The sequence below is a fragment of the Gorilla gorilla genome, chromosome 13, assembly GCF_029281585.2.
Source record: "Gorilla gorilla gorilla isolate KB3781 chromosome 13, NHGRI_mGorGor1-v2.1_pri, whole genome shotgun sequence".
NCBI lineage: Eukaryota > Metazoa > Chordata > Mammalia > Primates > Hominidae > Gorilla > Gorilla gorilla.
Window position 1 is genome coordinate 31,564,348 of NC_073237.2, and position 143,567 is coordinate 31,707,914.

The 143,567-nt window shown below is 44.2% G+C and overlaps 4 protein-coding genes, 2 long non-coding RNA genes and 2 pseudogenes across 10 annotated transcripts; 3 read left to right on the forward strand and 5 right to left on the reverse strand.

Annotated features, from left to right (window-relative positions):
• Positions 1 to 16,204: 16,204 nt before the first annotated feature.
• On the reverse strand, positions 16,205 to 17,262 carry LOC129524764 (calponin-2-like). The gene has a single exon (XM_055351753.2). The coding sequence runs from the start codon at positions 17,213 to 17,215 to the stop codon at positions 16,286 to 16,288; it is 930 nt and encodes a 309-aa protein (XP_055207728.2). The 5' UTR covers positions 17,216 to 17,262; the 3' UTR covers positions 16,205 to 16,285.
• Positions 17,263 to 24,396: 7,134 nt separating this feature from the next.
• On the forward strand, positions 24,397 to 27,112 carry LOC109028222 (uncharacterized). The gene is made up of 3 exons (XR_008668686.2): positions 24,397 to 25,490; positions 25,842 to 25,880; positions 26,618 to 27,112. It is a non-coding gene; the product is annotated as an uncharacterized lncRNA (long non-coding RNA).
• LOC101140542 (uncharacterized) lies at positions 27,058 to 102,187 on the reverse strand. Of its 4 annotated transcripts, XR_010130179.1 has the most exons (11): positions 102,101 to 102,187; positions 100,084 to 100,197; positions 94,426 to 94,521; positions 90,902 to 91,257; positions 88,996 to 89,416; positions 70,665 to 70,740; positions 70,054 to 70,119; positions 68,390 to 68,490; positions 64,609 to 64,739; positions 29,336 to 29,447; positions 27,058 to 27,666 (listed from the first exon to the last, which is right to left on the reverse strand). It is a non-coding gene; the product is annotated as an uncharacterized lncRNA (long non-coding RNA). The 4 variants fall into 4 exon arrangements; XR_010130180.1 differs by lacking the exons at positions 27,058 to 27,666; positions 29,336 to 29,447 and adding an exon at positions 48,709 to 54,874 and having other exon boundaries at positions 88,996 to 89,159; XR_010130181.1 differs by lacking the exons at positions 94,426 to 94,521; positions 100,084 to 100,197; positions 102,101 to 102,187 and adding an exon at positions 93,101 to 94,416 and having other exon boundaries at positions 88,996 to 89,159.
• On the reverse strand, positions 44,505 to 48,607 carry LOC134756857 (transcription elongation factor A protein 1-like; annotated as a pseudogene).
• Positions 72,698 to 74,050, forward strand: LOC115935866 (armadillo repeat-containing protein 8-like; annotated as a pseudogene).
• Positions 102,188 to 102,334: 147 nt separating the features above from the next.
• On the forward strand, positions 102,335 to 120,742 carry LOC115935867 (insulin-like growth factor-binding protein-like 1). Of its 2 annotated transcripts, none has more exons than XM_063696303.1 (4): positions 102,335 to 102,886; positions 113,076 to 113,185; positions 113,911 to 114,027; positions 118,058 to 120,742. In XM_063696303.1, exons 1-4 carry the CDS (start codon positions 102,427 to 102,429, stop codon positions 118,148 to 118,150), a joined length of 780 nt encoding a protein of 259 aa, XP_063552373.1. In that variant the 5' UTR covers positions 102,335 to 102,426; the 3' UTR covers positions 118,151 to 120,742. The 2 variants fall into 2 exon arrangements, with proteins under 2 accessions (XP_063552373.1, XP_063552372.1); XM_063696302.1 differs by lacking the exon at positions 118,058 to 120,742 and adding an exon at positions 115,728 to 116,481.
• A 7,859-nt stretch (positions 120,743 to 128,601) lies between these two features.
• On the reverse strand, positions 128,602 to 130,563 carry LOC129524766 (aldehyde dehydrogenase X, mitochondrial-like). Its single transcript, XM_055351754.2, has one exon. The coding sequence runs from the start codon at positions 130,561 to 130,563 to the stop codon at positions 129,952 to 129,954; it is 612 nt and encodes a 203-aa protein (XP_055207729.2). The 3' UTR covers positions 128,602 to 129,951.
• Positions 128,602 to 131,505, reverse strand: LOC129524687 (aldehyde dehydrogenase X, mitochondrial-like). Its single transcript, XM_055351008.2, has 2 exons — positions 131,173 to 131,505; positions 128,602 to 131,136 (listed from the first exon to the last, which is right to left on the reverse strand). The coding sequence occupies exons 1-2, from the start codon at positions 131,503 to 131,505 to the stop codon at positions 130,579 to 130,581; spliced, it is 891 nt and encodes a 296-aa protein (XP_055206983.2). The 3' UTR covers positions 128,602 to 130,578.
• Positions 131,506 to 143,567: the final 12,062 nt, after the last annotated feature.

Below are 143,567 nucleotides of genomic sequence, written 5' to 3' on the forward strand. Positions count from 1 at the left end.
ATGGAAAAGCAACCTAGAATAGCCCAAAGAATTTTGAAAATGAAGAAATTTAGAGGACTTAAACTACCTGACTTCAAGATTTAGAATAAACTCACAGTCTTCAAGATCATAATGTAGTGGTGAAGACAACACAATAAATCAATAAAAAAGATTCCAGGAATAAACGCATGTATATATGGTCAAATGATTTTTTCAACAAAAACCCAAAAGCAATTCAATACGAAAAGAAAACAATTTTTTTCAAAAAATGGGAAACAAACCTCAACCCTTACTTCACACCCTATATAAAAATTATTCCAAAAGGGATCACAGGCCTACTCATAAATAAAGTAAAACTAGAAAGCTTTTAGAAGAAAAACTAGGAGAATATCTTGACTTTGGGGGTGGACATAAATTTGTTAAGGAATTGACAGAAAGCACTGGCCACATTGTTTTGAAAAATTTGAGTTCATTAAAATTTAAATCTTCTGACCATCAAAAGACATTCTTAAGAAACAGGCAAATCTCAGACTGACAGAAAATATTCATATGTATCTGTCAAGGGACTTATGTTAAGAATATATTTTCTAAAAGTTGCTACAATTCAATAATAAAAAGACTAACATCCAAATTTTAAAATGTATAAAAGCTTTGAACTGACAATTTACAAAATAAGATATATGGCAGATCAGCACATTAAAAGATGCCCAGCGTCATTAATCATCAAGGAAGTGCAGATCAAAATTGCCCCCTGACACGAATACAGACCTACCAGAATTGCTAAAATGAAAAAGGCTAATCACTGCTAATGCAACAGCACCTCTCATACGTTACTGTATGGTGTAAAATGATACAACCATTTTGGAAAACTGTTTGCAAGTTTCTTAAAACATTTATACATACCTCTTCCTTTTCACCACAGCATCTACAGAAATGCAAACACATGTCCACAAAAAGCCTTGCACAAAAGTGTTTACAGCAGCCCCAAACTAGAAGCAACCCAAATGTCCATCTACTGGGAAGTGAATAACCAAACTGTAGTACATGCATGCAACTGTCTTCTGCTTCCGGGCTAAGTTCTTTGCTTTTAAGGGCTTCTGGGATTAGATTGGACCCACCCAGATAATTCCAGATAATCTTACTTTCAGTCCCACAAACACCACCATCCCCTGTACCACCCCAGCCCTCCTGCTCTTCAGAGCTCAGCGCACAGGGTTCATTTCCTCTCGGATGACCTTCTCTGCTAAGTCAGTTTATACAGGGTTCCCTTCTTGTGCAGAGCTAGGCCAGCTTCCCACATGTTCCAGGGCAGACTCACTTTGAGCAGGCTGTGTGTGTGTGTGTGTGTGTGTGTGTGTGTGTGTGTGTGTGTTCCTTGCTTTCTGCTATAAATTGAAGATCGTGGAGGGCAGGGACTATGTCTTTTTCTTCTTTTTGCCCTCCACTTAGTCCCTGACACAATCCAGCTTAGTGGAGAAGCATGCGGTCTGTAGAATCAGATGGAACCATGTGAGGTTTGGGACCACAAGTGGATACACAAAACAGGAATCCTCTCTAATAAGGATACCCTTGAGCCAAGCGCTGGGTAAGTGAGGAAGATTCCCCGCAGGGGAATCTGGGAAAGGCTCTGCAAGTGCACAGGCCCTGGGGCCTTCATGTGCTGAGTGTGAGAAACAGCAAGAGGCCAGGATGGCTAATGAGAGTGAGGGAGGGGCCCGCGTTAGGAGGCAGTGGGAACAGATGGTGTTGACCCTTTAGCTCATGTAAGGGCTTGGGTCCATGTTATGAGTGAACTGGGATGCCATTGGCAGATTTGAGTGGAGGAGTCACATGATCTGACTTTTGTTTAACAGGAACATCTCCTGAAGCGCTGAGAATAGATTGAACAGCCATAGCGTGGAGGTCAGGGCAGAGGTGACTGTATGTGCAGCAGCCTGCCCTCATCACTGGAGTCTTCAGTACTGTTTGTGCAGGAAATGTAGGATCACTGCTTGATTCTTTTCCTTCATTTACCAATTGTCATAGCAATCAGTTGGTTCCCTAGCATCCTCCAAAGGAAACAAATGGGGCTTTTTTTTTTTAGACAGACAGGGTCTGGCTCTGTCGCCCAGGCTGGAGTGCAGTGGCGCAATTACCGCTTACTGCAGCCTCGAAGTTTTGGGCTCAAATTATCCTCCCACCTCAGCCAAGTAGCTGGTATTACAGGCATGTGCCACCATGCCCAGCTGACTTTTTTATTTTTTCTAGAGTCAAAGTCTCACCATGTTGCCCAGTCTGGTCTCAAACTCCTGGCCTCAAGCAATCCTCCAGCCTTGGCCTCCCAAAGTGCTGGGATTACAGGTGCGAGCCACCACATCCTGCTTAATGAGCATTCTTAATATTATTATAAAGTCTTGAGTTTTTCAAATATTTGATATGTTTCAAAACATTCCAGTTATTATTTTTATAGCTCAAATTATCCCATATTTGGCCAATGAGAGCCTCTTCATGTTGGCATCTGGACCCTTTTCACGTGTGCCCAGTAGTCCCTGATGGCTCCTTGGCATCTATTATAACAAGATGCTCCAGGCTCATCTGGTACATTTCCTGCACCAGGTAGGGAACAAGCCATTTCTCTAAGGATCCCTAATTCCTTTTAGATGGAAGTGACATTTAGAGTCCACAATGTAGACAACAGGAGTGCTTGTTGCTTCTAGATTTTTGTTTCCTGGAATATTCAGTGGATAGAGGTAGAACATATGTATTGTTAAATTTTAATTTTGAGATACTTGTAGATTCACAAATAATTTTAAGATATTATTTACACAGATCTGCATTCCATGTACTCAGTTTCTCCCAACAATAATATCTTGCAAAGCTATATTGCAATATCACAACCAGGATATTAGCATTGATGCAGTCAAGACGAATTGCCTTCACTGTAAAAGCCCCCTCAAGTTTTCCTTTTCTAGCTACACCCACCTCCCTCCTGCCCCCAGTCCCTCCTTCATCTCTGACAACCACTGAATCTATTCTCCATTTCTATAGTTTTGTCATGTCAAGAATGTTATATCACCAGAATTATGCATTCTGTAGCCTTTCAGCATTGGCTTTTTTCACTCTGTAATTCTCTGAAGATTCATCCAGGATGTTGTGCATATCAATAGTGTATTCCTTTTTATTGCTGAATAGTATTCTGTGCTATGGATGTACCACAGACTGTTTAATCATTCACGAACTGAAGGACATGTAGGTTGTTTCCAGTTGGGGCCACTACGAATAAACTTGCTCTAAACATTTATGTGCAGGTTTTTGTGTGAACCCAAGTCTTCATTTCTCTGGGACAAATGCCCAAGGATGCAGTTGCTGAGTTGTATGGCACTGCCAGTCTCATTTTTTTTAATTGCCAAACCTTTTTCCAGGGTGGCTGTACCATTTTACATTCCCATTAACAGTAAATAAGGGGAAGAATTTCCCTTCATCCTCACTAGCATTTGGAGTTGTCACTACTTTTTATTTAACCATTGTCATATGTGTATAGTAATAGCTCATCATAATTTTAATTTTAATTTTCATAATAGCAAATGATGTTAAATGTCCTTCCTTGTGCTTATTTGACATCTGTCTGTGCTTTTTGGTGAAATGCATGTTCATATCATTTGCCCATTTTCTGTTTGTTTATTTTACTATTGAGTTTTGAGAGTTCTTTATGTAATTTAGATACTAATCCTTTGTCTATTGTATACTTTCAAAACATTTTGTCCTAGTCGGTAGTTTGTTTTTTCATACTCTTAGCAAGGTCATTCACAGAACAAAATTTTTTTCTTTAATTTTGATAGCATCTGGTTTATCAATTTTTACTTTTATTGATGATGCTTTTGTTGTAAAGTTTAAAATATTCTTTGCCTGGCCCTAGGTCCTGAAGGGTTTTAATGTATTTTTCTAAAAGATTTATAGTTTTACATGTACGTCCATGGTCTATTTTGAATTAATTCATGTATGGAGTGTTAGGTTCATGTCACCATTCAACTTTGCTTATGGATATGCAAATGCTCCAGCAATATTTGTTGAAAAAACTTCCTTTCCCCACACTGAATTACTTTTATGTTTTTGTCAATAACCTGTCAGTTATATTTATGTGGGTATGAGTTCTCTGTTCTGTTTAATTTGTCTGTGTATCTTTCACTCTACCAATACCACGTGCTGTTGATTACAATAGCTACACAATAAGTCTTGTAATGGGATAGATTGATTCTTCCAACTTGGTAATTCTTTTTCAAAAATGTTTTAGTTATTTTAGTTCCTTTGCATCTCCATGACAATTTTAAAATAATCTTGTATTCATCTACAAAAAAATATTGCTGAAATTTTTATAGGAATTGTATATATGAGTTTGGGAAGAATTAACATCTTTGCTATTTTGAGTCTCCAAATTGAAGAACATGATTTGTCTCGATATTTGTTTAGATCTTTGATTTCTTTCATTAGAATTTCTAATGTTTAGCATTCAAGTCTTATGAATGTTTTGTTAGAATTTGAAATGAGTATTTCCTTTTTTGAGCAATTATAAATGGTACTTATTGTATTTTTAATTTTTATATCCAAGTGTTCATCACTCAAAGTACACTTGATTTTTTTGTATGTTTATGTTGTATCCTGCAACCTTGCTGAATTCACTTACTAGTTCTAGGAGTTGTTGATTTTGGTGGTTTAAAATAGATTTCTTTGGATTTTCCACATAGCCATCATGCTATCGGCAAAAGTGATAGTTTTATTTCTTCCTTTCCAATCAATATGCCTTTTTTTAAATGCTTTACTAAACTGGCTAAAACTTCCAGTGCTATATTGAATTAGAGTAGTAAGAGCAGATATCTTTGCTTTATTCCCTTTCTTAGGAGAAAAACATTCTTTCTTTGACCATTAAGTATAATGTTAAGTGTTGGAGTTTTTGTAAAAGCTCTTTATCAAATTAAGGAAGTTTCTCTCTGTTCTTATTTTTCTCAGTTTTTTTTTTTTTTTTTTTGTCAGACAGTCTCACTCTGTCACCCAGGCTGGAGTGCAGTGACTCAATCTCAGCTCAATGCAACCTCCACCTTCCGGGTTCAAGCAATTCTCCTGCCTTAGCCTCCTGAGTAGCTGAGATTACAGGTGTGCGCCACCACGCTTGGCTAATTTTTGTACTTTTAGTAGAGACGGGGTTTCAACCATGTTGGCCAGGCTGGTCTCGAACTCCTGGTGTCAAGTGATCCACCCGCCTCGGCCTCCCAAAGTGCTAGGATTACAGACGTGAGCCACCACACCCCGCCTGAAGGAGCATTTTAAATTTCAGTGAAGGTCTCTGAATTGGGGAGAATGAAAACACACAGAGGTTTGGGATGAAAGTGGGCATGATGGGGAAGCAGAGGGGCTTTCCCCTAGTGTGTTTCTCTTCTCTGTGGAGAGCGATAAAAACAAGAGGGACATGAGGGGTGGGAACTGGAAGACTCTTCACTGCTAGATTTGCCACAAATGGCTGCAGAAACTTTCCTCATTATCCATAAATTTCAGTTTTTTCATTTGTAAATGTTAATGCTGGGAACAGATCATCTCTTAGGTTCCACTTAGAGCCCATAGAGCCCAGTGGTGAAGGGCCTGGTCCCAGGAGGCATGCTGAGCAGAGGCTGATCCTGTGCTGAGCAGATGCTGATACTGTGCCTTTCAGGTTACTCCAGGTGGGTCAGTGGGAAAACTTCACTTCATTGACAAGGCCTTAATTGTTGGGACCTTGTCAGACACCCCTTTGCAGACAGTGTCACTGAGACTGCAGTTGCGATGATAATCACAGCTGGTGTGGGGAGGTCTGTTCCAGGATCCTTCCCTATATCTGGGGACCTTCTCTGTTATTCCCCTCCAGGCCCCTGCTCTCAAAGGCTCCATGTGTGTGAGGAAGCGGCTGCAGAACAGCAGAGTTCCCTTTGGTAAGAGCCTCCCCTTTCCAAGTCTCTGTGCATGAGGAATGCACAAAACAGGGATGTGCTCCAGTGAGTTATAACAGTGTATTAAGTTACTGTTATTTTGTGGTTGTTGAGGATCATGATGGTATATTAGCTAACATGTCTTAGCCAGACACGCTCTTTGGCATTTTATGTATATAGTACTGTATCAATTCTCACACATCTATTACAGTAGCTGTAATTATAGTCCCCCTCTTAAAGATAAAGAAAATGAAATTCTGATTCAGAATATTGCTTGAAGTCCACAGTGGGTAAGTAACAGAGCCTGGTTATAATCCTAGTGAATTTGAGTAGTTTTAAATAAACACCTTATTATGGAAGTTTCTTTCTGGCATCCATGGTTTCTGATGTCACGGGAATTGTCCTCATATAGGGAATAGAGCATTTCTCTCTGGTTTTTTCGAGTTTTCGGAAATCTGGTCATGGTGTATCTGGACATGGATTCATTTGGACACGACCTCTTAGTGGTTATCTTATCTCCTTGAATTTATGTATTTCACCATGTTTGTGATGTTTTTTGCCATTATTTGTTCAAAAATGTTTTCAGTCAGTCCTGTCCTTTTTTCTTTTTTTTTTTGAGACGGAGTTTTCCTCTGTCGCCCAGGTTGGAGTGCAGTGGCATGATCTCAGCTCACTGCAACCTCTGCCTCCCGGGACCAAGTGATTCTCCTGCCTCAGCCTCCCAAGTAGCTGGGATTACAGTCACCTGCCACCATGCCCAGCTAATTTTTGTATTTTAGTAGAGACGGGGTTTCACCATGTTGGCCAGGCTGGTCTCAAACTCCTGACCTCAAGCGATCCACCTGCCTCGGCCTTCCAAAGTACTGGGATTACAGGCATGAGCCACTGCGCCCGGCAAGTACTCCTTTCTTTTCTCCATCTGGGAGCCAATCATTTGAAAGTTAGACCTTTTGTTATTTTCCCACAGGTCTCTGAGGCTGCATTCACTTTTCTCCATTGTGTTTTGTCTCCTCTATTCTAACAGGACAATTTCTATTAAACTTGTCTTCAAGATCCCTGTTCTTTCCTCTGTCATCTCCATTCTCTTGAGTCTGTCCAGTGCAATTTATTTCTATTATTTTTTTCACTTCTAAAATTTTCATTTAGTTCTTCCTGGTATCTTTCATTTCTTTGCCATGAATTCGTATTTTCCCCTTGTTCCAAGTATGCCTGTAATTGCTTGTTGGAGCACTGTTGTGATAGCTACTTTAAAATCCTCATCACGTAATACCAACATCTGTCTCATCTCAATGTTGGTGCCTAAAGATTGTATTTTCCTGTGCAAGTTTATTGTTTTATAGTCCTTGGTATAATGAATAGCTTTGGACTGTATCCTGAATGTGCTGAGTATTAGTATACATCATGAGACTGGATACTCTTCACACCTGCTATTTCAACAGAGAGTCCTCAGACAACAACAGAGAGTGCTTAGGTTCATAATACAGCTCAGTGCACTTTTTGGGCTGTGGTTCAGCTCTCCCTTGATCTTTAAATGCTTTGCAGTGATGCTCATGCTTTCCCCACTTGCCTGCTTCCCAGAGCCTCATCTCACACCTGTGTGAGTTCAGACCAGTGCTAAATTCTCACACATTCTCCTGTGTTGTTTCTGGTCCCTTTCAGGCACAGACTGCTCAGATTTCTGCCCAGAAATTCACGCACACATCGTGGAATTGTCCTCGGTTTTCAGGAGTCAGCTCAAATATCACCCACTCAGAGAGGTTTTCCCCAGGCCCTTGTCTAAAGTTGATTCTTCTAGTCCTTTCCATTGCTTCATATAATATTTTCGTATTTATCACAACTTTACTCTATGTTTCCTTACTTGTTACTAGTCTATCTTTTCACTCCCCCCCCAATAAAATATTAACTACGTAGAGACAGGGATTTTTTAAACTAATTATTCAGGACCTAACACAATGCTGGACAAATATGCATATATTTCAAGAAATTTGTACAATGTCTGCACTACAGTAACTGCTCTGTATACATTACCTTGTTCAGCACAGTTTTTCTAATGCTAAGTATACAATTTTAAATTTTCATTTTAACTTTCTTTTCTCAGAAGAAAATTTATTCATATTAACTAAATATTTAAAATCACTCTTGATGGATATATAATATTCTATTATAACTAATATTTTACTGATATAATGAGTAAGCCCTTGAACCATAGATTTATTGAGCAAATATTTAATAGGCTTTAAATCTAGCTGGGACTATTTTGGGTAATTAAAGAGACATATAAGACTCCTTTCTTTGCTGGGTGCAGTGGCTCATGACTGTAATCCCAGCACTTTGGGAGGCTGAGGCAGGCGGATCACTTGAGGTCAGGAGATTGAGACCAGCCTAGCCAACATGGTGAAACCCCGTCTCTACTAAAAAGACAAAAAAATTAGCTGGGTGTGGTGGCGAGCACTTATAATCCCAGATACTGTGGAGGCTGAGGCAGGAGAATCACTTGAACCCAGGAAGAGGAGGTTGCAGTGAGCCACTGCACTCCAGCCTGGGCAATGGAGGGAAACTCTATCTCAAAAAAAAAAAAAGAAAGAAAGAAAAGAAAAGACTCCTTTCTTCAAATAGCTTACATTCTAGTTGAGGGAAGAAGTTAATAAGTAAACAAATCAATAAATAGATTAACAAGATAATCCAGTGCATGACAATTGATGTGGGAAATTAGAGTAAGGATATGGAGAGTGACTAGGGAGGTGGATTATTGGGTACTTGAGACAAAGATGAGTTTCAGGAGAGAAAAATCAGACATGTCAGAAGTCCAGGAAAGGACCTTTCAGAAACTAGTCTCTGAGCAGCACACCTTCTTTTGTTCAACAAAGGGTAGGAAGCACACTGTCGCTAGAGTGCAGGAGCAGAACAGAGGAAGCAGAGGGGTGGCACGACCAGGGTTTGTTTTGGTCAAGGAATCTCTTGTATTCTAATTGAAACTGGAAGCCCTTGGTGACATTTGATGCATGTCACGGGACTTCATTTTTATTGCTCTGTAGTATTCTGTTGTATGAATACCCCAATATGCATATACCTGTTCTAGATTTGATAGGCATTTGATAATTCTGGGGTTTGGGCTATTGTGAATAACTCCACTGTGAACATTATTGTTCATGACTCTTGGACATAAGTACCCACTTCCTTTCAGTGTATGCCTAAGAGTGATTTGCTAGGTCATAAGATGTGCACGTATGTGTGTATATTTTTGTGTGGGTTTATCTTTAGTAGGAACTGCCAAAATATTTTTTAAGTGAGTCAAACAATTTATCCTTTTACCAACAATGTAAGACAGTTCCAGTTGATCCAAATTCTTGCCAAACTCAGTATTTTAGGCCTTTTAAATTTGAGACGTGATGGTAGGTGTATAGTGGCATTATTGTTTCATTTACATTTATCAGGTGACTAATGATGTTGAGGACTTTTTTATATGATTAGTATGCTTGCAGATATCCTCTTTTGTGAAATAGATTTTCAAGTATTTTGTCTATTTTTATTTGGGTATCTTGTCTTTTTAAATTGATTTCTAGGAGTTCTTTATATATTTTGGATATTAGTATCATCGAATATATGTATTACGCATATCTTCTCTCTGTTTCTGGATTCCTTTTATAAAAGATAATTATAGTAAAATCTGCATTCTGTGAAAAGTACATTCGTAATGTACATTCCAGTGTGTTTTGATAAATATTTACATACATTCAAAATGTAGAAAAGTTCCATTACTACAGAAATTTCCTTTGTGTCGCTGTCAGTCACCATGCAAAAAATCATACTGCTGTTGCGATTTCTGTGACCGTGTATTTGGCTGTTCTTGAACTTTATATATAAATGAAGTCATACACGGTATGTACTTGAGTATGTCTGGCTTATTTTATTCGGCATAGTATTTCTGGTAGTCAGCCATGCTATTGCATGTATCACAATGTGTGTTTTTTTTTTTTTTTGGTCACCTGCATGTAAAGTAAATGTATTCTTTTATTGGTGAGTAGGATTCCATTGTAGGAATATGCCACAGTCACTTTATTCATTATCCCTTGATGAATTTATGGTTTATTTCCAGTTTTGCTTATTACTAAGAGCAACTATAAATATTCTAGTACAAGAATTTTTATGATTTTTTTTCACTTTGCTGTGAGGAATTACCTAAAGGAATTTCCTAAGTGGAATTGCTCTATTATGAATTAAGTGTGTGTTAAAGAAACTGTAAAAAGTTTTCTAAGTGGCTGTGTGACCCTCCTCTAGGCAGGACTTTAGAGTTCCAGTTGTTCCACATCATCTCCGGCGTGCTAGGTTCTCAGGCCTTCATCTCAGCCTTTCTAGTGGGTGTGTGGTGCTTTCTCATTGCACTGGGGACTTTGACTGCATTTTTTGCTGTTTGACTCCTGACAGATTTTCAGCCTCACCCTTCCCTCTTCCCCCTGTGCCCCACATGTGGGCAGACAAGAAATGCTGCTACTCCTTTCCTTTGGTGCCCACAGAAAGGAGATTCAGCCCATGCAAGTCCTTGCCCTCATGTGAGGCCTCTCATCCCAGACCACCCCTAACCACAGTAAAATCCCGGGGCAGTCTCTTTTTCTTGCTCCTTCAAGTCATTTTGAATCTGCTGGAGAGGCCTGCCCTGGGCTCCCCAGAGAATTCAGTTATGTTGGCAGTGAACATTTTTGTATCTCCTGGTGTGTGTGGCATCGTCAGTCTCAACATCTGGGCCAAATTTTGAGTGGAGGTCCCTCCTGCTTTTTCGGGGTGACCATGGCACTCACTGTGGTTTAATATGTTTCCCTGATGATTGGTACCATTGGGCACTTTTCCATACACTTCCATTCCTGTGTGAGGGTCTGTTCAAGCCATTTTCCCATTTATTTGGGTTTCCTGTCTTTTTTAAATTTAAAAACATTTGTTAATTCAGTCAAAATAACAATAAATCACATTTACAAAAATTACCTTTTTTAATGAAAAAACTATATTTCCCAAAACAGAAATTGCATTGACAAGTTGTGTTATTTTACATTCTTACACATCTCCTAAATGTGTTTCAATGGAAAATAGCTGACTTCTCATATCTACTTCTGCATTCATTATTGTTATTATTATTATTTGAGACAGAGTATCACCCTTCACCCAGGCTGGAGTGCAGTGGTGCCTCCTTGGTTCACTGCAACACCTGCCTCCCGGGTTCAAGTGATTCTCGTGCCTCAGCCTCCCGAGTAGCTGGGATTACACGTGTGGGCCACTATGCCCAGCTAAGTTTTTATATTTTAGTAGAGATGGGGTTTCACCATGTTGGCCAGGCTGGTCTCGAACTCCTGGCCTCAAAGTGATCTACCCACTTCAGCCTCCCAAAGTGCTGGGATTACAGGCATGAGCCACTGCGCCTGGCCTATTATGTTTTGACATGTGGTTTTGATTGAGGTATATGAAGAAAATCTCACTTCACATAGACCTTTAGTGGGAAAATGGAGTTTAACAGACTTTCCTGAGGATTTTCCTCTCCGATGCCAGACCAAACTCAACAGGTGATAGTTTTTGAAAGTTAGTTGCAATGTGGAATCTGAAATCTTGTCAGTGAACTTTTTGTATACTTGTACATTAATATCCATTGATTATCTTGCACTTTGGCTCTATTTTCCTTGACAAATTTGAAAATATTTTATTACTGAACTATGCAGAATTTTCAAATATTGACATTTCGTACACTATCCATAAATCACATTCATTCATTTCACCACCGATCTCCTTAGAAACATTAAGTAATCAGAACTTTTGAAGCTCACCTTCTGAATACTTAATGATTCCAAAGTTTTCCAAAGTTCTAATTTTTGCTTGAAAACATGAATTCTTTACTGGCAACAGTAATGGACTTGCATCCTTCATTTTCAAGACAGCTTCTGCTAACTATTCTAGTCTGAAAAATCAGTTTGTCCACCCATCATTCTTTCAAGCCAAATGCTGTTCCATGCAGCTGGTCCTGCACAGCCTCCCGAGCACTGTGCCTTGAGACAACCATCATGCTACAACACGGAGCAGCAATGCTTTGTGGACTCCATGCATTTCATCACTCAGAATACTAAAGAGGCATTTTTTTATAGGGGCAGGATGAAGAAGATTAATAAAGTTAACTATATTTAATGCCTTGTTTTCAGGACATTCTTTTTTTTTTTTTGAGATGGAATCTCGCTCTGTCACCCAGGCTGGAGTGCAGTGGTGCAATCTTGGCTCACTGCAACCTCCGCCTCCCGGGTTCAAGCAATTCTCTGCCTCAGCCACCCTAGCAGCTGGGATTACAGGTGTCCACCACCACGCCCGGCTAATTTTTGTATTTTTAGTAGAGATGGAGTTTCACCATCTTGTCCAGGCTGGTCTTGAACTCCTGACCTTGTGATCCACCAGCCTCAGCCTCCCAAAGTGCTAAGATTACAGGCGTGAGCCACCGTGCCCGGCCGTCCAGGACATTCTTAAGGGAAATTGCCTTTTTTTCTTTTAACCCCCAGTGTGTGGCAGGGAAGAATGCTACCACTACTAATTTGGTGCTGGTTCCCCTGCCTTGATCTGTGCCCTAGTGCCAGCCACTTTCTGTCATGGCTTTTGCACCCACAGAGCAAATATAAACAAAGTTGTTCCAGAAGAACCATGAGATTCAATAAAGTTATTCAACTCTGAATATTTATCACCACTTACATTTGTTGCTGAGCATTCACATTTAAAAAAATCCTTTGAAGAATAGTGGGTGCTGATACAAGTCCAGCCAGGTCTGTAGATTTGCTCATTTGTTCGGTGAAAGTCAAATTCTATAAACAAGATACCAGCTCAAACCGTATGTTTGCAGTTGAGTCTTTAACTTGATGAGTCAGAGTAACATCGGAAGTGGCACTGCCCTGATTTTTCCTGATGTTTCACCCAGTTGGCATCCAGCAGTGTCAGCTACTCAAGAGAAACTGTGCACATTAAATATGTGCAGTTCCTTGTGTATCAATTGTAACTCAATCATGCTGTGAAAAATAAATTTTAAGAAGAGTTTTTACTGTTTCTGCTTCTGTGTGAGCTTCTCCAGCCAAAGCACTATGATAATTTACCCTGTAAGAGACTTCAGTGACTTCCATTTCAAGTTAGAAAAATGGGAACAATTTTTCGCTTTTGAAGAGCTCATAGTACATACATTTAAAATATTCCATTTTTGTCTTTAAACACTGAATGATTAGCCTCAAATGTTACCTGACTTTTTTAAGTGATAATTTATTTTTTGATTCTTGATACAAATTATTTAACAAATATCAGGCCGGGCACAGTGGCTCATGCCTGTAATCCCAGCACTTTGGAAGGCCAAGGTGGGCGGATCACCTGAGGATGGGAGTTCGAGACCAGCCTGACCAATAAGGAGAAACCCCGTCTCTACTAAAAATACAAAAAAAATTAGCCAGGCATGGTGGCACAAGTCCGTAATCCTAGCTACTCGGGAGGCTGAGGCAGGAGAATCGCTTGAACCCAGGAGGCAGAGGTTGTGGTGAGCCGAGATCATGCCATTGCACTCCAGCTTGGGCAACAAGAGCAAAACTCCGTCTAAAAAAAAAAAAAAGCTATATAAATATATGTGTATATATATATATCAGTATTGCAGCTACAGTGTATTCTTTATCTCTGTTACTTGCATTTTTATTTTCTTCTTTTAAAATTTATTTTATTTTATGCTTTTAGAGATGAGGTCTTTCTATGTTGCCAAGCTGGTCTTGAACTCCTGGGGTCAAGTAATCCTCCCACTTTGGCCTCCCAAAGTGCTGAGATTACAGATGTGAGAAACCACACCTGGCCCATTTTTATTTTCTTCATGGTGCTTTTGCCTTTAGATGAACAGAAGATTTTTAAATTTTCATCAAGTCCTATTTATAATTTTTGAGCAGTTAGTGCTCTTTTAATGTTATAAAGCTATTTCCCTTCTACCTTTTAGAAGTGCTTAAATTATGTTGGGCCTAAAGCTACCTCTTTTTGAATTTTAAATTTGAGTCAAAAGGTCTCTCCATACATAGTGAACTGGAACAGGTTGTAACCGACTCTTGTGCCAAAGGCTGCCAGCTGTTCAAACCACGTTCAAATAAGGCACATGCCAAACTGTAACCAGTCCAATTCTGTATCTCTCTTTTGTTTTCTGTAGATCACTTTCTTTATTCTGTCCACAAATCCTCTCCCACCATGCAGCAGCAAGGGAGTCGGTTCAGGGGCTGCCTGATTTGCAAATCGTTCTTTGCACAGTTAAATTCTGTTCAAATTAATTTGCCTGAAGTTTTTCTTCCAACAAAACTTAAAAGATGTATGTTTTATGCTTAGGTCTCTAATCAATCTCTAAATTTAAGTATGGTATGAAGCAGTAGTTCAGGTCCATTTCTTTCTGTAAGTTTATTCAGTTTCCCCAGAAAAATTATTGATAAGAATCTTATTTCCCCCATTCAATTGCCTTACTACTTTTGACAAAAAACAGCCAACTATGTATGTGTGAGTCTGTGGATTCTCTCTTCTGTCCCATTTTTCCATTTGTCGGCTTTGCATGAGCAGACAACTATCACACTGTTGGGATTACTGAAGTTATCCCAAGTTTTTGAATCTTTATATAAATGTTAGGACCGATGTTTTAATTTGTACAAAAATGCGTGTTGGGATTTTGATGAGAAACTACATTGAATCTATAGATCGACCTTGTGCAAATTGAAATTTTAACGATATCCAGTACCTGATCTTTGTAAATAGTGTATCCTTCCATTGATTTGTTGTTGTTGTTGTTGTTATTTTTTGAGACAGAGTTTCACTCTTGTCCCCCAGACTGGAGTGCAATGACGTGATCTTGGCTCACTGCAACCTCTGCCTCCCGGGTTCACGCGATTCTCCTGCCTCAGCCTCCTGAGTAGCTGAGATTACAGGCGCCCGCCACCATGCCCGCCTAATTTTCGTATTTTTAGTAGAGACGGGGTTTCACCATGTTGGCCAGACTGGTCTCGAACTCCTGACCTCAAGTGATCCACCTGCCTCGGCCTCCCAATTTGCTGGGATTACAGGCCTGAGCCACCGCACCCACCATTTTGTGGTCTTTATCTGAGAAATGTTTGTAGTTTTCAGTGTATGTGTTTTGCATGTTATTTGTTAAATTTATTTCTAAGTGTTTTATACTTTCTTTTTTTTTCTTTTTTTTTTTTTTCGTACAAACAGAGGTTTTATTGCGTTTGGTCCACAGTCGTATTTCACATTATCTCACGGAGCAGGGCCCCTGGGCGGGGGTTCCCTGTGCAGTACTTGGCGGGGCATGTGGCCGGGGAAGATGGAGCAGTATAAGCTGGTCGGGCCCAGAAGGGAGGAGGGCTGGGGGCTCCTTAAAACCTACTGAGGGGCTGGGCACGGTGGCTCACACCTGTAATCTCAGCGCTTGGGGAGGCGGAGGCCGGCGGATCACACCTGAGGCCAGGAGTTCGAGACCAGCCTGGCCAACATGGGGAAACCCCGTCTCTACTAAAAATACAAAAATTAGCCGGGCGTGGTGGAGCACCTGCAGTCCTAGCTACTCAGGAGGCTGAGGCTGGCGAATCGCTTGAGCCCTGAAGGTGGAGGTGCAGTGAGCCAAGATGGCGCCACTGCACTCCGCCTGGGCAACAACCACAACTGAAAAAAAAATCTACTGAGGACAGAGTGGGTTGGGGCGGGGAGCATGGAGAGGGGGTCAGGCTTAGCCCCAACAACTCAGAATTTCACTTCCTTGTACGGCCCTCACTTTCTCCACCTGGCCCCGGGGCAGGTCTGAGGGTCTGAAGTCTGTTGGTCTGAAGGTCCTAGGCAAATCCAGTCACTTGGGAGCCGGAGATATTTAACATCACGGCCCGGTCCCCTTTCCCAGGGGACTCATTTCCTAGCACCTTCTCCACTGTCCCTGCCCCACCCCTCGGGAAAAAAATGTATTTTTCTTTTGTGAATACTTCCTGAAACTTGCGGGCATGGAAACCACGAACTGCTCAGCTGACAAAAGGGGGAAGAGGCGAGGCAACCAGAAACCGTCGGGGACCGGTTCCTTCCAAGCCCAGGTCTCTTCTTCCCAGCACAGCCTGAATGTGCCAGCAGGGACCCTCGCCCTACACGTATTGGGATATGGCCTTGACCCCTTCCCCCACAGCCCAGTGGCTCAGTCTTGCGAAGGATCAAGGCAAAGGGGAAAAAAGCTCTGCTGCCTGATCCCACGCTGACACTCACAGACCCTTGGTTGACTGGCAGCACTGAACGGGTTAAGAAAAAAAAAAAAAGATGAAAACACAGAAAAACCCAAAAACCCAGATGGGGAGACGATGTGGGGAGAGAGCGTGCTGGGAGCCTCAGTAGCCGGCCTCCTCCTGGTAGTAAGGGGGATATTCAGGGACCTCCCCCAGGTCCGGGCAGTCGCCGGTGCCCGAGGGAGCCCCATCGGCCACTGTGCCTTGCGGGCAGTACTTGGGGTCATATATCTGCCGGCCCAGGCCGAAGACCTGGCCGCTCTGGTTGGCGCCCTGCGTGTAGCCCATCTGCAGGGACATGGAGGAGTTGTCACACTTGTCGGTTCCCAGCTTGGTATCATAGATGTGCCGCCGGGTCCCGGGAGCCGTCATGCCCACCTGGCTGGCGCACTTGTTCGTGCCCATCTGGAGGCTGATGGTCGAGTGGTCCATAGGGGGCAGGATATGGTTCTTGGGGTCATAGAGATGCCTCCTCGTGCCGTACGCGGTCATGCCCGACTGGCTGGCGCATTTGTTGGTGCCCATCTGCAGCCCGATGACGCACTGGCCAGCCTTCATGGTGGCGTCGTCGAAATTCCGCTCCTGCTTCTCCGAGTACTTGACGCCAATGTCCACCCCGCTCTGCAGCCCCTTAGTCTTGGCCTTCCCCGCCAGGGCAAGAAGAGACACCTGCACCTGCGTCATGTTCCCACTCTCAAATAGGTCGTTGGCCTCGAACAGGTCCACAGGGTTCATGCCGTAGCTGACCATGGCCTTGATGAAGTTGGACAGGTTTTCTAGCTGGTGCCAGTTCTGCATGGAGCGGTTGATCTTGGGGACGGAGCCTGGCTGTAGCTTGTTCATGAGTGTGCATAAGATAGTTCCATCCTTCAGGCCCTTCTGGAAGTCGGGGCCGATGGAGAGGCCGGTGAGTCCCTCGATCCAGGTGCGGAGCTCTGCCTCCTTCTGGGGGTCATATTTGGACAGGAGCCGGTTCTTGACCTCGGCCGACAGCCCGTACGAGGGGCCCTTGTTGAACTGCGTGGAGCTCATGGCTGGCGGGCGGGCGGCGGGACGGCGCCGGACGGGACGGGACGGGACGGAACGGGACGGAACGGGCGTGTTTTATACTTTCAATGCTATTTATTTCATTTTGCAAATGGGTGTTGCTCTTTTTTTTTTTTTTTTTTTTGAGACGGAGTCCTGCTCTGTCGCCCAGGCTGGAGTGCAGTGGCGCAATCTCGGCTCACTGCAAGCTCCGCCTCCCGAGTTCCCGCCATTCTCCTGCCTCAGCCTCCCAAGCAGCTGGGACTACAGGCGCCCGCCAGCACACCCGGCTAATTTTTTGTGTTTTTAGTAGAGACGGGGTTTCAGCGTGTTAGCCAGGACGGTCTCGCTCTCCTGACCTTGTGATCCGCCCGCCCCGGCCTCCCAAAGTGCTGGGATTACAGGCTTGAGTCACCGCACCCGGCTGGGTGTTGCTCTTTAATAAAACATAATTGATTTTATATGCGTAACTTTTATACTCCAAACTTGTTTAATTCATTCACTAGTTCATGTAGATTTTTGTAGATTTCTTTGTTTTTCACATACACAGTCAAGCTATCTGCAAATGCAGATGGTCTTCTTACTTTCTAAACTATCTTAGTATTTTATTTCATCTTTTTTCCTCATTGCACTGGCTAGGAGCTCCAATACAATGTGGAATAGAAGTATTGGGAATAGAAATCCTCCTCCTGTTGCCAATTTTAGGAAGGACATATACAATAATTCATTATTAATTATAATATTGGCTGCACTGGGTTTCTTTGCAGACTTTTAAAAATCATATTGGGGAAATGTATTTGCTTGAAAGTTTATTATCATTAATGGGTATTGAATCTCATCAAATGTTTCTTTGTACAACAGTTCAGATGATCATGTACTTTTTCTCTTTTATTCTATAAATGTGATTAATTCTTTGGATTTATTTTTAAATACTAAAGCAACATTGCATTCCTGGGATAAATCCCCCTTGGTCATGATATACCTTTATATATCTTTTACCTTTTGCATATGTTTATGTCTTTGATGGTGATGATGGTTTCTGGATGTATACTTACCCAAACTCATCAGGATGTATATGTTAAATATATACTGCTTTTTATATGTCAATTATGCCTCAATAAAGTGGCTTAAATATTTTTTCTTTTTTTTTGAAATGGAGTACCACTCTGTTGCCAGGCTGGAGTGCAATGGCACGATCTCAGTGTACTGCAACCTCTGCCTCCCAGGTTCGAGCGATTCTCCTGCCTCAGCCTCCCGAGTAGCTGGGACAACAGGCACGCACCACCACACTCAGCTAATTTTTGTGTTTTTAGTAGAGATGGGGTTTCACCATGTTGGCCAGGATGGTCTTGATTTCTTGACCTCGTGATCTACCCGCCTTGGCCTCCCAAAGGGCTGGGATTACAGGCATGAGCCACCATGCCCAGCCAAATTTTTTTAATTAAAAAAAGCCCACATGAAATATCTTATGTGAGCACAACAGTATTATAATAAATTAGAAATCGTTATATTATACCTTTTATATATCTCTATATTTATTTTCTCTATACTTATACCTTTTATATATCTCTATATTTAGAGATTACACCTTTTACATATTTATTTATTTATTTTATTATTATTATTATTTTTGAGACAGTCTCTCGCACTGTCGGCCAGGCTGGAGTGCAGTGGTGCAATCTCAGCTCACTGCAACCTCCACCTCCCGGGTTCAAGCCATTCTCCTGCCTCAGCCTCCCAAGTAGCTGGGACTACAGGCGCGCACCACCACACCCAGCTAATTTTTGTACTTTTAGTAGAGACGGAGTTTCACAATGTTGGCCAAGATGGTCTCGATCTCTTGACCTGATCTGCCTGTCTCAGCCTCCCAAAGTGCTGGGATTACAGGCATGAGCCACTGGTGCCCGGCCCTTCTATATTTATTTTAAACATTTTATATATCTCTATATTTATTTTTATATATTTTATTATATATGATCTCTATATTTTCATATATTTTATTATATATGATATTGCTATATTTATTTCCATATATTTTATTAAAAATTTTTGCATCTCTTGATCTTGAAGAATATTATTGGTCTCTATATTTACTTTGTGTAATGTATTGGTACCAAAGTTACACTGGTCACTTAAGTTAGAAAGTATTCATTCTTTATTTCTAAAAATACTTTTACAAAATTGGTATTTCTTTCTTAAATGCTTCAAGAATTCACTAGTGAATTCACTATTGTCTTGAAGTTTTCTTTTTGGAAAGGTTTTTCATTATGAACTCTCTTTAACATATATAGAGCTACTTAGCTTTGTCTTCTATGTCAGGTTAATGAATTGTGGCTTTCAAGAAATGTATTTTATCAGTTATTTAATATATTGGCATACAGTTACTCATAATATCTTATTATAATTTTTAATATCTCTGGGAATTGCACTTATGCCCCATTTTATTCCTGGTATTAATAATTTGTGCTTTATTTTTAGGGATTTATTCACTTTAATTTCTTTTTAAATGTTCAAATTTTGGTTTTAATTTTCTCTGAGTTTTTTCCTCTTTTATTGACTTCTTTTCCTTTCTTTACTAGTGCATTACTTCTATTTATTTTTAGTTTATTTCTTCTTTTTCTAGCATCTTAAGTGAATCATTAAGTTTAATAATTTATTGTTTAAGCATTTTTCATTCAGTACTTCCTTAGATAGATCTCCTATTTTTTGGCATTTGTTTTCATAATTGTTTAGTTCAATAAGTTTCCTGATGTACATTGTAATTTCTTCTAGTAACCATGGATTATTTAGAAGTGTGTAATTTAATTGTAATGTTTGGTGATTTTTCTCAGTATCTGATTTCTAACTTATTTATTTATGTGTCTATTTATTTTTGAAACAGAGTCTTGCTCTGTCACCCAGGCTGGAGTGCAGTGGCACGACCTCGGCTCACTGCAACTTCCACCTCCTGGGTTCAAGCAATTCTCCTGCCTTAACCTCCTGAGTAGCTGGGATTACAGGCGCCTGCCACCAGCAGGGATTTCGCCATGATGGCCAGGCTGGTCTCAACACCTGACCTCAGTGATACACCTGCCTTGGCCTCCCAAAGTACTGTGATTACAGGTGTGAGCCACCGCACTTGGCCCTGATTTCTAATTTATTATAATACTATTGTGCTCACATAAGATATTTCATATGGGTTTTTGTAATTAAAAAAATTAAGCCACTTTATTGAGGCATCATTGACATATAAAAAGCAATACATATTTAATGTATACATCCTGACGAGTTTGGATAAATATACATCCAGAAACCATCATCACCCTCAAAGACATAAATATATCCATCACCTCCCAAATTTCCTCCCACCTCCTTTATTCTTATTTGTTTTTGTATGGCTTTAATATTTTAAAGTATATTGAAATTTATTTTTATTTCCCAGAACTCTGCCATTTTTACTCTGCCATTTTGTGGTGTAATACTCTACAAATGTCAGTTCAGTCAATTTGACTTGTTCAGATCTTTTACATTCTTACAGTTTTTTTAGTATTTCATTAATTACTGAGATAATGGCATTGAAACATTCAACTACGATGTGTGTTGATACAGTTTTTTATTTAGTTCTGACAGATATTGCTCACCGCATTTTGAAGCTGCTACAGATAAATGCACATTTAGAACTGCTGTGACTTTTTGATGAATTGACAGTTTTATCATTAGGAAGTCTCTTTCTCTGGCATTTCCAGTTTCTTCAAGTGTATTTTATTTGAAATGAATATAGTCACACAAGCTCTATTATGTTTAGTGTTGTGCATATCTGTGTCTATCTATTCGAATTGTATATGTTTTAGTACATATGTAGGTCTTGCTTTATATTTATAATGTCTGTATTTTATTTATTTAGTTTATTTACATATAGTATAATTACTAATATAGTTTAGTTTAAATCTATCATCTTACTATTCATTTTCTCTTTGCTCCATCTGATCATGTCCCAGCAATTCATGTCTACTCATGTCTTTTGCTTTGTTTTTATTTTTTGGTAAGATTTTCTTCACTGTTTTTAAAAGCATATAGACACACACACACACACACACACACACACACACACACCCCTGATGTTAACCAATTATCTATGAACAGGTTACTAATATTTTTCAGATTTATTATATGCATTTTGACTTACATTATTTTCATCATGCAAAAGTTCTTTAGGTCAATTTTTAACAACCCTTTTCTTATTTTATATGAACTTTTTATCCTGGAAACATTACCCTTGACACTAGTTAACAAGTAATTCTCACATATTTTCTTCTAAGCGTCTCTTGCATAATTCCAGATAACTACATAAAGAGCTTTCTGATTTTTAAACACATGAAATTGTTGGCCAGGTGCAGTGGCTCACACCTGTAATCCTGGCACTTAGGGAGGCTGAGATGGGTGAATCACCTGAGGTGAAGAGTTCGAGACCAGCCTGGCTCTCATGGTGAAACCCCGTCTCTACTAAAAATACAAAAATTAGCTGGATGTGGTGGCACATGCCTGTAATCCCAGCTACTTCGGAGGCGGAGGCAGAAGAATTGCTTGAACTGAGGAGGCAGAGGTTGCACTGAGCTGAGATCATGCCACTGCACTCCAGCCTGGGCAACAGAGCAAGACTGTCTCCAAAAAATAAAAATAAAAATAAATAAATAAATACATGAAATTGTATTGTTTCATTTATTGATACACTCTGTGTACTCAACCCATAATTAATGGGTTGCTCTAGTCTTTTGCTACTACAGAAAATGAATGAATGAACATTCATTGCAGTGAAAAGTTTATTACAGTGAATAACTTTTTAAATAAAAATTTTACACATATACAAGTATACTTAGAGGATAAATTTGTGAATATGAAACAGCTGACTGAAATGGTAAGAGAAAATGTACCTTTTGTAGGAAATGTTATGAAAGTGCCTTATACCCAACAACTCTACCAACAGAAATGAATAACTACCTTTTTTAAAGAAATCAGTCTTATTATGTTGCCCATAAATTTTTTAATTAAAATTTTAATCTTAGTCATTCTAATTGTCAAAGAAATGGAATTGAAGTTTTGATTTGCATTTATCCCATTATAAATATGTATGAAAATATGTTCATCTAAGCCATTGTATTTTCTTTTTCTGTGAACTGTAACCTCATACCCTTTGCACATTGTTTTCTATTGGGTTTTTGTTTTATATCTTGATCATTTTTAGAACCCGAAAATATTGAAATTCGCCCTTTGTATCTGGTAAGAATTGCAGATTTTCCATTTTTTTCTTACATTTATCATTTGAATTTGTTCATTGTTTCTTCTACTTAGGAATGAAGTTCACTAATGATTATTCTAGTGCCAGAACATTTCAGCTAATTAACAGAGGAGAAATAGTATGATTAGAAAATCACTACTTTGTAACTCTAATGAGGACTATGTCTAGGCCATGAACGTGAATGGATACCAAGTATTTAACAGGTTGATGAGGAACCTGTATAACGGATGACTCAGGCTGATAATACTTGGACCCAATAATCAATTTTGATGTCACTAAACAGACATTGTGCTTTCTGTTTTGATGCAAAGGGAAGTACACAGTACTATAGTAAAATATTCTCAATAAAACAAAAATGAAATATATCAAATCTGTAGATACAGTTAAAAGTTCATGCAAAATATAGAGGATGGAGATACAAGTAAAGTGAAACCATGAGGAAACCGTCTGTCATATCCAGATTATGAAAAATTTGGTAGGCCAGCCACAATGGTTCATCCCTGTAATCCCAGCAGTTTGGGAAGCTAAGGCAGAAGGATTGCTGGAGCCAGGAGTTCAAGACCAGCTTGGGCAACATAGTGAAACCCTCTCTCTACAAAAACTTTAAAATCTAGCCAGATGTGGTTGCTGACACCTGTAGTCCCAGCTACTTAGGAGGCTGAGGAGGGAGGATCACTTGAGGTTACAGTGAGCTATGATCACACCACTGTACTCCAGTCTGGGTGACACAGCAAAACTCTGTTCTAAAAAATGAAAAACTAAAAAAGAGAAAAAAGGAAAAATCTATAGTCATAGTGACATGAGCTCTTCAATTTTTAAACATAATAACAAAAAAAGGGGGGGGGTCAGCCCTCTCAGAGGAATAAGTAGCAGATTTATTGTTTCACCATCAACAATTGTCAAAGGGGAAGAAAATAAACAACTGTGTTCAGGTTTTGAAAAACAGACAGTACAGACTACAGTTCCTTTTATTTATTTATTTTCTTTCTTTCCTTTATTTACTGGAGACAGAATCTTTCCCTTTGGCCCAGGCTGGAGTGCGGTGGCTCCATCACAGCTCACCATAGCCTTGACCTCCCAGGTCCGAACAATCTTCCCACCTCAGCCTCCTGAGTAGCTGGGACTACAGGCACACGCCACCACATGTGGCTAATTTTTTGTAGAGACAGAATCTCACTATGTCGGCCAGGCTGAATGACTATAATTCTCAAGTGAAGGGAACAGAGCCATGAGCCAGGAAATGGAGCCCAAACGTAGAGCAGAGATCTTGCAGGATGATGAAACCTATCAGATGTTGGGGCTTTTGAAGTGGCTGGATTTTATGTGGAAAGTCACCAGAGAGGAAAGAGTGGGGCAGGGAAGGAGCCCCAGGATTGCATGCAGGTCATGTGATGTCCTGGTTGTACACTAAGCTGCACTCGCACAAGGACACAAGGCAAGACCCTGAGAGCCCAGAGAGGATAAATCAGGGGCTGGAGCAAAAGGGAGAGGGGCACTTGGGGGCTGAATGGAGAACTCTAGATTGCACTGCTCCCAGATAGAGTTCAAGCAGTCAGAACAGAGACCATGCATGACGCTTTCTTTATATTTCCCATTGTTATGGTGTTTGTTCTTGTGTATAGTGTGAGAAACTGATCTGACTTTTTCAAATGGCTATGCCATTGGAAAAATAAATGGCTACATCATTTACTTAAAAAGTCCCCTTTTTAGCCCAGTGATTTGAGATATGAACTTTTTATGATTTACTAATTTTCCATAATATTTGGATTTTATTTGTGTGCCTGATTTTAGTTCTATCTCATTCATCTATTTGTTTAGTCGTGGGCCATTATTATTGTTTTAATTACACAGTCTTTGCAGTTGTTTTAATATGTGGTGATGTTAATCCCCCTCATTTCTCTTGATAGTATTTTTCTACCCTTGTGATTATTTTTCCATATGAACTTCAATATCAACTTGTCTAGATCCAAAAACCCAACCAAAAAAACCTACTGTTGTTATCTCAGTTGGGATTGCATTGACTTCATACGCTAAATTACCGGAGAAGTGACATACTGATGATATTGAGGCATTCTATCCAAATGTCTCTGCATCTGTTCAAGACATTTTTATGTTTTTTAGAAATGTGTTACAGTGTTTTTTTGGTGTGTGTGTTGTTGTTTTTTGTATCTGAGACAGGGTCTTGCCCTGTCGCCCAAGCTGGAGTGTAATGGCATGAAACAGCATCCTGCAGCCTCAACTTCCTGGGCTCAAGCAACCCTCCTGCCTCAGCCTTCCTAGTAGCTGGGACCACAGGCATGCACCATCATGCCCAGCTAATTTTTTTTATTTTTTGTAGAGACAAGGGTCTCACTTTGTTGCCCAGGTTAGTCTCAAACTCCCAGGCTCAAGCGATCCTCCTGTTTTGGCCTCCCAAAGCATTGGGATTACAGGCGTGAACCACAATTCCTGGCCTACAGTTTTCTTCTTACGGGCTTTGTACATTTCTTGGTAAGTTTATTCCTAAGTATGTTTTATTGCCATTGTAAATGTAGTTATCTCTGCCCTTATAGCTTCTGATTGTAATTTGTATGTGTGAAGGCTATTTATTTTTGTACAATTGTCTTCAAATTTTTAATATGTATTTTAAATTGCTTTGCCAAAGATATCAACACTTAATCCCCATTAGCATTATAGGAAAATTTATTATCTTACTGGACCTTTTCATTTTTGAAGCAGATTAATTTGGAAACTTTTACAAATTGATGAGCAAAATTATTTGTTTCCATTTGAATTGATTTAATAACTGAAAAAGTTATTTTTCATGTTTTTATCACTTATAAACCTTGTATAAATTATCTTTAATTTCTCTTTTCCGCTTTTCTGTTTCAGCCTCCTGGTATTTTTAAGGAAATGTAAGAGTGTGAATCAGGTACTGATGGTTTTGACTTCATTATGATCAGCATCTTTGAGTTCCATCAGAGTAGACACTGAACGTTTTCATCCAACTGGATGATGAGTGCATTAGTGAGTATTTATTTAGTTCATAATACATGTTCCTGCCAACTCCACTGTAATTTGTTTCAGACTGACTAACATAATGAGAAATCTTACCAAATATAAATGGCACTGCAGATCAAAACCCACTTGATTTTTCTCATTTTATTCTGGGTTCTGGAGAGAGACTAATTATTACTGCCAAAATAAATGTGTGTCATAAGTGAAGGCTTATTTGCTATGGAAATACTCATTATTTCCTATTGGCCTACATCACATCCCAAAATTACCTGTGAACATTGAGAGAGATAATTGGTTACCATGGAATTTTCCAACATGATATTTAATACAGTTCTATTCCTTTCGTATTCCCTTTTAAAGGAACTACATAAGAGATGAAATCCTTTCTCCCTGGGACATGTATCCTTTTGTGTTCTGCTTTTAATTTACATTTTAATTTGATGTTTTTCAGTCTTTTCAGGCTGAAACATAATATTTGTATCATTCTGAGAGTCTATAACACCATGCTTTCCAGCAATACAATTATGGAAATTTTTTTCCTCTCTCATATTGACATTGGGATTTGGAGGAACTTACTGCTACTCCTGATGCCTATTTACACCTTTTTGATATGTCCCCAGCAGAAGAAGCCCATGGGCTTGCTTTTCCTTCACTTGTCTGTTGCTAATACAATGACACTTCTCCACAAAGTTATTCCATTGTCAGTGAAATCTTTCAATATTAAAAATCTTCTGAATTATACTGGATGTAGGGAATTTGAATTTGTATATAGAGTATCTTGGGGACTTCCCCTATGTACAACATACCTCCTAAGCATGGTGCAGGCCCTGTGTGGGAGCCCCAGCAAATCCAGGTGGGCGTGGCTGAAAGACAAAATGCTCAAAACACCACTGTGCTTCTTCTTAAACTCTGGGTCATCAACAGTCTCATCTATGTCAGGCTTGTGCCGTTTGTTGACACTATCAAATATGGCAGTATCCCCAAGAATCTCTCCATAAAAATGTGTTTAGCTACACCACACATGGGTAACGCAATTGCTGTCTCTCATACGAGTTATCACACTCCAGGACTTAATTTTTCTGGTTCTCATGAGTTGGGCCAGTGGCTACTTTGTGATTTTCCTTCACAGACACCAGAAAAATAATCAACATCTTCACAACAACGGCTGTTCCTCTAGAGCCTCCCATGAGACCGGAACCATCACAACTGCACTGCTGCTTATGATTTGCTTCGTTGTATTTAATGTGAACAACTCGTGCCACAGCATTTACCTAAGTATGGTGAAGAAAAGGGATCAGTTGTGGACCGTCTCAGACTTGATTTCCTCATGTTACCCCATTTTTTGGTCCATTTTTGCTCATTGGTAGAGAAAGTCATATCCTGAATTCAAAATCTATGAAGTGGAGAAAGTCGTCTTATCCCATAGATATGTCAAAGTAAACTTTCACCAATATAAACTTCTTCCAAAACAACATTCTATAAAGAGTTGGTATTCTGAAGAAATGATGGGATTTAGGTCTGAAAAATGAGATATTTCTCAGTTCACTGCATGAAATATAATCTAATGACCTTTACCTTCAGTAAAGACAATATTGCATAGCTTAGTATTTAATGTTTGTATACATAGATATAATCATTTAATAGACAGGTAGATAATTTTTCATGTCAGATGTCATAATGGACTTCTTGCAACTAGTCATTCAATATCTGTATTTTTCTTACTTTAATTACTCTGTGTTCAGCATGAAAAATCATTTCAAAAGGAGATCAGGCACTCCAGGAAGAAGAGCATCACTCCCCACCTCTAAACTGTGGGCTTCCCATAATGACATCCTACCAAGAACTCAGTATAGCAAAGGAGGAAAAAGAGTAACTTCACATTGGAGAAACCTAACAAACACTGTCTCAGCCAGGTGATCAAGGCCAGTGTGAGCAGTGATCAGTCAAGTTGAAAGTGTGTATCATACGACAGGATGAGAATGGCATTTTACCTTGACATGTTCCCTCCCAAAACTAATAACCCCACTACATCAGACAAACCTCAGTTGAGAAACAGTTTCCAAAAACACCTGACTAGTACCCCCTAAAACCATCAAGGTCATCAAAAACAATGTAGGCCTGAGAAACGATCACAGCCGGGAAGAACCTAAGGACTCAGTGTCCTGTGGTATCCTGATATGGAATCCTGGAACAGAAAAGGACATTAAGTAAAAACCAAGGAAATAGAAATAAAGTATAAACTTAATAATGTATCAATATTGATTCAATAATTGTGACAAATGTAACATAGTAATGTAAGACATTAAAATGGGGAAAATTGGGTATGGTGTGGAGGAGAACTCTGTGTATTCTATTTGCAACTCTTCTGTAAATTTAAACCTATTTGAAAATTAAAAATTTATTTTTTAAAAAGAAAATTAAGAAACCTATATACTTAAATTTGGGAAAACAAAAATTTACTTTCCTTGCCTAAAGTATGTGTTCTACATTTTAGGATTTACCTGACATCCTAATGAATAGACTTTTTTAATGTATACAATCTTATGTCACTAATTTAAATGTAAATATTTAAGAGTTAAAAGGTTCAGTCTATTAATTTTATTAACTTGGCCCTTGAAGAAGACTCATATAAGAAAGAGGATGTTTTGACTTAAATTATTTCTGTATAAAGCACTCTTTGATGAGGACAGTACACACTTCATATAATAACCAGCACAAAATAAAATTCCAGATAAATATTCATACTATCAAGCATGTAAGAAAAAAACAATGCAGGCTTTTGCTTAATATGCTAAAACTTTCTAAGATTTCCCAGAGCCAAGCACATTTGTCTGAAGTTCAGTTTTTAAAAGTTATTTTAACTCTGTCCCCAGCTGACATGGTTGATGAGTTGGAAATGTCATAAATGAAGTCATATTTCAGCAAGTACAGTAGGAACGGAAGAGATAAAGGTCACAGCAATTTTAGTGATGAAAATTTAACTTCATTTAGTACTGTGTCTCAAGTGTTAAGCTAAGATAGAAATATTGTTGGTTCATCAACATAACAGTATTTTGGTTCCCTGACCCTCCGCTATGTAAACAGCCCTTCCATCTTGCACAAATGCATGCATGCATGTAAATCTAGAGAAGAGAAGATGATGGTGGTTGCTATGGGTGAGTTGGAGATTTGAGTCTCAGAATTTGGGTACAGGGACTCCTGGTTTTTAAAAGGATGGACTGGGGGAGAAAATTTGAATTTTTAGTCTCTTTTTGTAATACTTCGGGATCTTAAATTCTAATGTCATAAACCCAACTTGAATTAACTTGGGTAAAAGATGACTTTGTTGACTCACAAAAGTCAGAGGAAGAACAAAGCAGTTATAATGTAGGAGGGCGACAAAATAATTTTGGTTAAAACTAGAGCTAGATATCGGCTGTTGTTATTTCCCAGCTTTACTTCATTTTTTTAATGATACAATATTCTAAATTCCCAGGAAGAAGTTCCAGTTGGCCCCTGATGAAGAAGTGCTCATGTGCGGTCCATCTAACTGTAGACAGGGAATAAATTCATGTAGGAATCTATTACACCAGCAGGAACCATTTTGGTCAGGTGGAAAATTACCAGATGGGGCTTACCATCTCACAGAGAAAGAGTCTTGGGGTGATGTTCAGGTGATATACAGGCAATGTCTAATTTAGAACTTAGTAGAAAAATTGGCCAGGCACAGTGGCTCATGCCTGTAATCCCAACACTTTGGGAGACTGAAGCTGGTGTATTACTTGAGGTCAGGAGTTCAACACCAGCCTGGCCAACATGATGAAACCCTGTGTCTACTAAAAATACAGAAATTAGCCAGGCATGATTACAGGTACCTGTAATCCCAGCTACTTGGGAGGCTGAGCTGGAGGAATCACTTGAACCCGGGAGGCAGAGGTTGCAGTGAGCCGAGATCACGCCGCTGCACTCCAGCTTGAGAGACTCCATCTGAAAAAGAAAAATCAGAGGCTAACCCATATGACAACTTTGTCTTATTGGAGCTATTGAAGAATGTCTGAGTTTTGACATACTTCAGCAATGATGGAGATCTTGTTGCACTAACAGTGCAAGTTGAAGGCCCTATGACATACTTTGAGGGGAAAAGTTCCTTTCTCCAGTTCAGACCATTTTACTTGAGTCAGTCAAGTGCATACACAAGGGGTTTTACAGAAATAAAAATAATTTCATTTATGTACTCGCAATATACTTACTAAGTTGTTGCCATACTTGAGGCCTGCTCTAGGAACTGGTGATACAATGATGAACAAGATAGGTTGTATCCTTTTCCACATGAAGAACACATTTTAGTTGGTGAAACAAACAATATAAAAAAGGAAAACCTATGTGCGTTGTAGAGATTGTGACAACTTTTACATGAAAGCAAAAATACAGAAACTGTAAAAGAAAAGGGAAGGGATTTCGCTATAAAATGTTAGATACCTTTGAGGGACTAAAACAACCCAAATTGACTAAGAAAATTTATTCACAGTTCATATGTATGATAAAAAAAGCTGTTCCAAGCTGATGAAAAGTCAAAAATCCATTTGAAAAACTGCAAATTGTGTGACTAGCACCCAAATATACAGTTATATAAAGCAAATACTGACAGATCCAAAGGGAGAAATTGAGTGCAATACCATAATAGTAGGAGACTTCAATTATCCACTTGTAATAATAGAATATCCAGGCAGAAAAGCAATACAGAAACAGCTGACTTGATCAATGTTATATTCTGAATGGATCCAACAGACACATACAGAACTTCCCACATAATAGCAGAATACACATTCTTCCCAAATGCCCACAAAACTTTCCTAGGATCACATTAGGTCACAAATCAAATCTTAACTAATTTTAAAAAGTTGAAAATCAGCCGGGCACGGTGGCTCATGCCTGTAATCCCAGCACTTTGAGAGGCTGAGGCAGGTGGATCACAAGGTCAGGAGTTCGAGTCCAGCCTGGCCAATATGGTGAAACCCCGTCTCTACTAAAAAAATGCAAAAATTAGCTGGGCATGGTGGTGTGTGCCTGTAGTCCCAGCTCCTCGGGAGGCTGAGGCAGGAGAATAGCTTGAACCTGGGAGGCAGAGGTTGCAGTGAGCCAACATTGTGCCAATGCACTCCAGCCTGGACAACAGAGTAAGACTCCGTCTCAAAAAAAAAAAAAAAAGGTTGAAAATCATACCGAGTATCTTTTCCTACCACAATGGAAGAAAATTAGAAACCAATAATGGTAAGAAAACAGGAAAATTCACAAATAGATGGAAACTAAATAATACACTCTTGAGCTACCAGTGGGTCAAAGAGAAAATGAAAAGGAAACTTAAAAAATATCTCAAGATAAATGAAAATGTTTAAATGAATGATGTTGAATCTCAGCTGCTTGCCTGACACTGGAAGTAAACTTAATAGGTAGTCTATGAAGCAGACTTCACTGCCTGCCCACTTATCTAAGTGACTGAGTGACTAACTTTATCACCAATCATTTCTGACCTGATGGTCAGGATGACAGGCCACTGGGTTGTGTAACCCACCCAGTCAGAGAAGTCAGGGGGTGTTGTCAGAGCAAGTTGCTGCCTGTGCTGCTGCTTCATGCCTGGGCTCCTCTGCATTCCAGATCCATGCCCATCTGCTCGCTTGAGCACACTTACAGATGCTAGGATCAGGTAACCAGCAAATAAACATTCTGAGATGCCTCCAGCCCCTTCCTAACCTAAGAACCATCGGTGACCTGCAGAGAGTCCATGAGCCACTGAGTTTGTGGGTGTGCGCATGTTGCTGTGGTGAGAGCTTATGGTTTCCATCAGATTCTTGATGTCACTGCTAACTTAAATGTCCCAAAATTGTCAAAAAAAACCCCACTACTTAAAAGAGACTTCCCCGCAAAAAATGCTCATGAATATCATAATCTATTCAAAATCCGTTTCACAGCCACTGCACTGTACTCTGCTGCTCTTTGGGGTCAAATGAGGGGGAGAAAGAGCAGGACTCTGAGTTGACCCCCGAGCTCCACTTGGAGCTCTGTTGTTCGGGGCAGCCTCTGATTCTCGTTATTCCCACTCAGTGTCCAGAAGGGGAGGTGTGGGCTGAAGTCTTCCAGAGAAAACCCAGGAGAGCCTGACAGCCTGTCTTGCTGACAGCCTCCTTATTCCAGCTGACTGTGACTTCTCCCTTCATGACAGATACTCTTCATTCTCAACTCAGGGAAAAGGACCCTGATAGGACACCATCCTGTCGGAGCTAACAGATGTGCACCTTTGAGAATGATCGTTGAGAAGATAATTTAGATAGATTTCTGTCTCTGAAAACATCCGTTCATTTGTGTTGTAGAATTACACTCGTGTGTTTGTGCTCTGCATAGCAGTGTGTGCATCCTATAGTCTTTTCACAGAAGTGTCTGTAAAAACAGAGTGTAATTTCTGAGCACATAGACACTGAGTAAACTCAGTGTATGATTTAATAACGTTTAATCTTTACTAAATGAAACTTGTTACTCATTTTTAAATGTAATACTTTTTGTAAGAAGCAAGTATGAATGAGAATCAACTTGACCTGTTTCACTGGATAGCACCAACTCAGGATGCTCACACAGGAGCCGCAGAAGGAATCCTTTACCTCTTTCTTCTCCTAACCCCCCAAAACAAAAACTGATTCTTTTCCATTTTTGCCTCTTAGGTACCTAACATTTTTCCTTCCTTCTCTTTATCCCTGAGGCCATCATCTTATTCCAGCAACCTCAGGACTTAATTTCAGAAGCCACTTAACTGCTTCTAATCTTAATTCTTTCAGTCCACTGTTTGCACAACAGCCACAGTGATTCTAAAAGGCTCAATACCTGTGACTACCACTCTGCTGATGACAGTATCATACCAAGCTACCTGCACTCAAAAACAGCTATCAAAATTGACAACATATGACACAACTGTTTTCAAGCGTTGCACACAGCAGGCGTTTGGGGACAGTGATCCTTGAAGGAAGAGAAATGCATGATTTCGGTCCCTCTATCCTCTGTCTCTTTGCCTTATGGACACTTTCCTGCTGTGGCACAATGAGATTAAGTTCAAATGGAGCAATGGTCTTGCTGAGCTGCTGAAGGAATTTGAATCTGGGTCAGGATTAAGAAATGGAATCTCTAGTATGTGGGAAGGAGAGGTGTGGCAAAAGCTTGTTTGGAATTTGTGCTGTTTTTACTCACAACACTTTGGACACCAAATGTGTGGCGGGTTTTCTCACACCAACCAATTATCCAACTCTCCAGACACCAAACACCTGTCCAGTGACTCAGTTCACTTCTGACACTAAGCTCCCAGAGTCAGCGTCAGACTCCACAGGAAATGAACTCAGTCCCACAAGTGACCCCTCACTTCAGATGCCAGTTGCAAGTACTGAGTCCCCAGGTAACCCACATTTCTGTCCAGCGTGGCTACAAAGTCAGGCGATTCCCAAAGCACTGCACCCTTTCAGGTGTGGTAACTTGCTGGAATGGCTCACAGAACTCAGGAAAACACTTTACTTAAGGCTTACTGGTTTATTCCAAAAGATACAACTCAGGAACAGCCAGATGGAAGAGATGCATAGGGCAAGGGATAGGGGGGTTCTGTGGAGCTTCCATGCCTCCCCAGGCATGCCACCCTCTCAGCAGCTCAGGGTGTCTGTTTGTCATCCCAGAAGCTCTCTGAATATCATTGTTTGAGCATTTATAGAGAGTTCAATCTTTAGCACCCCTTATCCCTTCCCTGGAGGTTGGACATTAGGGCAGAAAGTTCCAACTCTCTAACAACTTGGTCTTTCCACTAACTAGTCCCATGCTGAGGCTGTCTTGGGGTTCACCCTAAGTCACCTCATTACCATAAGCTCAGGTGTGATGAAAAGGGGTTTGTTATGAATGACATAAGACACTCCTGTCACTTGGGATATTCCAAGAGTTTAGGAGCACTGTGTCAAGAGCTGGGGACAAAGAGCAGATATATATTTTTGTATTATATCACAGATTTCAACATGTAATAGTGAGCAAGAGCAAGTCTAATTACACAGGCTGAGGCTTCCTGAGCCTAGCAGAGGTCATCTGCTTGGTCTGAGAGGTATGTGAGCACTTCTGGCTACTCAGAGAGGAGAGACCTTAAGGAACACCTTGGCATTTCAATGAAACTATAGAAGAGTGAAGACTACATCTTAGCAAAAGGACCATGCCCTAAGATTAAGCTTAATGCCATCATAAACCCAGCCTATCAGAGTATGAACAAATACCGACAAAAAGGATTTCCAGTAACTCAACTGACTGCCTGAACAAAACTCAAGGTCCTAGAGATGAATAAAAACATAATCCAGAAACCACATAACATCACATCCCCACTGTCCAGCATCCGGTCATGAACCAGTAGACCTGGGAACCTGGACAATGGAATTCAAAATCCCAGGAGGAAGTACCCATAAAAATACCTGAGAGGATACAGATCTTGGAATTAGCAGACAGATTTTGAAGGAGGTATTTTGAGTTTACGGACTTAAATATTATCATAAGGAGTGAGCAGATGGGAAATTTCAGCAAACTAAAAACTATTTTTTTAAAAAAGGAAATACTTGGCCGGGAGCGGTGGCTCATGCCTGTAATCCCAGTACTTTGGGAGGCCGAGGCGGGCGGATCACGAGGTCCAGAGATCAAGACCATCCTAGCTAATACGGTGAAACTCCATCTCTACTAAAAATACAAAAAATTAGCTGGGCGTGGTGGTGGGCGCCTGTAGTCCCAGCTACTCGGGAGGCTGAGGCAGGAGAATGGCGTGAACCCAGGAGGTGGAGCTTGCAGTGAGCCGAGATCGTGCCACTGCACTCCAGCCTGAACGACAGAGCGAGACTCCGTCTCAAAAAAAAAAAAGGGAAATCCTTGAACTTTAAAGCTGAGTATTTGGAATGAAACATTACTGAATGGCTTATTTGTGAACTTGAAGATAAATCCATGGAAAGTATCCAAACTGAAAATTGGAGAAAAGAATAGATTGGACAAATGTGAACAGAGCCTCAGTGATCTGTAGGGAAGCACTAATTTCACAAATTATGAAACCTATGTGTAATGAGACACAGGGGAAGGACTAATGGCAAAATCTTTGAAAAAATAATGGCTAAAGATTCTCAAAATATAGTGGGAAATACCACCTTATAGGCCCAAGAAGCTCAGTAAAACCCAAAGAAGGTAAATATGAGGAAAACCATATCTAGGCAGAACATAGAGAAACTTTTGACAACCAGAAAGAAAAGGAAAACCTTAAATACTGCAAGAGGGACTAAAAGGCAAGTTACACCATGGAGAACACCATACAAATGACAGCAGGCTTCTCATCAGAAACAGTGGATGCCCGGCTATGAGGGAATGATGTCTTCAAATGATGAAATTTTTTAAAAGTATAAACCCAGAATTCTCTATCAAGGAAATTATATCTCAAAAGTGAGGATGAAATAAAAACATTTAAATAAATAAAAACTAAGATATTTCATTGCCAGCAGATTTGCACTAAAAACAAAAAACTGAGATAGTTTTTCAATCTGAAGAGAAGTCATATCACACAGCAACTTGGATACATAGGAATGAAGGAAGAGCATTAGAAATGGTGAATATATGGATAGATTTTTTGTAAGACTACATTTTTCTTAGCTTTTTTGAAAGACAGTTTAAGGCACAAATGACAGGATTATATCCATCATATGGGGTTTATTAATATGTAGCTATAAAATATATCACAACAATGACAAAAAGGACAGTAAATGAGTGGAATTCTATTGTTGAAAGGCTCTTAATGTGAAGTGGTCCAATTTTAACTCTAAATAGATTGCGATAAACTGAGGATACATATTGTAATCCCTAGCATAGCCACTAAAAAATGCAATGAAATATAATAAAAATCCAATAAAATAATAAAAATGGAATACTAAAAAATATTTGATTAATCCAAAAGATGGCAAGAAAAGTGAAACAGAGGCCCAAATGAAAAACAAACAAAACACAGGGGGCAACTAGAAAATGAATTTTTAGGTGGTAATCTTACACTTAATCATATCAAAAATTGTATTCATACTGAAGTGGGGACAGTGGGCATTAACAACTGGTTATTTCAAGAGATAAAAGGTGATATATCACAATCTTAATACAGGTTAATTTCTCCAGGGAATGCAATCATCATAAAGATCTTTATATCTAATAAGAGAACTTCAAAATACACGATACAAAAACTGAAAGAACAAAAACAAAACATAGACAAATCCACAATGTTGCTTGGAGATTTAACAAGTGTCATAGCGACATCTGTCAACTACAGTAAACTATAGTGCCCTGTGTTGGTTAATTTTATATGTCAACTTAACTGGGCCACAATGTACCCAGTTGTTTGGTCAAACGCTATTCTGGGCGTTTCTGCAAGGGTGTTTTTGGGTGAGATAAACATTTAAATTGGTTGACTGAGTGAAGCAGATTGCCCTTCCTGATGTGGGTGGGCCCCATCCAATCAGTGAGAGGCCTGAGGAGAACCAGAAGGCTGACCCACCCCCAAGTAAGGGAGGATTTCTGCTATCTAATGACCTTCAAAGAAAGACAGTGGCTTTCTTTATTTCCTGCCTTTGGACTCAAACTGAAACATTGGCTCTTAGGATATTGACGCTGCTGGCCTGTAGACTGGAACTATACCATTGGCTCTTCTGGTTCTTGGGCCTTAAGACTCAGACTGGAACTACACCATCAGGTCTTCTAGGTCTCCAGCCTGCCAACTCACCCTGCAGATCTTGGTACTCTCCAGTCTCCATAATTGCATGAGCCAACTCCAAATAAGTAAATAAATAATAGGTAAGTAACAAAAAATTAGACAAATATCAGTTAAGTAAATATACATGTACACACACATATACAGAAATCACAGACGCACAAACACACATACATACACACATATCCTATTGTGCTTTTCTAGAGAACCCTGACTAACACATGCCCAGTTGCTTCAGCAAACACCAGTCTAGATGTTTGGAAAGGTCAAATGAGCCTCCAAGGGGCCACTGTAATTCCAAACTCTGGTCCTTGTCTTTACAAACTGTGAATAGGTTTTTCCTGACCCACTGATGCAAAAGGACTCTTCTACTAACAATTAAAGAATTCTTTGTTTACGAAATAATCTGGCAAACAATTTATGTAATCTAAATAAGTTTCTATCAGTGTGAGCCCTTGCTCTCTTGGGTGGTACAGTTTCTGATTGGTACCCAGGTTGCAGCCCACATTCCTGAGTAAACACTTATTGGCCTGACCGGCTAATTCCTCCTTTTTATTAGCAGGGAAGCCATGTGACTTCATCCTCCGTGGCTCTGGTGGTCTCTTCCACATCTGTGAGATACTCACTAAAAGCTGGTTGCACTTTGAGATCTGGGCACCTGCTGGAACCTGGAGCCACAATCTTCATTCATGCTAAAGAACTCCTGTCTTGGTGGAGGTATTTGCCTTTGTTTGAGTTTCTTGGTAGGGCTCTCCATCTTTTTGCTTGCTCTCGCTTTGTTTTAAGTTCTGACAAGGTGAGAATGGGAGCCTCTGCTTCCAAGCAAATTGAAAGTCCCCCCTGTCCAGGGACTCCAACTGGTTACATGTTTAAACATGATGGCTCTCTTCTTGTTCGTTTTATCTAAATGACACAATTTCACTAACCAGAGTTTGGAGTTACAGTGGCCCGTTGGAGGCCTTGTATAATGTGTTGTATACTGTTAAGAGCACAGCTGCTGGTGAAGAAAGCGTTTCTCACAGTTCCTTTGTGGGCCTCAGAGTTCCCCAGCAGTTCAGTATGGAGTCAGCCCTGATGACAGGACTCCCTGATGTCAAGCCTGCAAGGGTGCTAAGCTCACGCTAGTCAGGCCTCTCTAAGCCCTTAAGGTACCAACCTGGGGCTCTGACCTTGGCCTGCTTATTCAAGACTCTGTTGAGTCAAATTAGGCAAAATTCCCGCCACTACCAAGGTCTCTGATCACCCTTGATACCTAATCGAATTCCTCAGCCCCTACCCTCAATATCGTTATCATCCCGGCCTGCCGTTAGGAGGCCGCAGCGGCCCGACAGATCCAGCTGTGGCTTGCAGGCGCCTCCCTGCTGCGGGCTGGGCCTGGCTCCTGCCCCTGCAGGGGCCATGCTCCCCGGGGCCGGTGGATGAACCAGGAAAGTGGGGAAACCCCCAGCGCTCCCTGCCCGGAGCCAGACAGCAGCGTTAGCAGCCTCTGTTCCCTGGGGCTGTGTGACCTTGAGCAGCCCTGCACCCCCTCTGGGCCTGGGCCATCAGTTCTGACCCCACAAACCACGGCCTGGGGTTCTGGGGAGCTTCTTGCTGAGGGGGGTCTGGCTTTCGCGGCTCGGCTGCTGGATCGCCGAGATAGGCCGCGCGGCGCAGCCTGGACGCCCTGGCTCCACCCACAGCTCTGAGACCTCCAGCGAGCTCTTACCCTTTCCGCGCCTCAGTTTCCTCACCTGTAAAATGGAGATAATATCACCACGCACGCAGGCCTAGCCACTTCATTGCTGTCACTGATACCATTACTGCTGCTATGTCGTTTTTTGATGGCACGGCCCTTAGGGAAGGGGGATCAAGGGAAAAACCGGTACCTTCCCGCAGGAGGTGGGCTGGGCACAGCCCTGAACCATGGAGGTCACCCACCCTGAGGTCGGGACCTGGGTTCCCTTCCTATCCACTGGGGGTCCCAGTCGTTGTCTTCATCTCTCCAGGTCCCAGCCCTTCACAGTGGGCACCTCTCTGCCTGTGAGGGAGGCCTCAGCCAGCCCCTAATCCCTTCTCCAAAAAAAAAAAAAAAAAAAAAAAAAGGCTGCGTAGCCAGTATTTACAGACGCTAAGTTGCTTATTAAAAATTGTCCCATTGAGTCCTACCAAGCAGGTAATTTACTGTACCCATTTCTCAGATGAGGAAACTGAGGCACTGAGGTTTGTCAGAGCCAGCAGGTAAACCAGCCATTCGGCCTGAGTGACAGGCCGGTGCAGTGCTCTGCGGCTTAGTCTGCTCTGAGCGCCTGCGGGATCCTCACAGCGATCCTGGTTTGTACCCCCGCCCACAGTGGCTCGGCTGGCCAATCTATGGGAACCCCTGAGGCTGTCCGCGCATCCCGAAGTGTGACCTTCCAGGCCCACAGGGTGGCTGGCGCTGCGCTTCTTCGTGGCCCGCGACAGTGCGGCCACCTTCATCGGCCAGTGGCGCACTGATCTGGGCGAGCCCGAAATGCTCCGCGAGCTGGCGAGGGAGACACTGGGCCTCTGCACCCGGTCAGCTCCCCAAGATAAAGGCCTCGGAGGGTAAGTTCTGCGTGGGAGACTCCGGCCTGTTGGTCTCTGTGCGGGTGCCCGGGAACCGCGTGACGGCGCGCGTGGGTGTGGCGACCCGCTGGAGAGCTACCTGGACAGTCAGGACCCGCGCCGCCGCTCCTCCACCACCCACCACCCGCCTCCGTCGAGGGTCCGCACCCTGTCCCCGCTGAGGGTGTCGCCCACCCCTAGCCCCTGCCCTGGTAGCCTGGTCCCCGCGAGAGAGCGCCGGCGCTCCGGACCCTAGGTGACCCCTATTCGCTTACAAAGCATAAAGCAGGGGCCGAGGCTCCCAGGCCCTGGGATCAGCTGCCCGCCGCATCCCCGCTCCTACTCTGAGGACAGTGACTCCTCAGCTTTCTCAGCGCGGAGCCGCCCCCTTGGTGCCCGCAGCGAGGATGAGGCACTAGGCCGGGAGGAAGAGACCCAGACGGGGGCTGACCACCACCACCTGGCCTCTCCGAGACGGCCCCCTGCCCCGCGCAGCCAGTCCCGGGACGGGCTGGATCCGAGTCGGCCCCGGGGAGCTCCAGGAGAGAGGGGAGCCCAGCTGCGGCCCTCAGCCCTGCCCGGTGGGCGCAGAAGCAGACTGGGCGCAAGGATGGAGATGGGCAGCACTCGTGGGAGCCACAGGGCAGGGGCAGCGGGGCTCGGGCAGGAGCACCCCTGGGCTCTCCGTGCCCACCGCCCTGAAGCACCCTGGCTTTCCCAGTCCAACCCCAGTTTAGAGTTTAGCACCACACCCGCCAGCCTCTTCCGCACACACCAGAGCAGCTGGTCTGACGCCTGGACAAGGAGTTTCTGGCCAATGCCGGGACCCATAAGGCTGTTGCTGGCGGGACCCCCACTGGACCAGCCCCTAACCGGGCTCCAGCCCCAGACCCTCTAGCTCCTGACTCGGCCTACAGATCCTCCAGTTCCTCCTTTTCATCCCTTATTCTCTTATGTGGCAAACGTGGCCAACCTGGGGACTCTGGCCTTAAGACCAATGGGCTGCCCGGCCCGCTGTCAAGCCCTTCCCAGCTACTCCTCCGATGAAGGAAAGCCCTGCCCTGGCATGGGAGGGGCTACTAGATGCACCTGGGAGCCCCCTGACTGGTCCAGAACACTCGAGGACCTGAGCACTGGGTAGGATGGACACACAGCCAGACTGCAAACCCTCAGGCATCCCCATGCTTAAGGTCTCCCCCAGGTTCCTCCAGACCCACAGAGTTGGGGGGTGCGGGGGGAAGGGGAAGGGAGCTTGCATGCCTCCAGCCAGGTTCCTGGACCAGCCCAGCTGCCCCCAAACCCTATCCCTTCTCCTTTTCATTTGTGGCCTTAACCCCCTCTGCATCAGGGGGCCCTCTCTGCCTCTTGCGTTCCTGACCTCATGGAACCAGACTCCTCAGGAATATCACAATGGGACCTCTATTGTACATTACAGTTGAGGGATGAGCTTTGCTATTTAATTACTAATATTATTGAATGCCTTAGAGGAGGGCAGAGCAGCCTGGTATCCTGAGGATACGTGGGCCAGCAGAGCCTCTGAACAGTAAAGTTTTGCTCCAGCCAAAATGAGAGAATCTATCAAGTTAGTTTAACCAGAACCCCCCTTATCCCTGATGCTTCCTCTTAGTAATTTTGTGTCCAGTGACCCCTGTCCGTTGGCCATAAATTCCTACTTGTACTTGTTCTATTTGGAATAGAGCCCAGTTCTGTACTGATGTCTCTTTTCCCCTACTGAGATAGTTTCTGAATAAAATTTGCCTTTGCTGCTTTAACTTCTGTCTGACACTGGTTTTCTTTGACAATAGTCTGCCGTGCCCCATGATATTGCCTCGGCCCTCAGTCTGAATTCAAAACATTCTCCGCAGCTAGGAAAGGCAGCACAGGGGGGTTTTCTTCCACAGGAGGAGAGAGCTTTCAGGAACGGCCTTGAACAACAGAGATCACGAATGCCTTCCCCCTTCCTGGACCTTCCAGATACTAGGATTTTGTTTTTTCTCTCATTATTGCAAAATCAGTGTGTCCTTTTCAGCAATCATAACTTTACATTTTTGAAATCATACCTTACTTTCATTCAGACATGTCGTCAGGAAGGATTGTCTGGAAGAGGAATAAAAATATTGTCACAGGAAAACATTATTATGCAATTTAAGTAAAAAGACATGCCATGTTCAGAAATTAGGACGAAATCTTGAATTTTAAAAAAAATTCAAGGCCGGGTGCAGTGGCTCATGCTTGTAATCTCAGCACTTTGGGAGGCCGAGGCGGATCACGAGGTCACAAGATCTAGACCATTCTGGCTAACATGGTGAAACCCTGTCTCTACTAAAAATACAAAAAATTAGCCGGGCGTGGTGGTGGGCACCTACATGTAGTACCAGCTACTTGGGAGGCTGAGGCAGGAGAATGGCGTGAACCCAGGAGGTGGAGTTTGCAGTGAGCAGAGATGGCGCCACTGCACTCCAGCCTGGGCAACAGAGCCAGACTCCATCTCCAAAAAAAAAAAAAAAATTCAAAATGGGTTTACACAGATCAGCTTGCTTTACTGAAGTGCGTACACCAGGAGAAACATAAGGAAGCATAAGGAAGGCTGTTGTTGCAAGCTGCAAGCAATCCAGAAAGCCAAATAAAATAATCAACAGACAGCAGCAAGACCCCCAAAGGGGGTCAAGAGTCCAATCTGCCAGGAGTGGGCAGGGAGTTCAGAGTCCCTGTGATGTGTCCACCCCAAACTTGTTTGGGGCAGAAATCACAAGTTTAGGAATGAAACAAGTTTTTGGGTCAGACATATGAGGGTGATCAGAAGTGTGATTGCAGACGGTCCCAAAAGAGAACAAGCCCTTTCTTGTGGGCATTTGTGTGTGATGCACACAGTCTAGCCAGCATCCATGATGTTTTCATAGTTTGGGATCCCATGCAGGCATGTCCTAATCTGCAATGATTCCAGAGTCTGAGTTCTGTTTATTGTGCTTATAGAGTTTTTCGTTCAGCACAGTTTGTGCTGAGGCTGAAAGAGCCAGCAGCAGATAGTATAAGGTTTCATCTCAGAGTCAGGTCCAGGCAATTAGGATCTGTGAGTTAGCATTCCCCACAAAAAGCCAACAGCTTTTGTTCCGCTGTAGCAAAGCCAAAGCCCTGAAGAGTGGGAAAGCAGTGTTGCTGGTCCCAGTGACGGGCAAGGCTTTCCTAAGCCCTGTTTGGCTTGTTATTTGCTGAGTCCAAATGGATCCACTCAAAAATATGCTCAGAGGCCAGAAAATCATCAGCCTCTAAGGCGCAGGCATCTGATCTTACAAGAGCTCATTAGGAACTAAAAACTAATATTTAAAATTCTAAAAGTGTATCTCCAATTAGAGAGTGCCTGTCTTTTCATATTGTCTCCCTTTTATCAGAGGCTCCCATAGGTGAAAATCATAGTAAAAATTGTCAGTTATAGAAATTATTTTCCTTTTAATACTCAAAAACTTGCATTTCAATTCCCTCACCAGCTGCAGCAAGCAAGGCAGTTGTATACCATCCTGGGTTTTGTTTGCTTTTGGCAGCTTTCCTGATCAGGATGATTCCTCCAATGTTTATGAAATTACAAGCATAGAATATGTTTTTTATCATCTATCTAGATGCAGTAGCCATAAGACACAAAGCCAGCTTTTAAAAACTCCCTTTCATTTCAAGTTTTTAAAATTTTCCATTCCATTGCAAGTTTACGCAAACCTCCAACAGTGCAATTGGCATTTGAGAGTTAACATGGAATGGGGGATGGGAGGCTCTCACAACATCTGAAATGGGTTTTTCTTTTCTTTCTTCTTCTTTTTTTCTTGTTTTTAGAAGTTTTTCTTTTTTCCAGTTTATCTAATGCTTTGCCCCAGCCCTAGTACCTAATTTAACTTTTTGTAGAAGAGAACAACACAAACTTTTAGCATTTTAGGTCCACCTGAAATTCACCTTTGGGAATGCTTGGGCCCCTTCTTTTCCTACCTGGAGGGAAAAATAAAAACCTAAGGCAACACCTGGGCTTTTTGTTTTTTGCCCAACTGGCAGGTGTTTACCAGTTTACTCTTCCACTGCCAGGATTTGAAAGAACACAGGCTTTCCACGCAAGTTTCCCTTTAGAGGTTGGAGAATGTGCTGTGCACTGTTGAGAATTTGATGCTACACTGTTTTGTATTTATCTTTTCTTAATAAATATATGTAACATAAAATTTGCCATTATAAGTATTTCGAGTTACAATTCAGTGGCATTAACGACATTTACAATGTTGTACAGCCATCACTGCTATCTATTTCCAAAATTTTTTCAAGAATGACTACACCCCAGATCTGAAGCTATTCTGGAGCAAAAACACACATCCGGATGGCACTTCCATCACTCACATACACACAACCCTGTAAACCCCAGCTTCCATTGCTCACACACACACACCCTGCAGGTCCCGCTTCCATCGCTCACATACACACACGCTGCAGATCCCAGCTTGTAGTGGAGGTGATTTTGTTTCCTGTGATTCCTTAAAACTCAGGAAGTCTGCTCCAAGTTCTCTTTGCCAGTGGAATAACATTACAGTGCCCTCCTTGACAAGGAAATTTTAGTGATTGGCACCTGCTTTGGCTCTTACTCATTGTGAAAAGTGGTGATTTCACAACTGTGATAGTTATCTATTGCTGCATAAAAATTACAACAAACTTGGCGGCTCAAAACAACACACATTTCTTATCACACAGTGTTTATGAATGAGGAGTCCAGGCGCAGCTTAGCAGGTCCTCTGCTCAGGGGGCCCCCTGAGGCTGTAATCTGGGTGTCTGATAGGCTGGACGAGGGAAGAATCTGTTCTTGGCAGAATTTCAGTTCCACGGGCTGAAGGACTGAGGGCCTCAATTTCCACTTCTCTTGACAAGAGGCTGCCCTCGGTGCTCTGCCCTTTGGACATGTGGACCCTCTAAGTTCAGTGCAGTGAGTAGGAGCAGATATGTGAGCACTGGAGTGCTTTAGAGAGGTATTTCTGGATAAAAAGCACTGATGTCTAAAGACATGGAATTATCGTTCTCAACAGAGCAACACCAGTACTGAGAAGGCAAATTCATCATCTACTGGTACCTACTTCTATGCCTGCAATAGCTATTTTTGTCTCAATTTTTAAATTATTCTTTAGCTTCCCAGCTGCTAGAAGTGGAACAGTTATCTTTGCGAATGAAAATGACTAACCCCTCCTGACAATTCCAACTCCCTGCCAACCAAGGCTCAATATTTCTCATTTGTTTTAATTTCAAAGGAATATATATGATTGTAAGACCAGGCATCCGTGGCTCACACCTGTAATCCCAGCACTTTGGAAGGTTGAGGCGGGCAGATCGCCTGAGGTCAGGAGTTCAAGACCAGCCTAGCCAACAGGGTGAAACCCCATCTCTACTAAAAATACAAAAAATTAGCCAGGTGTGGTGGTGCGTGCCTGTAATCCCAGCTTACTCAAGAGGCTGAGGCAGAAGAATCACTTGAACCCGGGGGACACAGGTTACAGTGAGTCAATGTTGCTCCACTACACTCCAGTCTAAGGAACAGAGTGAGACTCTGTCTCAAAATATATATATATATATGATTGTAAAATGACTTCAATACAACTGTCAATACAACAGTGTAAGGCATATTGTTAAAGAAAAAAAGTGCTAAACCAAATATAATATGTACCTTATGGTGGGAAAGAAAAAGAGAGAATAACAAGCTGTATTTCTACTTGGTTTGGTATGCATAAATATATCTGGAAGGGTGAATAAAGAAACCAACAAAGCATATTATAGGGGTGAGGGTGGAGAAGTGACCCAGATGTTTTCAAACCTTTTATTTATTATATTTTTTTGAAGAGGTATGGAACCAGCAATTTACCTGTTGAAAAAAAGTACTTGGTTTAAATTACGACAAAAAGGCCTGACACAGCAACTCACTCCCGTAATCCCAGCGCTGTGGGAGCCTCAGGCAACAAAAATTAGCCAGATGTGGTGATGTACGCCTATAGTGCCAGCTACTCAGGAGGCTGAGGCAGGAGGATCGCTTGAGCCCGGGAGGCAGAGGATGCAATGAGTCGAGATCACGCCACTACACTCCAGCCTGAGCAACACAGTGAGACCCTGTCTCAAATTTTAAAAATAAATAAATAAATAATAATTTTAAAAATTAAAAAATTGTTCCCTACACAGCATCCTAATGTCCCTATCAATGCTAGAGATCATTCCCAATATTCTTATAGCAATTTCCAGCCAGGGCTTCTCAGCCTCAGTCCTATTGATTTTGAAGCCACTTAATTCTTTGTTACGAGTTGTTTATCAGCATCCCTGGCCTATTCACCCAGGTATGAAAATCAAAAATGTCTATTGACATTGCCAAATGTCCCCTGGTCCGAAATCTCCCTGAGTTGAAGACCACTTTACTAGACTCTCTCTATGCATATTGCTACATCTGCATATCAAAATACACATATATGGTAATTTGCAGCATTTTTCATAGCTTTTCTTCATTCTTAAATTGATTCTTCCAAAAATATACTTTATTTTTGAAAACGATAAAACAAAAGCTTCAACTATGAACTGACAAAATAGAGGTGAGTTGGTACCGGTGGGCCAATTCTTAACGTGGACATTTTAAAATGCTGTTTTCCATATTACATCAAAATGATTTGCAATAAGAAATTGAAAGGGGGTGCAAAGGAGAGTGCAAAGCATGTACTGAGGTCTTTCTACAGGTACGTGATAGAACGCTGATTCAACATGATAAAATGTACTTTGCAACGGCGGCCTTCAAGGTGTGCTAGAGCAAGTGTACCCCAAGGAACCTGTGAAAATCATTTTTTAATTATTCTAAACAGAAAAAGTGGTACCCACTTAAATAAGCACAAAGTAAAACTTCATGGTAAGATCTGCTGTAAAGCTACTTGCTATAGCCCACAGATTCAGTTTGTTCAACAACCTCCCTCATTGACAGAAAAAGTCAGCAAATAAGACTTAGGACAAAAATATTTTCTATCAACCTCCACATGAAAAGACCACAGCTTTAATGATTTTTACAATCCTTAAGCTTAATCACTGGTCAGTACAGATTTCCATATCAAGATCAAGTCATGAACTGTTCACAATAGCTATTCTATACTAAGATGCTAAACGTTTTCTTTCCAGTATGTATCCCTATGAGGGAAATAAAATAGCAGGAAGTTTTCCTCTTTGCCTGTGAGGGGATTTATGAAAAGCCTTCTAATCTACAAGTGTTCTTCTGCGAAACTAAAATACATTATGAAGTCAAACAGGTAAATTAACAACAAAACCAAACTGATCTCAACAAAGTCTTGTTTCCAAAGTAAAATCTATTAAGAACAAGTAATATACAAGCACAAGAAATTACAAGAAATGAGGATCATAGTTAGTTACAGATGCAAAGTAGTATCTAGTATCCCAAGCTTTTGGACATAATAATGAAAATCAAATTAATAAGTTAGTTCAAATATTATGTACAATTTTGATAAGCTGGTGACATGTTATTTGAATACACACCATATGTGGTAAACCTAAAAGTATATTACCTTTTCTCCTCCTTTAATATTTGTAGATACACGCCAAGATGGGAAAAAAAGTATTTCCATTTAGGTACTAATAACAGAGAATAACAGAATTTCTACTGTGTCTATTTCACACTGTTAAAAAAAAGTTGGCCGGGCACAGTGGCTCATGCCTGTAATCCCAGGACTTTGGGAGGCTGAGGTGGGTGGATCACAAGGTCAGGAGTTAGAGACCAGCCTGGCCAACATAGTGAAACACTGTCTCTTCTTAAATTCAAAAATTAGCAGGACATGGTGGTGCACACCTGTAGACCTAGCCACTCAGGAGGCTGAGGCAGAAGAATCCCTTGAACCCAGGAGGCAGAGGTTACGGTGAGCCGAGATTGTGCCACTGCACTCCAGCCTGGGCAACAGAGTGAGACTCCATCTCAATAAATACATAAATAAATAAATAAAAGGCCAGGCGTGGTGGCGCACACCTGTAATCCCAGCACTTTGGGAGGCCAAGGCAGGCAGATCACAAGATCAAGAGATCGAGACCATCCTGGCCAACATGGTAAAACTGTCTCTACAAAAAATACAAAAATTAGCTGGGTGTGGTGGTGTGCACCTGTAGTCCCAGCTACTCGGGAGGCTGAGGCAGGAGAATAGCTTGAACCAGGAAGGTGGAGGTTGCAGTGAGCTGTGCCACTGCACTCCAGCCTGGTGACAGAGTGAGACTCTGTCTCAAAAAAAAAAAAAAAAAAATTAAGGTGTATTTTCCTTTAAGAAAGAAAAAAATAAACTGCAAGAAGTTTAATTTATAAAAGTTTAATATCGACTTATTTATAAAAATGAAAAAAAAGTTTTAAAACAGATCCCATACAATTATCCTGTGGTCTCCCTACTGATCAGGAACTACGGAAGACACTTAAGGAAGGGATGCTGGGTCAAAAACAAAGCCTAACCCGCGGGATGTATGTTGCTCTAAAAATCTGATTTGCAGGAAAACTAGTTGCTTGTCCTAGGTTTAAGCTAATTACAAAATCCGTTTTCTTAGTGGTCCAGATATTTTGCCAATTTTTCCATCTCAAGTTGATTTCCACATTCATTACAGTCAACAAACGTTGTCATTGGTTCACCAACACTGCAGGCTTGTACCTGTGTGGAAGTGCAATTCTTCTTTTTACATTTGCCACATGTGAGCGAATCAGGCTGGGTTCCACCTGTCTTGGCCATCTGATGCTCTCTGATGGCTTCTTTCGTCAAGTTTTTGTGCATCTCTTTGAGCTCATCGCTAGCCATTTCTTCTGCGGTCATTCTAGCAAGTAAGTCAGGAGGAATATTCCCACACGATGCATTTTTCCTTAAACTTGGATTCTTTGCATCTGTAAGATTTGATATCTTACTTTGGACTCTATTTTTGTGCTTCATGCCTGTATTCCCTCTTTCTGGATCTACAGCTTCCTCAATTCGAGATCCTAATTCTTCCTCATCAGCTCCCGTTTCAATGCAGTCATCTCCTGTTCGAAGAGCTGCAGCAAGCATCTCCCTGTACTTCATCCGCACAGAATTAGAAGCGCTTCGTGCCGAGGAACAGATGAAACAAATATCTCAAGCATTTGTCTTATCCTTTCTGCTGCTTAAATTGCCGCTGGAGCTACTTTCTTTTGCTATTCTGTGATGTCATTGCAGGTTCTATTCGCTTTTCGTTGGGGTCTTTCTCAGTTGATGGCTCATCTGGTAACTTTTTCCAGGATTTGACGAAAGACTTTGCTAGAGATGTAACTTCTTCATCTGTACTCTGCTTGAGACTAACATTAAGTAACATTCCAGTTCCTGTGGACCGCAGTAATTCCAGAATATTCCGAAGCTCGGTTAACAAACCCAGTGCTCCGGCCGTGTTCTTCTCCTGCACCATCTCGTCCATCTTCTTAGCACTGCGGGCCACCTCATCCTCCGTGGCTCCGGCAGGTCTCCTCCGTGCCTAGCCCGCTGGCAAGGGGAAGCGGGCGAAGCTGGAGCAGAGGAGAGGGCGGGAAGCAGCCCCGGCGCGGCAAGACCCACCACCGCAGGCTGGGCCTAGGCCTCCTCCTAGACCAATCCCGCCCACGGCTCTTCCTCCCCAGGCAGCGCCAACCCAGCTCCGCACCCTCCCAGCTTCATTCAAGTATGACTGACGAATAAAAATTATATATATTTAGGATATGCAACATGATTTTTTGTTTTGTTGTGTTTTATACAAATAAGAAAACTAAAGTTCAGAGAAATATTGCATTTTGAATGCCTAACTTTTCTCTCAATGCTCTTTCAACATTGCTTTTATTTTTGATTGACAAATCATAAACATTTATGGAGTATAATGTGATGTGTATATATATATATATACACACACATATATATATACACACACACACACCAAATATGGGATGATTAAATCAAGCTGATTAACCTATCCATCACCTCACTTGTTTTGTTTACCACAGAACCATCAAGTCCAAATCCCTTTTTTTTTTTTTTTTTTGAGACAGGGTCTCGCTCTGCTGCCCAGGCTGGAGTGCAGAGACACAATCTCGGCTTACTGCAGCCCTGACCTTCCAGGCTCAAGTGATCCTCCCACCTCAGCCTCCCGAGTAACTAGGATGACAGGCTCGTACCACAACACCCAGCTAATTTTGTTTTATTATTTTCTTGTGTGTGTGGCAATAGGGATCCCCTATGTTGCCCAGGCTGGTCTCAAACTCTTGGGCTTTAGTGATCCACCCACCTTGGCCTCCCAAAGTGTTAGGATTACAGGTGTGAGCCACCATGCCTGGCCTCTTCTTTTTTAATGCAGGCTTTTCTTGCTATAAATTTCCCTCTTAGAACTGCTTTTGCTGCATCCCCTAAGTTTTGTTATGTTTTGTTTCCATTTTTATTTGTCTCAAAATGTTTCATTTTCCCCTTTGATTTCTTCTTTTACCCATTGATTGCTTAGAAGCATGTTGTTTAATTTCCATGTATCTGGGAACTTTCCCGTTTTTCTCCCATTATTGATTTCCAGTTTCATACCATTGTGGTCCAAAAAGAAACTTGATATGATCTATATCTTCTCAAATTTATTAAGATTTGCTTTGTGGCCCAACATTTGCTCTGTCCTGGAGAATGTTCCATGTGTGCTTGAGAAGATGTGCATTCTGTTGTTATTGGATGGAATGTTCTATTTATGTCTGTTAAGTCCATTTGGTCTAAAGTTTAGTTCAAGTCTAATGTTTTCTTACTGTTTTCCTGTCTGAATGATCTATCCATTGTTGAAAGTGGAGTATTAAAGTCCCTTGCTATTATTGTATTGCCGTCTATTCCTCCCTTTAGATCTATGAATATTTGCCTTATATATTTAAGTGTACCCGATGTTGGGTGCATATTATTTACAACTGTTCTATCCTCTTTATGAATTGACTCCTCTATCATTATATAATAACCATCTTTGTCCTGTTAGTTTTTGACTTAAATCCTAGTTTGTCTAGTATAACTACCCCTGTGCTCTTTGCTTTCCATTTGCATGGAATATCTTTTCTCATCCCTTCACTTTCAGTCTGTCTGTAGCTTTAAAGGTGAAGTGAGTCTCTTGTAGCAACATATAGTTGGGTCTTGTTTTTTCTTTTCTTTTCTTTTTTTTTTTCTTTTTTTTTGAGACTCAGTCTCACTCTGTCTCCCACACTAGAGTGCAGTGGCGCAGTCTCGACTCACTGCAACTCTGCCTCCCAGGTTCAAGCAATTCTCCTGCCTCAGCCTCCCTAGTAGCTGCAACCACAGGCATTCGCCACCACACTCAGCTAATTTTTGTATTTTTAGTAGAGACGGGGTTTTGCTATGTTGGCCAGGCTGCTCTCGAACTCCCAGCTCCAAGCAGTCCACCCACATCTGCCTCCCAAAGTGCTGGGATTACAGGTATGAGCCACCAGGCCTGGCCTTGTTTTTGTATTTTTTTAAATCCATAAAGCCACCCTGTGTCTTTTGATCAGCAAATTTAGTTCATTTACATTTAAAGTAATTATTGATAGAGAAGGATTGAGTATTGTCATTTTGTTCATTGTTTTCTGGTTGCTTTGCAGCTCTTTTACTATTTTTTTCCTCTCTTGCTGTCTTTATTTGTGATTTGAGGATTTTCAGTTGTGGTATGCTTTGATTCCTTTCTCTTCATCTTAGTGTATCTGCTAAGTTTTTGCTTCATGATTGCTATGAGGCATATTAAAACATCTTATAGTTATACTAGTCCATTTTAAGCTAATAACAACTTAACTTTGATTCTGTATAAAAGCTCTGCACACACACATACACATTGTTTTTGATATCACACTTTACATCTTTTATGTTGTGTATCACTTAATGAGTTATTGTAAAGTTATTCTTAATACTTTTGACTACACATGTACCTTTACCAGTGAATTTTATACTTTCATATGTTTTCATATGATTAATTAGCAGCCTTTCATTTTCAGTTTGAAGAACTCCTTTTAGTATTTCTTGTAAGGCAAGTCTAGTGTTAATGGACTTCCTCCCTCAGTTTGTGTGAAGAAGTCTTTATCCCTCCCTTATTTATGAAGGAGAGTTTTGCCAAGTAATGTATTATTATTTTGGTTTTTTAATAGGATCATACTATAAACATTGTTCTGAAGTTTGTTTTTTTGTACTTACAGTTATCCTGCACACCTCTTCATTACACACAGATACAACTATACAGACAGATACAACTCATTCTGCTTAACCGTCACATGTAACCATAATTTAAAATCTCATTATTGATAAACTTATAGATTCTTTTCAGTTTTTTTATATTATAAATTATGCTACAGAAAAATCTTTGAATATGTGAATATAATATCCATGCTTGTGTGACTACTTTTGTAGACTATAAGTGGATTCATTGAGGCAAACAGTATGTACTTTTTTATAAAGCATAAATATTCCCAATTTTTTGGTCAACAAAATTACATCAACTTACCAGTAAATGAGGGGACCCACTTCTCCACACTCACACCAACCCTAAATATTATTTAATCTATTTAATTTTATAAAACTTAGAGGTTAAAAATAAGAAGTCTCAGCTTTGCAAGATGAAAAGAGTGTGAGGATGGGCGGTGGTAATGGTAACAGAGCAACATAAATGTCTAATACCACTAAACTGCACTCTTCAGTGTATTTTGCTGCAATTTTTAAAAAATAAAAAACATGGCCCTCATACAAAAATGTACCACCTCACTTTCTCAGTAAAATTATTTTAGCAAGGTTCTGGTGGTAACAGAAATCAAAACCTTAAAAACATGCACATTCTTCAAATCAGTAATTTCATTTCTAGAAATGTATTCTAGAAAATCTGGCAAGGGAATAATATTATAAGGGGAATAATATCATAAATACATTTGGCATGAAGTTTTTCAAACAATGACAAGTGGAAAACCACCTCAATGTTTCAGAATACGGGACTGATTAAATATCACTGCGTATCACCACACAATTAGCTATTTACAATTATGATCTAGACGAAGAATTGAAACATGAAATTTTGTTCCAGTATTTTGTTTTGTTGAAAAAAGCAGATCACAAAACAGTGTATGTGTGTGTGTGTGTATGTAATGCTTTTCAAGTGATTAATCTAGACAATTATCTGACAAGCATCCAGAGATCATGTTAAAACTTTACGCAGATGAAGCTTGCGGAACCTGTCTGAACACTTTATTCACACAAAAAACTACATCCACCATCTCTGAGTGCTCATTCTGGGCCAGGTCTTTTATGTATACAGCTCATTTAGTCCTCACAGCATCCCTTCATGGTAGACACTTTCATTATTTCTGTTGTGTAAATAATGACTCAGGAAAATTGAGTGCCAGGCCCAGGCTCACAGCCAGGCCTGGACTGGGCTTGGCTTACCTGGTGGGAGATGCAAGGGCTCAGGGTGATCTCCAGAGTGGGAGATGCTACACAGATGTGGAAACCTACCATCATTTCTCCAGAGGAGGGAATGCACGGTACAGCCCATGCTGTCTGACAGTGGGAGGGAGAGGAAAAAAAAGGAATGAGTCCCAAACCCCTTTTGTTTCTTTCTATGGCTCCCAGGAGCTTGTTTTTCACCAAGATTGTAGGATGTTGGTTTTCAAGGCTACCATGTAGCTGGGAGGATGTGATGACCATAGAGCAAATAAGAACATTATAAATCTCACTATTCTAACCAAAATTCAGCCTATGTTCTTGAATAAATGCTCCAAGATTACAGCAAACATTTGGATATTTTCCAGAGTTCTGAAAAAGTTGCTTCTATTTTTCTGAGTTGCTTTTATGAAGACAGGAATTTTAGAAGGTTCCTAGCTTGCCATTTTTACTGACATCACTTCCAAATACACTTCTTTTTTTTTTTGAGATAGAGTCTCGCTTTGTTGTCCAGGCTGGAGTACAATGGTGCAGTCTTGGCTCACTGCAACCTCTGCCTCCCAAGTTCAAGCAATTCTCCTGCTTCAGTCTCCCTAGTAGCTGGGATTATAGGTCCACACCACCATGCCCAGCTAACTTTTGCATTTTTAGTAGAGATGGGGTTTTGCCATGTTGGCCAGGCAGGTCTCGAACTCCTGAACTCAGGTGATCCTACCGCATCAGCCTCCCAAAGTGCTGGGATCACAGTGTGAGCCACTGCGCCCGACCCCAAATATACTTTTAAATACATTTCTGAACTCACAAAAATGTAGAGGAAGTACAAAATGATTACACACACACATGCACGCATGCATGCAAACAATCTAGAGGTGAAACTAAAGTCATCAGTCAACACAGAAGCCAGAGATGCCCTGGAAGTGTGCCAAAACCAAAAACCTAGAGCTTTGTTAGTTAATATTGCGGCTGCCTGAGGTAGTACATAGGAATTGGGGCAATCAATAGGAAAATAAAAATACTTTCTTTTTTAAAAAGCTGGGAATGAGATGTCAATAGGGGACACTGAAATGCTCTGACACATTCCTGGGAATCTAGAATTTTTCTGGTTAACTGACTAACAGGATTTGAACCTGACAAAGTAGGAAACTGAATCTGAGACCTCCACATAAATCCAGGCACCAAAATGGGCTACATATTTAGTGGAAAAGACAAAGCTGGAAGGATATGACAAGTGAACCAATAAGCAAATCAGTCTCTGCAGGCGGTGGATTGTAAAACATTAATAATTTTAATAGTCTTCCCTAATGTTTTCTAACCAGCTTTACTTTTATGCTGGAATTTGAATTTACACCATACTCATAGTCCAAGAAAACTCAAACCAATAAATCTAACTAGAATGGTTCCTGATTGGTCCTGCTTCCACAGCCAAGCAGAAACCAAGCAAATCATCTCAATTTCGGTCTCTCAGGAAACCCAAAGTTAAAGTTTAGACAAATATGAGCTATTTATAAAATTTAACAGAGTTGAAGTGTCAAACTACCATAAGCAGGAGTCAACAGAAACCATAAAGAGAAGAACAAGACACAGAAAAATACAAATATTAAAATTATAACAAACTTTATACGCAGGAAGTAGGTTTAAAAGCATGTTTAAAGTGAAAAGATAGAGATCAACATGATGACTATGGGGAGCATTAAAAGGGGCCATTGGTCCACTCTGGAACTTCAAAGTAGGTTTTCTGAAAAAGATGATGCTTGAGCTTAGGCTTGAAGGACAGTAAATAATTAGCCAGGAGGAAAAGTGGTGAGGGAGTTTCAGAGAAAAAGATCATAATGAACAAATACATGGAAGCACTGAATAGCAGAGGGACTTCAGGGGAAATTATAAACATTTACCTATTACTACAGTAACAAAGGTAGAGCAGAGAGGAACAGGAGATGCCTGTCCATTACATTAAGAAGTATAGACATTATTTAATAGGAAATAGGAGTCAAAAAAGGATTTTAAGAAGGGAAGTCTCAGGATAATTTTGCTTTAGGTAGTCTGTGTTTCAGTGGTGAGGGCAGAGGGGCAACAATGAAGTGTCAGGGATCAGTTAGGAGGCTACTGCACAGCTTAGGTGAGAGATGTTGATGGTCTGAAAACCAGGGTGGTAGTAAGAATTGAGAGGAGAGACAGGTTTGAGAAACGGCAGAACACATTAGCACAACTTGTGATTGACTAGCTGTGTGGAAGACAGCCAAAGCAATCCTACGCAAAAAGAATGAAGCTGATGGCATCACACTACCTGACTTAAACCATCTACAAGGCTACAGTGACCAAAGCAGCATGGCCCTGGTACAAAAACAGACACACAGGCCAATGGAACAGAAGCTTTACTTCTGAGGAGTAAATGAGAAAACACCTGTCTGTGAATGCACACCTTGATGAACATGGGGTGCTCTACAAATGGAAGCATCACGAACGACAACAACTACCTTTTTATGCAAATGAAAAAGTGGAGCCCCAGAAGTGACAGAGGCTTGTTCAAGATCACACAGCAACTTGAGCATGGTGATAGGACTGAAAACCCCAAAAAAGGCCAACAGAGACTTACCTGCCCGTGGGGACACTGTGAAACTTGAATAATGGTGACAGCAAACCTGCAGGAATAGAGACAGAGTTTGGGGCCTTGGGGTTCCCTCCCAGCACAGCCCCAGGAGCAGCCCCTGTGAAAATGGCTCAGATCCCACCCACCCACACCTACCTGTCCTCCTTGGGAGGGCTGATTCCCGGGCCTCCACGGACATCTCTCCCCAGTCAGTCACCCTGCTTGTGCCAAAGTAGGCACACACTAAATTCATTCATTCACCTGCCCTCATGGAGGACATAGTCTTGGAATCCGTGATGGCAGAGCAGGAGGCCCTTAGAGAGCTCATCCTCCCTCCCCTCACCATTCAGGTGGGAGCTGGAAGTCCAGGGTTGGCAAGGGATTTATCCAAGTCACACATGGGCATGGGCAGACTCAGGTCTCCTGACTCCGTGCCTAAGGATCTTCCTGCCTCTATGTGACCTGTTTGTAGACTCTGCTCAGAAGTCATGAGCCTTGATGCTTTACCCCACCCCACCCCCCACATGCATTCCTGGTTCTGTTCCAGCTTGGGCCATACTCCCATGGTGCCCAAGGTGCTGAGTGATCCCCACCACCCTGTTCTCTCCTGGGCAAACGTCTGTCAGAGGCTGATGAGATGATGTTATGCCACATCTAACCCTGGATACCCTCTATTTAAATTTCTATAAAGCAGATCACTTACAAACTTTATGATTGTAGCCACTGGTGTATCAGTTGCTTGTGAGGCCCCTGCCCATCATCTCTGACTAAGTGGGAGAATCCCAGCCTCACAGAAAATGCTGGATGGGGGAAAGAGCCCAGCAAAGGAGTTGGGAACAAGGAAATGAGTCTCCGCAGCTGGAGAGTAGACTTGTTGGAGGGGTTTTCAGTCAACAACTGTTCTCTGGTGCCAGCTCTGTGCTAAGTCTGGTGCCTGGCACTGAGGGCACAGATCTCAACATGAAGATCAAGAAGCTTTCATCTGGTGGGAGTGATTGTCCTTGAAGCAGGAGTGTATACTTATCTCTAGACATGACCCACACAGGGAATGGGGACATACAGACAAAGAGGCCAGAACACCTGGTCCACGCAAGTCTGTTTTGTTCTCCAGTGTATTTCCTGGCTCGTAGTAGGGATGCAATGGTTGTTGAATGAATAAGTGGATGGATGAAGGAATGGAGGAGTCTTGTATGGGTGGAGTTGTCTGCCAGACATTGTTGGGGGATGGAGGGAAAAGGAGAGGCCAGACGGTGATGGCCCGGAATGCCCAGCTAAGGCACGGGAACTTTCTCCAAGGCTCCCGAGAGAAGCCATGGCAGCACCGATGAAAAGCCTTGAAAAGGGCTCCTGAGTCTTCCAGTGGGGCCCCCAGCAGTTTACAGAAATGAGTTTTCCTCAGGAATGGAAAATGAAATACCATATTCTTACTTCTAAGTAGGAGCTAAGCTGTGGGTGTGCAAAGGCATACAGAGTGATATCATGGATGCTGGAGACTCAGAAGGGGGAAGGGTGGGAGCAGGGAGAAGGATAAAAAGCCACAGATCAGGTACAGTGTCCACCACTAGGCTGACGGGTGCACTAAAATCTCAGACTTCACTGTGATACAATTCATCCTTGTAATCAAAAACCACTTGTACCCCAAAAGCTATTGAAATAGAAATAAATAAAATAAAATTATAATTTATTTGAAAAAAACAGAAATGAGTTATCCAAAATCCCTGACTTCTAGAAACATTCTAATGACAAGCAGCCTTGTGTGAAGCAGATAGAATGCCAGCCTGGCCTTCTGAAGCCTCTAATGCAGTCCCCACAATGGGACCTTGGACAAGTCACTCCTGCCCTCCCTGGGCCTCAGTTCTGGGCAAAGGTATCCTCCAAGGGGAGCTCCCAGATCACGTCCAGCCCTGCGCCCAGAGTTCAGTCACACTCAAGGAGTTGGGTGAGTGGGGGCAGGCAGAGACCGTCTCACCAGATCAGAGTAGCAGAAGCCCAGGATGGAGCTGACCAGCTGGAACTCCGACGAGAGGCAGGCAAAGAAGGGGAAGTGGGACAGGCCGACTTCAATGCCTCCAATCAGAAGCTCAAAGGCTGGGGAGACAGGGCCAGAGACACTGTGAGCTTCTCTTACCACTGGGTTCGGGGGAGTCCCAGGGAAGCTGTGGTACCTCATGCGGACTTCCAGTCAGGGACCTCAGGACCCAGTGAAAAGAATGGAACAGCCCCAGCTTAGGACCAGCAGGAATGCAGGAATGGCTTTCATTCGTTCATACAACAGGCCCTTCCTGGTCCCTATTCGGCGCCAAGCACTGGGCTTACTATTGACATGAAGGAGACTTGGTCTCTGTACTTGGTAAGCTCACAGTGTGATGGATGGAGACAGACTACATAAACAAACAGACAAATGAATGAGCAAAAATAGTGACTGCAAGTGCACCAGACTTAGAGAGAGGGGCTATGGTATGTGCAAAGCTGCTTGTCAACTACAGCGCACTTTACATATAAGGGAACAGTCATGTTAATCCTGCCACTAACTAGCTCTGAGACGGACTAACAGCATCCAGTATAATATAATCATGCATAATGATTAGATACTTTTCAAAGTGTCTACTCTGAGCTGAGTCCTGGGCCAGGCACTCAGGACAGGAGGAATGGACAAGGTTCTTGCTTTGAGATACTGACAGTCCAACAGGGGAGACAGGTGGGAAAGTCAGTGGCATGAAATGACCTGTAAGACAGGGACATTCAGCCTGCTGCGAGGACACAAAAGATGAAGCCACTGACCTCACTTGGGGTATCAGGGAAGGCTTCCTGGAGGCAATGCAACATAAGCAGGAGACTACAATGGAGAGAAGTAGGGAAGGAAGGACATCAAAGGATGGGAGATAATTGGCTGGTCGGTACATGTGTGAATGTGAATGCTGGAGGGCTGGTGAGAAAGATCAATACAAAAACAATAATTGTGGTGAGGATAGCAGTTGCAGCAGCAAAACATTCTAATCTCCCTGAATTCCCCCCACAGAAACAGAGCAGCTAGAAAGACAAAACTAAAGACTCACAGACAACATCTGCAACAAATCTAGGTGACAAGACCCATTTGATGTCAATGTCTGAGTAAGAGGAAGCAGAAGAAAGGCTCTTGGGTCTGAAGACCCAAGAGCTGAAGAACTCAAAAATTTGCAGCAGATATTAACGAGAAAATGCAGCTGAAGGCCACAATTCATAGGTGAGTGTAAGCAGACCTTAGTAGGATCTGAAGATGCTGGAGTTGTCTAAGCCCCAGGAAATTCCTATACTAATAACCTAAGGCTCCTCCCAGGACAAAGCCCTTTACTGAGCATAAATTGCTAGCAGTAGAATCCAAAATGAGGAGTAGCTAGGAAATAATTTGTCTGGGCAAGGGTGGAAAAGAGAGGCAGACTCAGAAAATATGAGGAGATAGATGGATGGATAGATAGATGGATAGATAGATAGGTAAATAGTAGATAGATGATGGATGGATGATAGATATTAGGTAGATGATAAATAATAATGATAATGAGATAGATAGATAGAAGAAACAGAGATATTGTGAAAACAAAAAAGTCACATTGTGAAAACAAAAAAGGGAACTCCAAAGCCACAAAGTAAGAAATAATGTCTGACCCAGCCTTCCTTCTTGAATTTATAAGAAAACTTATTTCACTTAAAAATCAGGCACAGATGGGTGCCTGTAGTCCCAGCTATTGCGGGACTGAAGCAGGAAAATCGCTTGAACCTGGGAGGTGGAGGTTGCAGTGAGCTGCGATCATGCCACTGTGCCCCAGCCTGGGCAACAGACTGAGACTCCATCTCAAAAAAAAAAAAAATTCAAAGTTATTATTTAAAAAAAGGATAAAGAGCAGAAAAATATCACTACAGATCACAAAACCACTCCAGAAAGAGGCCTGTAAGACAGATGGAAACTGTAATCTAATATTTCACCATAAGCTAAAAAAATTAAGAAAATGATAGCATCTATGAACAAATAATCTATAAATCAGAATTTGAAAAACTATAAAAGGAAGTGATTAAAGAAAAGAAAGATTTGACGACAGGTTAGACAACTCAAGAAAAAAATTACAAATACAAGAAAAAAATCATTTCAGAAATGAAGACCAAAGTAAAACAAACAGAAAATTGATATCCTGAATATATGAAGAGCACCTGAAAATAAAGTACACACTATATTTACACTTCCACCTGAAACAAAAACCAGACAAAATATATAAAACAACTGCTTTCAAGACACTGGACTTCAGGCAGCAGAGGAAAATGATCACTGAAGGACAGGAAACAAACAAGGTGAGCCCCACCATTTCCCTACCTTAATGCAGCATGTAGTACAGGCAGGGGAAACCCAGGCAGAGCCCTGCAGTTTCCCTGAGTTGAGGAGAAAGAACTGAGACTCCAGGAAGACAAAGACAGCTAGAATTCGTAGGAGATAGTACTGGAGAGGAGGGAGCTGCACAAAGAGAGAGTTCTGGGAGACAGAGATCGGTAGAGGGTTTCCCTGAGTCTTCAGCTGAGTGCTGACCAGCACGGTTGTGTAGGAAAAAACCACTTGAAAAGATTAGAGGTAAACATGTCTGCAAGTCACACAGTGCCAGAATAGTGCCTGTTCTCACCAGTCAGACTGAAAAACTTCATGACATCAAAAGCACAAGCAAAATTTGGACTTCCTCAAAATTTAAAACTTTTATGTATTAAAGGACATTATCAAGAAAGTGAAAAGAAGACCTACAGAATAAGAAAGCATTTGCAAATCATATATCACATAAGGGTTTAATATACAGAATATATAAAGAACTACAACTCAACATCAAAAAGATAAACAACTCAGTAAAAAGATGGCCAGGACTTCAATAGACAAGTCCCCATACAAGATATACAAATGACCAATAAGCACATAAAAAGATGCTCAGCATCACTAGTCATTAGGGAAACAAAATCAAGACAACAATGAGATGCTACTGCACACCTATTAGGATGGTTATAATCAACACACACACACACACACACACACACACACACACACACACACACACACAGAGAAAGAGAGAGAACAGTAAGGGTTGGCTAGGATGTGGTGAAATTGGAACACTTGCACATTGCTAGTAAAAATATAAAATGGTGCAGCCACTGTGAAAAGCAGTGTGCCAATTCCTCAAAAAGGTAAGCATAGATTTGACTTAGCAAGTGACCCAGCAATTCCACTGCCGGGTATATAACCAAAAGAATTTAAAATGGGGACAAAGATACCTGTATACCAATGTTCACTACAACATTATTAACAATAGCCAAAAGATTAAAACAACTCAAGTGCTCATCAACAGATAAATGGATTACCAGCCATAATATAATGCAGTATCAGCCGTAAAAAGGAATGAGGTTCTGATCCATGCTACAACATGAATGATTCTTGAAAATATTACGCTAAGTGAAAGAAAGCCAGACACAAAAGTACAAATATTGTTTGAATCTGTTTAAAAGAAATGTCTCGAAGAGGCAAATTCACAGAGATAGAAAGTATATTAGAGCTTATCAGGGTGATATGGTTTGGCTGTGTCCCCACCCAAATCTCATCGTGAACTGTAGTTCCCGTAGTCCCCATGTGTGGTGGAGGGACCCAGTGGAAGGTAATTGAATCATGGGAGGGTGATTTTCCCCCATACTATACTCATGATAGTGCGTAAGTTCTCACGAGATCTGATGGTTTTATAAAGGGCTTCCCCCGTTGCTCAGCTCTCATTCTCTCTCCTGCCACCATGTGAAGAAGGACATGTTTGCTGTTTGCTTCCCCTTCTGCTATGATTGTAAGTTTCCTGAGGCTTCCCCAGCCCTGTGGAACTGTGAGTCAATTAAATCTCTTTCCTTTACAAATTACCCAGTCCCAGGTATTTCTTTATAGCAGCATGAGACTGGACTACAACACCAGGGTCTGAGGAGAGGAGGAAAGAGGAGTTATTGCTTAATAATGTTTGGAGTGATGAAAAGTTTTGAAAATAGATATTTGTCATGGTTGCACAAAATTGTGAATGTAATTAATGCCACTGGGTTGTATATTTAAAAATGATTGAAATGAAAAATTTATGTTACATATATTTTACTACAATTTTTTTTAAAGGAACAGAGCATCAATTAACTATGCAACAACTCCAATGCCCTAAAATTGTAGTCCTCAAGGAGGGAAAAGAGAGAAAAAATATTTTAAGAAATAATGGCCAAAATTTCTTCTTTCTTTCCTTCTCTCTCTCTCTTTTTCTTTCTCCTTCCTTCCTTCCTTTTTCTTTTTTCTTTGAGACAGAGTCTCACTCTGTCACCCACGCTGGAGTGCAGTGGTGCACTCTGGGCTCACTGCAACCTCTGCCTCCTGGGTTCAAGTGATTCTCCTGCCTCAGCCTCCCAAGAAGCTGGAACTACAGGTGCATGCCACCACAGCTGGCTAATTTTTTTTGTATTTTTAGTAGAGACGGCATTTCACCATGTGGGCCAGGCTGGTCTTGAACTCCTTACATCAAGTGATCCACCCACCTCAGCCTCCCAAAGTGCTGGGATTACAGATGTGAGCCACTGAGACTGGCCTTCCTTCCTTCCTTCTTTTTCTTTCTTTTCTTTTTTTTTTTTTTTGAGACAGGGTCTTGCTCTGTAGCCCAGGCTAGAATGCAGTGGCACAATCATGGCTCACTGCAGCTTTGACAACCCAGGCTCAGGTGCTCCTCCTGCCTCAGCTTTCCAAGTAGCAGGGAATACAGGCATGTGCCACCATGCCCAACTAATTTTATTTTTATTTTTGTAGAGATGGGGTCTCACTAAGTTGCCCAGGCTGGTCCCAAAATCCTGAGCTCAAGAATCCTCCTGCCTCAGCCTCCCAAAGTGCTAGGATTATAGCCTCACGTGAGCCACCTCACCATGCCCCAAATTTTTCTAAATTTGAGGAAAAATCAAAATGCAGAAATCAACAAACTCCAAGCATGAGAAATATCAGGAAAATTCGACACATAGTAATATAATTGTTCAAAATCCGTGTTTTTTAAAAAACAAGCTTTCTCACTAATATGAGGAACAAGAGAAGGATGCTTGGTCTGATCACTTGTACTGAGCATTTTACTGGAAATTTTACCCTCTGCAATTGGGAAAAACATTAACAATAAAATAAAAGACCTCCATACTGGAAAAGAAGAAATAAAACTACTGCCTTTATTCACAGATAATATGATGTAGTATGTACAAAATACTATACAATCTACAGAAAAAGCTACTAGAACTACTAAGTGAGTTTAGCAAGGTTGTAGGATATAACATCAACATACAAAAATCAATTGTATTTCTATATATTAGCAATGAACATTAAAAAATATAAAACAGATATAAATCTGACAGAAGATGTGAAAGATCTATTCACTGAAAACTACAAAACATTGCTGAGAGAAAGTAATGAACTCTAAATAAAAGGAGATATATATTGTGTTTATGGGTCAGAAGACTCACTATTGTTAAAATAACAGTTTTCCCAAAATGGATCTAAAAATGTACAAATGATGTAATCCCAATTTCAGCATTATTTGTATAAATTGACAAATTTATTCTAAAATTCATGTAGAAATGCAAAGAATCTAGAATTGCAAAAATAACTTTGAAATACAAATGTATCTGAAGGACTAATACCACCTGATTTCAAGACTTATTATAAATCTATAATAATGAAGACAGTATCGTATTGGTGCAAAGATAGACAAACAGATCAATATGAGAAAATAGAGAGTCTAAGAATAGACCCATACATATGTGAGCAATTGCTTTTCAACAAAGGTGCAAAGGCATATCAGTGGACAAAGGACAGGCTTTTGTAGCAAATAGTGCTAGAATACGTTTTATATGGCAATCCAAAGGCAAAAAAAAACTTTAATCCACACCTCCTACTATATACTATATGCAAAAAAAAATTAGCTCAAAATGTATTGTAGACCTCAAAGGAAAATTTGAGGTTATAAAACTCTGGAAAAAAATACAGGATAATATCTACATCACCTTATCTTAGGAAAATATTTCTTATATGACACCATAAGCCTGATCTATAAAAGAAAAAAAATGAGTCAATTGGATTTCATCAAAAGTAATGTCAACTCTTCAAAAGAGTTTGTTAGGAGGATGAAAATTCAAGCCACAGATTGGGAGAAAATATTTGCAATTCATATATGTGTATGATAATGGTCTCATACCCAAAATATATTTTTAAAACTCTCAAAACTCACTAAAAAGAAAGCTAAAAAACCAATTTTTGAAAACAGGCAAATGATTTGAACAGAAGCTTCATCAAAGGAGGTACAGGAATAGCAAATAAGCACATAAAAACATGCTCAACAGCATTAGTCGCTATAAAAATGCAAATTAAAACCACAATAAGAAACCACTATACACTTCTTAGAAAATTTAAAATTTAAAAAATTAAATTAAAAAATGAATTTAATTTTAAAAATTAAATTTTTTACATTTAGAAACTAAAATTTAAAAATTGACTGTACCAGTGTTGGAGAAACTGGAACTCTCATACTGATGGGGATAATCTAAAGTGGTACAATCACTTTGGAAAGCAGTTTGACAGTTTCTTTAAAAGTATGATCTACTATATGATCTATGTAATCCAGCCTTTAAAAATATGATCTACTATATGGTCTGTGTAATCCAACCATTCTACTCATAGGTATTTACTCAGGAAAACTGAAGCATGGGTACATGAAAAGACTTGTACACAAACGTTCACAGCAGTTTTACTTGCAGTGGCCAAAAGTGGAAATAAATCAGATGTTACTCAAGAAGTGAATGGATAAACAAATTGTAGTCAATTTATATAGTGGAATACTACTCAGCAAGAAAAAAGGATAAACTACTAACACATGTTACATATGTATGAATCTCAAAATAGCTATGCTGACTGAAAGAAGCCAGACCAAAAAAAAAGTACATTCTGTATGATTCTATTTATACAAAATTCTGGAAAATGCAAACTAAGTAGATTAGTGGGCATGTGACAGAAGAGGGGAGGAAAAGGGAGATTACAAAGGGGAACAAGGAAATCTCTGGGATTCCTTATCCTGATTGTGGCGATGGTTTCATTGATGTAAACATTTGCCAAAACTTCTCAAACTGTGTACTTCTAAGAGGTGTGTAATGATGCATTATTTTGGTTTTAATTTGCATTTGCTTAAAGACTAATGACCTGTTAGTGGGCATTTGATCAAAGACTAATGACCTGTTAGTGGGCATTTGATCATATAGGCTTGGAGCCCATGAGAGGGAACTGTACTGGACAGAGAGGTTTGAGAATGATTGTATCATGGAAAAGTGAACTTGTAGCTTAGAGTTACACTCCTTCAGATGGAGCATGAGGCATGGGGAAAGAGGACGCCTCAGACTAATGGCCAAAAACATAAGCATTGTTCTTTGAGGAGGAATGGGGCTCATCAACATCAAGAAGGCAGCCATGGCTATGACACAGGAGAGCTTTTGGCAGGTAGGTGAGGAAGAACCTACTTCCTAAGACTTGATATATCATATCAAAAGGACCTCTGGATGTAATTGGGGAAAGCCCCACAAAGAAGCTTTGAAGATTTGTGGGCTAGGTGTTGACCTTGGGCAAGCAACAGGCTGGCAAGAACAAGACCATTCACAGAGTTTATCCCCTGATCCCAGACAGCGTGTGCCATGTGGTCTCTGAGAGCAAGAATTTTCATGATGCAGTTTCCAGCAGGTATGAGGCATCCCCAGTACCTTGGGCCCACTGCGGGATCTGCAGGGGCTGGTAGCCTTCTGAGAACAAAAACATGACCTTATTAGCTGTGGCCCCAAAGGTGATTCCATAGGACCATCGGTTACTGAAAGTGCCCACGAAGTCCAGAGGCCTGCAAACAACAGAAACAGTTTGTGAGGCCAGAAGGTGGCTCTGAGACATTCCCACCGATCATCGCCAAAGTAGAGATCCCACCCTGAGGAGGGATTATTGAATAGTCAGCTGCTTATTGCAACTGACATTTTGTGGGGCTCTCTGTGCCAGGCCTAGGGGTAAGCATGAATTCAGGGTACTGAAGTAAGGAGGACAAAACTCTTGCTCTGGAGGAGCTCCAAGATGAGCAGGAGATATAAGCAAGGACACCAGAAGCCTTGACAGCAAAATGGGATGAGTTTCATCTATAAGAGACACAGACAGAATGACTCAAGGACCAAAACAAGGTGTAGGTCCAAGACAGATTTGGGGAAGCCTGCCCTCATCCAGCCACATTCTATGAGAATTCTTCCTTCCAATATACCTGATGAGGGTCTAGGTATCGTTTGCTATGTCTGTGCTTGAAGAAGTAAATAATAGGCACCCTGAAATATGCCACTCTGGCATATCAACTATTTTGAATTAAAGACATTCAAAAAACAGCAGGTACAAGAAGATCACTCTGACCTTCACGCTATTTCTTAAAAACAGGAGATGAAATTTCTATGTAAAAAATGCTCTCCCTACACAGAAAGAAAGTAACATTCTTATCAGGGACAGGAAGTTGAGGCCAAGAGAATTTGGTACAGACTTTATTTAAATAACTCGTGTCTTCTAGTCTCCCCCCACAACTTAGTTACTTTTTCACAACTTAACTATTCTTTGTCCAATTCAATGTGTACGTATTCAACTCTAACTGTATATTTGGGTCTTCACTTCATTATAAGGGCTTCTGTGTCACCTAAAACTTATATTAAATAAATGTGTATACTTTTCTCCTATTGTCTTATGTCAGTTTAATTATCAGGCCCAGCTAAAAACTTAAGAGGGTAGAGATATAATTTTGTCTCCCCTACATATTCATGCCTTCCTAGCACAGTTGACTGGACTATGGGCCTGTCTTTGAATGGGCTGATCAGATGTCTGATCTTATATTTTGAATCTGTGACCCTAAGGACATGAACAAGTTAGCTGTTAAAGTACTTGTCTGGAAAGTCATAAAAAGTTGGGATCAGAGTCACTGCTAGAGGAGAGCCAAGGTTACAGGGAAGCAGAGATTCTAAGTCAGAGAGAAAAATGGTAGAACGGTGCTGAGGAGGCACCAGTAACACAGAGGGGCAGAAAGAGAGAGAAAAAATCAATCTCCCACAGATTCCCATCTCAAGAGATCCAGTTCCCATGAGGCCTGTTCTGTTGGTTTATGTGAGACCTCTAACTTTGTAAAAAAAAAAAAAAAAAAAAAAAAAAGATCCTTTCTCACCAGGTGCGGTGGCTCACTTCTGTAATCCCAGCACTTTGGGAGGCCAAGATAGGCGAGTTGCTTGAACCCAGGAGCTTGAGACCAGACTGGGCAACATGAAACAACAAGAAACCCTGTTTCTACAAAACATACAAAAATTAGCCGGGTGTTGTGGTGCCCACCTGTAGTCCCAGGTACTCGGAAGGCTAAGCTGGGAGGATGGCCTGAGCCCAAGAGGTTGAGGCTGCAGTGAGCCAAAATTATATCCTTATACTCCAGCCTGGGTGACAGAGCTAGACCCCATCTCAAAAAAAAAAAAAAAAAAAAAAAAAAAAAAAAAAGAAAAATCCTTTCTCTTCCTTTAATGTAAACAAGCTTGAGTGAATATCTGTTTCTTCTAACCAAGACAGCTTTGTATAGGTCAGAGGAAGCAGTTGCATTTGGGAGAAGAAAAAAGTCTCTTTGAATGAATGAAAAGGGAAGGGCCATTTAAAGTGGGCCTTAATGAAAACTCAGGAGGGAAGAGAGAGCCAGGCACTGCAGGCAGGGAGTCCCATTGGCTCACTTGCCTTCACATTTAAGGCTCAGCAGAAGGAGCACATCTTCCAGGAAGCCTCCCTGTTCACCCACTGCCAGTGAGGCTACCCCATCCGTGTCCCCTCAGCATTAAGTTCATGTCCCTGTTGAGCATACCTCTGTCACCCAGGCTAGAGTAGAATAGTGTAATTTTGGCTCACTGCAGCCTCAACCTCCTGAGCTCAAGCGATCCTCCCATCTTAGCCTCCCAAGTACCTGGGACTACAGGTGGGTACCACCACACCAGACCCTTTTGAGACAGGGTCTATCTCTGTCATATTATTTCCTCTCTGACTTAGAATCTCTGCTTCCCTGTAACCGTGGCTCTCCACTTGTTTAGTAAACTATAAACCCCTTAGGGGTGGGGAACCTAGCAATGGACCTTGGAAAGAGTAGGCGCTTAGTGCAGGTTTGTGGACGTGCATTTTGTTGAACTGAATCAAATTCTAATCAAGATCCCATCTGTAGTACTTAAGAGCTATGTGAGACTCAGTTTCCTCACCTTTAAAACAGAGACAGAATCCTCTACTCTGCCCCTATCACATTCATTGTGGACAGCAAATGATGAACTGCTTTATCACCTGCAGAGTGCCACACACGTGAGGGGTTATTGCTCGGAGAAGATAGTGGGCCAAAATTATCAGACAAGCAGGGGTTTAGGTGGGAAAGTAGCCAGGGAGCACGTCAATTGTGTCATTATTCATGTAATTCAAAGTAGTTGAATGTAACTGCTATGGACCTCCTACTTTATAAAGTCCTGTGCCAGCCCCTACATGCTAAATGTCTAGGGCAGAACTGAAGGTCTTTATCCACCAGCTTCAGTCTCTTTCTGTGCCTCAACCAATGGGTCTCAGACCTGGCAACTTGGAAAGTGCGGACTGCCCCAATGGGTGGTATCCAGAATGAATCTCTTACCTGCAGCTCAGGTCACCCCTTGCCTCAGTTCTGACATCTGTGCTTTCTCTCTCTTCTCCAGAGCCCTTGGCTGAGACCTCAGCATGTCCACAGCTTGAGCCTGCTAAGGTTATAACACTAGGGGGATTCAAAAGAATATAAGGCTGATCTGGGCTAAAGGTCTTGTCACTTGTTAGCTGTGTGGCCGTGGGTAGGTCACTTAACCTCTCTAAGCTTGAGTTCCCTCATTCATTGCATGAGGATAACAACTTCTACCATGCTAGATTGGCAAGAGGATTTGTCAGAATAATGTAGGCAAAGCAAATGGTTCAGTGCTTGGGTCACAGATGGTGTGCAATAAATGTTAACTGCGTGATGATGAAGATGATTATAAAAAGTGATGAAACAGAGATACGAACAATCAGAACTCAAGGAAGAATGTGATATGAGCTGCAGAGACTCAAAATGGCAGAGCTAGAAAAGCTCTGAAAGCTCTCCTGGTGCATGACCCATGGTGCCATCCTAACAAGAAGCTTTGCTGTCTCCATTGACAGGGAGCTCTCTCCCTCCTGCCTCCTGAGGTAGCCATAGTCTCAAGTGTGAGAAGGTCTTTTCCACAGTAGGCTGTGTCTCTGTGAGATGATTTAAGCATATTTGAGCAGCCCTGGGTGCTGATAGCTGCAATGGCTTGGAAACCAATTCTGAACTCTGAGAGCTTTGGTTGGGTTGGGGCACGGAGGGGCAGGGCTGTGCACAGTGGGGTAGAGGTGGAGGAGAGGTCCTGGTAGCTAACTGACCTCATAATTGGCATTGGCTCCAACCACAGGGTACCCCAAGCTTTAGGGGTTGACTCAACTCACATGATAATGCCAAAGCAGTTCCCCAGCAGGTAAGAGGTATCATCTCTCTGTCTACAATGCTCTCATCTTTGAAGGAAGGACAAGATCAAAATGATGAAGAGCTGTAAGAAGAGAAGATGAGAGTTAGTGGGCATGTTCATTCTCAGCATGGCCTCTGAGCCCTCCCTGAAAACAAACGTGTGGGTTAGCAGAGTGCACAGAACATTAGTGACACCTCAAACTCCAGAGCCAGGGGGCTGACTGCATGCACTCTTGAGCTACCAGAATGTTCTGTACTGAGCCTTCCCTTTTGTTTCCCTGAACAGATGTATGTTCAAATCTGGTCTCTCTCACATCCTGGTTGAGAGGGAGATTTAACTTTTCTGTACCTCAGTTTCCTCTTCTGTCAAAAGGCGGTAATAACTGCCAGGTTGCAAAGGCTTCTTTGCTGCTTTTCTGTGGATTCAGTCATGTTCTCACAAACTTGATGCTCTTTCTCTCTCCTGCCTTTATCAGAAACTTCTTGAGAATTGTCTACACTTGTGTCTCCATTCCCTCACCTCTCACTGACTCCTCAACCCCCGAACCTGGCTTCTACCCTCATCACTCTGCTGAAACAGCTATGGCCAAAGTCACTGATGACCGTTTTGTGGCTTGGTCCCGCGTATACTTGAAGTCCAAATCTAGCTTCATCTCCCAGCAGCATTCTACAGTGTTGACCATTCCCTCTTCTTTGAGTACTCTCTTCCCTAGGCCTTCATTACAACCATGTTTTCTTGATTTTTCCCCATTATTTCTCAGCATTCTCTGCTGGATCACTCTTTACCCCAGCCCTTGCTGCAGAGTTCCTTATAGCTCAGTCTAAGGGCTACTCATCTCACCTGGTCTTCTCTTGGTGATCTCATTTATGTCACCCAGGACGGTCTCAAAGTCCTGGCCTCAGGTGATCCTTCCACCCTGGCCTCCCAAAGCACTGGGATTACAGGTGTGAGCCATTGTGCCTAGCCTCATGTCCATGTTTTAATAACCATAAATACGCAGAAGACTTAAATTTGAATCTCCAGCCCCGACTTTGTCCATGAGCTCCAAAACTATTTAGCCAACTACACAGTTGATATTTCTTTTTAATGTATTGAAAGCTTCTCAAAGCTTGTATCAAAAGCTTCAGTATGCATCTTTTTATTTGAGACAGGGTCTCACTTTGTCACCCACGCTGGAGTGCAGTAGCACAATCACGGCTGACTGCAGACTCAAATTCCCAGGCTCAGCTGATCCTCCCACCTCAGCCTCCTGGGTAGCTGGGACCACAGGCACATGCCACCACCCCCAGCTAATTTTTGTAGAGATGAGGTTTTGCCATGTTGCCCATCCTGTTCTCAAACTCCTGGACTCAAGTGATCTACCTGCCTCGGCCTCCCAAAGTGCTGGGATTACAGGCAGGAGCCACTTTGCCTGGCCAAGTATGTCTTATATCTGCCCCAAACCTGGATCTCTTCTAATGTTCCTTAATGAGTAAATGGCAGCTACCATCATCCTTTCATTGTGCAAGTTAGAAACCTAAGTCATCCTCAACCTGCCCCTCTCCCTAACCTTCCTATCCAGCCCATTACAAGTCCTATTGTTTTCACCTCCTGAACTTCTGGAGTTGACATCATCATCTAGGATGTGATAAAATCACGTCTCACCTGGATCCCTGCTAGTCTCCCAGTTGGTCTTCCTGCCTCATCTCTTGCCCACCTCCAACTCGATCTCTGCATTGCAACCAGAGAGATTATTTAAAAACATAAATCTGATCACACCATCTTCATGCTGGAAACACTTCCATTATTTCCTACTGTACTTAGAATGAAGGCAAAACTAAACACAGAGCCCGAAAGGGCTCTGCCTGGCCTGCCCCGCCCACCTCCCCAGACCTCTCTGCCTCAATTCTTCACTCCAGCCATGGCTGAACTTCTCAGCTCTTCCCACTCTGCCTTCTCCCTCCCTCCCCAGAGCCTCTGCATGTGCTCTCCCCTTCTGTCTGCAATATCCTTAACTACATCTTCCAACTGACCTCAGAGCCATCATTACTTCATTGGAAAAGCCTGTTTCACTCTCCTAACAGTCCATATGCCTGATTCTCGGGCCCCCAAAGCCTTCTTCTGCCATATTTTTGGTATATAATGTAAGACATTTTAGAAGGAAACTCAGCTGATCTCTTTCCCCTGATCTACTCAGGTCTCTTTGGGAATCTGTGTTTGGCAGCAGCCCAGCTGCCCTTTCCTGCCCTCCTCACCCTTCCCCTGCCTTTACTTACTAATGGGATGAGGGAATAATGAAGGAAGAGCTCCATGTCCACCGAGCTGGTACAAGTGCCATTTAACTGCCTGGTCCTGCAAAATGGCCAAAAACATCACATTCATATCATCAGTCATTGCTGTTGTCATTCACCCTTTAGTCTTGAACATCACTGTCAAGAAGTTTGGCCTAAGACCATCCGCTAAGACCATCTGATCTTTTTAAACTTCACTTTCTGAGAGCCAATGCTGCTCACCTGTAGTGTGTCTTCCCTAAGTGGAATAATCTTTCATATTTTTTTCTCCAGCTTGATTATTTATCCAACTTCTCTGCTAACTGAAACTAAGTCCTTCATTTAGGGGCAGAATCCAGTTCTGTGGGGCTCAAAGCTTATATAATTTGGGCATGTTTTTAAAGTAATACTACAAAATGTCTTACTTTTTCATATTTTAAGGGAGACATATGACCATGTAAACACCTAATCAGGGTTCTTCCCACTCTCCCAGAGCCTTGGAAGGGTCCTGTGTGAGTGAGGGGCCCTGAGACTAAAGCATCCTTCACAAGAAATTAGCACTGGTCAAGGTCAAGAAACATCAGCTCACACCTGAGCCACTGCTAGGCTGTTGGGGCAGGAGAGAGATTACTGGACTACAGGCTGCAGACTCTGTTCTCTCCAGCCCCCACTATCTGTGGAACAGGACTGTCATTGTCTCATGTCTAAAACACATGGCAGTAGTGTTATGGCTTCTCTTCAAAGAGATGCCTCCTTTCTGGGACTCCCACCACACTTTGTTCTTTCTGCTCTGATCCCCACAAGGCCACCACAACACACTCTATCATATATGTCCACATTTTTGTTCATGCTTTTCCCAACTCCTACACCATCCACCAGCCAGCCGGCCATCTGCTGACCTTTTTTCCCTAGACAGCACCTACTGTTCCCTCAGACGTCTCAGAGAAGAGGACTCCTCTGGGGATTCCATAAGCTTGGCATATTCCCCAGTAAGTCTTTAAAATGCCAGTGCTCCACAGTTATGTCTAACCATGGATCTGAAATATCTGATAAGTGGTGGGGAGGGGGTGGATGAGACCCAAACTGTCAGATATGTGATAGAACTGTAAAAGTCAGACTTCTGCTTTTAGGGAGGTAAACAGAGTATATATACCAGTCTCCTCATCCCATACAAAACCCTCAAAATGATAAGAAAGAAAGAAGGAAGGAAGGAAAGAAAGAAAGAAAGAGAAAGAAAGAAAGAGAAAGAAAGAGAAGGAAGGAAGGAAAGAAAGAGAAAGAAAGAAAGAAAGGAAGGAAGAAAAAAAGGAAGGAAGAAAGGGAAGGAAGGGAGGAGAAAGAAAGAGAAAGAGAGAGAGAGAATGCATAACCATACTAGAAAGCAAGAAGGGGCTCTATCAGGGACATGGAAATTACCAGAAGACCCTGAAAGATAGAGAGCAACTGGGACTAGATCAGAGTAAAGGCATCAGCCAACATGGCCACAGACTGTAAGAGCACTCAGGATGTGCTCAATACCCATAGTACAAGAAGTGGAAGCAGAATGCGGCTGGCAACAGACCACAGGAGAAGGAGGAAGAGGAGGAAAAGGAGGATAAGAGGAAGGAGGAAAAAGAATTCTGAAACTTTAAGACAGGTCTTTTGAAATAACCTAGTCAGAAAAGAAAATGAGAATAAAAAATAAAAGAAAATGAGAATAAAAAAGAATGAGAGCAGCCAAACAGGAAGGCTCAAGATGGTGTGCCTGTTGGAGACCCCAATCTGCATGAGTTTCCTTTCAGACCATGAATGAAAGTTACTGGAATTCTCCAGTCCTGTCACTCCAAAGGAGCTACTGTTTACAGATGCCACAGTGACACCGCACCTCATGGCACTGCTTAGCAGGTTCCACTATATCCAGGAGTACGTCGGTCGGATCGTCTCACACTGCTGTAAAGGGGCCAGATCATCAAACAATTTTATTTAGCCGTGGTGCAGTTAAGAATATTGCTCACCTACTAACCTCATTCTTCTACAAAGTTCAAATGCAAGCACTGAAATATTTCTCAGTTTTACCCTGGTAAATGTTTTAGTTGATGGAGAATTGTTATCACAGATTTTTGTGATGATGTTACAGAGGGATAAGCATATTGAGATGCAGCTTACATCAGCAAAATGTTTAACTTACATGTATACAGCTGGAGCAATTCAGACAGATAACAACTGTATTAAAGACATTGCCTTATTTGGTTCAAACATGCAGTAAGAAGAGATTACTAGAAGAGAGTTAAAGGAGCTGAGACACTTGCCTATCTGATTGAACCAGATATTGAGCTACAGAGAATCGCTAGTGTAACTGATCACCTCATCGTCATGTTTGCTGACTATTTCAAGTATCCCAACTCATTGAGTGCCATCACTGATAGTAAAAGGCTTGATCATGATTTAAAACATGCTCATGAACTCTGCCAGGCTGCATTCAATCTCTACGACTCTCTTAGAGCAAATGATGAAGACATTCAGAAGAAAAGCCCTGAGACTGAAAATATGATGGACTGAATTGTGACTGGCTTGTCTGAGTCTAGTGTCAAGGTGCGGTTACCTGCTGTCAGATGTTTGCACCGTTTATCCAGATCTGTGCAGCAGCTTCAAAACAGTTTCTAGGATCACACTCTGTGAAAACCTTTAATGAAGGTTTTACAAAATGCACCAGATGAAATCCTAGTAGCAGCATCTTCCATGGTATATAATCTTCTTGAATTTTCTCCAAGGAAAGAGTCAATTTTAAAATCAGGAGTTGTAAAGCTACTTTGTGGATTAACCCAGAGTGAAAATCCTGCTTTATAAGTGAGCAGAATTTGGGCTTTAATGAATATGGCATTTCAGGCTGAACAAAAAATAAAAGCAGACATGTTACAAAGCTTGAGTACTGAACAGCTATTCTGGTTATTGTCAAATTCATATTTGAATGTGCTGATGAAGACACTGGGACTTCTTAGAAATCTCCTCTTGACCTGGCTTCATATAATAAAATAATGAGTACTCATGGAAAGCAAATTATGCAAGCTGTCATCCTTATTCCGGAAGAGGAACATAACTTTAAGGTCAAAGAGTAGATACTGTGCATCTTAGCCAATATAAAAGATGAGACAACAGCAAAAGAATGTATTATGATCAATGATGATATCCTTCAGAAAATCAAATATTACATGGACAATTCACATGTCAAACTGCAGCTTCCAGCTATGTTTTGTATATCAAACCTCATATGGAATGAAGAGGAAGGTTCACAAGAATGCCAGGATAAATTATGAGACATGGGCATCATAGATATTCTACATAAACCGAGTCAGCCACCAGATTCAGACCTTTGTGACAAGGCAAAGATGGCACTGCAGCAGTACCTGGCATGATGAGAGCGCCCCTAGGCACCTGTGAGCATCCTACATCCTTGTTTAAGAAAGTACAGGTGGCGCACGCCTGTAATCTCAGCACTTTGGGAGGCTGAGGCAGGCGGATCACGAGGTCAGGAGATCAAGACCATCCTGGCTAACATGGCGAAACCCCATCTCTACTAAAAATACAAAAAATTAGCTGGGCATGATGGCAGGTGCCTGTAGTCCCAGCTACTTGGGAGGCTGAGGCAGGAGAATGGCATGAACCCAGGAGGCAGAGGTTGCAGCGAGCTGAGATCACACCACTGCACTCCAGCCTGGGCGACAGAGTGAGACCCCATCTCAAAAAAAAAAAAAAAAAAAGAAAAGAAAAAGAAAGTACAGAAACCAGTTTCATTTGATTCCTTCTATTTGCACAAGTTGCCGTGGACTGCAGGGAGCTGTTGTGCAAAAGTAATTTAGTAGGCTTAGATCTCAAATTCACCTTGAGAACATTTTTTGAGGTAGTAATTTCCTCAGAAGATTACTGTGTTTTGTTTTAGTTTTTTCTTAGCTACATGGACTCTTTATTAGAACAATCAATCGTTTTCCTTTGGACCTACAATCTTTTGCCTATGCTGCAGCCACTTTGTGAGTGAGAATGAATATGTCTGTGTGAACACACAGGTGTGCGTGTGTGTGTGTGTGTGTGTGTGCACATGTACATGGGCCAGAATGAATGTATATGTGTGTATGAGGGATACCTCACATTTTTCTTTCCTCATTTTGTGTGAAAATCTCTTTTCTACAGATTTTCCAGGTTTTAAGCATTGCTTGCTGTATAAAAACTTTACTGAATTATATAAAGTTTGAATGAAATGTTATTTTAAATACAAAACAATTGTTAAGTGTTCAATAAAGGTTATGCTGAATTTTGGTCAGATGAATACTTGTGAGTAAAAAATATATACATGTCTGAACCTGAAAAAAAAAAGAATGCAGAAAGTCAATGAGACTTAAGGGAAATCATTAAGCAAAGAAATAGCTGTACTATAGAAATGCCAGAGGGATAAGAGATAAACAAAGGCACAGAAAATCTATTTGACAAAATAATAGCTGAAAAGTTTACAAGTTTTGGGAGAGACATGGACATCTAGATCCAGGAAGCACAAAGATCCCCAATTAGATTCAACGCAAAAAGATCCTCTCTGAGGCACATTATAATCAAATGGCCAAAAATCAAAGACAAAGAAAGAATTCTAAAAGCTATAAGACAAAAGCATCAGTCACATATAAGGGAATCTCCATTAGAATCTCTGTAGATTTCTCAGCAGAAACCCTGCAGGCAAGGAGAGAATGGGATGACATCGTCAAAGTGCTGAAAAACAAAACAAAACAAAACCCCTGTTAACCAAGAACACTATATCTAGCAAAACTCTCATCCTTCAGAAATGAGAGAGAAATAAAGACCTTCCCAGATAAGCAAAAACTGGGGGGATTTATTACCACTATACCAGCCTTACAAGAAATGCTTAAAGGAGTGCTGCAACTGGAAACTAAAAATCAATAACCAGTAGAGGTACATTCATAATCAAACTGATACTACCCCAGTGTTATAATGGTGCTATGTAAATCTTTCATTGCTTTAGTATGAAAAGTAAAAGTCAAAATGGTCAATAAGAGCTACAATTAGTGGCTAAGGAACATGCAATAAAGATATAAATTAAGGCAATGAAAATATAAATTGTGGAAGGAGAACAATAGTATGGAGCATTTTTATGCAACCAAAGTTAAATTATTATCAGCTTAAAGTTGTCTATTATAACTACAAGACTCTGTGTTAGCCCTGTAATAACTACAAAAAAAAGAAATTAAAACAGACACACAAACAAGAAAAAGAAAGTAAACAATGCTTAATACCACAGAAAACCACTGAACCAAAGGTAAACAGAAAGAGAGGAAGAAAAAAGAATCTACCAAACAGCCAGAAAACAATCAAATGGCAGGAGTACATCCTACTTATCAATAATAACTGTGAATATAAATGGATTAAATTCTCCAATTTAAAGTGAGCTCCTGAATAGATTTAAAAACAAGACCCAACTATATACTCCCTACAAGAGACTAGTCTCACTGGTAGACAAGCATAGACTGAAAGTAAAGGAATGGAAAAAGATATTTCATGCAAACAGATACCAAAAGTGAGCAGGAGTACTCATACTCCTGAAAGGATAAAAGAGCTAGACATTTTATCAGATAAAATAGATTTTAAGTAAAAAACTATAAAAAGCAACAAAGGAGGTCATTATCTAATGACAAAGGAATCAATCCAACAAGTGGATTAACAACTGTAAATACATATACACTCAACACTGAAGCACCCTAATATATGATGAATATATAATATTATGAATACTATATCATGAAACACCCTAACATAAATGAATATTATTAGCTCTAAAAGGAGAGACAGATTGTAATACAATAACAGTAGGGTACTTCAGCATCCCCCTTTCAACAATGGACAGATCATCTAGACAGAAAATCATGAAAGAAACATTAGACTTAGGCCAGGCATGGTGGCTTATGCCTATGATCCCAATGCTTTGGCAGTCCAATGCAGGAGGATCACTTGAGGCCAGGAGTTCAAGATTAGCCTGGGCAACATAGCAAGACTCCTTCTCTATAAAAATTTTTAAAAGTTAGTTGATCTCGGTGGCACATGCCCTGTCTCTATAAAACGAACAAACAAAAAACAACAACAAACAAACAAAAAACAAGAAACAGCAGACTTAAACTGCTCATAGTCCAAATGGACTTAACAGACGTACAGAACATTCCACCCAGCACTGCAGAATACACATTCTTCTCAACTGCACATGGAACATTCTCCAGGATAGATCATGTATTAGGCTACAGAATAGGTCTTAACACATGCAAGATGCTGAAATCATTTCAAGAATTTTTTTATTGACCACAATGGTATAAAAACTAGAAATCAATAACAGAAGGAACACTACAACAGAAGTACAAATGTATGGAAATTAAACAACGTGCTCCCAAATAACCACTAGGTCAATGAAGAAATTAAAGAGGGAATTTTAAAATTTATTGAGGAAAAATAAGAGTGGAAACACACTGTATCAAAACCAATGGGACACAGCAAAAGCAGTTCTAAGGGGAAGTGTATAGCCATAAATACCTACATCAAAAAAGAAGAAAGATTTCCAATAACCTAATGACACACCTCAAGGAACTAGAAAAACAGAAACAAACCAAACCCCAAATTGTTAGAAATAAGTAAGTAATAAAGTTGAGGTCAGAAATAAATGAAACAAGGCCAAGAAAAGCAATTTTTACTTCATTTATTTTTTATTTTTTTATTTTTTTTGAGATGGAGTCTTGCTCTGTCACCCAGGCTGGAGTGCAGTGGTGTGATCTCAGCTCACTGCAACCTCTGCCTCCCAGGTTCAAGTGATCCTCATGCCTCAGCCTCCCCAGTATCTGAAATTATAGGCTTCCACCACCATGCCCAGCTAATTTTTGTATTTTTAGTACAGACAGGGTTTCACCATGTTGCCCAGGCTGGTCTCCAACTCCTGACCTCAGGTGATCCACCTGCCTCAGCTTCCCAACGTGATGGGATTACAGGCATGAGCCACCACACCAGGCCAAAAAAAAAGCCATTTTTAAAAACTTAGCAAAAAAGAGTTCTTTTTTCTGAAAAGATAAAATCAACAAACCTTTAGCTAGACTAACAATAAAGAGAGAAGATGCAAATAAAGTCAGAGATGAAAAAGGATACATTACAACTGACACCACAGAAATACAAAGGATCATAAGAGACTCATGAATCACAACTATATGCAAACAAATTTGAAAACATAAAAGAAAAGGATAAATGCCTAGACACATATAACACCCGAAGGTTAAATTATGAAGAAATAGAAAACCTGAATAGAGGAAAAACAAGTGAGAAAATTGAATCAGTAATAAAAAGTCTTTCATCACAAAAAGTCCTTGAGCCAATGGCTCTGCTGCTAAATTCTATCAGACATTTAAACAAAGGCTAGTATCAATTCTTCTCAAACTATTCCAGAAAATTGAGGAGAGGGGAATAGTTCCAAATGCATTTTACAAGGCCAGCATTATGCTGATTCCAAAATCAGATGAGGGCACACAATAAAACAAAACTACAGGCCAATATCTCTGATAAACATAGATGCAAAAATTCTCAACAAGGTATTGACAAACCAAATTCAATAGCACATTAAAAATATCATTCACTATCATCAAGTGAGGTTCATCCCAGGGATGCAAAGATAGTTCAATAAATGCATTTCAATACATGTGATACACTACATTAACAGAAAGAAAGACGAAAACCACATGATCACTTCATTAAATGCTGAAAAAGCATTTGACAAAATTCAGTATCCCTTCAAAATAAAAACTCTCAACAAATTAGGCATAGAATACATGTACCTCGATCCAATAAAGGCCATGTATGACAAACCCACAGCTAACATAATACTGAATGGGGGAAAGCTGAAAGATTTTTCTCTAAGATCAGGAATAAGACAAGGATGCCCACTTTCACCACTTCTATTCAACATAGTACTGGAAGTCCTGACCAGAATAATTAAGCAAGAAAAAAAAATAAAAGGCATTCATATTGGAAATGATGAAGTCAAATTTTTTCTATTTGCAGATGACATAATCTTATATCTAGAAAGTCTTAAAGACTTGACAAAAAACTATTAGAACTAGCAAATGAATTCAATAAAGTGTCAGAAGGCCAAATCAAAATATAAAAATATCATTGCTATACAGGGAAGGAAGGAAGGAAGGAAGGAGGGAGGGAAGGAAGGAGGGAGGGAGGGAGGGAAGGGAAGGAGGGAGGGAGGGAGAGAAGGGAGGGAGGGAGGGAGGGAGGGAGAGAGGGAGAGAGGGAGGGACTGACGGATGGAGGGAGGGAGGGAAGGAACGGAAGGAAGGAAGGAAAAAAGAAAGAAAGAGAAAAAACAAACAAACAAAAAACCCCCTAGGAATAAACTTAACCAAAGAGGTGAAAGATCTCTACACTGGAAACTATAGAACATTGATAAAAGTAATTAAAGAGGACACAAATAAATAGAAAGATGGTCGATGTTCATACATTGAAAGAATTAATGTTGTTAAAATAGCCATAAAACACCCAAAGCAATCTATAGATTTAATGCAATCCCTATCAAAATACCAATAATATTCTTCACAGAAATGTAAAAAACAATTCTAAAATGTATATAGAATCACAAAAATCTCCAAATAGCCAAAGCAATCCTGAATAAACCTGGAGGCATCACACTATTTGACTTTAAAATATACTATTAATACAAAGCTATACTAACCCAAACAGCATGGTGTTGGCATAAAAAGAGGCATGTAGAACAATGGCACAGAACAGAGAGCCCAGAAGTGAATTCATGAATCTACAACTAACTGATTTTTCACAAAGGTGCCATGAACACACATTGGGGAAAGGACACTCTTTTCAATAAATGGGGCTGGAAAAATTGGATATCCACATGCAGAAAAATGAGACACCCCCACTACCTCTCACCACATACAAAAATCAAATCAAAATGGATTAAAGACTTAAATGTAAAACCTAAAACTATGAAACTATGAGAACATCAGGGAAATGCTTGATGATATTTGGGCTGGGCAAGGATTTTTAAAGTAAGCCCTCAAAAGCACAGGCAACAAAAGCAAAAACGACAAATGGGATTACACCAAATAAAAAGCTTTTGTGCAGTGAAGGAAAGAGCTGACAGAGTGACAAGACAACCTACAGAATGGGATAAAAGATTTGCAAACTATCTGACAAGGAGTTAATACCCAGAATATATAAGCAACTTAAACAACTCAACAGCAGAACTAGTTATTTAACCCAACTAAAAAATGGGCTAAAGACCTTAATAGCCATTTCTCAAAAGAAGACATACAAATGGCCAACATGAAAAGTTTCAACATCACTAATCATTAGGGAAATGCAAATCAAAACCACAATGAGATACCACCTCACTACCGTTAGAATGGCTATTCAAAAAGACAAAACAAAACAACTGTTGGTGAGGATGTGAAGAAAAGGCAACATTTACACACTTTTGGCGGGAATGTAAATTAGTACAGCCATTATGGAAAACAGTATAGAAGTTCCTCAAAAAAATTGAAACTAGAACTACCATATAATCCAGCAACCCCCAGTATGGGTATTTATCCAAAGAAAATGAAATCAGTATATCAAAGAGGTATTTGCACTCTCATGTTTACTGCAGCACTATTCACAATAGCCAAGGTACAGAATCAACCCACGTGTTCAACAACAAATGAATGGATAAAGAAACTGTGGTCCATACACAGTGGAATACTATTGAGCCACAAAAAAGAATGCAATCCTATCATTTGCAACAACATGCACGAGCCCGGAGGACATTACGTTAAGTGAAATAAGCCAGACACAGAAAGACAAATACCAAATGATCTTACTCATATGCAGAATATTTTAAAAAGGTGATACAGAAGTAGAACAGTAGTTACCAGAAACCAGGGATGGAATGGGAGAAGGAAGAATGGGGAGAAGTTGGTGAATGGGTATGAAGTGATAATTAAATAAGATTAATAAATTCTGGTGTTCTATTGCACAGTAGGGTAACTCTAGCTAACAGTAAGGTATTGTATACTACAAAATAGCTGAAGCAGAGGTTTTTAATGTTCTCAACATAAATAAATGATAAATGTATAAGACAATAGGTATACTAACTATTGAGATTTGATCATTGTACAGTACATGCATAAACCAAAACATCAAATTGTGTTCCATAAATATGTAGAATTACAATGTGTCAATTAAATTTTTATTTTAAAGGATAAATACAATGAGGGTCAATCTGAAGAGCGACATACACCTACATGCTGCATCTAGAACACAGTTATCTATATTCCTCCCTCCATTCTCCAACATGTGCCACTGATCGTCTTTGCCGGCAGGGGCGGGGTGGCGTCTCCCACATCCTTCTGCTTTTTTTGGTCCTAACATGATCACTCTGTAGTAGTAAGTTAAACCTATGATAGTAGCTTTCACTGATTGGTGTCACTTTATTGTGTCCCTATGTCCCAGGCACTCTGCTATTTTATATTACCTAACTCAACCTTTACTAGAATCTTACGAGGTAGGTTGTATCAGCCCTTTTTTAAAATGAGGAACTGAAGCCAGGCGAGGTGTGATGATTTACCCAGGAGGAAGCAATTGTGGGAGTCAGGCTCCCCTTCACGTCCCCTTCCCCTGTCCCAGTCCTTGGGTCACTCAGGTGGTTTCTTGGAGCTCCAGAGTTTCCTGGCTTTCCAGGATGTGGCCAACTCACCTCTCTCCTCAGAGACCAGTCCAGTGCCTGGCAAAGAGGCTCAGGGAATGGTGATTAATTCCATGGGACTCTCTGCCAGGGAACTGAGGCCCAGAGAGCAGAGATCAGAAGCATCAGCTGCCCAGGACTTTTGAGGTCCCTCATTGTGCTCATTGAGCAGGGCGCTGACCACCTTGTGGGCACAGAAGAAACGGTTCCCACTTCTCAGTGCAGAGTGGGTTACGGAAGGAGGAAGGGGTGTGTGCAGAGTGCGTGTGAGTGTGCATCCATGTGATGCCTTCTGCAATGCAGCCATGTGTACTTTGGGATGTCTGATTCTGCACCAGCCCTGCCCTGCCTTTGTGAATCCCATGAATCCCCTAGTTCATTCCCCAGAATCCTGCCTTGGAGGTCTGAGGTAGATGTAGAGGTGCTGAGGCTGGCTTGTGCCAAATTGGAAGAACCAATTGACATGCTCTAAGGAATTCTGCAAGCCAGTTGTGAAGCACCACCATTGTTTTTAAAAAGTAAATTATATAAACCTATAATTAAATAAGTTATACTAAAAATAAAGATAAAAAAAGACTCAAAACTCATCTATTCAAGCTGGGCACAGTGGTGGGCACCGATAGTCCCAGATACTTGGGAGGCTGAGGCAGGACGATTTCTTGAGCCCAGGAGTTTGACACCAGCCTGGGCAACACAGTGAGACCCTGTCTCTAAACAACAAAACTCATCACTTCCCTATTGTTTTGCTACCTTTTACTATCATCTATGCTCTTGGGATTATTTACATCTATTGCATCTGTATCATGTAAACACTGTTATGATGTGCTGTTGTGCATCGCTTTCCAACTCCAAATTCAGTGACATCACCTCGCTTGACATCAGCCATGGTGGGAGCATTTATATCATGGCAATAGGCAAACACTACAAAATCAGGGCTTGATTTATTGTTTTGTAGATTGCCTGTAAAGTGACAGAGAAAATGTTAATAATGCAGATTTAAAAACATGTTTGTAGCTAATACAGAGTGCATAGCAGAAATAATTGAGAAAATATTCTTCCAGAATTCAAAAACGTTTACCCCACTCAGCAAAGTAGCTCCTGACAATCAACAAACAAGTCCTGACTTACATCTAGTCTTTGTTGTTTCCCATTTGTCTTACTCATTAACATAAATAAAAATATCAACCAATAATCATGTCGAAACTATGTTTACTCATCAATTGCAATCATAGCTTGGCTACAGATGAATTCAGCAGAAATTAAGGAAAGCACTCTATGAGAATTAATTGGCTGAATGGAATTTGCAATAAAGATATTGTATATTTTTTGTCAATTATGTAAAATGTATTATATCAGTATAATTTATAATAAGCTTATATATACATATGCATACTTTTTCAAGAGCCAGTTATGATACATTTCCCAGCATACCACTGGGCACAAGTGACCCGGCTCTGGCATTTCCTAAAATAATGAAGATGTCAGAGTTTCTAGGACCAAGGTCAACATTAACTATGCTTTAGAGGAAAGACAACAAGGGTAAATAAAAGAACTCAAGAGAAAGCCAGTGCCCCACCCTATGCTGTTCTCTCTATGCTCTGCATTGCACAAATCCTTTTTCCCTACTTTGTAAAACGAGGACATTGGACCAGACAAAATTTTTTAACTACAAGTCACAATTGTATGTGTTACATATATAACACACGACTCATAGTTACAATTATGACCCAGTTGAGATGCGTGTGTGCACACATGCATGTTTAACAAATTTCTGTGCATGCATGTTTAATGACTTTTCACAAAACAATACCCTTATCATGCTCAATGCCCTTTGGTAGTCCTAATTTGGTTCAAGTCATTTGTACTCTGTCCCACTCATTTTGTACAATGCTGGTCATAAACACTAAATTGATTTCACAACCCACTAATGGGCTGCAACCAAGTGTTTGGAAAAAGAAAACACAAACAAACTTGACTATCAGATGATTTTAGGGGGCCATCTGTCTATGAAGGCCTCTGACGCATTCTGCAAATATGTGTCTTCACACTGCAGGATCCTGAACACCCACGACCTGCTCAGATGTGTAAACAGCAAATGAGGTCAGGTGGAAACTTTAGCTCAGACCTTATCGCCTCTCTGGGCCCTCCTCCTCGCTCCTCCCTGACCCAAAGTCATTCCCTCCTCCCTCTCACTTCTCCTCTCCCAGCCCCACTGAACTTGGCTGAGGGTCCTCTCTAGCACTCATCACATCTTCTTCATGCTATACGGACACTTTTCACGTCTCATCTCTCACTTTTCAGTTGTGAGGTTTTCAAAAGCTAGAAGCACGTTTTATTCAACTGTGAATTCCAACTGTCCCTTACCCAACCCCTACCCTGAGCTTCTGGACTTCAGGCAAGGTACATAATAAATCCAAGTAAGTGCTTGCTGAATGAATGAGTGAAGGAAGGAAGGAAGGAGAGAATGCAGGAAGGGCAGGTGCCAGGGAGACATACACTCTGCACTGTGTGTACTTGGCCTGCATACGGCTGAGCTGTCTCCTGGCCCCTCATCCACTCGAAGTAGTGGAATCACAGACTAGCATCCACCCATGGGAAGTGTGAATGCCTCCGCACTCTCTGTCACTCTCCCTCCCCACAGGGCAGCCCTGAAGCTCCATTTGGGCACTTTCATGGGTAGGAACCCTGTACCTCCCAGGCCGACCCTGCCATCTTGCTGAGTGAGCCAGGCTCAGTGGAAAAGCCTGGGCTTTGGAGCCAGGAAGACCATGAGAGTGAGTCCCAGCTCCACCACACGCCAGCTGTGTGACTGTGGGCAAGCCGTGCCCCTCTCTGGGTCTTACTCTTCTCATCCTGAAAATGGATCCAGTGTCCCCCTTCCAGGGCTCTGTGTGGATGAGATACAATGAGAGTCGAGTGCCCGGCCTCGTGCTCAAAGAGCAGTGCTTCTTTTCTCAATCTTTTCCCAGCTTTTGGACAGCTCTGACAAAAGAAAGGTTTTTTCCTTTCACAGAACTGAAAGGGGACTGTCAGTGGTTGCGTTTCTACCCCCTCGGAGCCTGGACCCTGTCTGCTGCTCTGTCCCCAGAGCATCTGGTAAACAGTGGCGACCTCTCCCATTCCCCACAGGCTCTGCCTTCCATCCCCCAGCCCCAGTCCAGTGCCATGCATGGATGGCTGTGCTCAGCCGGGCTGGCATCCCTGGCCTTCTGCTAGGGCTGAAAGTGCCAAGGACTCCACTACCTTTGGGCCCCTGACCGTGCAGTGAATTGCAGTCCCCACCTGGTTAACCAGTAGCCAGAGCGGCTGCCCACGCCTGGCCCCATGACCAATCTTACCCTTCCCTACTGCAGGAAGACTGACCCAAAGCCCAGCACCTTTGCCCAGCATGGGCCAGGTGCCCTCCTGAGCCACCGGCCTCCTTTGAAGCCCTCATGTGAAGAGGCCCAGTGAGGAAAATCCACTTTGAGTCCATCCCAGCTCTGCTGCTAAGCACTGTGGCTCCTTAGGCTCAGGGGCCCCATAGGTCTCTGTTTGCTCACTTCTGAATTGAGGGGATGGGATGGACTGCTTGGGACATGGCCCAGTTTCACAGCCACCAGTCCACTGTTTGGAGCTAACTTTTCATAGGCCTGTGTACCCCACTGGATGGGGAGCTCCTCGAGGGCAGAGGCCCTTCTCATTTAGCTCCCTGTACCCAGCTCCTGCCCATACCTCTGGCAACAGTTGGCACTCACTCATGTTTCCTAAACGGGTGGATGGAAAGCTAACATCCCTCGAGGGTCTACTATGTGCCAAGCTTTGTTTTAAACATTTAGTATGTTTACCACCTCATTTCATCCTCACAACAGCCCTATGGGAAAGGTACATTATCACCCCATTTCACAGATGAGGAAACTGAGGCATTGAAATATCTAGAATGTTGTCCAAACTTACACAGCTAGCAAGTTGGGGAGCCAGGCATTGAATGCTAACAATCTGGATGATCGTAAAAGAACTCTCTGACTGCCAAGTTTTGATTTCAGTATAATTTTCAGCTCCTATGGCCAGGGCAGTCTGGGCTCTCTCAGAATCAAGATGAGAGAATGGCAGGGGCTTGTGTAGGTTTGAGAACAAACTTCTGTATCGGATCACTTGTACACCACTTTAAGAATTCCCTGGAGAAAGCAGAATTCTTTTCAAAAATGAAATCCAGGCAGGGGATGGTGGCTCGAGCCTATAATCCCAGCACTTTGGGAGGCTGACAGGGGAGGATCGCTTGAGCCTAGGAGTTTGAGACCAACCAAGGAAACACAAGGAGACCCTCATCTCTACAAAAAATAAAAGGCTTAGCTGGGCTTAGAGGTGGATGTCTATGGTCCCAGCTATTCAGGAGGCTGAGGTAGGGGGATCACCTGGGCCAGGGAGACCAAGGCTGCAGTGAGCTGTGATTGCACCACTGCACTCCAGCCTGGGTGACGAGTGAGGCTCTGTCTCAAACAAAAACACAAAAATGAAAACCATGATGAAATAATAGCCTGCCTAGGAGAGGAGGAGGGGATGGGGGAGTATCAATGAAACAAGATTGGCCATGTGTTGACAATTGTTGAAGCTGGCGGTTCATGATACTATTCCCTTTTCTTTTGCATGGGTTTGCATATTTCCATAATAAAAAGCTTAAATTTTTAAAATAAAATAAGAGGAAGTCCATGACTACCATAAACCCACATAAGTTTGCTGTCTTTCTGGTTGTTTCCCAGTTTCTCCTTTTCCCCTGCAGGCCTGCCTCTGACAGCCCCTCAGAGTGTCACATGTGGCCCTGCTGCCTTTCTCTCTTTGTGTGTTGGCTTGTCTCTATGTCTGCCACTTTCTGTGACCTTCTGAGAATCAAGGAAAAGTTCTGCAATCAAGCCCACACATAAACACCCCGTTTTTATTTCATTTTCTCCCAGAGCCTCTCTCTTTCTTCTCTGTATGTCCAAATCTCTGTTCTCGTGTTTGCCTTGACTTCTCCATTCATTTTGACCTTGCTGTATGGCTGGCTAGGAATGGTCAGCTCCGGCTGGTACCCCGCTTTAGAAAATGTGCATGGAGGGTGTTTTCATGCATGTCTGAAAAGTTCAGAGAGTGCTACCACGAAAAAAATTGGTTGTTGAAGAAGACAAAAACTTTTCTACCTCCTTTCTTTCTTAACTGTCTAATAAAGCCATACTCTTTTTCATTTCTTTTCACTTAATAAAAATAACTAATAATAGCCATTGTTTATTGAATGTGTGCTGTGTGCTGGGCATTTGGAAAAGGTTCCTATAGTCATTGTCTCACTTAACCCTTCACAACCTGTGTAACATGTATTCCCACTTCACGGATGAGAAAACTGAGGCTTCAGAGAGGTTAAGTGAAAGCCCAAAGTCACTTAGCTAGAGGCTGGCAGAGCTGGAGTTTGAACCCTTCTTATATTTTCCAAAGAGGAAACATATTCAGGCACTACAATGACATTAAGACATTGATAAAGGTTTCATGTCTGGGGTCCTTAGTGGGGACAGTGACACCCCTCCCCCACCCCTCACTGGTAGACAAATCTGAACTACATGCTCAGGCTGGGCCCTGCCCTGTGAGAATGACCCTGACCAGCTGAACCATACCCAGGAAGAGGACCGTGATGGAGAGGGGGCCTTGAGAGGGATGGGTAGAAGCTCTCAGGGGCATGGTGCTGACTTCAAAGGAACGTCAAGGGTCCAAGGAGCACAGCTGGCACCAAAAGGTAAGCCACATGCTCTGGGTCCATCCTGGACTTTCCCTCTAATTCCAGACCACAGGGCCAATTATCAGCCTCCTGGTTATCCGTCTCTGGATGTCCCATGGGCACCCCAGTCCAACATGCCCCATCTGAACACCCCAACTTCCTGCTCCTCCCCTGGCATCCTCACCCCAGGAGTGGCACCACCCCCGACCCATTCATCCAAGTCAGGGACCCAAAGTCATCCTCCACTCCTTCCTCTCCAATCCCTGCCAAATCCAGACACATCTCGCCACCCTGACAGCCACCACCTTCGTCTAGGCCACTGTCCCCTTTGTCTGGACTATCTCAGTAGCCTCCTGCTTGGGCTCCTACCTCCTAACCCTTTTCCATCCTGTGACCATAGGGATCTTCGCAAAAATCCTCCTCTTAGCCTTTCCCTTCTCCCAGCCCAAGGGGCCAGCTGCAGAGAGGGGGTAAAGGAAAAATGCTCTCAGACCTTCCAGTTCCAGTCTTTGCCCACCTCTGGCTACCTCCTGCGCTCCCTGTCCACTGGTCCTGCAAGCCGTCCCTCTGGTCTGTTCCCGGCCTCAGGTCTTTTCCATCCACTGCACTCAGGCTCCCTCCCTCTTCCTGTGGGTGGGATTCTGGGAATCTCCTTTCCCAAGTGACTTTTATTATTCCTGTTGGTGTTTTCTTTTTTTTTTAATTTTATTATTATTATTATACTTTAAGTTATAGGGTACATGTGCACAACGTGCAGGTTTGTTACATATGTATACATGTGCCATGTTGGTGTGCTGCACCCATTAACTCGTCATTTAGCATTAGGTATCTCCTAATGCTCTCCCTCCCCTCTCCCCGCACCCCACAACAGTCCCCAGTGTGTGATGTTCCCTTTCCTGTGTCCATGTGTTCTCATTGTTCAATTCCCACCTATGAGTGAGAACATGTGGTGTTTGGTTTTTTGTCCTTGTGATAGTTTGCTGAGAATGATGGTTTCCAGTTTCATCCATGTCCCTACAAAGGACATGAACTCATCATTTTTTATGGCTGCACAGTATTCCATGGTGTATATGTGTCACATTTTCTTAATCCAGTCTATCATTGTTGGACATTTAGGTTGGTTCCAAGTCTTTGCTATTGTGAATAGTGCTGCAATAAACATACGTGTGTGTGTGTGTCTTTATAGCAGCATGATTTATAGTCCTTTGGGTATATACCCAGTAATGGGATGGCTGGGTCAAATGGTATTTCTAGTTCTAGATCCCTGAGGAATCGCCACACTGTCTTCCACAATGGTTGAACTAGTTTACAGTCCCACCCCTGTTGGTGTTTTCTTGGCTCATTTCCCTCTTTGATCCCCCACAGTTCTAAACAGATATTGTGACGCCAGAAGTGATGGTTGGATTTTTTGTTATATTTTGGAGTAGGCTTTCAGTTCTTGGATCTAAAATATTTGAAGGTTAGAATAAGAATTCTTAATTCCTGCCATCCGGGCAAGACTTTACAGATCTCAAATCCTTTCACATTCTTGTTCTCATATGATCTTCACAAAGCTGTGGTTTAGGTAAGGCAGGGGGTATCACACCTGATTCAGAGATGAGGAAACTCCAGGATTTGAACCCAGGCCCCCTAACAACACATCTGGGCTCTGCCCACTCCACTCTGTCTCTGAACTGAAGATGAAAGGAAATCTATTCGCTGACCAAGTAACCTATCTATGTTATTTCCTCCATGCCAGCCTGTCTACAAATTAGCTAAAACATGCCTTTCTCCTGGTTTTCATTAATCACCAGCATCAAAGAAGACAGTTGCTAGGAACATGCCGCTATCCAGCATGAATTGTCTCAGATCTGCCTCTTAAAGCTTACCTGGTGTTTTTGGGAAGCATCTTGGAGCAGGGGTACCACGTGCAGCCCTGGTGGGCAATGCGTTGGCAAAGGAGGCTTCTCTCAATTGTTCTTCAGGCTCCTCCAGGCTCTTGGATGTCACTGCTTCTGATGAGCTGATATTCTGCCCAGTTCTCGTCACAGCACTGAAAAACTCAGAGAAAAGGCAAACTTCCAGCAAATATTTACCTAAGAAATGAAAGCAAGCAGGCAGCCCATTTCCTCATTCCAGAACACTGCTCACTATTCAGCTCTTCCTCCCCTTCTCATGCTGCAAAATGTAGGACTTACACTCCTATTTCCTCTCTCCTGGGCTCTTGCTGGCCCTTTCAAGCTCCTGCTGTGGGCACCATCCCCCTGAGCTGTCAGAGCTTCGCCCGGCAGCCATGGCCCCTTTGGTTAGCTGTAAAAATTATTACAGGAAATAAACTAGGACTCTGCCTTAAGGCAACACACTAGGACCATGGGCTTCCAGATTTTCTTGGAAACAAAGCAGCCCATTTGCGAGGAGAACAGGCCGGAGACAAGTTCAGAACTGAATTCCAACCACATGGCAGGACACGCTAGCTGTCCAGCAGGTGTTCCTGCTCCCTTTCTGTAAAGTAAGGATCTTTTCATCCCAGGCCATACTTCCCAGCCACCCCAGAATCTAGGGACAGACATGGACTAGGTCTCACCCATGGAGTATGAGCCAAAGTGATGTGTGTCACTTCTAGGCCAAGATGGCCAAGGAACAAGCGTGTCTTTCCCACCTTCTCCTTCCCCATCTGTTGGTTGGACTCTAAGGCTCTGAAGGATATAGAATCACAGGATGGAAGGCATCTGGGTCCATGAATCACCATGCAGACAAAACTGTCCTCTACACAGGCTGTCCTCTCACAGACTAGTGCATGAGCAAGAAGCAAAGTTCTATTGTAATAAGCGGGTGAAGAGTGGGGCTTATTTGTTCTAGCAGCTGGTGTTACCATAGCTGACACAGCACAGAATGTAGAGGACTTGCAAGCACCATGTGGTCCATCCTTTATTTTAAGGATAAAGCTTCATTTTGATGTAATTACCTTTTTAAATGTCCTATCTCCAAATACAGTTACATTCTAAGGTACTGAGAGTTAGGGCTTCAACACAGGAATTCAGGAGGGAGATACAGTTCAGTCCATAACACCCCTGATTGAATCAGCCATGGCGGAGTAGGAGACAGTCATGGAGGCAGTAAATAGACACCATAACTGACAAACCCAGGCCATTTGTGTTTGCCAACCCTGACCTCTTCACTCCTGCCTGGAGTGGCTCCTCCCACCTCTACTGATCGGCCTCACTCTTGTTCATTAAATCCTGCCTCAAGCAGAATCTGCATGAAGTATCTTCTGATCGCCGTGATGCAATATTCTGTCTGGACTTGGCCTACATCCTTTTATGTCATAAGTTTATTTGTTCATTTAACACATACTTATGGAGAAATAGTCAGGTGCAGTGGTTCCAAGTGTGGACTTGAGGGCCAACTCCATCATTTACCAGCTGTGTAACTTCAAGCAAGTTTCATTGTTAACCTCCCTGAGCCTCAGTTTTATCTAAGATAAGCTATGACCACCTTATGGACAGTGGGGCTGAAATGAGCTAGTAGATATAAAATACTTGGGAGGGTACCTGACAGACAGTAAGCACTCAGTGAACATTGGCTATCATTGGGAGCCAACTATGTGCCAGGTACTGAGCACACAGTCACAAAGTCACAGCCCCCGTCTAGGCCAGAGTGGCTTGGAAGCCACAGCTAGATCTGATTCAGCATGCTATCTGGGATACAGGGGAGGCCCCATACATACTTATTCTCAAAACGAAAATGATGAAAGAAAAAAGAGGATGAGAAATACAAAGATTGAGTACAACATACCTCTTTTGCTGAATGTCTAAAAGCAAAGAATCACTGTAAAATGCATTTCCTCTGAAACCAGGCTGTCTCCTTCACTGATAGAAGCAGTTCTTGGTACATCTTCGTCACATGGTTCATAGAAAAGAATTGCAAAGCTCTTCTCCTTCTAGGCACACGGAGATGCTATCTCTTCCAGGAGTGCCCATCCACAACGTGCTTCCTGGCTCCACTTCCCAGACTTCAAATGGATATTTTAAATTCTTGGATGATTGTGGCAAGTTTCCTCATAATCTTACAATTCCTCTCTTCATACCATTAAGGAAGAGTCATTACTGAGTTGTCACCAACCACTCTGGGGACATTGGGAAGGCAGCCATCTTAAAGTGGGGGAAAATAAAAAGCTAAGACATTGGCTTTAAAATGCTTAAATTCTGGACATTGGTTTTAAAATGCTTAAATTCTGGAAAATTTGGTTCATAGTAGTAAAGATTTACTTCTGAGGGGCTGTCATGCTCCAGGCTTGGACCCTTTAGAAACCAGCATGATAGATTTCATTTCCCTTCTCTTGGGCTTTCTCATTTTTGTGTTGAACTCAAACATAGAACTTGACATGTATCTCCAGGACATTTCAAAATTTGATTTCTCTTCACCATGCTAAGCTATGCAAGCCTTTTTGAATATTGCTTTTCCTATCCAACGTATATTAATTTCTTTGGGGGCATTTGAATACTCTGAGTTCATCTAGGTTACCGATAAAAACAGTGACCACAACAGAGCCCTGTAGCACTCCACTACAGACTTTTTTCCAGGAGTTAATGCAATGGTGCTGCAGTTGGCAGAGAGTGAGGAAAGAGATTACTGACTGCACCAGACCCAGGTTAGGAAGAGTTACTGTACTGGGGCCCTGTATGTAGCAGGGTTCACAGCCTGGGTGATGTCACAGAAGGAAATTCAACAGTGTATCACAAAGGTTGTGCTTGTTTCCTGAGTGTTGTAAGCTTATCACAGGCCAGCTTCTAGTTATTCTCTAGAGATATGGTTTAATTACTAACTTTAGAAACAAAAAAACTCAGATATCTAGAAGACCTAGTGCAATTTCTTCATGAAGTTATGAAAGGAAAATCTATCTCGGACCCTCACTAAGCTAAAGGGAAAAGTCAAGCTGGGAACTAAGTCAGGCAAATCTACTTCCCATTTTATTTCTAAATAAGATAGCTACAAAGCTTCAATTAAAAAAAAAAGCTACATACCTTTCTCATAATTTACCCACAAGGAAATTCTCTGTGGGCCTCAGGGTCTTTACCCTAAAACAGTTCTGTTGAATTTCACCTTGGCTATGTAAATTGATGGCTTATCTTCACACGTGCAGTACAAAGGACAGACAGAACCTAAAGTTATCCCTTTGTTCACCCCAGACAAATGCATATCTGATTGCTTCCTCTACCCTATTGTTTATGTAAAAGTGCAGATTCACTGAGCCAGACTAAGGGATAAGTGACTATTCCTCTACCCTCCTCTCACATGTAAACTGTGTATTCGGGGAAAGGCTAATCAGACACTCAAAAGAATGCAACCATTTGTCTCTTATCTACCTATGACTGAGAAGCCCCCACTTTGGCTTGTCCCACCACACCAGACAGAACCAATGTACTTCTTACACATATTGATTGATGTCTCATCTCTCCCTAAAATGTATAAAACCAAGCTGTGCCCTGACCACCTTGGGCACATGTCGTCAGCACCTCCTCAGGCTGTATCACGAGTGTGTCCTTAACCCTGGCAAAATAAACTTTCTAAACTGACTAAAACCTGTCTCCGATATTTTTGGGTTCATAAAGTAATATCAATGGCTTTCTGGGACAGATAGAGTTTTGACTTGGGACTATTTTTCTCTCTTTGACAAGGAATGAAACCAACCTATATTCTGATCCTGCTCCTTCCCTGTTCTCTAACAGGTTTGCTTCCCCTCTGCTAGTAGAAGAAAGACAACCTTTTTAGCTGGGCATTCAGCCACCTTTGTAGTCTATCCCCAACTAATCTTTCCAGACTATTCTAGAGAAAACTCAACTCTGGATAAGCCCACAGGAGAGCTGGGACTAACCTCTCAGGCCTATCCACCTCCCCTGTCTTCACTCATTCATTCACATCACAAATATTTACAAAGTACTTATGTACCAAGGACTATGCTAGTCCCTGAGGATAAATGCTCTTGGGACACACCTTGTTTCTTCTTCCCAGGGAGGACAAGATCCTGGCTTCAGCACAGTATTCACCCTAGGGAGAGTTTTAGTGTTTTGCAATTTCACACAGACAGAATTCAGATCACAAAGGAAGAGATTACTGCATCAGAAAGCTGGCTGTGACCAATTACCATGATGGGGCCTGGGAACAGGCAGGAGCAGAAGATCAGATTCTGCAAAGGCCATTTCTAGAGCACCAGGAGTGGAACCCATTTAAACTGAAGGCCAACCATGTATAAGAAAGAGCTCTGGGCTGACATACCCAGAAACTTGGGTGCTTGCCTCAGCTCTGCCCTGAAGAGCTGTGTGACTTTGAATGAGTCCTTTCCTGTTCTGTGCTGCAGGATGGAAAGTGAATATGGCCCCCAAAGACCCCTTTTTACCTGACTCAGTGCAGGTGTCATCTCTGAAGCTTTCCATGACCTCCCTCACCAACCTATTGCTTCAGGCAAACCTCTGAACATTCACTGACTTCTGTATGCATTTCTGTTCTCTCCACCTGATAGACGGCTCCTTATTCCAGCACTGTGGCTTGTAATTATTAGGAAATACATATTGAATTCAGAAATAAGAAACATCATCATTTCTAGATCTGTAATTCCAGCATTACCCACAAGGTGGCAATTTCCTACACGTGGTCCCAGCACAAACCTTACATTTGGATAGAAGCCCCAGGAAGAGCCAGGTGCCGTGGCTCATGCCTGTAATCCCAACACTTTGGGAGGCCAAGGCAGGAGGACTGCTTGAGTCCAGAAGTTCAAGGCTCCAGTGAGCCATGATTGCACCACTGCACTCCAGCCTGTGAGACAGAGGAAAGGAGAACCAGAAGGACTTTCCAAAAGGCTCATCCTCTGGCCCCTGGTGGGTATGTGCTGTCCCCTTCCCCTCCACTTGTGAAGTGTCCGTCTGTCAGGAAGCAATACAGGCCTGCTCTACTGTGGCCAAGCCTAGGTTGCACTATTTCCAAGCTTCTCAGCTGGCCAGGAAAGACTGGTGGTCTGGCTCTTACTGACCTCTCAGGCTTCCCCTCCTATGTCTCCACACCCCACACAGCACTGCAGCTGTGCTGAGCTTGCTCCTGCTCTTGACTGTGCTTTCCTCTCTCTGGTCCTCATGCCTTCCCATACACTGTTCCCTCCATGTGGATTCCCCTTCTCTATCATCCCTCCAGGCCAACACCTACTGGCTCTCTGAGATTTAATTTAGGAAGTGCTCTGTCCAGGAGCTTTCCTTGACTCTCTTTTCTCCAAATACTCTTCAGTAGTAACATTCATTGCACTGAAATTGCTTCCCTATCCATCCTACCTGGGTCACCTTCTTGAGCACACAGAGCATGGCTTCCTCAGCTACTCCCCAGTGTCCAGCACAGGCCAGGTGTACAGCGAGCCTTCTGAGAGCTTGCTAGATGAAGAACAAATGAGTCAATGCATCAGTGAATCTACAGATTAGGAATGTGATGTGGCAAGATGAACTGAGACCTGTACCCCTCCCCAGTATGGGAGAAATTTGAGAATAAGTGGGGGAAGAAGCTACAGCAGGTCCTTGAATAAAGTTGTCACATTCAACGTGATTTTTTTACAACATTGATGAGAAAAAAGGAAACCACCTCCAGCCAGGACCAGTCTGTGTGGAGTTTGCACATTACCCTCATGTCTGTGTGGGTTTTCTCCAGGAGATGTCTGAAGATGTGCACCACTGAGGGGAACTGGCATGTCTGCATGGTCCCAGTGTGAGTGACTGTGGGTGTGTGCGAGCGTGCCCTGCGATGGTCAGGGTCAGTTCCTGCCTTGTGCTCTGAGCTGCTCAGATAGGGTTCAGCTCTTGCAACCCTGAGTAATAATTATCTTGTTCTTATTAATTTTTCTTAAATGTACCTATAGTTCACATTCATTTTAATGTTTATGATTAGAAGTATTTTGGGTTTTTATTTAGAAGTTTGGTAATGTTTTTATAACCAGAAATATGCCATAGGAACTTAACCTCTTGTCTGTATCAATGAGCCTATGTAAAATTGGTTTTGTTATACGTTGTCTCACTTAAAGTCAGTTTCCAAGAACCTATCCACAGTGTTAAATAAGGACTTGCTGTGTAACTTTTTGTTGATCTGGATCAGAAAGCAATCAAGTGCTCTTAGCACAATAATGGTACATTATTATTTTGAAAGGAAAAAGGCCAAAGGCATGAAAAAGGGGGCAAGTGCTTTCCTCCTATGAGACTAGGCTGTGCTGCCTTCTAAGAAAGTGAATTCTCCCATTGGCAAGATGAACTCTCTTTCAATTATTTGTGAGGAAACTGGCAGCAGATATTTTACCCTCCTGGTCAGAAAGGAAGTTCCAGGGCCTTCCACTTTGTGTCACAGAGCTGATGCTGGGATTTTGCTGGTTGCCAAGTGCATCTATTCTATTTAGGAAGTGGGGAAGTAACCGCAGGATGTGTGCTCTGTGATCTGAACTTGGGCCCTGAGTGCTGTATTCCCCGACTTTGACTGTGGGCTATGGTGGTTCACTCTCGTAAACGGTCAGAGGTCCCTCTGGGGAGGGCTTACAGGATGGTTTATAGGACACATTTGCAAAGAGTCCTTCTTTAAGGGGACCCAGCTGTCCTTTCAAAGAAGAGGCTCTGGGTTAATACTAGGTCTGAAAATGGACAAGAAATCCTGGCTGTCCACTGTGGTGACTGAAATCAGCTTCTAGACACCAGATATGGAGTTTTCCCTGTTACATAGAGCACACAGCATTTTAGTAAGATGCCCATCTCTTTCAATCCTAGGGACACTGTGACAACTGGCCAATGACAAGATTCCTGTGAGTCAAGACACAGTGATGTCCACCATTTTACTCCATTTTACTGCCCATTACAGTGTATGTGCCCTGCTCTGCCCTTGGCAGTTGGATGCTACCACTTGGCCTCTGCTATTCTGGGATCCCATGATTCCCAGTGGATTAAGGAGCCCATCACAGTGGTGTCATCTCTTATCTTCATATGTGGCCAATAGAGGAGAGCCATCACCAAGTCTTCAAGGATAGTAGTGGTCCCCTCGCTAACGAATTTCCCAATGTCATAGTGAAGGGAATGTCCTCTGGGCACCCTTGGAGAATGTAGTAGTTGGTTGGGTGGGTGAGTGTGCGAGTTGTCTATAACAAATCTATTCCAACATCTCCCTAAGCCTTTTTATCCCATCCCCTACAACACACCAAGGATGTTCTGGCACCTCAATGTCTTTAAATATAGGTCACCATTGAGTCCCAGTTCCACTCAAACAGCTAAGTAAACTATAGAGCCCCTTCCCCCTGCACAAATCAACACATTGAATCCAGAATCTCTGATCAGTGTGCCTGTATCAATAAATTTGACTTGGTGCTAAGTTCTATTCTGCCTTCCTTGGTCTAACACCCTAAGAATCTATTCACGCACATATTCTCCAGGTTTCTACAATGTAATGTATCAAAATCTTGCCATTTTTTTGGTGTAGAAGCTAAATCTTCCCAGGGTAAACCTTGTATGTGCCCTACTCAAGTACATAGAGTTCCGATGTCAGTTGAGAGTCTAGTGGCCACAAGCCCTAGGTTTTGAGGAGAAAAGGTATCCCTTGCAAGGCAACTGCCTTGGGTGATCTTAACACAGGGTCCTTAAGCAAGGGAAAGAGAGTCTTCTCAGACATGACAGGCAAGCTGCTTCCATTGGCAAAGGAAGCTCAGAATGACTCAAGGGTTCAGGATTCTCAGCTTCATCTGAGTCCACCCAGATTTCTCCATTCCAAGTCTCAGGTTCTCATTCCCTAACTTTCACATAAGAGACTGGAAAGCCTGTGAATTCAACTTATAATTATGCAACACACACAATTACATTTTTTGTGTCATTTTCAGCAATACTGACCCTGTAGCTACATGAAATGTATTCTTATTTATCATTTAAATAAATAATTTGTATGATTATTGAAGCATATTTATAGTTAAGCTTTCTAGTTCTCTGATTGTGACCCATCTTTGACAGTTGTTTCCTGGGACCACTCCTGGTTCTATTAGCTAGATCACTCAGGCCTAGTCAGATGACAAATAGAATTCATTTCTCTTTTTTTCTTTTTCAGGCATGCAACAGCTCTGTTCCCCAGGCTGGAGTGCAGTGGCCTGATCACAGCTCACTGCAGTCTTGAACTTCAAGGCTCAAGTGATCCCCCCACCTCAGCCTCCGGGGTAGCTGGAGGCATGTACCACCATGCCCAGCAAACTTTACATGTTTTTGCTAGTAGAAAAGAGGTCTCACTATGTTTCCCAGGCTGTTGAAGTCCTGGCACAATCCTCCCCACAAACCTTGGGAGGTACAGGGATTACAGGGGCATGAGCCACTGTGCCAAGCCTACAAATGGAATGTAATATAAAGAATTATTGGGCCAGGCATGGTGGCTCACGCCTCTAATCCCAGCACTTTGGGAGGCCGAGGCGCATGGATCACCTGAGGTCAGGAGTTCGAGACCAGCCTGACCAACATGGCGAAACCCTGTCTCTACTAAAAATACAAAAATTAGCCGGGCGTGATGGCACGCACCTGTAGTCCCAGCTACTCGAGAGGCTGAGGCAGGAGAATCGCTTGAACTCAGGAGGTGGAGGTTGCAGTGAGCCAAGATAATGCCACTGCACTCCATCCTGGGTGACAGAGCGAGACTCCGTCTCAAAAAATAATTAAAAAAAAAAGAATTATTGGCTGGGCACAGTGGCTCATGCCTGTAATCTGAGCACTTTGGGAGGCTGAGGTGGGTGGATCACTTGAGTTCAGGAGTTCAAGACTGGGCTTGACAACATGGCAAAACCCTGTCTCTACAAAAAAATACAAAAATTAGCCAGGCACAGTGGCAAATGCCTGTAGTCCCAGCTACTCAGGAGGCTGAGGCAGGAGGATGGTTTGAGCACAGGAGGCAGAAGTTGCAGTAAACCAAGATCGTGCTACTGCATTCCAGCCTGGGCGGCAGAGCCAGACCCTGTCTCAAAAAAAAAAGAAGAAGAAGAAGAATTATTAACTAGGCAACTTGGAGGTAGCAACTGTGAAGCAGCTACCACCATTAGGGCTAAGAGAACAATGGAAATGGTTGGAATGACTAAAACTTAGACGCATATAAGAGGGATCCTTGGAGCTCAAACTCAGACCTCTGCAGGGTGTGCCACTAGGCTGACGCTAGTGTCACTGAGCTTGGAGAAAGAACCCCAGGGGGGCTGGGGCAGTTCATTCTGGGTGGGCCTGAACTCTAAAATCTTATCAGCACTGTGTGAGCCCCAAATCTCTGCTCAGCTCTCACCTCCCAGCAGCCTCCCTCAAGTCTTGCCCTGTACTTGTGCAGTACAGGGTCAGCCAAAGGTCTAAGACTTGTGGGATTCCCTCTCTGTGGTTCCTCATTTTCTGTCCTAGATCCCCAAATCTCTGCCTTAGTCCTGAATTCTGATGTCTACCTCTTCTGTCCAGTGAGACCACTTGGCCTCCACCTCCCTGCAGAGTGGCCTGGAAAGTGTCCCCAGGGAGAAAGCTTGGGTAGATGTGGGGCTCACATTGTGTACCCCCTGACGCTCTCAAGGATCACAGCTCTGTATTAGAACACTGTCCAGTGCCTGTCCATAGCTGTTTTCTTTAATTTGTCCAAGTTATATAGTGGTTTACAGCAGAACAGCAAATCCTCTATCATTCTTTTCTGTCTGCTCAGTATCTGAATTCCCATCTTTGCAGAGTTCTACATCTTGCTACATCCCCTTGCGTGCAATATTGAAGTGAAATCTGTCTCCCTAAAAATCCCATCTGTCATTTATGGAACTTCCCTCTAGAAATTCACCTTGCCTTCTGCTCTGTAATTGCCCACCAGAGGTCTGGAGAAAGGGCTTTCACCTTCCTTTAGCTTGGAGAAGACTATCTATGATTGCCCTGACTGTTAAAGCTTGAGGTTCAAATCCATGGCCTATTTATGGAGTGGCCTTTGCTCAACTGAGCTTCTGTTCTCTTCCTCTGTGCTGGAAGCTCCCCAAGGACAGAGAACATCTGCCATTTATCTCTACGTTCAAGGGAGGAATTAATGGATGGGACATTCATACCCACTTCAGCAGCTGCCGGGTGGGCACACATCTGCTCTGAATGGGGGATTGGCTAGTCTCCCCTGTGTTGTGTTTGTGTTCAGGCTGGAAGCTGAAGAGGAAGAAAATCACACCCATTCTTGTTGCCTAATTACGTACCCGGGTGCAGGGGATCTCTCCACCTGCCAGACAGCAGAGGCACCTCAACCCCCCTTCCCGACTGGGAGAATTTGTCCCTACTTTTTCCTATCATCTTAGGGGGCCCACAGGTGTGGCCCACAGTGTTAACTGGTACTCTGGGAACCAGAGAGATGAAAAAACACAAATGCCTCTGCTGGGCTATGGGCTTGCGGGCAATTTTAAAAGGAAATAGACATGGCTGATCACCTTCAAAGCTTGGGAATGTTTTCTCCACCCAGATACAGGGGCTTTGATGCCACAGGCTCAGTGTTGGAAAATGAGTCTTCTGATTTAATTCTCAAGGAGTCATTATGCATACATAATACTCTCCCTACCATTTAAAAGGAATGTAGATCATATGTAAATGTGCCTCTGTGAGATTGTGTATCCTAACCTGCATTAAGCACACATTAATTTCATTATGACACCGTTCACTTACTCCTCCTTTAATGTCTGCATAAAAAGCAGGAAAATCATTTCTGTACACATTTATTTCTCAATCATGACCATGTTTTGTCCAGTCCAGGTCTCAGGGTCGGGCACTGTACTACAGGAATGGTGGCTCAGTTTGAGGTAACCAAACGTCAACTCCCCTGACCCCTACTTCTGACCCCCTCCATGCTCCTTGCCAAGACTCATTCTTAAACTCCTTCTTTGACAAGGACCTCACTATCTCTGGAGCAGCCTGATCTCTCTTTGGACAACTATGAACCATTAGAAAGTTTGAACTTACCAGCAAAGTTGTCCCTGAAAAGCAGCATGGAGTTCGCTTATCTCTTTTGTTGGCAAATCCTGCTTTGTTCATTTAACATTATAAGTGTTTCCTTCTCATAGTGAGACCCCATCTCTGAAAAAAAAAAATTGTTTAAATTAGCCAGGCGTGGTGGTGCTCACCTGTAGTCCTAGCTACTCAGGAGGCTGAGCGGGGGAGGATGGCTTGAGGCTCAGGAGTTTGAGGCTGCAGTGAGCTATGACCATGACATTGCACTCCAACCTGGGCAGCAGAATGAGGTACCATCTCTTTTAAAAAAAAAAAAAAAAAAAAGGGTTTCCTTCACATCATTAAAAACAATCTTAAATTTTTGCATGTTTACACATTCACATATTTACAAACATGCCATTACATTAGATGTGCACTTTTTAACTGCTATTTTACTAAACAATGTATTATAAACATGTTTTCATTTCTATTAACCCATATTTTCTTTCTAATTGTTAATGCCTGCATAATCCTCTATTGTTAGATGTACCATAATTTATTTAATGATTGCCTCTCAGTGGGCATTTAGGTCGTTAACTTTTTTTATTTTTATTTTATTTATTTATTTATTTATTTTTTGCTATAGTAACCAACTCCAGGATGAAATCTTCACACATAGTGATAATTTTTTTAGGAGAGATTCCTAGAAGAGCACAGAGGGGTCAAGGGGTGAGAGCACTTTAAAAGGCCACTCCTGGTAAAGACAGCAGCCTCCAGGTTGAAAGTCACTGTTGATACGTTCTGAGAGCTGCGCTGAGTGCATTACCAACATTGTTATATTTATTCCTTACCACCACCCCTTCATGGTGCCTAGCCGCCCCTGCTCTGTGTGGCTGATTGTAAGGTAAGGCCTGGAGTGGACCAGGCAGATGGCCCTCCTCTGACCACCACATAAAGTGGCCTCAGAAGAGGCTCCTTTCTGGGGATAAGAAGACTGCAAACTGGGAAGGAACTAGGCTTGAAAAGCGAAATGAACCCCACCCAAGAACGGTGTAGCTGGTCTTCCCAGGCTGCAAGAGGCTTTCTCCATCTCCAGGAGTTCAGCAAAGAAAAAACAATAGAGCACAAGACAAATGAGGGGTGGCCAGTAAAGGCAGGAAAAGTCTCCTATAAAACCTGCTCAGCGAGTCCCTCCCTCCATCCAGTGCATTTACCCAGCAACACATCAAATCCCAGCAGCAAAGACTCTCTTAGGTTTCTCGTCTGGGTGCCCTGCCAGAACTCAGGCAGGATGGTGTGCACAGAGCCTGGCCCAGAGAAGGCGCAACGGCGGCATGAATAACTGACCACAAGAAACTGCATCTTTCCAACATGCATTCCCCAGTAAGCCACAGGTACACTGACCCTTGTGCACCAAGACTTCATCAAAGCATTATTCGTATTAACCAAAGGATGGAAAACAAGTGGTTAGATAACTGCAACTAAACCCTGTGGAAAGGCCACTCTGTATGAACTCCAAAATATATCACCATATCTCATCACAACAAAGTCACTGTGGACGGAGATGCACCATGACTTTATGCAGCATTAAGAAACACACTCACAGAGCCAATGAACTATGCTCCCATTGATTGTATAAGAAACCCAGTTTCACAGATGACAAGAGGTGGGGAAACTGTGAAACACTGTAAGTGCAAAAACCAAGTGCAGAATAATGTGTATGGCACGCTACTCTGTGTGTGTGAGAGAGAAACAGTGTGTGTGTGTTTTAAAGGAAGGGGCTTTTTTAGGCACATGTACTTTTATAGGCATAGAGAAAATTTCTGAAAAGATATACAAAAACCCGATAGCAAGAGTGGCCTCTGGAAGCCGAGTTGGAGGATGGGGATACAAGGTGGTAGGGTAACCCTCTTTTCATCCTTAGATGTATATGTAAAATCTACATTTTAAACCACATATTCTCTTTACAAAATAAAACTTTGAAAACTACTGAATGCAAAATAAAATTAAATAAAATAGCGCATTCTTCTGTGAGGATTTACGGGCATACCTTCTGGAGCCAGCCTTGGATCCGGAGACCGTACGGTTATCCAATCCTGACTCTGCCATAGCGACCTCGGGCAAGTTGTCGCCCCGACTGGGTCTCGGTTCCCTCAAGAGTCCAATCGGAGGTCGGAGAGCTGCTCTTGGGGCGTCCCTCCAGCTCGGAGCCCCGGGCCGCGGGCACCGCGCGGGTCCCGGGCTGGAGCAGCGGTCTGCGGGCGCCCCGCGGTGCAGGCCCGGCCAATCAGCGGCCGCGGGGCTGGAGCGGTGACTGCTCGGCGGGCGCGGAGCGGAGCGCGAAGCAGAGGCGCCGCCGCTGTCCCGGAGCAAGCCATGCCGCGCTTGTCTCTGCTCTTGCCGCTGCTGCTTCTGCTGCTGCTGCCGCTGCTGCCGCCGCTGCCCCCGAGCCTCGGGATCCGGGACGTGGGCGGCCGGCGCCCCGAGTGTGGTCCGTGCCGGCCAGAGGGCTGCCCGGCGCCTGCGCCCTGCCCGGCGCCCGGGATCTCGGCGCTCGACGAGTGCGGCTGCTGCGCTCGCTGCCTGGGAGCCGAGGGCGCGAGCTGCGGGGGCCGCGCCGGCGGGCGCTGTGGCCCCGGCCTGGTATGCGCGAGCCGGGCCGCTGGGGCAGCGCCCGAGGGCACCGGGCTCTGCGTGTGCGCGCAGCGCGGCACCGTCTGCGGCTCCGACGGTCGCTCGTACCCCAGCGTCTGCGCGCTGCGCCTGCGCGCTCGGCACACGCCCCGCGCGCACCCCGGTCACCTGCACAAGGCGCGCGACGGCCCTTGCGAGTTCGGTGAGTCAGGGTCGGGGATTGGGTGGGTAGAGAAGGAGGGTTTCCAACCCTCTGGGGTGTGGAGCGAAGGATCCCCCTGCCCAGTGGTGGACGGCGCTGCCTGGCACTCAGTTTCCCCTTAGGGAGCAGTATTTCTTATCTCTCCTCGTGCTCAGAGAGACTGGGGCGAGAATCCTTGGAGACGCCACTCTGTGCTAGTCGAATTTTTGGTGAGCCTGCTACCCCTTTTGGTACTTAAGTACCTGCTGATGCAGTCACTTATTTGTAGGCATGGTATGTTTGCCCAGCAGGAGACTGGGAGTTAAGGAGGGGGATCCGAGTTCCCAGGTATCCAGCGCTAGGTGGATTGTTTGAATGGGGAGGAAGGGAAGTTGAGGATGCGGGAGGAGGATGAGTTCCAGACTGGGGAATCAGTAGTCACCAGGCCATAGCACCAGAGCACCAGGGTCCCCGGTGTGGGAAGGGGCTGAGCTGGGATGCTGAGGGAGCTCCATCCAGGAAAAGTAAGACCTTTGGAGACGTAAGGTCTGAAAAGATTGTGGTGCTATTAGGGGCAGACCCAGGTTTCGTGCTTCTAAAACATATATAATTTGGAGAGTCCTGCCTTAAGTAAAGGAATAGAACTGCTGGGGACTTAGAAACTTATTATGAAATGCTAGGGACTTAGAAACTTAAGCTTCATTAACATCACAGTAAAATAATCTCTGAATGCTATAGTTGCCCGCCCTCTTTATGTACCTTTTGAAAACCAAACAAAAAGAAACCAAAACGTTAGCACTGCTTTACCGGCTTCCTAAGCATGAGTGTATCCCACCCACTAGGTTTTGAAGTGCCGCTGTGTAGTCTGCCTGGAGTGGGCAGTGCTGAGTTTAGGGTGAGTGAGAAGGTGGCCAGTGAGTCCCAAGGAGCCGGGGTTTCGGCCTGGGGTTCAGGCTTCTGGGAAATAATTCTGGCCTGAGCCCAGAGACCAAGTCCAGACTTTAGTGCCTAAGTCAGTGTAATCACTTAGCTTCAAGAAAGAAGCTTGGCGTGGGGTGAGACCTTTCCAAGCCTTAAGAAGTATCTAGTAGTCTTTCCTCTCAAGTAGTTCAGGTAGATGTACCCAAGTCCAGGAGATGCAGTGGGTTGTTGGAGATGGGGCAGGAAGCCTCCTGTCCTGGGAAATGTAAAACCAGTGTGTGGCCAGTTGAGCACAGGAAAGTCACCATTGGCTGTTCCTAGCTGAAGCTCCCCATGGAGGACAGAGCTGGCTGGGGGTGCATCTGTGCTGCCGCTGGCTCCCTGAGTGGCCCTGGACGGGCCCCTTCCCCTCTCTGGCCATATCAGCCCCAGTGGAGTCATTGTTGAGGTCCCTTTCACTCGGAACAGTTAGTTTCCGCCCTGTGGCACTTAAACAGTCCTGTCTGTTTCCTTTTGCTAGTTCCTATCACTCGTTTTTATAACTGCTTTCCTCAGCAGTTAATTCACAGGCAATTCTCTTTGTCTCCAGACAGGTAACACTTTTAACTCCACATGCAGGAGACATAAGAAATGCCGACCAGGTCCTCAGACTATAAATGGTGCTGATGATCTCAGATAATTTCTCCCCAGAGTGGCATTCTCTTCCTAAGAGAAAGGCACCTTAAAGACATTCAGACCAAATCTGCTGTTATACAGAGAAAGAGACTGAGACCCAGCAAGGTCAGAGCCCTTGTCCGGGGTGACCAGTAAAGGATGACCAGCTCCCTGGTCCCAACACCCTGTCCAGTGCTCTTTCGGCACAGGACTTGATAGTATTAAGTCAGGCAGATGGTGGTTACAATGGTTACCAGAGTGAGGCCAGATGGCAGATGGAAACTCCATACCCCTAATTCACTGAAAATTACCAAATGACAAGTAAATGTGACAGCCCCTTCACTCTGATCTATGGGATCTGAGGCCCACCCCAGGCACAGACCCAGAGAATAAAGATGTTCGTGGGGCCACACGGAAGCAACTCAGAACTGGTTTTCATGATCTCATTACTGACAGGCGTCAGGCCTCCCCGGGGTTCAGCCCTTCTTCCGCACCAGCCTTTGTGTCATCCACCACAGAACCGGGCACTGTTTGCCTGTCACTCTCTGTCCTGAAGTGCTAGTGTGGCCTCTGCCCTTGTGTCCAGATAAAGCATGAAGGTTTGGACGGGGGATGTTTCCTAGCCCAGGCAGCAGCTCATTCTGTGCTGCCCTAAAGCCATCTTTTATTCACAAGACACAGCGGGAGCATTTTTTTAACAATGCCTCTGGGGATCCCGGTTGAAGGAAAAAAGACTGTGAGTCAGAGCAGGGCTGTTCTGCTTCAACATTCATGATAAAATCACCCCTCCTGACTCCTTGGGTACCCAAGCACCTAGATTTCATGGAATGAGGCCTCGGGAAGTATTTATTATGTTGTTCACAGTGTGTGAAGGGCCCTTATACATGCCTCTGAGGAGCCTGGGGAAGCAGTTTTCAGGCTTAAATTCTGCCCTTTCCTCCTATGCCCTGAAATGCCCCAAACTGCCACATAATGAGAGTGATCCTTTGATCCGCACACATGTATGGAAGACTCACATATGAATAATTCTTACTGTTGGAAATTGCTTTTGCATCCTTTTTTTTTTTTTTTTTTTTTTGAGACAGGGTCTCACTGTATCTCCCAGGTGGAATACAATGGCTTGATCACAGCCCACTGTGATCCTGGGCTCAAGGAATCCTCCTGCCTCAGCCTCCCAAGTAGCTGGGACTATAGGCACATGCCATCATGCCCAGCTAATTTTTAGAATTTTTTGTAGAGACAGGATCTTACTGTGTTTCCCAGGCTGTTCTTGAACTCCTGGCCTCAAACACTCCTCCCACCTCAGCCTCCCAAAGTGCTGAAATTACAGACATGAGATACCATCCCTGGGCTGCACCCATCTTTTTACATGATTTTTACAAGTGTCCTGGGGAGGTCTCCTTCCCATTTAATAGAAGGGAAAGCTGAGGCACATGGAAAGAAATTCCCTGGAGCCACCTGGCTGGTCCCAGCTGTGAAAGGGCTCCAGTGTAGGTTTGCCTGGCTGTTTTGTTTTGTTTTGTTTTGAGACAGAGTCTCGCTCTGTCACCCAGGCTGGAGTGCAGTGGCGCGATCTCGGCTCACTGCAAGCTCCACCTCCTGGGTTCACGCCATTCTCCTGCCTCAGCCTCCTGAGTAGCTGGGACTACAGGCGCCCGCCACCACACCCGGCTAATTTTGTTTTTTGTATTTTTAGTAGAGATGGGGTTTCACTGTGTTAGTCAGGATAGTCTCGATCTCCCACCTCGTGATCTGCCCGCCTTGGCCTCCCAAAGTGCCGGGATTACAGGCGTGAGCCACCATGCCTGGCCTGCCTCGCTATTTTCAGATGGGCGCTGCACAGCTAGCTGCTAGCAACCTGATCAGTAAGGTGCTGTGCACCCGCCAGCCTTGAATCTTGGGGGTTTCTCAATCTGGGTCCACCTTCCTGTTTTTCCCAAGATTTGTCACTTGTCCCTCTATTTAGCACTGGGCTATAGCTCCTGAGAGAAGCCTTGAAGGATGGGGAGAGAATCCCAATGCTAGCAAGGGGGAGGCACAGGATGAACTAGGCTCAGAGGTGGGAGCCCTTTGGTGGGTGTGCAAGTGGGCCCATAGGGCCGAGGCCTGGTAGGATGGTTGGGAAAGGAGATGACACCCCAGAGTAGTTTGGGGTAGGCCATTGCAAGCCTTGGGTGCAAGGCCGAAGGGGGAAGCTTCATTCTGCACTTTGGGAGGCTGAGGTGGAAGGATTGCTCGAGGCCAGGAGTTCAAGGATAGCCTGGGTAACACAGCAAGATCCCATCTCTACAAAAAATTCTAAAAACTAGCTGGACATGATGGCATGTGCCTGTAGTCCCAGCTACTTGGGAGGCTGAGGCAGGAGGATTTCTTGAGCCCAGGAGTTCGAGGCTACAGTGAGCTATGATCATGCCACTGTACTCCGCCTAGGAGACAGAGTGAGGCCCTGTCTAAAAAAAAGAAGAAGAAGAAGAAGGAGGAGGAGGAAGAGGAGGAGGAGGAGGGGGAGGAGGAGGAGGAAGAGGAGGAGGAGGAAGAGGAGGAGGAGGAAGAGGAGGAGGACGAGGGGGAGGAGGAGGAGGAAGAGGAGGAGGAGGAGGAAGAGGAGGAGGAGGAGGAGGAAGAGGAGGAGGAGGAGGAGGAAGAGGAGGAGGAGGAAGAGGAGGAGGGGGAGGAGGAGGAGGAGGAGGAAGAGGAGGAGGAGGAGGAAGAGGAGGAGGAGGAGGAGGAAGAGGAGGAGGAGGAAGAGGAGGAGGGGGAGGAGGAGGAGGAGGAGGAAGAGGAGGAGGAGGAGGAGGAAGAGGAGGAGGAGGAGGAGGAGGGGGAGGAGGAGGGGGAGGAGGAGGGGGAGGAGGAGGGGGAGGAGGAGGAGGAAGAGGAGGAGGAAGAGGAGGAGGAGGAAGAGGAGGAGGAAGAGGAGGAGGAGGAAGAGGAGGAGGAGGAGGGGGAGGAGGAGGAGGAAGAGGAGGAGGAGGAGGGGGAGGAGGAGGAAGAAGAAGGATGCAAAAGCAGTTTCCAACAGTAAGAATTATTCATACGTGGGTCTTCGATGCATTCTGAATTATTGGTTCAGCTTCTCACTGGTAAGGTGGTATGGCCTTAGTATTATGATGATTATTATTGCTCTCATTACTCTAAAGCCTGGATAGTTCAGTGTGTGCACCCTATTTGTTAGCATTGGGAGAGGGTTGGGGTCCTACGGACAGCAAGTTAATGTCATGTTTCAAATGATAAATTAGATAGGAACAGGGTCCCGGCCAGCACCCGCCAGGGCATTGAGCCCTGGCAGCTTCGGTGAGCTCCTGAGACCCTGAATCTTAGAAAATTCACCTTGGTTGAAATTCCAGCTCCACTTAGAAACCTAGGTCTGTGCTAGTGTGTGTTACCAGGTAACCAGGAGAGGCAGCGCATGCCACTTCGTGAGAGGGACAAAGAAGGGGGTTTGTGCTCAAAACCCTTTCATGCTGAGGGAGGAGATCTGAGGCAGAGGCTGCAGGGAGCAGGATTAAGCTGTTTCTTGTTCCACATCATAACGTGACTGTTAGCATCAATTATCAGGGCTGTTCAGTGTGTTGATTATTAAAATCTTCGGTTGTGTGCTTTTTAATACAAGCAGATGGGGTCCTGGGGGATGACTTGATATCCTTTCTTTCCCTAGCACCATTAACTTTAAAGAAATCTCAGAGGGATTTGGGAAGATTTTTTCATTCCAGCCATCAATGATCGATATAATTGACGAGGTAGGGGGACAAATCACCACACACTATAATAATATTGATCCCTTTCATTTGTACAGATCCACACAGGTAATAACACAGTCACATCCATTTTCTCCCTTCACCCCAAGGATGCGAGGCTGCGGTCATTATCTTCATTTGCAGATAAAAAGGAAATGATTAGCAACTTGCCCAAGCTCAAGTGGTTGGCAGCCAGACCCCTGGGCATTTGAGTCTCCCTCTGGTACTGTTTTTGCTCACCCCACAGTACTGCCTCCTGTGACCATGTGCATCTGGGTGACTGTCTTACCTGCTGGTTAGCCCTTGGATGGTTGGATTTGTGCAATTCTAGGGCTATTGCTGGCACAAGCAGAAGGAAACAAGTATCAGCAAGGAAGAGCTATAGGGGGATGAAGCTTCCACATTCACAGACTGGGCTAGCTAGAAGCCATCCTCCCTCCTGCAAGCCACATCATTCTTGTGAAAGGCAGGCAGAAAGGAAAGCCCTGGTTCCTCTGGCAGTGTGGCGGCTCTGGCAACAGTAAGAGTATGTGCTTGGCTCCCCAGAGTGCGGGCTGTAGTCATGGTCCCTGGTGCCTCTCACCCAAGGCCAGAGGAGGCTCTCATGCATGCAAGGAGCTTTAGAGGAGACGCCTGGGGACAGCACACCCTGCTGAGTCCCCAAGTCCCTCTGCAGAGGTCTTTTACAGTTTGTAAGGGGTCTTGCAATTGTTCCTCACAACAGCCTTTGGGGAGTGGGCTGGGAAGGGAATAGATTCCTGTGCCCATTTTAAAGAAGAAGACACTGAGGCCAAGACTGGGACGTGGCAGAGAAAGGATTTGAACCTGGACTCTTCCACCCCTGCCTGCCACGCTGTCCTTCCTGCCTGTGGTGGCAGCCATGACGTTGAGCACTCCAGTGCCATGCTGGAATGAGCCCTTGGGGATAGTAGGGACTAGAAATGTCCTGCTGGTGTCAAGGACACATTGCTCATGTTATGGGTTATCTTCACAAGAGCTGTTCCCTGGGGGTGATGTTTGGGGTGTTTCATTGTTGTATAGAAAAGAGCTAACACGGCAGGCCTGTGACCGTATCCTCAGAAAGGCCTGCTGGCAAGGTTGGCCCTGGGCTGGTATCTGGGGACTTAGATTTCAGGGGGGTTCCACTCTTCTCAGAATTGATGAGAGTGGCTCACTGTGCCTGAACTGTACAAACAATGTGGTTTATGCTGAACCCCTGCTTTCCTTCTCGGAGTGTGGAATTTGGGTATTCAGTTAGGCAGAGAGTGCCTCTGTGGCCAGCTCCCAGTAAAAACCCTGGGCGCCAATCCCTCTTGAGCTTCTCTGGTAGACAGCATTTCACATGCTTGTGACTCCATGGGGAGGGCTCTTGGAATCTTGGGCCTGCTTCCCCAACCCTGACTTTTTCCCTTGGCTGATTTTGCCAGATGGGAAAATCCTTTCACTGTAATAAATCACAGCCTGAGTACCACTATATGCTGAGTCCTGTGAGTCCTCCTAGTCCTCCTAGGAAATCACTGAACCGGAGAGTTGTCTTGGGGATCTCCCAACACAATCCCTAAGCAACTCATCTCTTATTCTGGATCGGAGACCACACAGATAACAAATGTTCCACTTTAGAAACCAGTGTGGGAGTGAATGGAATCATGGTGCCTGGGTTTGAGTCCCTGTTCCTCTGGGCACTTTACCTTTCTGAGTCTTGGTTTTCTCATCTGTAAAATGGGGATGGAAGCAGCTACCTCACAGGGCTGCCGTGAGGATTAAAGGGTGGTGTACATGGAAGGGTCCTCTAGGGAAAAGGCAGGATGGTGTTAGCACAGTGGTTCAGAAGAGCTTGGGATCTGGAGACAGATCACTGGGCTCAGCCTCCTCACTACACCCTTTAATGCTCGGTAACCCAGGGCAGCGCCACCATCTGGCAGCTGGTGAGATTGCTGGAGAGATAAACAAGTTAATACCTGTAGGCAGAGGAGTGCTTAGCACACAGCGAGCGCTGTGCTAGCTGATAGCATAATAACAGTGTTATTATTATTGATTATAAAGAGCTACTATGGATAAAAATATTTTAAATTTAAAATCAGATATGTTAAAATATGTTAAAATTAAAAACAGGGCTGGGAATACAGTGACTCATGCCTGTATTCCCAGAGCTTTGGAAGGCCAAGATGGGAGGATTGTTAGAGGCCAGGAGTTTAAGACCAGCCTGAGCAACATAGCAAGACCCATCTCTACAAAAAAAAAATTTTTTTAATTATCTGGGCATGGTAGTGCATGCCTGTAGTCCCAGCTACTCAAGAGGCTGAGGCAGGAGGATTGCTTGAGCCCTAGAGTTCGAGACTACAGTGAGCTATGATTGTGCCACTTCATTCCAGTCTGAGTGATAACATGAGACTCTGCCTCAAAAAAAAAAAAAAAATTAGAACCGGATTATTATGGCATGAGCAACATGAAATTTTTTGAGATCACAGAACAACTGTTCTGTATCTTGGCTATAGTGGTAATTACATGACTGTATCCATTTGTCAAAACCTAGAACTGCACACCAGAAGGAACGAATTGTGCTTTGTGTAAATTTAAAAATAAATAAATAAATAAATAAATACAAATTTAAATGTCCCTTTAATGTGCTTTGATGTACCTTTAAAAGCTGGGCTTCTTTTGTAAAGGAATTTGTATTTTTTGCCACAAAATCAGTTACAAAGTCAGTATTTCCAAGACAGTCTTTCTTAATTGTAGTCGTTGAAAGAGAGAGAGAGACTGAAACATGAGGAGAGAGAGATGAATTGTGATTTACTGGTTTACTCATTTAGGCCTGAAAGGGATTGATGAAATCACATTTAAAATGTATGACTTTACATGAACAAAAGTAAACCAGGCTGATTGAGAGTCCCCTTGGTATCCAGGTCTTTCTGACTGTCACCACAGCGAGCCACTGGAGCACTGGTTTGGGCTCCCCTGGAGGCGGCATCCCAGCGCTTGTGTGGTTGGGGAGGCGCTGGCGGGACAATGTGAATAAATTAGACTGTCTTTGTCATCACAGATGGGGCTCCTGCCAGAGAGCTCAGTGTTGTGGCTCTCTGTGGCTGTCAGGCAATGTTAGACATCTAGGATCTTGGTTCCAGGGGCTTTGGCTACATTCAGGCACATGGGTTGGGCACCACCCTTCAGAGGGCCCTCAGATGGGTACAGCTGAATGAGTGGGCGGATCAGATACAGGGGGAGGAAAGCAGCCTGGGATGGGGAGGGCAGTCTGTATTCAACTCACTTGGTGGGCTGCTGGGACACCCAGGGGCTATGGGGCTCCAGAGGGCAGCCCCAGGATCAACAGGTGGGAGTTACAGGCTTTAGCTCTAGGTGAGGATGCACTTTCTTACCAGTGGAGCCCTCCAAAGACAGAATGGCCTGGCTCCGTAGGTGGTGAGTTCTCCATCCCTGAAGGCATGCAAATGGAGGCTGTGCGAGCATGTCATACATGGTCAGGCACAGAATCACAGAGAATCAGGATGCTAAAGAGCCTCTCTAGTTTGAGACTGTGGCTCTAAGGCGATTTTCCAGAGATTTTTTTGGCACTGGCTTGACAGGGTCTGCTTCCCAGTCTGTCTGGAGGGGCCAAACTAGTCTCCTTTCTGCACCCTGATCCTCCTGTGCATTGGGGTGTGATGCGACGCTGTCCGTCACCTCCTTCCTCCTGCCTTCTGTCTCCTCCCTTTGCTCTCCTTTTGTATTGCAGCCTTATCCAGGTGCAGTCTTGTGGAGAACAACAGGGCTGTCTTTGAGTCACCAGGCAAAGCCCTAGGAGTTCTAGACTCTGCAGTTTGATGGCCTGGAAATGAACATGTTTGTTCCTTGATTTCTCATGTGTTTGTTCATCCAGTCTTCCTTTTGCTCCTGGCCCTCACTTGCATATCACATTAACTTACACTTTTCACTCATTCCATGGTTAGATCAGCTTGACCGCCCTAGGAAGCAGGGGTGTGATCCCCACCTTATAGATGACAGCTGGGTGGGAGCATTCCCTGGCCAGGCCTCTACACTGCACGTTGCCCAACACACTGTGGTGCTGGATGCCAGGGTGGCTGAGTTGCTGTCCAATGCAGGTGAGAGCAGGTAGAAATGCCTGGCCTTGATTATTCCAGCCCAGTGTGAGCAGAGCAGATGCCAGGCATGGGGAGGAAGGCAGAGTGTGGAGTAGGAGTTTGAAACATCTAACACTGGGTCCTGTCCAGGGAGCCCATACCCTCCCTCTCCTCTCCGTCATGTTCTGGCAGTCTAGAACCACATTTCCCTGATTCCCTGATTTGCCCAGGCTTGGGTCGGCTTCTGGGGATGGGGAGGCAGAGGGAGTGGGGGAGCCCTGGAGAGTCTTTACTCTGTGCATGCAAATGGGCATCTTGAATGGACCGCAGGGGGTTGAGCTCCAGGGTGTGTGCAGCTGTTCTTCCTGGCATTCTTCTACCTAACACCCTCCACGCGGAAGGAGAAAAGCCCATCTGTTAGAATACTCTGCCGTTGGTGGCGTGATACCAGCCCCTCTAGGAGTCGGCTGCCGTGTTTCCTGGTTGAGCTATAGCAGATGGCAGCCGGAGCCTGGAACGGACCCTGGGAGGGAGCACTGAGGCCCAAGCTCTGCCACAGATGGTGCTGGGGGAATTTGGGAAGTCGCCCTTCCCCTCTGGACCCCTGCTTCCCCACTGGTAAAACAATCATTGGATCAGGAGATTGGTCGGCAGCTTTCCAGGTCTGAGGAAATCTCTCTTTTAGGATTCCTGCCCAAGTGTGATGTGCCACTCCCCTCATGTCAGGACATCACAGCGGGCTCTTGGCGGCAGGGGAATTTAGAGGTGGGTTGCTTGGAACCGGCAGGGTAAAGGCTGCGTCTCCTTGTCTCCTCCTCCTAGCTCCTGTGGTCGTCGTTCCTCCCCGAAGTGTTCACAACGTCACCGGGGCGCAGGTGGGCCTGTCCTGTGAAGTGAGGGCTGTGCCTACCCCAGTCATCACGTGGAGAAAGGTATTTCTGTCCAAGAACTCATGCATCTCGTGTGTGTGTGTGTGTGAAAGAGACAGGGAGAAACAGACGTGAGTGGTAAAAATGTTTTTCTTTTAAGTGTGTTTATATATATATGCCTTTATAGGTGGGCCAGAGGATGAAGAAAAGATATCATCTGTACCACTCCTCTGCCTCGAAAGTTCTACCCCAAACCTCTCCCCTTGGAAGGGGACATTGCAACCCTTCCTGTGCCACTTACACCCTTGGCCACTTAGGGACCCAGAAAGCTGTGCTTTTACCCAGTCTGCTTCAGCTGTGGTGGCCATGTGTGTGTGTATCCTGCTTCACTTTGGGGCTGTGTTTCAGACAGACCTGGCTGGTGGCAGAAGACTCAGTCCTATTCCAAAACCAAATCTTCTAAAGACCAGTTTTTGAGAGACCGGCAAAGATCACAGTGAATGTTGTCCCCTTAATGTCAACAGCCCTGAGACAGGCGTTGAAATTCTGAATCTTTCTGTGGGATAGTGGTGATATTCAGGTCTTTGCTGTCCGGCAGAGCGTGCTGTCTATATGTACAAGTAGGTTTAAAAAATAACTGATGTCATTTGCATAGGCATGAGCAGTGCTAGGGTTTCCGTTTTTGAGTCAGTGGGAGGAGGAAGGAGGAGGGCAAGGAAGCCTATGGGATGGTCTTTATCCAGAATTGCTTTTTCTAAGCCCCCTCCTGGCATTCCTGTCCCCTGTAGGTCACGAAGTCCCCTGAGGGCACCCAAGCACTGGAGGAGCTGCCTGGGGACCATGTCAATATAGCCGTCCAAGTGCGAGGGGGCCCTTCTGACCATGAGGCCACGGCCTGGATTTTGGTGAGTGTTTAGGATTATTGGATATTATTGACTGACCATTATAAACCATCCTTTATATTTCTACAACACATTACATGTTTCAAAGCTGTTCTTACCCATTTCTCACTGGCCCCTCCAGTAACTGTGAGGCAGGCAGGGCAGGTTTCAGATCTGCTGGGAACATACGTGTTCTGCTGCCAGGGGCAAAGTGATGGCCCCACAGTGATGTCCACGTCCTCACCCCCAGAACCGTGCGATGTTACGTGGCAAGGTGGTGGGAGGGAGGTTGTGGTTGCTAAACAGCTGAGATAAGGAGATTTAAGATAAGGAGATTAGCCTGGATTATCCAGGTGGGCCAATTTAAAGGTGGGTCTTTAAGTGTGGAAGAGGGAAACAGAAGAGTCAGAGGCAGACTGAAGTGATTGGATGTGAGGAGGACTTGACTCACCATTTCTGGCTTTGATGATGTTGGAAAGGGCCACAGCCAAGGAGTGCCAGCATCCACTAGGAACTGGAGAAGGCAAGAAAATGAGTCTCCTGAGAGCCTTCAGAAAGAATGCAGCCCTGCTGGCACCTTGATTTTAGCCCACTGATTTTAGCCCCCTTTGGGCTTCTGACCTCCAAAACTGTAGATAATAAATGTGTTTGTTGTAAGGCACTCAGCTTGTGGCAATTTGTTACAGCAGCCCAAGGAACTAGTACACCTGCCTAAGGTCACCCACTGGTAAAGGTAGAAGGTCGCACATTCGAGTCCTCCTTCAGAGCTCTTTCCTGCCACTCGCAGCACTTTTACTAAGATGAAGAATGCCACATGTTTGAAAGAGTGATGGAATGAGGAGATAGGGGTCCATGTTGGGTCGTCACTGTACCTTTCTGAGCCTCCATTTCCACTGTTGTTGAAAGAGGGCTTCAAACTGAAAGACCTCTGAGTGCCTTTGTGGCCCTGGCAGTCTGTGATTTACCTGTGAGTCTCCTGTAAAAAGAAGACCATAATGCTCACCCTTCCCCCACGACTGGCATGAGTTTAAAATGAGCTGATGTGCGTACACCAGCGCGTGGTCCGTAGGATGATTTGTAATTGATGGAAGCGGTTGGTTGTAACAAGAGAAAGCAAAAAAGACGCGAGCTGGTTATGGACTTGGCTGTGAACATCCTTGGGGTGCTCCCTAAGGACAACCTCCTCATTCCACCCACAGCTGTGGGAGGCTTGGTGACTCTTCTCCACCCAGCTGAGAGATTGGGAATGCAATTGGCTGTGTGGTTTTTTCAAATCAAGCACATTCCTCTATTTTCTTAGGAGAAAAGACAGGGAAAAGAGGTTATCTCTGGTGGTATTTTGTAGAGGCTGCCCCTATAGGGAATACTTTGTGGATCATTCTTTGGTCAGTAGATTTTTGTTCTTCTTTTAACTTGAGGTATTTTCCAAATAACCTATACCTTGCACCTTTAATACAAAAGACCAGGTAGCTCACAGTAAAAGGCAGGTATGTGGAGGAATCATTCAGATGAGAGCCACAATAGGGAGTGTGCCTTTCAAGAGGGTCCCTGGGAAGGAAATTTACCTGCGTGCTCCTTGGCAGCCAAGGCAAGGAGAGAAATAGAGCAAGTTTTACCTTATTCTGAAAAGGAGGAAGTATGCAGACTTATCATTAAGAACTAACTAAGGAAGTCATTTTGCTGTACCTTATATAACTGTATAAACTTGCCTGTTGTATTTCTAGATCAACCCCCTGCGAAAGGAGGATGAGGGTGTGTACCAGTGCCATGCAGCCAACATGGTGGGAGAGGCTGAGTCCCACAGCACAGTGACGGTTCTAGATCTGAGTAAATACAGGAGCTTCCACTTCCCAGCTCCCGATGACCGCATGTGATGGAGAAATGCACGTGTTCTAAGTCATTTTCAGTATTTTACACCCATGTTATGAGATGTTCGAGGTGGCTTATAAGACCTGTAAAAAAAAGAAGAAAAATACGTAAATGGAGGAAACCAGGGAAAGAGCAAAAGAAGAGTAGGGACATACTTAGATGAGCAGTAGAATCCCTGGTATATTCTGCACACATCTCCCTCTGAGCTTCTTAGCATGCAAAGACAAGAGCTGTGAACATGATGTGTGTCCATGAGATGAAAAGACCAGTTGTGTTTTGGGGCTGGAGGGAATATTTCCTCTGTATTCTTCTAGAAAGAACACTGAGAGAGGTAGCAGACAGTGTCATTGTGACAGCGTCCATGTGAAAATATTCCTACAAAGAAGATGCCTGAGCTTCCTTTGTGTGTTCCTGGAGCTCTTCCTTGTTCAGGACACCTGAGCTTCCTTCCTGGGGCTCAGGCCTTGCCTTCCTGTCCTCAGCACTGTGTGCTGCTTTGCAACACATCTCCTTGTGGGTAGGGGCAGAGAGAATCTCTGCATCCCTTCTGGCCAGGGCCTCCTAGTCTGTAGTCACACAGGTGACAGCTGGGGTTGCATCTGTTCCTTGCATACAGGTGAACTGGGAATTCGGGAAAGGGATCACTTTATAAACCAGCTTTTGCTCATAAAAATCCCAAAATCTTGCTGGTTCACAGCCACAGACGTTGATCACTTGCTTATGTTCCATGTTATAGCTGTGAGCTGGCTGTGGCCCTGCCCCATGTGTCCCCTCATTCAGGACCCAGCTGGAGGAACAGCTCCAGTGTGGAACATGTCCGTTCTGTGGCCAAGCTGCACACACCATTGCATTTAAAGTTTCTGCTCGGATGTGATGTGTGCCCCGCCCACTTACAGACAAATCATTTTTTTTTTTTTTTTTTTTGAGACAGAGTCTCACTCTGTCACCCAGGCTGGAGTGCAGTGGTGCGATCTTGGCTCACTGCAAGCTCTGCCTCCTGGGTTCATGCCACTCTCCTGCCTCAGCCTCCCGAGTAGCTGGGACTACAGGCACCCACCACCACACCTGGCTAAGTTTTTTGTATTTTTAGTACAGACGGGGTTTCACCGTGTTAGCCAGGATGGTCTTGATCTCCCAACCTCATGATCCGCCTTCCTTGGCCTCCCAAAGTGCTGGGATTACAGGCGTGAGCCACTATGCCTGGCCTGCATGATCCTCTTACAGGAATGGGGGAGCAGTGGTGAACAGGCACCATTACCAAGGCTGATCAACAGGTGCTTAATAGAACAGGAAAAATTAGAAACAAGTCTGATAGAGTTTCTCAAAAGCAGGGGGTTTTTGCCATGGTTTTAGTTATATTTTTCTTTTAGCCACTACTGTTGCACACCTTCTGTGTGCAAGGCCTTCTGGTCTGTAGGGGATCACAGAAAAACAAAAAGTGGACATAATTATAATACAAGGAGTGCGATGTAAGGGAATGGGAGGAGATATTAAGGCATGAAAAGCAGCTTAGAACTGGGGAAAATGAAGGAAGAATCATCGAGGAGGTGGCATGAGGGTTGAAGGATGGGTGTACATGAATAGTTAGAGGCCCTAGAAATGGGGAGAAAAATATGAAAATGTAAAACTGTGAAATAGGAATTCAACAAAGAGTTAGGAGATTGGGTCTTAAAATTGTCTTCCTGATGATATGTGACTTGTTTTATATGGATATGTTTCCAGTTTTAAATATATATATCTATAATTTTCAAATACATGTATATTTTGAGGCAGAAATGATTCTGGGTTGTGAATACATCAAAAGGATACCATGAAAAATTGTGGAATTTCAAGACCATCACTGCTGCCTAGGTCTTGAGTTCCTTCTGTGACACACAGTATTGCCAGCTCTGGCTTGCATACCTCCAGGGATACAGAGCTCACTACCACTGAGAGCCATCTGTGGATTTTCCAATGGTTGAAAAGATCTTATTAAGCTGGAGTCTGCTGCTCTGAAACGTCCACCTTTTGGTCTTAAAAGTACTTCTTGGGACTCCACAGGGCCCTTCACTCTCCACTGGCACCATTTCCTGCTGCGGAGAGATTCGAAGTGAAGGATCATTTCCCCCACCTTCCATGTAACACATAGTTGATTGTAACGGAGCAGGCTTACGTTCTCTAATTCTTTTTCTCCTTTTCTTCCTAGGGTCTTAGAAACATTGATCATGGGATGATGGAAAAGTCAAATAACGGATCTTTGTGCTTCATGAAGAGTTGGAAAACCTGTGTGTGTAGATGACCCCTTTTGTGTGTTTTTAAAAATTAGATGCAAACTAGATTTGTATGCAGATGTAGTTTTTAGCAGGGCAAACAGTGAGAAACGGATTTGCATGTGGCTTTTTTATACTTTTGAAATGAATTGTTCCATGAGAAGTCTTTTTGTAATTACTCTCTTCCAGGGAGATCACAGAATGGCATGTTTGCAATTTCTAAAGGGCTCGTGTCAGCTGTGAGTCTTTACCTCATTTGTCTATGACCTATTAGTGGTGCTCTGTGACTTAGTGTGTGTTGTAGAAGGAGGGATGAGGGTCCCAGCTGTCCTCTGCCTGACTGTAACTTGCTGTGTGACCTGAACAGGTCCCTTCCCCTCTCTGGGCCCTGGTCCCTTCATCTGTGAGTATGGCATTTTAACTGCATGTTATCAATGTCCCTTTTAGCCCTGCCATCCTAGAGTAAGATGGCCTTTTGGGAAAATTACAGGAGGTGTGGTCTTAGTGTTCTTTCTAAAATGGTATTCCCTCAGAAACAAATTCCATTGCTTTACCCCAGCGTGTGGACAGCTGGCTGTAGCTCTTCTGTTCCTAACTTTTTCCCTTTTAAGGAGATTTAGTTTTAGGTGGGATGCTTTACCAGACTCAGGAGCACCTTGGCTGGGTCTTTGGAGACCAGAGCATCCATTTGTTAGGCTAGCATTCTCTTTTTTAAAATTTTATTTTGAGACAGGGTCTCGCTCTATCACCCAGGCTGGAGTGCAGTGGCATGATCACGGCTCACTGCAACCTCCACTTTCTGGGCTCAAGTGATCCTTCCACCTCAGCCTCCTGAGTAGCTGGGACCACAGGCATGCCCCACCACACCCAGCTATTTTTTTTTTTTTTTTGATAGAGACAGGGTCTCCCTATGTTGCCGCCCAGGCTGGTCTCAAACTCCTGTGCTCAAGTGATCCTCCTGCCTTGGCCTCCCAAAGTGCTGGGATTATAGGCATCAGCCACTGTGCTTGGCCTAGCCTAGCATTCTCTAAACAGGTGGTTAGAAGCAGTGGAGACCAGGCTTCTGACGATCAAATTGTAAAAAAAGGGGTCAGGTGTTATCTCCAGAGTGCGGAATTAGATTGTAGTAGAATATATTTTACCTATAAACATTTTGACCTCACCCAAGAGTAAGGCTCTCTTTTTTTCTTTTTTAATGAAAAAAGAAAGGAGAATATTTGCTATCTTATCTTAAAAAAAATAGATCCTTAGGTGATTACAATGTTAAAATAAGAATTGAGATCCCTTACTATGCACAGTCCTTTAAGTTCATAAAGCTTGATCCCAACTCTAGGAGATGGGGCAGGACAGGTGTTAATGTCCCTGCCTTTAGCAGATGAGGAAACCAGGCTCTGAGAGGAGAAGCTACTTGCCCAAGGCCTGAAGGCCTCTGAAAGAGGAGCAGAGCTCAGGGCACCTGGCCCTCCTTGGTCCCCTCTCTACTCCACGGTGCTGCTACTCAGGGTCATCTCAAAACTATGTAAAGGCAGATGTTGCCAATCCACAGGCTTCAGGGACTCTTATCAAGACTCATCCCAACTTTTAAGGCATACTTTCATACCGTTCACATTGTGCATTACATTTTGGAGTCCTTGTTGGAAGTGAACTTTCCGCCTCTAAGCCTGCCATTCCATATCTAAAATATTGGGATGGCATCACCTTCTGTACTATGCAGCAGAAGGAGACTGGCCTGGGATTCTGGAAACATGAGATCCATTTGCATATTAATCCCCGGCTCGCTGTGTGACCCTGAGCAGGTCTCCTTCACTTTCTGTGCCTCAGTGTCCTTATTTGAGTAAAAAGGGAATAAAACTAGATGAGTGGTTTTCAAACTTTAAAACACTGGAAGCTGTCTTTGAAAACAAAAGATGAGAATTGAAATGGATGGCGCTGGAAGCTGTTCTTGTCTACTGGGGTTTGGAGCTGCCAGGGGACCTGCTCACATCCACTCCTCACTCAGCACCTCCCGCCCCTCCCTTCTCCACGCACTGTGACTGACTTCCATGTGTGAGGGCCTGCAGTTAATTCTCCTGTGTCTTGAATGGTTGGGAGATGATTTGGTCAGACCCTTAGTGAAATGATGTGGGAAGGAACAGGGATGCTGTGGCTCTGAAGAAGGTAGTAGAACATCGCACACCTGCTAATAAGCACATTTTGCAAACTCAGTTGACTCACCTCAGATTTGCCTAGTGAAAACTGAAGGGCTGGATGTAGACCCAGAGAGCAGGGTGGACAGAGCCCATGCTGGAAGTACTGAGCATCAAGACTGTATGGGGCTGGCTTTAGCATCATCATTCTGTGCAAAGACAAATAAATAATTAATGTCACACTGTCTGAAATTTTCACCAAAACCAAAAAGGCGCATTAACATGATTGTTCCAACCTCATGGTTTTTCAAGTGTGAGCACCCAGAGACCTCTTCAGAGGCTAAGAGAGCATGCGTTGCCACAGCTGTTAGCATTTGGAGACATAATTACAATGCCCCCACTCCCCGCACCAAACCTGGGTTTTTCTACTGTTTTTGTAGATGTCATGATGTCACGACCTCTGTACCCTGAAAATAAATGTTTTTAAGGACAGTCTTTGTGGTGTCTTTGTTGTAGGAATGCTGTATAGGTGGGTGCAGGTCCCACTGGTATTCCTTTATCATCCTTCATGCATCCTGTCCTTTCTTCTGCATGCCCACTTCAGCTACTTAGTCTAGACCCTCCTTAGCTCTCACGCCTGGGCTACGATCACAGCCCCACCGTTCACCTTGCCTGAAATTTTTAACCAGCCCTAATCATCTTACACTACTGCCCTTGACTATGTGTGTCCTGCCGTGTAAGCATTCTAGTACTTAATTCACTTGCTGAGATAGTGCTCTGTCCCCTCCCACACACACAGTAGCATTCTCCAGGTGCCAGACAGGTACAAGATGCCGAAAATCATATGTTTGGAATCATCTGGATTCCTCCCATATGAAAGTAGGTAGAATCAGGTCCTGAACTCAGACTCCAGTGGAGACATGGGTGGGATGAGGTCACTATCCCTGGCAGCATATGGTGTCTGCTTTGTGGTTAGAGCAGAGGGAGATCAAGGAAGACTTCCCAGAAGAGGAGGCAGGCATTTGAACTGGCAGGAGTGGGTGTGGGGGATTCCAGGCTAAGGAAACAGCATGCAAAAAGGAGTCAGGGTAGAGAAATGCAGTGTAGTTTGTGAACAGGGAGGAATGGCCAGTTGCTGCTGCTCAGAGCTGTGGTGGTGGGCGGGTAGTAGTTTGGGGCAACACCCCTCAATGCAGACAGAGGAGGTTGAACTTGTTGCCGTAAGCAGTGGACAGCCTGAATCTCTGTCTCTGTTGTCAGCTGGGCTTGAGGAAGACAATTCCACAGCCCATGTTCAATCCCAAATGTATTTGCTTTCCCCCTTAAACACAAATAAGGCTAGTTTTTAGTTAAGGTGGATTTTTTTTTTCTTTCAGGTTTTATGGTGAAATTAATTCCAACATCTTTAAAAACACTGTCCTGCCCTCTCCTCCAGGGGAGAAATGAATAAGAACGGCAGATCCAGCGACAGTAAAAGTCTCTGCTAATGAATTTCCTCCTTCCCAGCCTTTACCAGGGCTTCTTGAACATTAAATCAGACAATGATTATGCCATGATATTTTAGTTAATTAAGGGAAAGCCAAGTGCTCTGGTGTCTCAGATTAATGAATTCAGAATGTGGAAGCCCAGTGCCCAGGGCTGAGTTGGACACCAATACTTGCCCACGCTCTGGCTCTCTGGGGCTGACCTCTCTCCTGGAACGTGAACTCCTTTACGGCCAGGGCTCCTTTTGAGTTCAGCCTCGATTGCATCCAGCAGTGAGAAGTGTGTGGGTCCAAGAAGGCAGACTTCCCTGTGTTGACTTTCACTGTGGCTGTCTCTTCCTCATGCCTACATCTCCCCTCCTATATTAGGGAACAGTTGATTCTCGAGGGAAGAGTAAAAATCCTGAGTACTAGGGAGTGGGGGAACAGTCTCCCCTCTTTTCTCCATGCATAAACCCACCCATCACACACATTTGCAGAGCTCCTCCAGTGCACCAGGCATCGCCAGGTAGCAAAGGGTCTACAATTGCCCACAGACCTTGGAGTCTCAGCTCCGGCACAGAAGGCTGTTTGTGGTGCCAGGTGGCATGCCCCTGTCTCTCTGCTGTTGAACGTGTATGCAGCTCTTGCTTGGGTGGATAGGGCACTAGCTTTAGAGTTGGAAGACCCAGAACTAAGGTCAAGCCTTGTCAGAGACTGCAAGGCTGGGCCACTTCCATCAACTCTTAGAGTTTCCATTTCCTCTTCAATCCAGGAAGGGTGGCATCCCTGCCCTGGCCTGTTGCTCTGAGAGCCCCATGTGTGAATGGCCATGCACTGTCTGTTCTGCACAGATCTTGGAGGGCTGTGTGCCGGTGGGAGAGGGCTGGGAGAGAAATCAAACATGCTCAGAGTATGTGAGACATAGTCTAGCAGGACAAAAGCATTAGACCCGTTTCAACTAATGAGAGCTGCCTCAGTACAAGACTAAATGAAGGGTGCCCAGGGACCTCTTCAGAGGCTAAGAGAGCATGTGCTGCCACAGCTGTTAGCGCAAAAGGTTAGCTCAAAGGGTGAGATTGCTTAAATGAGAAGTTCGGAGGAACTGTCCTGGAGGGGGTGGCCCTTAAGTAGGGCTCCAAGAAAAAGGAACAGTGTGAGCACTGCTGGATGGGAGGCAGCAAATGACCCATGAGAGCATTAAACTCAAAAAACATCCTTGTGAGAAGCAGTCTCCTGTTGGCATATCTCCATGGACGTGCCATGGGCGGCAGAGCTGGGGCGAGCTGCCAGCAAAACCAAGGGTCTTCCACTGTGCTGAACTGTCCTGTCACAGACTATACTTCCCGTCTCCTCTTGCACCTAGGCTGGGTCATGCAGCTAGTGAAATGTGAGTAGAGGTGATGTGTTCCATGCAGAGCCCAGGGCTTTCAAAAAGTCACTGTGCCTTTGCTGCACTTTCTTCCCCATTTACCAGCTGAAACGGAGATCTCTGAGGCCCCAGACAGGGGTTTTCACTTGGATCCCTGGACCCTTTGGGATTCTACAGGTAGATTCACAGATTCTGTGAACTCCTTGAAAGTGTGCAAACTGTGTGCATGTGCGTGTGTACATCCTTTTCATGGTGAAAAGGTCTGTTGCTTTGATTAGCTTTTCAAAGGAATGCAAAACATAAAAATGGTTAAGAACAGGCCAGGTGCGGTGGCTCACGCCTGTAATCCCAGCACTTTGGGAGGCCGAGGCGGGCAGATCACCTGAGGTCAGGAGTTCGAGACCAGTCTGGCCAACATGGTGAAACCGTGTCTCTACTAAAAATACAAAAATTAGTTGGGCATGGTGGTGCGCACCTGTAATCCCAGCTCCTCGGGAGGCTGAGGCAGGGAGAATTGCTTGAACCCAGGAAGCAGAGGTTGCAGTGAACCGAGATCGTGCCACTGTACTCCAGCCTGGGCAACAGAGCAAAGGCTCCGTCTCAAAAAAAAAAAAAAAAAAAAAAAAAAAAAAAAGGTTAAGAACCATTGTACATGGTGGAACCACAAGACAAAAGGAACCTGTGTCCCTGAATCTCCATGTGGAAGGAAAATACCAATTTGCCAGGTACCTGCATTAGACTGTTACATAAGCAAAACTAAATAGTTGTCGTATTGAACCCTCAAATTTGGGGGGTTATTTGTTGTGGTGGCTAACATTATGCCAGTACACATGGGAAGAACACTTGGCTGGGAGCAACTTGTCCAAGTTGCTCTGTCCACATTTCTGGCTAAGTGAGGTGGGATGGCTCTCAAAGGGCCTCATACCAGGACTCCTTGCTTTCCCTTGAGGGTCTTCCTAACTCCAGGACTAATGTACAGATCATTGGCGCTTGGGAGGATTAAGTGACACTCTCAACCCAGGTTTTCTGGCTTCTGTGCCCAACTCCACCACCTGCTCTTACCAAGGTCTACAGGGAGTCCTGGTGGCTGCAGCCAGGGACATTGCTCAGTGCTCCACCTACTTGACCTCTTGGGAGCCTCAGGCTTTGCTGGGGGCTCCCTCCCCCGGAAAGTACCCCGCCTTCCTTGGCTTCTTGCCTCATCTCTCCTGGGTCTTCCTCCTGCTCCTCCTCATTCTCTGTTCACTCCTTGTTGGCATTCTTAAGGTCAAATGATTTTGCTCCCCTTACAAACTGTTCTCAACATAGCAGCCCCAGTGATCCTTTTAAAACAAGTCATATCATGTTGCCACTGTGCTCAAAAGCCTCTGGTGGCTCCTTCCTCAGAGTAAAGGCCCCCGTCAGTCCATCCACATGGTGACCTCCAAACACCAGCCCTCTGCCCCCCTCAGGCTGTGACTTCTCTGTCCTATTTCCCCACCTGGCTTGCTCCATGCCAGCCACCTGGCCTTCTCCTGTGTTCCTGGAGCCTCCAGGCATGCTCCAGTCTCTTTCAGTTCCTTTGTCATCTCTTTGGCGAGACGACCTCTGAGCACCTCACTGAAAATTACAATGTCTACTCCATCCCACCCACTTCCCTATTCCCTTCCCAGCACTGTTGTTTTCTATAATACCCTTCACCCCCTGACAGACTAACGATTTCACCTATTTTGCATATGGTCTGCCTCTTCTATCAGAAAGGATGTTCAGGATTTTATTTTTTTTTAGTTTCCTGCTGTATCCTCTGCCCCTAGAATAGTTCCTAGCACATAGACAACATTCCATAAAACGTGTTAAACAAAGGAATACATAAGTAAGAGTCCCACCGTGTCCCTAAACGTGCAACCTCCAGGGTGGTTGCAGTGGCTGGCACTACCCCCCACATGGTTACTGCAGCCAGAAACATGAGGTTACCCAACTTTCTCTCCTCTCTTGTGCCAAGTTGTCCATCTGTCATCATGCCCTGAAGCGTGCCTTCTGGCTGTCCAGACTCTGCCCCCACCCCACACCCTGGTGGGCCAGCATCACTTTGGGCGCAAGCAACAATGTCCTGAGAGGTGCTGACTCCAGGTCAACTCCTTCAATCTATCCTCCACATTGAAGCAGAGCCAGCTTCAGAAACCGAATGTGATCCTATCACTTTCCTTTAAAAGCCCTCAGGGGCAGCCAGACATGGTGGCTCACACCTGTAATCTCAGCACTTTGGGTGGCTGAGGCAGGAGGATTGCTTGAGGCCAGGAGTTCAAGACCAGCCTGGGCTACACAGTGAGATGTCCCCCATCTCTACAAAATGTTAAAAAATTAACCCAGCATGGTGGCACACACCTGTAGTCCCAGTTACTTGGGAGGCTCAGGTGGGAGGATCGCTTGAGCCCAGGAGTTTGAAGCTGTAGTGAGCTATGATCAAGCAACTGTGCTCCAGCCTGTGTGGCAGAGGGAGACCCTGTTTAAAAAACAAAAGCAAAACCAAAAGCACCCTCCCATTGCTAGACCAAGTGTGAGCTTTCTGAAAGGATGCACGAGCCCTTTCACAGTCCAGCCCCTGCCTGCCCCCTGCCCCCATGCTTTTCCTCCCTGCCTCTTTCCTCCTCATGGAAAAACTTGCCCTTCCTCCAACCCTCCATATTTCTCAGACTCCAGGAGCATCCTTCCCTTATCCCTCTGGTCCCCTGCTAGTCATTTAGCAGGACCCCATGCCTACTCCCACTGGGCCTGTGCCTGAACTGAGCTGGGAGCCCTGGGAGGCAGTGGTGTCTGGCAGTCAGAGGACCTGAGCTTGAGCCTGGCTCCACTCACTGCTGAACACCTCCCGGGCTCGATGTCTATCAAGTGCAGAAGAATAATACTGAGGGCCCTGATGGCAGTTAGAGAGTGAAACCCTGTCTCTACTAAAACTACAAAAATTAGCCGGACGTGGTGGTGTGTGCTTGTAATCCCAGCTACTCAGGAGGCACTCAGGAGGCACCCAGGAGGCAGAGGTTGCAGTGAGCCAAGATTGCACCACTGCACTCCAGCCTGGTAGACAGAGCAAGACTCCATCTCGAAATTAAAAAAAAGAAAGAAGCATGAAGGGAGGTGGCCCACCGTGTGTGCTTGATACAGAGGCTTGCTTTCCGCTCATGATCTCACGGCCTCTGTGCTTCTCACTGCACTGTCCACCCGGCTCTGTAATTGTCTCCCCTGCCCAGCTGTGAGCTCCTGCAGGGAAGGGACTGTCTTACTCAATTCTCTTTCCCCCAACAATAGGCCTAGAGCAGGACCATCGCCCCCACTAACCCCTTTGTTTTTTCTTAAACCAGAGTTACTTGTGTGAATTAATGAATCAGGTGGCCACCAGAGGTCAGCCTCACACCCAGAATGGAGCCAACCCAAATCAAAGTTCCCAAATGGCCCCGGGTCTGAGGAGAACCGGTGGGGACTGAGCAGCAGCTCTAATACATCCAGCACAGTGGCTGGCTTGGGTGTGTAGGGCTTGCTGGGCTTTGCCGTGGGTTCTCCAGGCTTGGAGGGTTGGTTCCATGTGCTTGCCAGTATGCCCTGCTCTCTGGTCCCTCGTGCATGCTCATGGGGAACTGATTCCAGAAGAGTTCCCTATGAAACCTCTCCACTTCCTTTCTCTCACCTGAAAAAAGTGGGGCGGTAACTCCACTACTCCACTACCTGCTTTATAGGATGGTTGTGAGGCTTCCATAGCATGGCAAGGTGCCTGGCATAGTGTTTATGGAGTACGATCTTGGTGAGAGTTTGCTAAGTGGATGGAAGCCCCCGAATTGCAATATCTCCCAAGTGTTAGTCTGGTGGGCAGTGTCTGGCCTGAAAGAGGACACCCAGTTAAACCTCCCTGCTCACAAGTCTGTGCATTCAGCACAGTGGTAAAATGAGTGGAGGGGACTGGGCTTGGTGGCTCACGCCTGTAATCCCAGCACTTTGGGAGGCCAAGGTGGGCAGATCGTTTGAACTCAGGACTTCAAGACCAGCCTGGGCTATGAGGCAAAACCCTGTCTCTCCAAAAAATACACAAATCAGCTAGGCGTCACGACATATGCCTGTAGTCCCAGCTACTCAGGAGGCTGAGGTGTGAGGATTGCTTGAGCCCAAGAGGTGGAGGCTGCAGTGCGCCATGATTGTGCCACTGCACCCACCCTGGACAACAGAATGAGACCCTATCTCAATGAATAAATAAATAAATAAAATTTTAAAAGAATTTAAAAATGGGTTGAGGAGCCGTGATGGCTGAGCTTATTAACAATCCAACCTACGGGCTCCTCACTCTCAGAATTTCAGGGCTCAAAACAAGGGACCATGAAGATTGTCTTTTCCAATCCCATTCCATACTGGAACACTGTCTACAGAGCTCCTCTTTGGTTAGGGAGTATTGAAACTTAAATAAGGAATGGATTTGTTAAAATATTGTGATGTTGCACATTAATCATTAGAGACACCCACCCGCCCACTTCCACGTCCCAGTGCGTTTATGGGAAACTTTCGCTGCTGTGCAACAGAGGTGCCAACAGCCTCCCAGAGAAATCCGTAGAAGGTGCACTATGGGGGAGTGTCAGGATCACCTTAGCTGTAGACAAATGGTGTAGAAAGGAGGTCCTAGGAAGGGAGGTGAGGGAACCAAACAGACTCTGAACCCTCAAGCAGCAGTTTCCAGCCAATCCCAAGTTATGATAATAAACAAAATCATCATGTTGCCTAGGTAAGACAATAGGATGTTTAAGAGTTGACTGGGGCCAGGCATGGTGGCTGATGCCTGTAATTCCAGCACTTTGGGAGGCCGTGGCAGGAGGGTTGCTTGAGACCAGCCTGGGAAACATGGTGAAACCTCATCTCTACAAAAAATACCAAAAAAAAAAAAAAAAAAAAAAATTAGCCAGGCATGGTGGTGAGTGCCTGTAGTCCCAGCTACTTGGGAGGCTCAGGTGAGAGGATTGCTTGAGCCTGGGAAGCAGAGATGAGTGGGGTATGCATTTACAGGAATGGGGGGACTTGAACCTAAGGTGGCTTGTAAGCAGCATGGTCTAGAAAGATGGACTGAGAGAGGGAGGCTCAGCATTCTGCTTCTGTATTGTGGCCTGGCTGGCTTGGATTTGCCTTCACTCCCATCAGTTGGGGAATGAATGTAGCAAGACTAATAATAAACATTATGAACTCTGAGGTTTGAAACTCTGGAAATCCCCAGCATGTCAAGGTGGCCCCCATGCTAGGCTTGGCTTGAAGGGTAGGTATGGTTTGGAAGGGGTGGGGGGCTGTGGAAATGAGTCCAACAAGATGGGCCCATTCTGAGCAGGAACCAGAGTTTTTCTCTATGGGTCTTACAGTTGCACTTTGTCACCCATCCAAGAGAAAACAAAAACAGAAACATTGGGGAGGGGACTTTTGCACCTCACTGGGGGTTGACTAGAACACCTGGGTCCCTTCCATCCCCCACACTCTATAAAATGTTCAGCAGCAGGACAATATGGAGACAAAATGGATTTGCTCACAGAATGTATACGTTTATTTTTTAACGGAGTTAATTCATGGCCGGGTGTTGCGGCTTACACCTGTAATCCCAGCACTTTGGGAGGCCGAGGCAGGTGGATCACCTGAGGTCAGGAGTTCAAGATCAGCCTGGCCAAAATGGTGAAACCTCATCTCTACTAAAAATACAAAAATTAGCCAGGTATGATGGCATGTACCTATAATCCCAGCTATTCAGGAGGCTGAGACAGGAGAATCGCTTGAATCTGGGAGGCGGAGGTTGCAGTGAGACGAGATCACACCACTGCACTCCAGCCTGGGCGACAGAGTGAGACTCCGTGTCAAAAAAAAAGAAAAAAAGAAAGAAATTAATTCATATACCATAATTAAACAATTCCATAGTTTTTAGTATTTTTACCAAATCGTGCAACCATTACTATTGTTCAACTCCAGAACATTTTCAAAACCTCCCAAAAACAAATCCCATGCCCACTAACAGTTACTCCTCTATCCCCTGGCAACCACTAATCTATGTTCCATCTCCATGGATTTGCCTAGTATGTATATTTCATATAAATGGAATCATACAGTCTGTAGCCTTGTACATCTCTCTGGCTTGTTTCACTGAGAAGGATGTTTTCAGGGTTCACTGATGTCACAGCGTGTGTCAGTACTTCAATCCTTTTTGTGGCTGAGTAATCCAAGGAATATTCCATGGAAACATTTTATTAATCCACTCATCAGTTGATGGACATTTGGGATGTTTGGGCTTACTTTACAGGTGTAATCATGTAAGCATATTCTTTGCCTACTCCTTCCCACAAATTAAGGAAAATCAGTAGCAAAATGAAGGGCAAGCAACTAAAACAGCCAGCAACTGGCACACAGACAAGGAAGAGCACCTCTGGTTTTTAGGTTAAGCCAATGAAGAGTGGGGCCGAGATTTAGTATCCACCTAGTTCAAAACCCCTAACACTTTCCAAGCTTATGTTCTGAGTTGAGTCGATCCACTAAACCATCAAGTGCACCCATGGGAAAGTCCTTGGATCAGCAGGAAGAGCTACAAATTACAGATCACTGGTTTTTAATCTGTCTTCCAGAGACTCCTAAGGTTTCATGGAAGCAACTCATGGGCCACCAAGGGGGCTGTGGTTGGGGGTTAGATAGGTAGAACTCTGAGCCTGGTCCCCATCTCTGATTTAAATAGAACAGTCTTGATTGAATTGCTTTATTTGTGGGGTTTCTTCTAAGAGTTAAGTTGGAACAAAGAAAGGGTGTTCTTGGCTTTAAAACAGTTTGGCAAGCATTGGTCAAGGTGGTTGTGGAATTGCTGGACTGTGACTGGGCCTCCCTGACAGCTGCTCTTACGACTTCTTCTGAGGAACCTTGATGGTGACTGTCTTCACCTCTGTGTAGGCCTTAAGCCCATCCTCACCCAGCTCCCTCCCGTTTCCAGATTCCTTAAACCCTCCAAATGGCGTGTGGCAGGTGACGATGTTGTAGGTGTTTACCCACACGGTCCCGGCCTGGAGTGCCTGGGTGAAGTACATGGCCTTGTCCAGATCCCGGGTGAACACAGCTGCAGCCAGGACATACCTGGTGTTGTTGGCCCTCTCAATCACCTCCTCAATCTTCTTGAACTTGAACATGGGCTGCATAGGCCCAAAGATCTCCTCTTTGGCAATTCTCATGTCATCCTGCACGCCACCAAAGACAGTAGGCTTGATGAAGAAACCACGCTCCCCGAAACGCTCTCCGCCACAGAGGAGTTTTGCACCCTCCTTCTGGCCCAGCTGGATGTAGCCTAGGACTCGTTCAAACTGCTCCTTGTCCACCTGAGGCTCCTGCTGGGTGTCCAGCTCAAAGGGGTTCCCCACTTTCCTCTGCTTTGCTTTCTCCACGGTTCTCTCGAGAAACTCATTGTAGATGGATTCTTCCACGAAGGTCCGGGAGCCAGCACAGCAGCACTGGCCCATGTTGAAGAACAGGGCTTAGTGCCACTGCTCCACGGCATGCTCCATGTCAGCATCGGCCAGCACGATGCTGGGGCTCTTACCACCCAGCTCCAGGGTGACTCTCTTGAGGTTGGAATCGCCAGCTGCTTTCTGGATCAGGTGGCCCACCTCAGTGGAACTGGTGAAGGCAACTTTGTCAACATCCATGTGCTGGGTGATGGCCGCACCTGCTGTTGGGCCATAGCCCGTGATGATGTTCACCACCCCAGGGGGAAAGCCTGCCTCCTTGATGAGGGAAGCCAAATACAGGGCAGAGAGGGGGGTCTGCTCTGCCACCTTCATAACCACAGTGTTGCCTGTGGCGAGTGCCGGGGCAAGTTTCCAACCCTGCATGACCAAGGGGAAGTTCCACGGGATGATCTGGCCACAGACACCAACGGGCTCATGCCGGGTGAAGCAGAAATGCTGGCCATCCACGGGGATGGTCTTGCCATGCCACTTGTCAGCCCAGCCAGCAAAGTACCGATACACCTTGATGACCTCATCCAAGTCCAAGGCGTAAGACTCTTGGAAAGGCTTCCCATTGTCCAAGGTCTCCAGTGAGGCCAAGTAGACTCGATCCCGCTACACTAGGTCTGCCAGGCGGTTCAGCAGCCGGCCCCGCTCAGAGGCATCCATCCGGTGCCATGGGGACCCCAGGCGGAAGTCTTCCCGGGCTGCTTTCATGGCCCGATCCACATCAGCCCGGTCACCTTCAGCCACGTGCCCGATGACCTCCCCGGTGGTAGGGTTGACCGTTGGGAAGGTCTTCTTGCTGAGTGCATCTTGCCATTCATTGTTGATGAACAGCTGGTTGTAGGGGATGTCTGGGTTCAGAATGGGGCTTGGGAGGGCTGCTGCCGAGGAGTAGCGGGCAGTCCTGCCCTGGAGGCTAAGCAGCTGGGGTGCCAGGAAGCGCAGCATGCTGACACTCTGGAGAGGGACGAAAGAAACCAGGGTGAACAGGTGGGAGAAGGCAGGTGGCAGTACCCAAGGGCCCACCAGCTCAAACATTTCAAGATTCCAGCATAAAGGACTGTCACCTCTAAAAACACAGACTGTAAGAGCTGTGAGGGCCCTGATGAACTCTCTGGGCCAACTCCATCACGTCCCGCCTATCCTCAGCTCACTCCCTCATCTCTGCTGGGTCTCAAAAGCCACTGTCTCAGCAAGGCCTTCCCTGACCACCCTTTATAAAATTGCAACCCTTCCCACCCCAACACTCTCTATCCCCTCTACCCTGCTTTACTCCTTCTCTATCTCACATCCCAAATACTATCTTTACAGGCTTATATGTTTGTCTGTCTCCCCCCAATAAAATGCAAGCTCCATGAGCGCAGGAACTTATTTTTCTGTTCCATTCATTGCTATGTCCCCAAGCCTAGAGGTATACCTGCTACAGAGCAGCGGCTCAACACATAGTACTGAATGATACACTGAGAAAACACTGAAATTGCCACAAAGGCTGTCTAAGAATTGACCTAAGACTTGAGTAGAAATCAAAGGGACTAGGAGACTGTTGTTCTCTGAGAGGGACTTGCTTCATTTCACCTCTGTGCCTCAGTTCCCCCATATGTGAAATGCCTCATGGGGTTATGTTGAATGATGTCTTGCATATAAAAACCCTGGCAAGCTCCACTCAGGGCATCAGAACTGGCCGTGCCTCAGAAATTGACCTAGCCCAGCATCCCCCAACCACAGGTCTCAGCATCCCTTTTCAGCTTTCCCAGAGGTGCAGCAAGTCAGGAGGCAGCTGAGAAGAAAAGCTACAACTCTGAAGAGTGTAGACTTCGTTAAAACAACTACTGTTATAAAACTTAAACAGCATATAATACATATTAAATGAAAATTAAACAGAGTGTAATGTTCCCAGATTAGTTGAAGCAGTTATTCTTCAGTCAGAATTTGAATCTCTCTGCCTCTGATGTCTCGTGAGTCTTGCTCCGCCCAGCAGTAAAATGGAATTGCACCTGCCTGTCCCTTCACCCCCAGCCTCTCACCCTCCACCCCTGGGCAGGGAGAGGAACAAAAAACTCAATCAGGAAAGCAAGGCTCCATGTAGGTCCCCGGCCCCATAAAAATCAATGTGATGGGCATGGTGGCTTACGCTGGTAACGCTTTGGTAGGCCAAAGTGGAAGGATTGCTTGAGGCCAGGAGTTTGAGACCAGCCTGAGCACATAGCAAGAACCGTGTCTCTACAAAAAAATAAATAAATAAATTTGCCGAGCATAGTGGTGCATGCCTGTAGTTCTAGCTGCTTGGGAGGCTGAGGTGGGGGCAATCACCTGAGCCCAGGAGGTTGAGGCTGCAGTGAGCCATGATTGTGCCACTGCACTCCAGCCTGGGTAACAGAGCAAGACTGTATCTAAAAATAATAACAATAATCAATGCTGACCAAGAAAGTTTCCCTTCCCCTTGCGGGTTTTAGGAATAATGCTCAAAATCCTAAGGAAATTGAACACTCGAACACGGGATTCTTAGCAAAGCAATTTTACTTCTGCGCAGAGGGATGCCTCCTTGGCCAGTTGCCATGAGAGCACACCTGAACAAAGCGGCACGAGAGCCTTTATTCCTGATGCAAGTCCTGCCCCTGTACCCTTTCCCCATTGGCTGGGGTCGGGTCGTACAATCTAAACTAATCCCGGTTGGCTAAACATTTGATTTATTTTAGATAGAGTGGGAACGTAAAAGAAAGTGGAGAGAAACGGGAAGGGGTGTCTGTAATGAGCTAGAAAGTTAGTCTTCTTTCCAAATAAGCAAAGGAATGTGAGCTGGTACTGATAACGCTTGGTACTGTGGCGTGCCTGGGCATCTAACAAAGGCAAAAAGGAAAAAAATGAAAAAAAAAAAAAGGGAGGGATACTAAGAATTAAAGAATAAAAGATTGATCAGATTATTTGAAGAGAAACCTCATCATATCCCACAGGGGGAAGCTGAGTCAGCAGATCTGCCAGGGGTGCCCAGGGTTCCATTTAGCTCAGGACTTTGCCATATGCTGGGACACAGCCCCCTTGCCACCAACAGGCCTGGCTCTGGGGGTGAGGAGACCAAAAGGAGGTAGGGGAAAGGGGAGTCACCAATCCATGGGGTAAGTATTGGAGGGGTGAAGCAGTCAGGAGAGGTGGTCATAGGCCAAGGCTGGCAAACCTTTGCAGCCACGCGAAGGTTGGCAAACCTTTGCAGCCACGCCAAGGCCGTTCCTACTCTTGGGGCCTATATGGGGTTCTTGCTGTGGCCTCCACTTGCTGACAGGAAGATCACAGCTCACAGAGCATCATGCTTTACAGTTTGCAGGCTGTCTTCTCACGGGAAATTTGCCAAGCCTCTCTGCAGTCCCTGGGTGGTCAGGGTTGATGATGACCCCCATTCTGGAAGAAGGCTGGGCATCAGAGAGGTTCAGGGACTCACCGAGGATACACAGCAAGAAAGTATAGGAGCCTCACCCCAGATTTTCACAAACCAAGCTTTCCATATTCTCCTGAATATGGGCAATTTTTTACAGTTCACCCACAGCGGGAAGGACCGGACCTTCTCTATCCGCGGGAACTGCAGCGGCGCCCACCTCACCCCTTCTGCGGGGGAAAGGGGGCAACCTTTGGGCTTGTCCAAGCTTCTGGGCTATGGTCAGGGGCCCTCTGTTGAAGTGGGCCTAGTGGGCAGGAGTGTTGAGGTCGAGCTAACGTGGTAAGGTCTGAGGGCGTCTGTGTCCTCGGGGCTCCTGCAGCGTCACCCAGAGGCGGGGGATGGGATTAGGGGACGTGGCGAGAGTCCCACAGTGCAACGGCGGAAAGGCCAGCCCCCAGATGCGGACGCCGCGGCCCAGAGAGGAAAGCCCCCACGCGGCGCCGGGAGCTGCGGCTTCCCGGGGGAGCCGAGGGGAGATCAGCGTTAGTTACCTGCAGCAGGCTCGGGCTTCGGTTCAGGATCACGCTTCGGTTCAGGATCACGCTTGGGTTCTGGTCCCGGCCCTCCCAGCTCTGTCCAGATGGCCGCCCAGGGCTGGCCGCAGGTCCCGCCTCCGCGCAGCCCGGGGCTCAGCGGCCAATGAGGCTCCGCCTGCGCCTGGGGCGCTGCCTACGTCCCGTCGCCGGCCAAGGCCGCTCCTCCCTCGCCCAGCCTGGTCTTTCCCGGTCCCCGCCCCTCTACCCCCGGCAGACCGCACCGCTTCAGCGCTCCCTCCCTCGGGTCTCCGCAAGCCCAGTGTCCACGTTGCTCAGATCTAGGGTCCTAAGGCACTGGTTTGGGAGCGGAAACAGAGATACCCAGAGAGGGGCAGGGGCTTCCCCAGGTCACACAGCAAAGTTTTCGGAGACCGAACCCCAACTACACTTTGCATTTCTCCCCGCTGCAAGACGCTGCTTAATCGACTGCCATCCTTGAGACTCCCCTTAACCCCTTCTCTGCCTCGCCTCTCCCTCACTTTTTTTGTCCAGGATTCACTAATTTCTGTCCTCCACTTTCACTGCTCCTTTCTTCAGTTCCTTCAAGAAGATTTTATATTTGGGCATTTTTCAAAGTACATTTTTGTCCTAAGGACAAAAAGAATGTATGCACAGTGTACAAAGCTTGGAAAACACAGGAAAGGATGAAAAAAGAAGAAAAATATCACCTGTAATCTCTTCACCTACGGTAGCCATTATTACGGTGTTCGTCCTGCTAGTATTGTTTCCTCTGCATCTTTCAAAATTATTTTAATAAACATAAAATCATATAGTAACCTCTGTTGTGCTGCTTTAAAAAAAAATTTAAAACTTAGCGCTGTATTTTGAAGTTTTCTCCTATCACTAGTTACAGATGACATCATCCTCTCCAAGGTGGCATAGAATTCTGTTGTAGGGGTAAACTGTTGGACATTTAATTGTCTCCATTTTGTTGCTATAAAGGTTGCCAAGATGGACCACTGAACATGCATCTCTCTCACTCCACCCTCGCTGCACCTTCCTTCCGGCTAGGGAGGTCCAAAAGCTAACCGCCATGTTTCCCAGCCTCATTTGCAGTTAGAGTTCTGGATGTGGACTAGGTGCTGCCAATTAGTAGAACTCTGCCGGATGTGGAAGGCGGGCACGCATTGGAGGGTATTGTCCTGCCCCTGTAGGGTGGCACTAGCAGGATAGCAGAAATGGGAGATGTTCTGCGGCAGCATTCCTTGTCCCTTCTCCAGCTTCCTGGCTGTGGACTGGCCGCTGTGGCTGTAGCCGCTCCTTGACCTGGCTTCCTGCTCTTTGAATGGAGGCTGCAGGAGGGTGTCTGAAGTAGCCTCAGGCAGGCACGAGGCTGGTGGGCCATGTCCATATTGTCCTGAGGGTTGGTCCTGGTCTGGCTAAAGCTTGCTTCTGCCTCCGGCACTTGCAGCAGGTCTGTAAGCACCCAGTTGCTTGTATTAAATCCCTGCCTCTCCACTGATCTAGGGTGCTCACATGCGACTGCTTGGACCTAATTCACTTAGTTCTTTCCTTAAGCTACATCTCTATGGAATCTTTTGCTACCATATCATCCTTAGGATGTTCACAGCCTTTGCTGCAAAAGTTAGCCCTCCATGAAGGCACTATGATTGGCATCTTATCACCTTGATGCCCATGCTTTCCTCGGGTTTCTCCAGCAACGGCATGAGCCCCTTGCCAAGGCCCTCCTGCCTCCCCCACAGCACGTGGACAGCCTAGCTCCCCTTGGGCACTTGGCATAGCACTCCAGGACTGATTGACTTAATGATTAACTGACCAATCCTTAAGAGGCCTCATTGATAGAGGGAGTGAGTTTATGGCAAAATGAGTATCAGTCCTCATGTCAGAGTGCACTGGAAACTGTGGCAGGTCTGAGAGGCCAGCTGCAGACAGGAAGTGGCCCCCACGCGGCAAGGTTGGAGGCTGTGCCCTTTGAGGAGCAGCTGAAGGAACTGGGATGTTCACCCTTTAGAACTTGAAAGACAAGGCTGTGCCGTCCAAATCTCTGAAGGGCAAAACCAGATAGGATCTGTGGGGTCCTAGAAGGCAGAGCCAGACCAGTGAAGTATATAGAGGAATAACTCCCAGAAAAAGCAGAACTGGCTAAGGCTGGGAGGGGCTCCCTTGAAAGGCAGTGGGCCTCCCATCACTGGAGGAGTACAGGGAAGGACCGATAACCATGTGGCAAAATCCTAGTTCAGATAAGAACTAGACAAGGGGCTCCCAAACTTAGCTATACATCAGAATTGAGTGGGGAGCTTAGTTTTTTTTTGTTTGTTTGTGTTTTTGTTTTTGTTTTTTAACAATCTCCTGGACCTTGCCTTCAGAGAGTCTAAATTATTAGATGTAGGTTGGAGCCCAGAAGTTTTTGTTAAGTTTCTCATATGCTTCCTTTTTTGTTTTGTTTTGTTTTGAGATGGAGTCTTACTCTGTCACCCAGGCTGGAGTACAACAGTGCCATCTCGGCTCACTGCCGCCTCCGCCTCCCCAATTCAGGTGAGTCTCCTGCCTCAGACTCCTGAGTAGCTGGGACTACAGGAGCGTGCCACCATGCCCAGCTAATTTTTGTATTTTTAGTAGAGACGGGGTTTCACTATGTTGACCAGGCTGGTCTCAAACTCCTGACCTCAAGTGATCCGCCCTGCTCAGCCTCCCAAAGTGCGGGGATTACAGGCATGAGCCACTGCGCCTGGCCAAGTTTCTCATATGCTTCTGATATATAACCATATTTGGGAAGCACTGGCCTAAGTGGTTTCTGAGGAGTCTTTGACTCCGTCATGATTATTTCCAGAAAGTGACTTTGCCTGCAAATGTGTTATGTCTAGATTCTATCCAGCATGCCCACCTTTGACACTTTCTAAGCTGTGACTGGCATCAGAACTCACCAAAGTGGTCCTGTTGCAAGGTATTTACCCCTCCTCAAAAAAAAAAAAAAAAAAAAAGAACCTTCCACAGTGCTTGACATTTATGGTTTGGAGAGAAGAATGAATGTGCAGTAGCTGAAGGTAAAATGCACAAATTATTTTTGCAGAAGGTTGACTATTTTCCAGGAATGTTATGGATTCAGCTTTTTAATTAACAAAAAAAGATCCAGGCCCTTTGTAAGGATATTGGACCTGGAGCCTGTGTGGATTGAAGGGGAAAGGGTGAGATAACACAAGCCACAGTCAGGTCAGTGTCGTCCAGGGATGTGTTTACACTGGGCTGGTGGGAGAAGAGAAGCAATTTCTATCCTTCAGTGTTGTAGAGCCTTATATGTCTAGGAAGTTACTGAAGAAGAATCCAGCTCTGAGAATGACGTACAGATCAGCTAGATTCCAAACAAAAGGACTGAAAGCTGCACTGAGTGTTACTTCTACACGGAGCATAATCATTTTCTGTATTTGAACGGAAGAGGCAAGACTAGGTCAAGACACTGAGGCATTTGCAGGAAATGGAAATTTAAAAATAAAGATACATTTAAAAATCAAACCAATATATACTTTTTTGTTTTTTCCTAAGTGATCCGCTAAGTGAAGCTTACTCTCTGCACACATGAGCAAGTCTGAATGTTGTTGAACAAAACCAACCCCTGAGTATTTGCCACAAACTCAGTTCTCTCCCTCTCTGTCTTCCTTCCCCTTCACCTCATTTTTATAGTTGAAGAAACTGAGACCCAAAAAGGAAAAGGGACTTGCCCAAGGTCCCTTTGGAAGGGATTAGGGGATTAGTATCCAAGTGCAGACTAGAAGCCAAGCTCTTGCACAATCACACAAATAACACTGGCCTGGAAGCAAAGCATGCAGCTGGTGCGTGGGCATCTGCAGAGGTGGATTTCTACCCAAGGCTTTGAAGGTCCCCCTAAGGAGCGCTCCGTTCATGACTGTGGGCTGCAGAGAACACTGGTAGTAGCCTCCCTATAATCCTAGCACTTCCAGATTTCTTGACAATGGCTTAGCGCCCTTCACTTCCCAGCCTCCCAACACTTGTGTTAATATTAATCTCTTCCTACTCAAAACACCTAGAGTGGCTTCCATTTTCTTGACCACACCTTAACTGACAGCATCATTGAGACTAAGGAAGACCCAACTGAGAGGAGGAGGAGGTTGGGGGCCGGTGGGGCAGGGAGAGAAGACTGTTGCAGTGCTTACGTGTGGCAATAGCACCTGTAAAGCACAGTTAGAGTTCACCCTAGCAGAGCAAAAGGCTCAGCTTTTACTACGCTGCCCTGGCTGTGGCTCCCCTCCTTATGTTAAGGTCAAGGAGAAAAGCCACATGCAAATGAACTAAACAGTAATTGAAGGCAGAGCCACATGCAGCCTTGGGAGCTCCTTCTTTTGGAGAGATGAGGAGGAGTTTGGACAGAGGTCAAGGGAGGAACGTGGGTGGTAAATGGAAGGGAAATACCAACACCACCCTGGGGCCTGAGAGAGAGCCTGGGCTTCACACCTGCCTGTCTCTTCTCCCACTGACAAGGTGACAAGCAGCACAAAATAAAGTAATGCTGCCTTAACTGTCCTAGTGAGGAAGAAGCTCCAGACTAGACACCACAAACTGGTAGCCCAAGTCTCAAGCCAGCATACATATTCTATTTGGCCCCAGCAGAGTTGTGGGTTTTTTTTTCCCGTTTTATGCTTTCTAATGCTTAAACATTGAGATATTTGACATTAAAATGTACATTTCTATTTTTTCTTGAAACATTGGAAGACTTAGTACTATCAGGCCTGCACGTGGATATGGAACAGTGGCTCAACTAGAGATGCACGTAGTAGCTGCCCCCTTTAGGCAGGGCTTTCATTTTCCAGTTTGCCACAGGCCTCACCACTCCCTATTGCTTCACCTTATGTACACTGATTGTGGTAGGCAGAATAATGGCCCCTAAAGACGTCAATGTCCTAACACCTGGTACCTATGAAGACATTACCTTACATGGCAAAAGGGGATATTGTAGTTAATGATCTGGAGGTGGGAGATTATTCTAGATTGTATAGCTAGGGCCTAATGTAATCACAAGGGTCCTTATTGAAGGGAAACAGGAGTCAGAGAAAGAGATGTGGGGATGGAAGCAGAGGTCAGGTGATGCTGTCACAAGACAACAAATGCAAGCAGTTGGAAAAGGCAAGGGACAGGCTTCTCCCCCAGTGTCTCTAGAAGAAACCCATCCCTGCCAACACCTTGATTTTAGTCTAAGGAGACACTTTGAATTTCTGACCTCCACCACACTCGGCTAATTTTAAAATTTTTCTTAGAGATAGGGTCTCACCATATTACCCAGGCTGGTCTCAAACTCCTGGGCTCAATGAATCCTCCCGACTCAGCCTCCCAAAGTGTTGGGATTACAGGCATCAGTCACTATGCCCAGCCTGATACACTTAATAAAGATTAGCACCAAGCTCTGTGGAAACAGAAGAGGCAGCCTTGAGTTCCTCCCCAGACTTCTTGGGAGAAGATGACCTTTCAGCCGAGCATGTATCAGTTAGAGTTAGATTGGATGCATATAATGAAACAGTGGTTCTCAACTATGCCTGTGCATCAGCACCACCTGGGAGAGTCTTTGGAAATACCTGAGCAACACTCCACATTGCTAGGAGTCCCTGGGTGTTGTTCTGGGTTATCTGGTTTTGTTGTTGTTTCGTTTTGTGTTTAAGCTCTTCCATTGATTCCATTGTGTAGCCAGTTTTGAGAACTACCGACATCAGAGAAAACCCAAAATAAAAGTGGCTTAAACAAGAGAAATGTACTTTTCTCTCACTTAAAAGAAGTCTAGAGACAGCTGTCCAGGTCTGGGGTAGGAGCTCTGCTCCATCTTCATCCCAGGAGCAGAGGATTCTATTAAAGGGTCTTGAGGGAGAAGGAAGGGCGGTTGACACGATCCAGTTTGCAATTTGAAATGATCATTCTGGTTATAGTGTTTTATAGTGTGTGTCTCCTCCAGTTTCCAAGGAGGAAATAAGATTCCAAGTTATGTTACCAAGAACAGCAGGTGTTCATAATTACTTAAGCTGGCAGCTGCTGGCACAAAGGGGTTCATTATAACATCTATTATTGTGTATATTTAAAATTTCTGGTAATAAAAAGTTAAAAAAAAAAGATTATGTTACCAAGTCAATAGCAAGTGTCCTCTGGGCTCAAACACTGTGTAATGAATCTGTTCTTTTGTGACCTCATGATTGGGCCCGAGGGGGTCCATGTCTTTCTCAAAATCCACGGTTAATTATTGAACAGCAATCGCCAAACCTAGTAGAGTTGGTGCAAAGGGCACTGGCAGGCTATCAGAGCCTGGGTGCTGGTTCCAGCCTTTCTGTGTGACCTTGAGCCACCACCTCCCTCTGGGCCTCAGTCATCGCCACTGTAAAAAGAGGGGTATAGGAGGAGGAGGACACAAGGGCCTCTAGGAGACTGAAGCCCCAGAAAGTTGTAGTAAAGCTGTTACATAATGTTCATTTGTTCATTGGCAGCAGAGTCCTTGGGCCGCAAATATTGGAGCCTAAATGCATGCTATTTGTTAAACCCAGTCAATTGACTTTCCCATCCTGTTATGGCCGGTTATGGGCCACTATAAGGCAATGGTTGAAGTACGAAGCATTGGCAGGGACCCAGTGTATCTTCATACACTTGCTGATGGAGCGAGCCTGAAATGCTACCCTACCATCAATGACAGCAGGGCAGACCTGCCAAGGAGGGCGCAAAGGCTATTTGGATCCACAGGGCTGATGCCTAGGTAACCAGAGTATGGGAGCCACAGTGAGCGCTGATTACCCTTGCTTTCCACTTTGCCTCTCTGTCTCTAGCTAGTTCTTTCTGGTTCAAAGACAGTTTCCCCAGCACAGTCCCTTGTCAGGCCCAGCAGTGTCCACATCAGCAAGCATCTGCCACTCATCATTCCTTCTTTCACTCAGCTCCTGTTACTGTTGACCCACCTATGACAGGCCCTGCAGTGTGGAGACAAATAAGACATCATACCTGTCTTCTGGCAACTCACAGACTGGGGAGGCAGACAGACATGGAGACTGGCATGTTTCCCTCACACAGTGTGAGAAGGAGAACCCAGAGAGTGGTGCCAAGAGAGCAGAGAAACAGGAAATGGGACAAAACAACTAAACAAAGCCTGGGAAGGTCAGGGGAGGCTTCTTGGAGGAGGTGATGCTTGACCTGATTCTTGAAAGCTGAATCAAGGGGAGAAACAGAATTTCTGGAAGACAGAGCTGCATGTGCCAAAGGTCAGAAATGAGAGGGAGCCCTGTGGCTTTGGGTGCAATAAGAACCTCCTCCTGGCTGGTGCCTGGGCTGTGATGGGATAAGTGGGGGCCATTGAGAGCCAAGTCTGGAGCCATAGATCATGCCAAGATCATGAAAGGCCTGAAGTGCCTTGCTAAGGAGTTTGGATGTATCCTGAGGAGGCACAGAAGTGACACAGGATGCTTCTCAGTCACTTTGCCAGCTGGGACCTCTGGTCAGCAATGTCCCCCTTGCCTGGGCCTCTCTGGGTCCCAGGCCTGCCGCTAGAGACACCCTACCCACTTGTCCCACCTGTGTTATAGCTTGTACCTGTGTTCAGCAGTTCTTGAGCTCTTGTCTCACATCCAAGAAGAATGAGGACATGCTGACAGTAGAAGGGTGAGGATGGGCAGATAAGAATTTTATTGAACAATAGAACAGCTGTCAGCAGAGAAGGGATGTGGGAATTGGTCCCCCAGGCCTGCAGCTGGGTGGTTTCTCTCCTCAGTGTGGCTGGGTCTGGGGCTTTTTATGGACTCAGAATGGAGAATGCGTGCTGATTGGTTTGTGAGCATGCAAAAAAGGTTAAAGCAAAGACACCACCCAAAGGAGGGCATGACAGTGTAGAAAACCAATTAGAAAAGGGTAGGCTTGTGTAAAATAGGTGAAGGGTATGATCAGTCAGAGGAAAGTGTGCCAAATAGGAAGACAGGTTCTCAGTCTGGTCCAAGGATCTAGCTTGTAGCTTGGCTTTTAGGCTTTAAACTGTCTTTGGCTTGGAGGTGGGATTTCACTGGGGACCACTCCTATCTGCCTAGGCATTTGGCTGCCTCCTGTCAGTATCAGAGGGATTTAAGGCATAAGGGTGACTTGGTTAGATGAGAACCACTTGATTTCCTCAGATCCTATGGCAGTGTGTGAGGAGTAAGTTCAGCTCTGAGTAACAGAGACTCATATAAAAAATGGCTTACATAAGATGGGAGTTGATTTCTCTAAAAAAGTAAAAGAAGCCCAGAGGGAAGCAGGTGAGGGAGGTGGCTCAATGATGCTCAAGGAGGTCGACCCCTTCCAATTCCCACTGGTCACCCCTAGCAGGGGAAACTGTCTTCATGATCCCAAATGGCAGCCACCACATCTACATTCTAGGGATCAGAAGGCGGGTGGGAATGAAGAAGACAAAAGGGCAAAGTGTGCATTGCCTCTGGCTTTAGAGGAAGGCCCCCCAAAGCTAACCCCCAAACAACTCCATTTATATCCCATTGGCCAGAACTTACCTACATGGTACAACTATCTGCAAGGCATGCTGGGAAATAGAGTCTTTAGGGTGGTCAGAATATTGGGGCTTTCATTTCTGTGGCTTGGTGGGAAGACAGACACTGGGGGCTAACTAGGAGGTTCTGTCACAGACCCCTCCAACTCTGCTATGAGGAAAAGATTACTGGCTCTGGTTGACAGATAAGGACACTGAGGCTCAGAAAGAGAAAATTACTCACTGGTAAGTGGTGCATCTGCAATTGCAAAGCTTGGCTTGGAATTCCACACTCATAAAAGCACTAGGCAAGCTAGTGGAGGTGACTGACTTTGCACTGCCTCCCCTCTCCAAATCTGATAATCTGATTCTAAAGGTCCCACCATAGGTGTGCCTCAGTGAGTCGTCAAGGAAGAGCAACCCCTGCCTCCCCAATTCAAGCAATTCTCCTGCCTCAGACTCCCGAGTAGCTGGGACTGCAGGCGCATGCCACCACGCCCAGCTAATTTTTCTATTTTTAGTAGAGATGGGATTTCACCATGTTGACCAGGCTGGTCTCAAATTCCTGACCTCAAGTGATTCACCCCACTCAGCCTCC

What these genes read in the sequence shown, in the direction of transcription:
- LOC129524764 (XM_055351753.2), bottom strand. Translation starts at nt 17,215, where the DNA reads ATGAGCTCCACGCAGTTCAACAAGGGCCCCTCGTACGGGCTGTCGGCC.
- LOC115935867 (XM_063696302.1), top strand. Translation starts at nt 102,427, where the DNA reads ATGCCGCGCTTGTCTCTGCTCTTGCCGCTGCTGCTTCTGCTGCTGCTG. An exon ending in CGACGGCCCTTGCGAGTTCG is followed by an intron (nt 102,887 to 113,075) that starts GTGAGTCAGGGT and finishes TCCTCCTCCTAG; the next exon opens with CTCCTGTGGTCGTCGTTCCT. An exon ending in AGGCCACGGCCTGGATTTTG is followed by an intron (nt 114,028 to 115,727) that starts GTGAGTGTTTAG and finishes TTGTATTTCTAG; the next exon opens with ATCAACCCCCTGCGAAAGGA.
- LOC129524766 (XM_055351754.2), bottom strand. Translation starts at nt 130,563, where the DNA reads ATGGGCCAGTGCTGCTGTGCTGGCTCCCGGACCTTCGTGGAAGAATCC.
- LOC129524687 (XM_055351008.2), bottom strand. Translation starts at nt 131,505, where the DNA reads ATGCTGCGCTTCCTGGCACCCCAGCTGCTTAGCCTCCAGGGCAGGACT. An exon ending in TGAACCGCCTGGCAGACCTA is followed by an intron (nt 131,137 to 131,172) that starts GTGTAGCGGGAT and finishes GCCTCACTGGAG; the next exon opens with ACCTTGGACAATGGGAAGCC.